We start from the raw sequence: 139,933 nt of genomic DNA on the forward strand, positions 1-139,933 counted from the left end.
TGGCATTAAAGGAGTCTTAGCTCTTGCTTCGGCCATATCATCTGACCTGGACTTATGTCATGATTTTCGCCATCTCTCTGGGGATAACAGCGACAGAGTGGCAGCAAATTAGCTGATGCAATTTGGTCTTGTGACTTCCAGCACAGTTGCAGAGCTTGTGAGGTGAGCAGGGTTTGAACTGAGGTAGAGGACTGCTCACTGTGGCCATTCATCACTGTTAGATAATATTACCTCCTACTTGCTTCCCAGCCAGTGACATCCTGAAAGCAATTAGAAGTTCAGCACTCCTGTCCCTCTCTTCTGTTTTCTTAATATTGTCTACATTCAGTGGGCTGAATTTCCAGTGATTTTAACCATGTTAACTCCATAGCATCCATCTGTGCTCCCTGTGCTTTGAACATGGTGCAGTTATTAGACCCAACCTGTCCCAGTCTGGAACAAAGCCTTAAGTCCCTTCAAGAGATCTCTTGGTCAAATGTTTCATTATGGGAAGAGCCAAACCTGATCCACTGCTTCTCTTCTCCCCTACAAAGGCTACAGTAGAGGCAGATACTGCTCACAGAAGGGAAAGTGTGTCAGAGTTACTGTAGCCATTAAATGGATGAGAGGGGTCTCTGACTGTGGGGTATGCCCAGCCCCTGCCCTGGAGGGATCTCTGCTGAGATAAGAGGTCTTGTAATCGCCCAGCAGGACTCCCTGGAAAGGCAACCACTTCTTGGTCACGGCGAGAAAAGACAGACCCACAATCCTTTAGGAGACCCTATGCAGATCCTTTGTAACCCATTGGCCTTCACCCATCCCCTGTATCCCTATAAAAGCTAAGGCCTCTGCCCCTGTGGGGAGGAGCTCTCGTCCCTGGCTTTCCCCTTCGCTGGAGTACGGACCACGGACCGACAATAAAGCTACCTTTGTGCAGAACCAGCCACACGAGACTCTCGTCTCTCTCTCTGGTCTGGCTTGGCCTGGAGGCTGCCCTGCAGAGCTGAGCTGGAATCATGAGCTGATAATCACTAAAGAGCTGACAGTCTCTGCAAGGGCCCTCCTGCCAGCAGCTGAGGGAAGACGCTGGGCCTCAGGAAGGCGATTCCTTTCGGGACCATCTCCCCGGACTGGTCATCTCTTCCTGGGTCAGAGCTGCTGACCCCATCACCAGCTGTAATATCTGACAGTCAGGGCACTTTCAGAGAAATAATCCATATTCTTACCCACCCTGAATACTGCCAGCACCATGACTGATGAAAACTTGTTGTGCCGGTGCAGGCGGTGACTTTCTTGGACCCCCAGGGTATGGAAAATTTAGAGTTTGGTGCAGCACACTCACACAATCTTCCAGCCTGCATCCGCAGAGCCAATCTGCACAGCCTGTCAATTGCCAGTGTGACTCAGCAGCATAGGGAAATTCAGTTTTGCATGGTGAAGTCAGAGCCTGGTGAAGGCCCAGGCTCTGACTCACAGAAAGCAAATACATTTGACATAAGCAGGATGTGAATGAAAGTTCCCAAATCTGAATGTTCCTCAGGACTCAAGAACAAGTACCCTCAAGACATATGCTGTCTCTCAAATGGTCATGCTTTAAAGATTTTGCTCACTGAGGTGCCTCTTCCAGATACTTCTGCCTTTTCCTGCTTCTGTGCAAGTGTTGCATTGCTCTTCTGGATACAGTTAGATTTGATGTCATCGAGGTTGTCCAAAAAGGTTTTCGTTATGATCCCACAATGTTTGCAAAGAAGTGATGGAAAATCCTTGGTGATTGAATGATGGAGAGTGTGTGTGTATGGGAGGGCCTGTCCACTTGCTGTGGCCAGGCAGCTTGTAACTGCTGTGATGCTACCACATGTTGAACAAACCTGTTTTCAGCCTGCAGAACGTGCCCAAAAAACAGCTGCTTGCAGTAAGGCTAAATCTTTCCTACCTAAGATTCTGAGTATCCTTCTTTCAGCCTACTGCTGCCTGCAGAGGAGCACTGGTGGAAACTGGTGAGGAGTGAGACTTTCTCATAATCCTCACCAAGGCCTTAATTGTAGCCACCCTCCATCCTGGCTGCCAAACTGCAGAAGTCATTCTCAGTGATGCCACCTTTGTCACTATCTAAGAAGGAGACAGGGATGATGTACTGAGGTTGATTTTAATCTACTATTTCCTTCGCTTCCTTTGAAATAAATCTCCATCCCACCATTTATTTGGGAGTAAAATATGAAGCAGATATCCTTCCCCCACCCCAGCCTTGCACAAAGTTGACCATTTGTGCCTTCTGTGTTAGCAGTATTAATAATCATATCCATATCTATTCATGTAGTTCTTGATAGCCAGTATATAGCCAGGCTTCATAGCATAGATCAGGTTGTAGATTTAGGCTATTGCTTTTTGTCTGTTAAAAAGCTCGTGACAGAGTGAACAATTCTCTCCTTTCACATTGGAGGTATATTTAATATGTGTCTTGGAGGTATATTTAATAAAATAATTGGTGTGCACAGGACTTCATCTTTATACTGGTTCCCAAAGATGAGCTAATTGGTCTGCACAATTTACCAGCGGGTGAACCCTTACAATTTATCTTTGGGATTATTAAAGAGAGGAAAGCCTCAACCCCTCATTCAGCAAAGCATTTGAGATTGTGCTTCATTTTAAGTGTGTCTGGGAGTGAAGTACCTATTTAAGTGGGCTTAAGATCCCAGATACCTGTTTGGGGCAAAAGCTTCCTATTTATCCTAAGACTCATGATGGAAGATAATAAATGTGTGAGCATTGCTGCAGTGGTCTTTCTCTCACAGCCCTAATTGGATGCCTCAGGTAATAACATCATTAGTAATAATACTGAAGCCAAAGCACCAGAGGTTTTAATGCAGTTTGTATCAGCTTGTCACTGACCGTGGATAACTGTTTGAGTAACTTAGAGTGGTGAAATCATATCTTCATGGTTCCTGTTCCTTCTGCTAACTGCTATAAATTGCACTTTACAGTTGCATCATGGATACAAGGCGTAAGTGCCTCTGACTGTATTTTTTTCCTGTTAGTCTGTTCTTGAGCTTTATGAACTGGAGACCTCCAATTTCTAAATGTGCTGAACAGGGCCATGGCACTCTGAGAAGGACTTCCCATATCCTAGTAGTTTTACTTTAGTGAGTGTCTCAGGCTTATCTCTATTTGGGGGATTTCTCAGCATAATTTAAACTGTCAGTGTTGCTGATGTTGCATAAATGGAGAGAAATAGACAAAAGAAATAAAATTATTTGCCACTCTCTCCCTTCCTACCTTGTTCCTGTCTAGACTTATAGAATCATTGAATCATAGAATATACTGAGTTGGAAGGGACCCTCATGGGTCAGCTTCATGACATTTCCTTGTGTCGTGTCACTCGTCACAAGAGTGAAGAGATCAGTACCTGCCCCTCCACTTGCCCTCGTGAAGATATTGAAGACCACAATGAAGCGTCCCCCCAGTCTCCTCTTCTCCAGGCTGAACAAACCAAATGACCTCAGCCACTCCTCATAAAGCTTCCCTTTCAGACCGTTCCCCATCCTGTGGTTCTTCTCTGAACCCTCTCTAATAAATTAATGTCCTTTTTGTATTGTGGTGCCCAAAACTGCACACATTACTCAAAGTGGGGCTGTGCCAGTGCAGAGCAGAGCGGGACAATCCCTCACTTGACCAGCTGGTGATGCTGTGCCTGATGGCCCCAGGACACAGTTGGCCCTCCTGGATGCCAGGGCACTGCTGACTCACATTCAACTTGCCATTGTCCAGGATGCCCAGGTCCCTTTCTGCAGCACTGCTCTCCAGCCTCTGGTTCCCCAGTCTACACATACAACCATGGTTGCCCTGTCCAAGTACAGAATCTGGTCCTTGTTAAACTTCATACAGTTGGTGATTGCCCACCTCTCTAATTTGTGGAGGACTCTCTGCAGGGCCTCCCTGCCTTGGAGGGAGTCAACAGCTACTCACAATTTAGTATCATTGGCAAGGTTACTTAGTATTCCTTCGAGTCCTGTGTCCAAGTTGCTAATGAAGATGTTCAAGAGAACTGGGCCAAGGATGGAGCCCTGTGGAACCCCATTAGTGACTGGTCACCAGCTTGATGCTACCCCGTTCACTCTAACTCTTTGTGACCATCCTGTGAGCCAGTTGCTCACCCATCCTGTAGCACGGTTATTCAGCTATATGCTGGACATTTTGTCCAGAAGGATACTGTGAGAGACTGTATCAAAAGCTTTGCTGAAGCCCAGAAAGATTACATCAACTGGCTTCCTAGATCAACTAGGTGGGTTACTCTGTCACAGAATGAAACATGTTTGACAATCAAGACTTCCCCCTCATGAAGCCATGTGGGCTGTGACCGATGCTTGCGTTGCTCTCCAGGTGTTTTTCAATACTTCCCAGAATAATGTTTTCCATGGGCACTGAAGTGAGACTGACAGGCCTGCAGTTTCCGGGGTCCTCCTTCTTGCCTTTCTTCAAAATCAGGACAACGTTCACCAGCTTCCAGTCAGCTGAGACCTCTCTGAATTCCCAAGACACTCAAAAATCATCGAGAGAGGCTGTGCAATGCTATCAGCAGCTCTTTGAGGATTCTTGGATGAATCCCATCAGGTCCCATAGGTTTGTGGAGATCCGTCTGGAGCAGCAGATCCTGCACAATTTCAGGGTCAACTGGGAGTTGATCATTCTTGCAGTCATGGTCCTCCAACTGAGGGCACTGAGACCCCCGATGTGTACTTCTTTTATACATTTTCATTTACAGAAAACTTCTTCAATATTCGCAGTCTTTCTCATCTCAGACTTCCTTCCACATTGCTGTGAATGGCACATCCTCCATAAGCTCCAGCCATGCTGATATCTGCTCTAGAGTTAGCCCCTTCCAGGTATGCCTTAATATTCCTCTAATTTGGAGCTGCTTGTGTGCACTCTGCTAGCCCAGTGTAATAGCAATGAACTGGAAGTATACCACAGAATTACAGAATATTCTGAGTTGGAAGGGACCCACAAGGGTCACTGAGTCCACCCCTTAAGTTAATGGTCCATTGGGGATCAACCCCACAACCTTGATGTTATTAGAACCACACTCTAACGGACTGAGCTAATGCCAGTATAGCCGTGCTGTACCCTTCATGGAAACGTGAACTGCCCTGGAGCCAATTAGTCTCTTTTACCTCATTGGAATCCCTTGTCTTACAGATACCACCTTACATCTTCCTCCTTCTTGCCTTTGTATTAACTGGTTGGAAAGGACACAATATCTAACATTCATACTGTGCATCACTGGTGCAAACAGGACCTGAACCCTAGCAACCTCTCTCACCTCTGAAACTGAAACTGAAAACTGATGTTTGCCACAGATTTTGGTACAGTCTCTGGCTAAAGGTCACTTGCATCCTTGCTCTGACCCAAGCCCTGAAAATGTGGCCTTCACCTCCTTGGAATCCATCAACACATGCCATATATTTTCAGATGTGCCTGTGTGGCAGGAAAATTCAGAAGCAAAACTTTTCCAGGGAGATCTTTTCTGTGACTCATCTGTGCTAGGGAGGGGAGAGTTTCTTTTTCATGTCTCAGCTGGGAGCGGTCCATCCTCCAGTTCCTCAGCAGGCCAGTTTCTGACGTGTTTGTGAGCCGCTGCACTAACACAGTGTGTGCAGGGCCAGAGAGGGAGGATTGTGCTCTGTGTCAGTGATTTGAGGGGAATCATGCTTTTTTAAAATATGCCGTTCTGTCTCCCTCCCCCACTTTCCTTTTTCCTCCTTCAGTGTTGCCACCTTGTAGTATTTTAATCAGAGGAAGCAGATATATCAAGGAAGTCAATGTCAGGGGCGAGGTGGGTGGGGGGGCAGAGAGGAAGAGGAGGAAAATCACATCACAGCCCAGTCTGCCAGTGTAAACACTTGATGATTTCCTGTTATTGTAGCCTAAAATGTACCATGACATCATTTGCAGGCCTCCCAGAATCACCCAGAAGGAGGAAAAGCCAGCATTCCCAGCCCGCCCCCAGCGTGAATCCAGGGGATTCAGACCCTATAAGGCAGTGAAGCTCTGCGAGCAGCAAAGATAGTGTTTCGAAAGCTTTCTTGTTCTTGGCAATGTGGAAATTTCACAAACAGGAAAAACTGCTTCTACTTTTCCTAAAGGGGAACCGTTTATGCCTCATGAAATATTAATGCCTTGAACTATGATTACTTTAGAGGCAGAGCTGAAATACATGAAATGTTCTTATCTGAGGACAAACACAGGGAAGCCTCTCACCAAAATCACATCAGTACATCATTACCAGGCATCTACTTTTTATATTATACCCTCTTTCATTCCAAACCACTCTACATTAAGTCAAAAGCTGTGGATTAGATAAAAGAGTACAACATGAAATTAATTTGATAATTTTGAAAGGTGAAGCTTCCTCTCAATATAGCAGATATTGCCAGTGAAATGTTCTTCCTTCATTTTTGAACATTAAATCAATTCCTGGAAAGTGAGGAGCCAAGCTCTTTGGAACCTAGATACACAAACTATCCTGGAATTTGACCCAACAAGTCATATTTGTATCTCAGTTACAGTTAATCCTGAATCACTGCACTCAGTCTGCACCACTGTAAGGAAGAACAGAATCGGGTTCAGAGAGATGGGCTCTCCTAACTTCTCAGGGAAGGATAATAGCTAGGCTGATTTCACCGCACACCCTTCTGGTGCAATCTCTTTGGGCAGACTTTCACATGACCACAGTGGGATATCTGCAAAATCTGGGGGTTTTCCTAAACAAGGTAAAAAACTTCTGTGCTGTACCATGTAATCATTTGGACTCATAACCTCCCTTGCACACCTGCCAACTGCCTGGTAAACATCAGTAATTACAGTGTAACTTTTTGTCATTGAAACATGAGAAATCGGTGTTTTCATGTTATATGTAAGGAAAATGAGACACTGAGATTAAATGAACCTCTGTTCTACAGAATAAAATGTACTGTCTTAATCTGGGTTTAAGACAATCCTGTGCCTCTAGATAGTATCAGAATATTAGATTTGTTTTACCATAAAGGAAACTTGAAAAGTCTGAAGCGAGTCAACCTAGTGAAGAATACAAGCAAGTATAATAAATAAAGCACACTTGGGACTGGCATTAAAAAGAAACAAAATGGTCTTGCAGTTTACTAGACAAAAAGTAAAATAATGTATAAATTTTGCTGTGTTTACTGTCACTTGGACTTACTGGAATACAAAACTGGGCTGTTCCCCATGAGCTATTTTTGGATAGGAGAACCAAGCCATTCAATTCTTTAGCCTGCTGAGCTCTTTCCAAAGCTATATATGCAAGATGATTATTTCTCATTAAGTAGTTTGCTCTTCATTCCCAATGCTGCCGGGTGCAACAGTAGGAACTGAAATGAATTTATGCACAGCTATGCCAGGACCCTGCATCCAGTGAAGTCAAGTGTTAGGTTCTAATGACAACATCAGGACCTCACACACTTACACCCAGCTGTGCTGCAAGCAAGGCACCAGGACAGCAAAGTTGCTCAGGCACTGTTGTGAGAGCTGTGGGGTGTCGAGGCCTTGAATTAACTTCTGTAATTCTGTGTGTCATTAGTGGGCTGAGGTAATCGGGTGGGCTTGGCAAGGCAGGAGAGGAGATCCTTCTTCTGAACACTGAACTTGCCAAATCTATTGTGCAGTTATCCTGTCTCTGGGATTTTTGCTGAGTCATATGAAAAATTGTGGCCTGCACAGTGAGAGGGGAGATGGCAGCAAGGTGGGGGGGGTCACAGCTTTGGGGTCGGGGGATGGGTACCTGTGGAGCTTTGTGAGGTGTGAATGTTCATCTAAGATACTGGTTTGTGTACTTCTAGGATATTGATCCCTGTTTGTGCAGGAGGAAGTTTGGGTCATGGGTTGAGTCCGATTTCATTTCCACAACACAAGGATGACTTTCTACACTAGACTGCTCTTCACTTGGTGCTTACACACTGCAGGCTGCTTCACTGCTCTGCATGGCAGGTATTTTTCAGGTGATTTTTGATATGGTTAGTTTTTGCTGCTAAATGCTTCCCATTTTGGTTTCATGGCGTGATGTGATGCCATGTTTCCTGGGTCTGGGTGAGATAAAAATAACACAATACTGTGATGTAGTATGATTGGGATTTATGAGACTACTTAATTCCTTATGACAAATACAAAATGATGTAGGCAGAAGATCAGTAAAGATGACAAAGTAGAACTGATGGAAGTTTAGGTTATAATATATTTGAGAGAGGAGCAAAGTGTGCTTGATTCCCACTGGTCTGTACAGGATTATCTCTGCTTATAGCCAGGGTAAATCACCCTGGAAATTTTGACTCCATTTATTGGGAAAAACTAGGCAAAATCGAAGTGAAAGAGCATGTGGAAGAGCAGTCATTCAGCAGGGCAGTAAAGCCAGATTTAGGACTCTAAGTATCAGAACAGAAACAAATTTGCCTGGTGATACAAAGAGCCAGTCCAGAGGTGGCTCTTTTTTCCGGTTCAAATTTATTAAAAAACATTTCTGCCTTTTTTTTTCCAGAAAGAGAGATCAGACATCACCTATAGACCCACATACCTATAGATTCTCATCTCTGCTGAAGTGTTTTAGCATTAAAGCATGAAGTCAGCAAAACTCAAAATGCCCTAGCCAATCAGAGAGAAATGTCCTGTCTGCTTCAGATGAAAAGTTTACTGTCTGCGATACAGAACTGTAGCAATCCAGTATTAGTGTTCACAGAAACACATCTTGTGTGAAAAAAAATCTTCTAAAAGAAAAGAAATACCTTTTAGTTGGTCTACTTCCTCTAAATTCTTTCAAATGGAAATTGCCAGAAAATTCAACTGAAGGGAAACTGACACAGTTCACATCTATGGTTTGGCATAGATTCAGGTAATTTGAACATATATTTTGTCCTCACACTTGATCTTTTATGTTCCCTGAAGTCAATAGACAAGATTCACATGGTAAGCGGACAGATAAAAAATTAATGCCAGGCCCAAGAAATGGTCCATGTGAAGTAACTTGAGAGGAACTTAGGGAAGGTGTTGATTTTTTAAGCTTTGTCGTTTATGGGTGTATTTTTGTTTTGGTCTGCTGTGGACATGCAGAGGCCTGGGGCAGGGACTGAACAAGCATGGCAGGGTGAGCTGTGGGACTTATGCAGTAGGTTAGTCCATGTAGGTTTTGAGGCAAGGGAAGGGGATGTCTGCTACATTTTAATGCTGACAAGCAGGGTATGTGATCTATCACATAGTACAGGAATTCCTCCAGCCTATATAATTTCAAGACCATCTGCATCTTCATGGAAAGGAGCAGAAGGCCTGAGGAAAACAGAGTTTTCTGTGACTGTGGTAGGCGAAACAGCTTCCTAATTTTATTCTGTTTGAAGTAAGTGTCAGCAGTCTGCACGTCTTCAAGTCACTGGTTTTGTCTGCATCCACGGGAGAAGTGGACCAAGTCATGCAAAGCCAAGGAATACCTTGGGAGATCAACTGCTCAGCAACCCAGAAAAGTAGGTGGGCACTGGTTTTTCGACATGTTTTATATGTATCTAAGGTACAGGTTCTTCTGTCTGGAATGAAAAAGACCAAAAAGTCAGGCTCAAGGCTTTTACACAAGGAATGGAGCTTGTACAGGGTGAACATTGCATTGTTTTGGTATCTTCTTGTCCTGTTGTACAATATTGATACCAGCCATCAGACTTAGGTGGACTGGGCTCTAACTGTGCAGAATGGTGAAGTTAAAGTAACACCACTTGTATTCTGAAATACAAGGAGCTACTCAGCACTTCTAAGCCAACCCTGCAAAAATCAGTATCGATTTTCTTCTTCTTGCCTTGTGTCTTTTATTTGTCCAGAGAAACAGGCTTTATATTCCCTGTTTATTTACCAATAGCAGCAATGCTGGGGCAAAGGGAGTGGATCAGCTCCCTGCATCCAAGAGCTTAGGCAAAGATACATCTTATGAAATCTCTTCTTGTGATTCCTGCAAGTCCTTAGCAGAGTTTTTAACAGTATTTTTAACGCTTTCCTGTCGTAAGATCCCCACAGTTTCTCAGGGACCAGTGACTTGTCTAATAAGATAAAAGGCAGATTCCCTGTCAATCCGTCAGATTACTCATAATACCAAATGAATCCTGGGAAGCTAATAATCTTTTTTGCTTTTGGGCCTTGGAGTGTATTGCAATAGTTAATTAAGACTAACAGCATCCCAGTAATTAAGCATTGACTGAGAAATTGAGGCAAGACTGAACAACTTGCAGTAATTCCTCATGAGATAAATGAGCCATTCTTTCAAAGCAATCCATTTTCTCAGGGAGAAGGCATCAGCCCAGAGGTGGATTAATGAAATACAGTGTGGTCTGGTGACATACTTCACCATTTTTTTATGTTGTAGTGGAGCAATACAGGGTTTAAATTTTGTTCCAAGAAAGCTCAAATTACCTTGGGCAGGCTGTGGAGGTGGTGCCTGACCATGTGTTGGTTAATATGGAAGTGGATCTTGTTGTCTGTGTTGCTGAAATGAAATAATTACTGAATTGACATTGCCTGAAATCTTTATTATAAATTATACTTTTACTATGTCTTTACTATACTATACTATATTTTACTGTATGTTTACTATAAATTGTATCATTGTAAACATTGACTTGAGGACATGATGACCAATGATAAGAACAAGTTTGCCTCTGTGCTGTGCTATACCGTGCTCTTCTGTCCTACCTTACACCATCCTGTTCCTATACTTATGCTTCTGGAAGCATTCAACTCCTACAAATGCATCAGGTAATAGGGTTAATAGAAAACAGGAATGGACTTTCAAGAAACCACCTAGTACGTATTTCTGTCTTTAAAGCAAAGTTAATTATCCAACTTCATATTTTGTGACAGTGCCAGCCACACTGCAGGAAATTAAATACTAAGGTCAGCCAGTGGAAGCCCTTGGAGCTCTATGGCAAAGTGTGTTCAGTTTATAATTCTGTCCTCCACTGTCTCTGGTGGTAGCGACAGGGTCTGCATGCCAAGTCCAGGACAGGGCCTGTCCCAGTTTCTCTGTATGACTGAAAACCTCTCTGGAGCAGATTGGCTCCAAACCCAAGCAAACTCATGGTGCTGAGGCCCTATCATCAGGAAAATGCAAGGAATAGGTATGGTGGGGAAAGGGGAAGATTCCTGAGCTTGGGGATCTTCTCAAAATATGTTTGGGCTTAAAAAACTAATTTTGACATTAGAGGCTTTTATCCTTGTCATTTTAACTCAGGGTACTTTCTTCTCTTAAGAATGAAGAAACAGAAATGGATTGAGAGAAAAAAATTGTAAGACAAAGCAAAAAATTATGGCTGTGTTTTAAAAGTAGAAGTCTGTGTTCCTTATGAAGACAGAAGAATTCTCCTGGAACAGAACAGACATGATTGGGACTGTCTGCTTCTTTGTGTCTGTTGCTGAAGACAGAAAGTTCTGTGACAGAGAACAGCCAAGAAACCAGTATGTATCTATATGTCTATATCAATCTGTGATCTATCATCTGTCTGTCTATCTATCTATCTATCTATCTATCTATCTATCTATCTATCCACCTGTAATTCCTCTTACCCACTCAGTCTGCTTGTACAACTATCCTAAATCCCTTAGTTCTCTGCATGATCAGAGATGCCATGTGTTTAGTAAAAACCTAAGAAAAATAAATGATGCAATCTCTCATGCCTTCATCTGTCTGGGCTGGGTGGTGTGTTCTGTGTAGTGCATCATCGTGTTTCACCGTAGGGAAAAAAAAGCTGGGTGCAGTGTGTGTGTGTGTGTAGTTAGGCTTGCCCAGGCATGCACATCTCTCTCAGTCATGTAACCCAGACTGCATATCACACCCTGTGATGTTAACAGGGTGGGAGGGAATTCCCTTCACTTGCACCAGCTGAGTGGGAGAGGTAGCATCAGCATTCCCAGATTAGGCTCCTGCTCTAGGCAGCTTCTGCACAATGAAGTTCTGCGTTTGAGTCCACTTCAGGTTCTAGCACACGAACAGATGCAACGCTTACCTAGATGACATTGCTACATATCAGGGCTTGGTGTTCACCTTGAAAAAACCTGCTATTTGAGCAAGAGCCAACAGTAATGCCTTCTGTATAAAATGTTCCTGCATTGGAATAAAAACGGCTGGCAACTCCCTGTATATTTTTAAGGTTTCCAAAAATAGATCTAAGTCACAGGCAAAAATGAATGGAGCTGAGGCATAAATGGAAAGAACTGGTAAAGGGTCATTTATCTGAAATGGTTAGTGCTGAGATCATCTTCCACATTACATGCCACTACCTGGAAACATGGACCAGTTTTCCCTTTTTATGACTTTCTGAGCCCTATTTTCCAATGCATTGATTCACTTGACCAAATTTCAGTACAGTGGGGAGAATTGACTTAATATTACTGTTGAGACTGAGAACCACACCCCTGCTCTGATTCTGCTCTGTAGGAGCTGGAATGCCTGGAGCACAGAGTCAGTCTTGGAGCCCTGGAGAAGCAGAAGAAAGTTAGATCATAAGTGGTTGCTCTGTGTGTGAGGGAGAGAAGGTTTTTAAATCACAGTGTCAGGGATAGTTGAGTGGGAGTAGGGGCTGACTGGATGGTGAAACCTCTGGGAGATGCACTCCTCTTGTTCCAGGAGGAATTTGTTGTTAATCAGTGAAGCCTTAATTAATGGGTGAACCTAGGGCATTTTGTAGAAGGGAGAAGAAGAATTTTGAAGCCAACACCAAAACTGCAGTTTGGTGTTAAACCCACCCATGTCTCCCAGGAATGGTCTGGGGCTGAAGGTGCTATTCTGGCTACATTTGAGACTGTCTTCTTTGGAGGTTACTGTCCCCACAGAGGTGCCAGTAAATCTGCATGTCTCCTTGGTTCCTAACTTACTTCTGTCACCCTGATTAAAATCTATCTTGCTAAAAAATGTTTGAACAGGTTCAATAGACACACAAGAAAGTCTGGATCATTTTGACAGGTAAACATGCCTACATTAACAAGTAGTGTGGTATAATAAGAGCAGATATGGAAAACAAAAGAGCTGCTGCTGAATATTTAACAGTAACACTTAATGCGCGTCACAGTGAGATTATTTTGGAGTTGCTCTGTTCTGGTCCAATTAACTGAATGCTTCCCAATATCTGGAACATGATAGGTACACTTCTGGAGCACATCCAAAAGGAATTCAGTTCACCAGGTATGAGACTGCACCAGATGGGAAACAAAATGCACTGAATTAGGAAATTAACTTCAAAACCAAACTCCTGGTCTGAATTAAAAAGCTAATGTAAATGTGACTTGCTCATGCAGTTTGGTAGCTGAGAAGCTGGTAATCCCCAGGAGAGCTAGAGGTAGTGATGATGGGGATGTGTGAAAACTTTTTAACAACTATTTGTACACTGGTACAGGGTGTATTTCTACATGTGCAGCGTGAAAAGGTCAAATACATGACCCTGACTTTTCAGCTGGTCTCAACACCTATGCAACATGAGCACATGGACACTTTCCAAGTAGAGGGGCATATTTTAGACCATTACTGTGCCTGATGACACAAAGTATTAAGATATGGAGAATGAGACTCCATATTAATCTGCATCTGTTCTGCAGCTTTGCAGTTGGTGGGATTTGGATCAGACTGTTGTGCAGTTTTTCCCTTTCTATGTATTGTAAAGAAAACAGCTGGACAAGAAAAACAGCTGTTATTCTTGTCCTGCTATCTGCCTCTCTGGCTCTTGATGCTAGCAGAGCTCTGAAGTACTTGAACTGTAAAACCACAAAAGACTTTAAAAATAAACTCTTTGCATTGACAGCTCCAAAGAAATTATCCAGGAAACAAGTCTCTTAAATTAAGAATTTAGATAATGTGTAGAGATATTTATTTATAAACTATTCACATAAAATACAGAATTTGCATTGTTGCCTTGTCAGCCCCCTCCAAGATAGCCAATCTTACTATATTACTTTCATAGCTAGTCAAAAGGAATATAAAATCATCCAGTCACCCACTGGCACAGCTTGTAGGACCAAGGAGAGCTATCTGCTAGTGTCTGTTTCTAATCTAGAGGACACTACTGCCTCCACTATCTCCTTGGGTAACTGGATTTTGTTTGCAGCTGGAGGTTCCTGCTATTACAGCTCATTGCGAGTGTTGGTGACCCACATGCCTTTGGGAGTGGTTTAATTTTAAATAGTGAAACTGCATGACCAGTCTGCATGACTCTCTCAGAAGTGGCTTCTCCCTGGTTCTTGCTCAGTAACACTGGGTTTGGTCCTTCTTTGGCCCTTTTCACCATCTAGGAATGATTCTATATACAATTATTCCTGATTTTTAAATGTTGATACCTTCAGAAAACCCCAGAGTAAATGGATGCCTTCCAGACAGACTCCTATGCAGTGGTCACCTGTATCAGAATCATCTGGAGCCTGGTACTCAGCCCTGGAGGTTGGACTGGCCACTCCCATTCTCTGGCAGGCATGGAAGGAAATGCCTGGTGGCTTTTGTTACAGCCTCCAAGTTCCCAATCTCTGAGTCAGAAAGGCAGTGGCCCTACATGGTCATCACACCAGTACCATCATCTTGGCTCCACACCAGCCAACTGAGAAGGAGGCAGAGCAGGAGAGAGGAGGAAGAGAGGAGAAAACTGTCAGAGAAGCTGTTTCTTTGGGGCACTGAAACTGTGAAGATCTTGGCTGAAGACTACAAATCACCTCCCGTTCTGCAGCAAAGCCTATTAGTGCTGCATGTAAACTCTTGGTGGTCTGAGCCCTATTGAATTTAAAAAATTGCTGGATTTTATGTTTACAAACTTTATATTGTCCTGTTAAGAAAGGAAGGTGGATGAAGAGCAGAGCATCAGGTTTTGTTAGGTTTTGGAGATTTAAGGTTTTTTTCCTTATGGTTTGTTAAAGTGAGGCTTTGCTGGTCAAGAGAGGTCTGGTGGATATCCCACAGGTTTTGTGGACTGCCTGTTGAGGAACACATTTAGTGCAGACAGCTCAATGTGCAGACTCCAGTGCAGGCTGAGGATTGAGCTCTGAGACAGGAGGCCATGGACTGGCACTGGCCCTTTGCACAATGGCATGAGGACCTGTGGTGCCAGCCAGATGACCGGACACTCAGAGACCGGACACTCAGAGACACAGCAGGAGACGATGACTCAGAAGATCCCAGGCTATCATCAGCACAGACTGTGAGGATGTAAAAGTGCAGGGAGTCCTTTGTTCAGGGTCCCTCCCTGGAGGCACCATGTCAAACCATGTGATTTTGTTGCTGCACCATGATAAAATTACTTAAAAGAACTGGAGGCCTAGGACTCTGCTGTGGGAAACCTGGGGTCAAGCTGGTACGGAAAACTTGCCTGGCTGTCTGAGAGTGGGGTGTGTAGGGAGTCAAGTGGGGCCCCTACCAGGTCACTGGAACTGCCTGTTGAGAAGGGGCTTTGGTCCCAGCATTAAAGTCTCTGGTGGTGAGAGTGTAACTGCCAGAGTGGCTCCTGAATGGTCAGATAGGAAAGTTTAACATGCCTCAAGGGGATAAAATGCAACGGGTAAAGTAGGTTTTTTACCTTTTGCTTCCAGCATATTTTTAGCTGATCATGATTATTGTAAATGGCCTCTGAAAGATACATATGAGTAAGCATGTTTCCTTTTGGATACACATCAGACCATCAAACCTACCAGTGGAGATACTTTTTAGATTAGATACATTTTTCTAAAACTGAAAGCCCTACTTTTATTCTTCCCATCACCCACATGAATAATTTTTCTTCACTAGTTTGAGGTGGAACAGTGCAGTGGGATTTACTCCACCTCCTTGATCTAAGGAGAAGGTGCCAGGATCAGTCTCCAAACTTCACATTGTTCCAATTCTACACAGATTTAAGAGCATTTCTACATCAGTACCTTTCACACAAACTGGCAAAATATATTCCCATTAATTGTTTTGTCCTTCCTAGTGATGTTATCTGTTATTTGGGTTGTAAATATTTGGAGTAAAGTCCCAGAATATCCATTGGATTTCCCTTTGTTCCCCACATTGCTACAAGCAGTACAAGATGTAGAAAGCCTGAGTGTTTGTTCCCATATGGTACAAACAAAGAAAAAATGAAGATGAGACAATTCTAGCAGATGGGTTGTTCTTACATCTTTTTCATATGATCATTGCATTCATTGCACACCTTTTGTCTGGTTTGAAACCCTTCTCTTAATCTGCCCCTGCACAAACAGCATATTCCCTGCACATCCCAGACATACAGGAAGAGATGAGTGGTGTGGGCCATACAGTGAGTCATTGTTCCTAGTAAAGCCTTCTCCGTGTTCCTTGCAGGGGTGTCACTGCCAGTGGGGGATTTATATGCCAGAGGGAATGAGGAACTAGGGCTTTACAAAGCATCTGGCAGACACAAATCCCTGGGATTTCCAGCCAGTTTCAGTTATTTCTGCCCTGGTGAATGGACAAGCCGGGAGCTGGGAGTTTCTTTTCTTGAGGTGGAAAGGGGATCAGGTAAATGGGTTCACACATCCAGTTGCCTTCACACATCCAGTAGCCCCATCAGCTTCTGCCCTGTCACTGCAGCTGCATGGGAATGGAATTGTTTCTGGCCTTTTCAAATCCTGCCTTCCTGAATGTGGTAGGCTCTCCCCTTTACCCCTCTCATACTTCCCCCTTGAGAATCACTGCAAAAGATTACCCCACTTCTCAAGACATAAAGGTGTGAAAGGAGTGACAGTATTTGTTTGGGAGGAAAGATGCTTTTACCCCTAAATAGAATTAAACACTAAAAAGATCCAAGATCATCACTGAGAGCAACTCGTTGTGAACCTATAGGCATTAATGTCTGAGCAGAAGGAAAGCAGTAAGAGCAGGAGAAAGAAGTTTAGCTGCTATTCAAAGAAGAGCTCAGAACCAGACTGGTTAATTTTAAATAGAGTCAATTGAGGACTACTGTGTGACGAAGGTGTAGTTCTCATACTATGGTAACAATTTCATTTTGTGCCTTTGTTTACTTATGTGAATCAAACTAAATTTCAGCCCTCTGAAATACACCTCTAGTATGAAACACCTTTGGCTTCTATCCTCTGTCAAAGCCATGCAAAGGAGAGCTCAAGTTACCCCTCATTTAGTCAAAAAACCAATATGCTGATGAAATAGCCCCTTGTTTAAATGCTCATGCTAAATAACTCTGGTGTGTCAGACAAAATAATTTAAGTGCTCCTTCTGCTTAAAAGAAGCTACTACAAAAGCTTGATGAAAATAAAACCAAGACAATAAATCCCCAGTGAAATACCAGACCTCTTCCCAGGAGAATGCTTAATGTCGTGCCGGTCTAATCTAATTCTGAAGCACTTTAATATTATTTGGGATCTGAACACTCTGGAAATAACAGCATTTTTGAGACACTCGGTAATGTTACACGTTTCTTCAGCCTCCTGCAAGAAGAACTTTTAATTGGCTGATACTTTTACCCCTTGGAATTTTATCCTGAAGTCAGAGGGACGTGTAACCCCTGCCTGCAATTCTCAAGGAATCCACTGATGTGGTTGTTCTCACACATGGCCAGGCAGGGAGGACTCAGGAAAAGGCTGCTGGATGACACCATCCCTCCTCAGCATCTGGCAAGGGAGAGGTCCGTGGGGAAGGTCAGGTCTTGGTGCAGCACTTCTGCTGCAGGAATTCATCATGGAACTTTGGCTGGAGCACCATGTGGTTCAAATTTCAGATGCCTTGTTCTCCACCTCAACAGTGAAGGGGAAGGGGAAAAGAAGAAGCAGGAGGGAAAGTGAAGTGTAGAGACTCGTGCCTGTCACAGGATACTCTTGTCTTTTGAAGTGACATGAATGGTATTTTGTTTGGCTATTGATATGAATAATAGGGAAGAAGGACAAGAGAAGTGGCTGGGGTCAGAAACAAGTGTATATTATGCTGAAGCTTTGTCTTGGCCCTTCAGACGGTTTGGGACTGTTCGACATGGGGTTTATGACTTTCTGTGGACATGGCCAATGCCTGGCACACTGTAATTGGGAATACAGTTGCTTTGGATCTGATTGTTTCACTGGCATGGGGCTTCATTTGCATCATTAGCACTCCTGTCATTAGCACTGTGAAGAATATCTTAGGTCCCTGGATGTTAAACTATGGTCCCTTAAATTTGGCAAGGAAATAGCTAGACTTTTATTGTCTAAAGTTTTATCACCTTTGCAAAAAAATATTAATGGAATTCTCCAAACAGTTAACTAAGTCTTACAAAGGAGTGTTGGTATAGAAGTTCCAATAGAAGCAGAATTGGGCTCTCCCCATCATATATTGCTAGCATGAAAGAAGTCTCCACAGAGTCACTTGAATTCAGGAAGAAAGCTCACACCAAACATTGCTGGATCCAAACCTGGCAAAAAATCACAAGCAAGTGACTTTTTATTCTGTATGTCTTCTGTCAGTATCTATTCTGGTAGGAAATAAGTGGAACTCTTTCATGGACTAGTCTTGCTTGACCTAGTGTAAGGAAGTCTCAATATAAAAAGGAATCAGAAAAGGAAGAAAACTTTGTAAAACAGCCTCTTGGGCACCCTGTGACTTTCTGTGCAGAAAACTTACACCAGTTTGCATCAATCCAATTATGTTTTTTCCTATGTAGGCACAGCATAGAGATTCTAGCTTAAGTGAAACCTGCATATTCAGAGGAAGCAAACAAAGCACCTGGACCCTGTTTCCATCTCATGCCAGACAAAAATGTTTAATTGATTTGACAAGAAGACACAAAATCAAGAAAAAAACCCTATATGTACCTACTTTTCTTTAAAAATAAGACATTAAATTTATTTAATTTCCCTCTTCTTGACACTGTTCACTTTAAAAAGAATGACTTATTGTTTCCTGGGAGAAAATAGGACTTAGTCTGCTGTTTGAAAGTTGTTCAAAGTCCCAAATGAGATGAGACAGCTTCTTTAAATCCGCTTGAAAATGCTGAACCTTGATTATCTCCATCAGTCGTTGCAAAACAGAGACGGCAGGAGAAGCTTTGGTGGATGGCCTGCCGCTGGTCCGCCACTATTTTCATCCACGAATTTGATTGCTCATTTATATTGTGTGATTATGGTTGTGGCCTTAGAGAAGCCTTGAAGACCAGACGTGGCTTGCCAAGCTTCAGGGAGCCGCAGTCCCTTGGGCTTTTGAAGCACTGGAACTTGAGAGGAAAGATGTGTGCTAATGTCTTTAGAAACAATTCGATGGGTGAAGGTATGGGTGTTAACGTCTTTGAAATGGGTCTTAATGTCTCTACTGACTTTGGGCAGCAGGTTTGTTGCAGAGCCCAGACAGCCTGGCTCTTGAAACAGACAAATGGGTCTCCACAAGCTTGAATTTCTGAACTTCGGGGCAAAACGACAAGTTCAAGGGGGCATATGTGGTAGGCGGTTCGGGAAGGCTGTACCTTCCTAGTACCTCAGGCAAGGGGGAAACGAAGATGGCAACATGCGGGCGGGAGTTTAGGATTGAAGGAGGCTGCGCCCTCCAAAACCTCGAGAGAGGAAGCCTTGTGGGTGTGTGCCCCAGTGGACTCACTCCCTTCATTCGAATAAAATTACAGGACTCCTCTGTCTCTGTTATGGACATTGGCTTTTCATAGCGTGATTTTCCGTACAAGCTGGAAGTGTGCTTTTTAGTCAAACAGATGGCTGTGAAAACCTTGTACCAAACAGCACACTGACCGGCCACACCACGGGCCGAGGAGCCTGGGCTGAGCAGCACGCTGAGCTGCACCTGTGCGCACACGGCTCTGGCTGCACGAGGGACGGCATTGGTCACAGGTCTTACTTTGAACAGTGCAATCGCCGAGAAAATAGCATTATTTTCTTAAATAATGCTTTTATCAAGGACCAGAAATCCCAGTGACACTAATCCGCGCATAAGCTTCTGTGATCGGGGCTGTCTAGGCACTAGTTTACGGACTCTGGAAGCCCTTGGCTTTTGCACCGGTGGGAGTGTATCGCAGCCCCCACAGCCCTCGCAGCCCTCGCGGCCGCGCCCCTCCCGGGCCGCTCGGCAGAGACCGCCCGGCTCGGCCTTCCCGGGGCGGGGGCGCCGCGGTTCCATCCCTGCCGGAGGCGGCCGGGCGGGGCCGGGCGGGGCCTGGCCGGGCGGAGAGGCGCGGCGCGGAGTCCCGTTAGAAGCAGCGCGGAGCCCGTACGGATCCCCACCGGCGCAGAAAGAGCGACGGCCGTGCCCAGCCCGCCGGGAAGATGCCGAAAACGGTGGGTGCCGCCGGCGCGGGGCAGAAGGGAGGCCCCGCCGCGGGGTCCGGGCGGGTGCGCGGGACCAGGCAGGCGCGGCCTGGGTGCTCCTCCCGCCTGGGCTCGGCTGCGCCCCGGCCGGTGGCGGCCGGTCCAGAGGGAGCGGCGAGGGGCACGAGGGAGCCCCGGGGAGCGGAGCCTCCCACCCGCCCCTCCATGTTGCGCTCCCCTCCCCGGCCGCGGCTTCCCCGCGCGAGGGGCCGGGCCGGGGCCCCGCCTGGACCGCGGGGTCTCGGCGCGGCGGGGCCGCCTCTCCGCCCTAAAATGTCCGGCGGAGCGCGGCGGCGGCGCCGCCCGCCCGCGTGTGCGCCCGAACCCGGGGGGGGAAGCGGGGCGAGGCTTTCGAGAGCCTGGTGGGAGCGGGTGATTGCTATGGCCGCCTCATGCGCTCCCTGAAGAGGAGAAGTTGGGGTTTTCACAACTTGCAATTAGTCAGTTTGGGTTGCCAGGGAGCCTTGTCCCAGCTTGACTCGAGGTATTTCTTGGCTGAAGAGATTTTAGTACTTCAGAAAGTCTAGTCAAGTCTGTACTTGACTCGCCTCGCAGCAGGAGTTCGTTAACGAGGAGCATGGGGTTTTTCCATTTAATTTCTCCTGGTTGGAGTAAAAGAATCGGTCCCAGCCCTTCATTGATAAAACAGGAAGGAGCAGGGTGGAAGTCTCTGGATGTTTCCGTACTGGAGTGATCCGAAATGGCCTAAGAAAATCTAATGTTTAAGCTAAGAGTCTGTGGTTTACTTAAAGGAGAGAAAAAAAACCAATCCCAAACAAAAACTCACTCGTGTGCAAAAAGAAATTGAAATGAAATCGACCGTGATTTTCTTTTAATAGTTTCTTTTTTTCACTTTAAAGCAGATATTGAATGCTTATTTGACTGATAGCTACTTTTCTTGGTGTCTTAAATGCCTTCTCTCTGATAGCATGGATAGCTAGATGATGATTATTATTTAAACATCAACATCTTAAAGGATATCAAACTTAAGCCACTTCACGGTTAAGACAGTATTTTCTTAAGCTTTAGAAAGGCCTTCCATCAAACATTAGTGATGATTAGTTAAGATTTAGTTACTAAAAAAGCTAAGATACAGGCAACAAGTTCAGTGAGATTAATGGAAATACCACAAGTTAGGGGACTTTAGTGTAAAGTGCAGTTGAGACCTTTTAGCCAGAGAGTTTACAGTCGTGATGAGTGACTTTTTTCAGTGTGGATCGGCCAAGAAATCCTGAACAAGTAGCAGAGAGGCTTGTGGGGCGGGGTTCCCAGCACCAGGCTGAATGTGAACGCTGGCTGCGAGGTGCTCATTGCAGCCTCTGCAGACACACCCTAGGATGGATTCACCTTCTCAGTCTGTTGCTTTCTGGTTTTGACAGAGCAGTTCTGGTTTTGATAGAGCAGTTCTGCTTTCAGAGCTTTTAAGAGCAGATAGAGAAATGCAAGTGTTTTGCTGTAATGCTTTGTACTGTACATTGCAGATTCTGCAGAAAGCCGTTCCACTGTCTGTGCCTGTTGCAGTACAGAGCTGCAGGCCTGCTGCTGTATCAGCCTTTGGTTTCCTGCCCGATCTGCTCTAGTTACAGACCCAACTGAAATAATATTTTAAACATTATTTCTTGATCTTTGGTTTTCAGGAACAGGATATGCTGGCATAACTGTGTAATCAGTTCTTCATGTGACATAAACATGACTACTAGTGTGCTAGCTTAAGATTTGTTAATAGCTACTTAATTAACAAAACAGTAAAATGCAAGAGACTTTCCTCAATCAAGGAAAAAAATCAAGGTCAAATGTGGGTGAAACCTGGGCAGTTAGATGTAGGTTTATGTGGGCTTCATCACAAAAATAAATCCATTGTGAAGAAGACAGATGGAGGAAATGTTCCAGGGAACAGTTCTGGCTGGGCAGGAAAAGCATTTGTGTCAAAACTACTTGGTTGGTAGCTCTTATCATTCATCTCACCAGGCTTACAGAAACATGCTGCTGCGTGGCTTAAGCAGCAAAACCTGTTGAGTTCTGAGCCTCTACACCTCCTCAAGCTAGGCTAAATGTTAGCACATGTAGCTGGAGATTTCCATTTTGTTATGTGAGGTTTGCTATGAGTGACACTAGGCTGTGTAGCACTATTAATAAGAATCCAAGATTAACTCTGGTAACCTTTGAACTAGTGCACATGATTTGCTGTTGTGACATGTAATGGGGGGGTTTGGTTGCTGGAGGCCTTGTAGGCTGTGTAGAAAGTCCATCATGCATCAGCATGCTGATCCTGCCATGCTCACAACAGGAAACCTTCACTGTTCTATTTAGTGATACAACTCTGATTTAAATTTTTTGTGTTCTGGAAAGTTTGTGAGGTATGAACACTTAAAGCAGACACAAAAAAGGGCACATAATTCTCCCCATGCTTTGTATTGCAGAGGGTGGAAGTAGTTGAGTGCTAAAAATGAGCCGTTGTCAAGCTCTGAAAAGTCTCTCCTCCAGTTGTGAGCAGTCTGTTTATTTGCTGTAAGTGGGCTCTGATCGCTCCCTGACTGATGGGCGCTCTGGTTTCTCACTGAGCCGCTTCAGGCTGGGCAGTGCTGCAAGTCATGCTATTCCAAATCCTGATAGAAGCGAATCAGCTGTCGCACTGGTGGCTTGTCTAAGCCCCATAGTTAATCACTTGAATTTTAGTATTAAAAGAAACATATTAGTTGGAGGAGTGAAGGGGAAAGTGATTTTAAAAAAAAAAATTTTTAAACAGTCATGCCTGTTTAATGGGATGATACTTTATTTTTTAGTTGTTAGAAAAAGCAAGGCTTCTGTATTGGAATTCATTGACTATTTTGCCTATGCATGTACTTACTTTGTGGCTTTGTGAATGGGTAGGCCACTGAACTTGAAACGTGAGCATTCATCACATGTGAGGTGTGCATTCAACAGTCCTGTCACTAGGACTTGGGCAGTTCTGTTTTAGGTAACATAGCCTTTACTCTTTGTAGAGAAGGGTTTTTAATCAATGCTAATCTTGTGAACACAGAAGGTTTTAGGAAGTAATAAGGGAAAAGGTACCAGTCCAAACTTTATTATAACCTTAGTTTGAAGCTAAATGTAGTAATAGTTACCAGGATCCTTAGGTACCCTGTCTGTAGTTTGAATTGATGGTCCTAATTCCCAGCAGGACTTGAAAGGTCCTAGAAGCTTTTTTCCCTTTGTTCTTCGGAGCTTCAAGGTTCTGGTTAGAAGAAAAGTAAGAGATTGAGGTAGATAGCGGGAGAACACTCTGGTTAATCAGTTTCTTGTGTGTGTAGCTACTTGCTACCAAATGCTGCAGCAAGATGGCAACTCTGAGTAGAATGCTACACTTGTTTGGGTGATAATTTTCTGCCCCCCCCCCCCCCCTTGTGGAATTTGCTAGATGTCTTGAAGGGGGAAGGGTGGATAGTGATGAAAACTGACTTTAATGGATGGGCACTTCTCTCTTGGTCCTGTTGTACTATGAAGGAACACTGGAAGCATTCTAGATGCCTTCTGTCTTATTTCATGACTGACCCTTTGGTGTTACCTCTTCCTTTCCTCACTCAGCATAACTTGGGAAGCTTGGTGACACTGGTCCAAGTTTGACGTGTGCTAACTTGTTAGGCAAACTCATGTGTTTCTTCTAACGCCATCACATAATATGACTTGCCATAAAGAGGTGTGTTTGAATGCTCCCAAAGACCTTTCTTCATACAGAAGTGTTTCCCCTGTTGGTGAATTTCAGATGACTTTGTACTTCAGAAGCAACAATAGCTAAAACATGCTGAGTTTACAGTGGAATCAGGTAAACTACTGAAACTGGTAAAGCAGTGAATTATCTGTAGCTTTATACCTACCATGGGATTTTGCAAAACAGGAAAGGCCTTTACACCCTAGCTTGTATTCTGTTCAACAGCTTGATTTCTAGGTTCTGCAAGAATAGCAAGGTTTTACTTCATGTCAGATGAAGCAATTAAGCCTGAAAGTGAGCAAAAGCTTCTATTTTGTACTTTTAGGCCTTCTATATTAAAGTTAAACAGAGATTTTAAAGTATACCATTGGTGATAAACTAGCATTCACTTTGTTTTTATATACTGGTAAAATCTTCCTTTCTCTTCTTATGGTAAGCCCTGCACCTGACTGGGCAAAACCCATCAGTTATGGTGGCTTTACACTGTTGTGAGCAAGAACTGTTCCAAGTGCCTGATCTGAATTGGCAGTCATGATCCAGTTCATAAAACTTCGACGTGACAGTGTTACATCTAAGAGTGCTTATCATACCCGTGTTTTTAGAAGATTAAATGTGTTAGTTGAGTCCTTTATTTAATTTTTGCCCTCTTGATTTGTTGCCTGAGGCAGTTGAGCAAGAGGCAGGTTGGTGAGGTGCACCCAATAAAAGGGGCCCAAAGGGAGCTTTAGGGCTGCTGCTTCTGCCGTAAGAATCCTGTGGGGAACAGGGTGCCTGCTATCACGGGCTCATCATCACTTGCTTCTTGCAAATATCCTGTCACCATAACGTTTACAGGCAGCATCTTTTTTGAACCTTCAGGGGATTGCAGCCCTTTCCATGGGGTGATTCTACCTTCTCTGATTAGTCACCTCTGAAGTTTAATTACCATTCTTGCTTTTCTCATGAGGATGGTTCATAAGATGTCTTAATATGGACTCCTTTATTTTGACAGGAAATGGCATCTCTGCCTCTAGAGGAAGCTTGTTTGAGTTTTTTTATGTATGTCTAGTCTGAAGCAAAAATCTCCTACAAAGAGCTCACTAAGTCCCTAGTAGCTGCTTGAAATACAGCTGATGAACTGAAACTGAAGGATTCAAACACCTTCTGCTTGTGACCCTGGGTGTGCAGGGGGACGGCACCCTGCTGGGGCTGCGGCCTGGCCATGTCCCTGCTGATCAACGGCTACTCCACAGAGAAGCCCCTCTTCCTCCACAGAGGTGGCTCTGGCTCTGCTCCAGGGTATGAAGGAAACTGACTAAAAGCTTCCTCTGGCTGCGTCATCTCCTGGACTCTTTCCTGGCTCGGTGTGGCTTAAGCAACCTTATTTGGCTGACTTAATTTCCCCCCCCCCCTTCTGTGCAGCAAGAGGGCCTCCCTTAATTTGCACAATAAAGCTGTTATCTGTGCTTAATCACTGTTCTGAGGACTACAATGGGGTTTGTTTGAAAAGAGCTCCAAGATTTCAACTCCTTGGATCCCTATCATTCCAGAGTCCCGTTTCCCTTTTGTCTGTTTGCTAAGTGGTTATACCAGAAACCAATTCCAGTGAGGAGTCTCTGCTGCTGTAGTCACACTATTGGAAAAGAGTAAATCTCTCTCTACCCAGGAATAATCCAGGGCAATTAACTGATGTAAATTAAAAGCAATAGTAAGCAGCCAGTTAATTGCTTGCTTTTCTCTAGGGGTATTTGAGAACAGCAGGTATTTGCATAGTGCAGCCAATCATACTGAATTAAGAGTTTGTTTTTATCTGAAACTTCCAAACTAGGCTGAAGTCTCTAGGTTGATGGAAGGCTACTCTTTAAAGCACATCTCTTTGTAACATTCCTGTGGTTGTTTTTAGGAGGAGCATTCAAGTGTTTTGGAAGTTTTGGGCATAAAACCCACCCTTCTGACTCCAGTAGCTAATGCTGGCTCTTAAAGTAATGTTTAAAGCAAATACTTGGTGGGGAGGTAGGTAGAGACAGTCAGTGGCAGGCTTGGTAGTTTTAAGACCACAAGACCGTCTACAGCTGCTCAGGGGTTTAGAACCTGAAATTGCAGAGGTTTGGACCTTAACATTGACAAGAGACAATTATGGCTGCAGCAACTGTGGCTATCAATAGGTAGTTGATCTGGTGCTGCTTCCTTCCTGTGCAGCTGTGAAAGGATATATTCACTTCTATCAGTGTGTGATCCTCCAGTGGAATAGTGGGGCAGTCAGAAACTCCTCTCCTTTGTATAGCAACTTGTTGAACTTAAATGGGAAAAAACACTCTTTGAAGATGTTTTTAAAGGCATGAGTCCTGCAGAATGCTTTTTCCTAGTTGTTCTAACATCTCTGAAGCTCCAGTAGTTGTTCTGAGGAACCTCTTGAAAAATACGAACTGTGGATGAAAGAATGATCAGTTCTCATCTTATTGCCAGCCTAAGGAATAGGAGTACTTGGCCATGCTAGGCCTCTGTCCTTCTGGCTGTTGCTGGTTGATGAATAGCTATGGACAAGGGCACAGGAGTGCCTGTAAAGGAGGAATGAATGAAAAAGCTCTGAATCTGATCAGCTCTGTAGAGAAACAAGCAATTAGGCAAGAATGAGATGATGGACTAGAAGGGGGAAGAGACACTCCTTTCTCTGCCAGCTGTAATTCTGTGTAGAGTAAAATGAAATCTCAGAAGAGTTCAGAAAGAGTACCTGAAGCAGTGAATTAAGTGCCATGGTATTCATGGTCCAGACTGATCTGTATTCTTGCAAATTTCTAGTTCTTAGTCAACTTGTTTGTTTCCTAGAGGAAGGCTTCTCAGGAGACTGAACTTTACTGTTCTGGAGAGTGAATACTGTAAAAACTTTCTTGCTGTATTTTTCGTTGTCTTTTCTTGGGGGGGGGGAGTGGGGGTGTTAAATTGATATTGGAGAATTTTCCATGCAAAATATCGGAGAACTGTTATTCTGCCATCATATGAGACAGAATCTTGAGATAGAATCAGTTTGGTTGGAAAAGACCGTTGAGTCCAGCTGTAAACTGATGACTTTCTGCAGCCATGAACCATTCTTATCTGTCTGTATATCACTGATTTGTACTATTTTCCTTTGTAGGCCCTTGTCAGAGCATTTTTTCTCTCTCAATTGGGAATCTAGTTATGGTGGTGAAGTGACTTAGTACAGGAAAAGCCTGCCATTGCAGTCTGATCAATCAATTAGTCACAGCACTTAATAAATATATTTGGTTTTATATAACATAGGCTAATAAAGCATAGAATTCTAGGCTAACTAATGGAATTCTGGGCTAAATCTTTCCTTGCCATAGCTTTTCAACTGTACAGTACAGTTGAAAAGCTATGGCAAAGAAAGATTTAGCCCAGAATTCCATTGTGCTTGGTTACGCTGCAAAAACTGAGCTGCCAGAGAAATTATTAGGATGAAATGTCAGGATGCTTGATAGCTTCCATCCCCCAGAGGTGTGGCTTTTCATTCATAATATCTCTAAGAATATAAATGTGGCATCAATTTTATTTTTTTAAATTCACTTTTCCAGAATAGTGTACTCAGAGGGCAAAAAAAAATTTAATTCGTCAATATGCTGAATGTCTTTTCTGGCAGCTTTCTGGATGGAAAAGAGGGTTTTGGTTGTGTATATTTTTTTTCTCTGTTAAAATCCAGAACTCGACATCTTCCTGACAATTGTCGTCTACAGGACTTGCAGAATGTCAGCAAATGGTTCTGAAGGCACACTGTAAGAAGTAAGGCAGTTCCATTGCTGACAAATTCAAGCAATATCAGGTTGCTCAGTAAAAGAGTGGTAATGCAAAACCCACCCAACACTTGGTGGTCCAATACATCTTCTTATATGAAAACAGCCCTATTAGAAATGATAGAGAAGAAGGGATTTGTACATACGTATTAAAAGTAAGGATTTGCTTACAGATCATTAAGTAGACACTTTAATGAAGATAACGTCTTTTGACTGGCTGTTTTTGCTGTGTTTGATGCCCTCGAGGGTGTGTTTTGCCCTCTTGTGTACAAGGGCACAGTGCTGGCTCCTCTTGAGCTTGCTGCTGACCAGCACTCCCAGATCCCTTTTTGCAGGGCTCCTCTCCAGCAACTCCTCTCCCAATTTGGACTTGTGCCTGGTATTACTCTGCTCCAGGTGCAGAATCTGGCATTTGTTCCTTTCAAATTTTATGCCACTGATCAATCATGCTCTGATTTATCTAGATGTCTTTGCAAGACCTTGTATCCCTTGAGAGAATCAACAGCACACCCAGTGCTGGTATTGTCAGTACATTTGCTAATGGTGCATTCAACTCCTGCAATCCAGATCATCAATAAAAATACTGAACTGCACTGGCCTTATTAAGGAGACCTGAGGAACACCACTGGTGACTGGTTGCCAGCCAGACTCAGCCTCATTCCCTGCAGCCCTCTGAGCCCTGCTGCCACTGGTTCTTCATCCAGCACACGTTGAACATCCTTGTCTTGCAGTTGAACAACTTGTCCAGAAGGATGCTGTGAGAGACAGTATCAATAGCTTTACTAAAACACTGAAAAACTACATTCACCACCTTTCCTTCATCCGTTTGGTGGGTGACCTTATTGTAGAAGGATACCAAATTAGTTAGGACTTTCCCTTCATGAGCCCATGTTGGCTGTGCCTGATGAATGCACTGTCTTTTAAATACTTTAATGTCCTTTAAATGCCTTTCGATAGCACCCACTAACTTGGTTAATCTAATTACTCTCTGACCGCTAAAACAGATCTTCAAGAAAGCAAAATTGCCTGGAAAGCTGGAAGGATTGAAAAAAACTTGCTTATATTGTAGCTTATAGCCCAGCTGAGACAATAGACTACTTGGTGTCTAAGCAATAAAAACATGCAAAATTGTGACGTGTTTGGTTTGGTGTATGGTTTGTGTGTGTTTTGTTTTTAAAATCAGCAAAGTTATCCTTCAGGGATGTCACTAGATTATATTACTCCTTGTATTCATATGATCCTCTAAGTTTTGATAGCAGGCATGAATGGAGACACTGCACAGCAGGCATAAGAAGGGTGTTGCTTCTCTAGGGTGTTTGTAACTACTGTATGTTACATCCAAATGTTAAGAACTGTCTGTGGTCTGTGAGATGAGATTGAAAGCTTAAGCATCATAACTGTTTTGCCAGCATCTGTTTATTTCATTTGTTCCTACATGCATCTCAATATTAAGGAAACATAAAACTGCTTTTGAAAAAGTGACTGATTAACTTCATTTGTTTCTTTGGATAGATAATGAAAGCTTTAGCTGAGATGTATTGAATGCAGTGTCTGTCTGTATTCAGTGTTCTCTGGCTACAGTTACCCTCCTACAGTTGAAAATCAGGATCTGAGCTTGCCTAAAGTTGAGAAACCTGGCTTCTTCTATTACTGAAAATGTGCTTTTTGAGCAACTGGATTTTTGTTGCAGTATCTGTAATTTTCACTAAGACACACTCAACATGTGGATTTGTTTGCATTGATGAAATACTGGAAGCAGAGAGCAGTAAAATGATTATGTTCTATCCCTTCACTATTCACAATCCCCTAGACAACTGTCTATGCTGTATGAAGTGTTAGACATTCTCCTCATTTTGTGAGGTGCCTCAAAAACTTTAAGGTTACTAGTAACTTGAACAACGGGGTCAGAAAAGACTCGTATTCCTTAAAATGTCAGAAAGCTCCAAGTCCGTGGTTGGGACTGCGGAAGGCTTAGAGAGTGTTCTTATTCAACACCATAAAATGCTTTATCACTAAACCAAGAAAACATTTTGGTAAGTGATGTCTTAGTCCTCCAGCCTGCAGGTCCATTGTGCTGATTTTGTTACAGAAGCTGGACTGCAGCTTTTTCTGTGCTATAATACTGAGGTGACATACTTTCTTTGTTGCTGTGTTAGTCCTTCACTTCAAAAAACTGTTGGGGAACCTCTCTTACCTGAAGTTGGTATTGAAAAAAACCAAGTATTGACTTAGTATTTTTTGGTTTGCTTAAAACACTAGACTGCACCTGAAACTGGATAGTATTCTGACCCAGCCATGACAAACTGGGAAGCAGCAAGTTCCTGAAAATTAATTTTCTTACTCTACTTGTAATGACTTGCTGCAGCATGTATTTTGGGCTTTGTGAAATCTATAGACACCGTTGTCCTCTGCACTGTATACCTGAGGTTCTGTGTTGACATACATGTGGAAGTGCGTTAAATCTCAAAAACCCCCAGCTTAGGGTTTTTCTTCCCTTTATCTTGCTCTGTGGTTTGTTACTAATATCTCAAATTGAAGGGTGATGGCAAGATGCAATGTGGTGTATTATGCTCAGTTTGAGTACCGTTTTGCACACCCAGCAGTTTAGGGTAGAGATCTTTTTTTGAAAGGGGGTCCATGTCAGCATCTTCAGCTGTAAGAATGTATCAGTGTAGTGTTGTCTTGAATCTACCAAAAGACAGAGCAAATAGAAGGACTAACTAACTTCCAAATCACTAAAAGATCAGAGCAATCTGAACAGTACTTGCTTTAGCATCATGCACAGGAAATACAATATTATCTTAGTGTTTGTTCTGACAAATGCTAAATAACCAAGTAAAAATCTGACAGAAGGCTGTCCTTCTCTTTTGCTGCTTCTAGTTCTGACAGATTTAATACATAGGCTTTGTTGCTTGCTCTGGACTTGATTCACCTCTGTGCAAAGTCTCTTCTGTCCTTAAGCACCAAATGTATCTTAGTCAGAGGTGACCAGCCACTTCTCCCATGGCTAAGCTTTGAATGTGTCTTTCATATTGCAAAAAAGTGTTTGGTGAGTGTCTCTTTTTTTTCCTCTGTAGAACCCCTTGGACCATCTGCTGCATTGCTCTGTCTTTTCAAGTTTTTCTTTGTCTTTTTACAAATTGCTATGTGCAGATGCTCTGGACTCAGAAAAGTTTGGCATAGAGGACTTGCCCTTTACATGCTTTTACCATATTCTACTGACAGCTTTGATTTGGCAGTGTTGGGAAGGATTTGAAAATAATTGGGATCTGAGAGGATTCAGTCAGTCTTATAAATGAAGTGATTTTGTTGGTCTGCCATTCCCTTAGAGAAAGATGGGTGAGTAGATGCATTAATGTGGATTGATCCATTTCCACAACAAGCCTGAGAAAGAGTAGTTAGCTGCTCTTACTGCTCCCAGTGTTCTGGAAATTTGCTGTTAGGGGTAAGGTATCTGCATGCAGGAACATTGAAGGAGCCCCTGACTTTGATCAAAGTTTAATTCATGTCTGCAAACCCTATGCTGCTGTACCTTAGCATATGGAAAAACCTGAAAACATAAAGCAACCCTACACAGTAGGTCTGGGTAAGAGCTTAACTCTGAAGTTGACTTTTGAGTGTTCTTTGCAGAAGGTTGGTTTTCAGGCTCCCTGCCTTGCCTTAGTCTAGTGAGTTTTACTGTTTGCTTTTTTAGGTTATATCCACATGTATGTTGACCTATTCAGGAGGTGTACTCAGCATCTGGCTATTTCTCTTCCTACTACCCAGTTGTGTTTCTCAGTTTTGACCTGCAGCTTTAGGAAGACCACTAAGAGTTTGGCGTATCTGCATGTTTGGCTACATAAAGATAGTCCATAACATATCTGTTTGTAGAGGAGAATAAAGGATCTAGATATTGAAACTGCAAATCGTGTAAGGAAATTACTCTTGCCCACTTGATGCAAGAAGTCCATTTATGTTAGTGTTACTTGACCACTAACATTCCTGGGCATTCAGCAATGTCTTCATCAATGCATCTAGGTCTCAGGTGTTAGCTGAAGTTTATCAGGCCTTCTTCCTAAAATAGCCCAACTTCAAACAGTGTATGAATGTGAACTCAAGAGTGTGGATTTAATTGCAGCCTTGAATGAACTAAATCAACTTGGTTGCTTGCTTGAGAGCTTTGATGGTTTGCTGCCACTGTAAAGTTTTGCGTCAGTTCTGTTCCGTAGTTCAACAGAAAACAGGGTTAATGGCATGTGTATATGTGGCTTGATGAGGGGTGAATCGCACTGAGGGGTTGTGTATCAGAGCTGCTGCAAAGGATACAGCAGGTATGCCTGGGAGCGAGGAATAAGAGTGGTTCAATAGTTTGGTCCATCTTGTCCCCAAAAAGCCATCTTGCCCTTTCTCTTCTATGGCCTGTAGCAGTGCCCCTGTGTAAATGTAGTGAACAGGACCAATGAAATGATTCTGCTCGAGAAAATAACAGAAGAGTTATTCCCGCCCTGATTCATCCTTTTGAATTCCTACTTGTGGTGTAGTTGTGGAGTACAAATATGAACCCTGAGAAGTGATTGGGAAGGTGCAGGTTGTTCAGGATGGCTTCCCATGGTGGTGGATACAGACACTGCATGTGCTGGCACTGCTCTCCTCAGCTCCTGTGCAGGTCTGTACCCCTTCAGGAACCTTTTGGAACATGGGGTTCTGTGTCATGGTGGTATAGCTACTCTCCTCTATATTAGGAAAGCTCAAATGCTTGAACTAAGATGGAGCTTGAAATAACCAAGTATACTTCAGCAATCACAAGCTGGTCTTTTATAAACTGTGGACAGTCCCAACCAGAACTATTTAAAATCTAAAATAGGTCGGTGGTGAGGGAAGCAAATATGGGTGGGGAAACTGAATATTAAAAAGAAGTGTAGAACTGAGCCATTTAGGGGAAATCCTGTGTTTTACGGAACTATGACTTAAATATATATGAAAATGCAGCCAGCTTAAATGAGACCCTGTACTGAAAGGAAGTTGCAGGATTTGTCTAGCATGCTGGAAATGATAAAACTGAAAATCACAGGATGATGAAACAGCTCTAGCTCATGCTTGACTCTGTGTGTAGTTAAATTTGGAGGGATGGCTCATAGTCTGGGCAGTCAGATCCCACAGTAAGACTGTGTTCTAGCTCCTAGAAGTCTGGCCATTGTTCAGAGGTTCAGTGAGGTCTGTGAGCTGGCCAAGAACTTGATGTGCCACACCCAGGCCATGCTCTGGGTGCCTAGAACAGGCAGCCCTGTGTTCAGCTCCCCTCTCTGTTACAGAGTTAAACTGCTAGGAGTCTCTTGGTTGAAGGACAGAGAGAAGCATGTGAAACAGATAAGCTTGCTCTGACTTTTTATCTAAACACGAGTCCTTTAGAAGGAAGAGCTTGGTCACAGCAGTTATCTTCATGCTTTCTTCCCTGTGGAAAGTGTCTTTAATGATTAGCAGAGTGTTGGAGTGTAGTGATTTTATTTACCCTCAATTCCAAGTTGCCTCTGAAACAATTCTTAACTGCAGGCAAATTTAGAGACCTTTATGTAGGAACTGAGTATTTAGTCTGTTAGCTCATGAACTTCAAGTACTTACTGTACATGTGATGCCTCAATGCAGGTCACACTTGTCTTGTTAGCATCCTGTCTTGATTTTGCTTTGAGCTCCTTCCAGTGAAGTACGTGCTTGTGATTTTGGCAGACATTCACTGGATGCTATGTTTGGAAAGCTGATTGGCTCTTTGGGAACATGTCTTGGCTACTCGTCTTGATTGATCAGCCCCTAGAACTGGGTCTTTGCAACCGTTAAATGGTTCTGGGAAATTCCTTGGCTTGAGGATGGAAAGGGAAGAACTGGACTAAGGGGAGGTTGGGAGGGGGGAAGTTGCCATCTAAGAGCCTTCTCAGAAAATCTGAAGTGCTTCTGATGGTGGGAGAGAGTGCAGGGACTGTTTTGCTGGTTGAGTGACTTCAGTCACGGCCAGGATTGTAACACCTTTGTTCGGTCTACAACATAAGGTGGGTGGCACAAAATACTTGTTTGTAACCTGTGAGTAGGATTGCCTGGGAGGAGCACACAATAGCTGTGAGGAATGTCACCCATACTACTGCTGGCATTCAAACATGCCCACTGCCTGCTAACTGCCCTTAGGCTGAAGAGCTTTAGCAAGGGATATGGTTAAGCTCTGACATGTGAAGTACAACTGCAAACCCTACTATTAGTGTGTAGAGGCTGTAATAGGTGTGTATATTTCTCCAGAGAAAAGCCCTTCTAACAGGCACAAAAAAAAGCTGTTTACAAAACAAGCAACCTCTGCCCAAAACAAAACCCAAAGCTGCACAGATTGTAAAAGTTGAATGATGGCAACTACACATTGCTATGTTTTGCTTCAAGTTTTACCTCCTGATCCAGATGTTGCGGAAAACGGGTTGGGGGTTTTCCCCATGATATTTTAATTTCCTTCTGGGTTTTGACTAGTAAAGGATGTTCTCTCTAAGCAGCTCAAACAACAGGTACAAAAATAGTTATTCCAAGGGCTTCTTCTAACTGTCTCTAAAGAAACAGAAAACGGCAATGTTAATTACTTGGAACGGCTACAGGAAGGCAAAGGGAGGTGCATGAAGAATCTATTTATGGAAAAGGAAATGGCAAGAATACAGGAGTTGATCCATTGCACAAGGTTGGGAGTAAGTAGTGTAATAAGTGGCATACAAGTATCTGGACTTGACTGTAAACGTGGGGATCCACCCCTGGCTGCTTTTACTGGCTTAGTACTCTCATCTTGCAACTCCTTTCCTCTAACTTAAACTTGTTTGCCCTCTGGAGATGATGGCAAGCTGCTAGTAGCCATGGTGTTCAAACACCACTGGTGGGATGTGACTGGTTGAAAAATGAAGAATTACATTTAAGTAGTTGTAACCTGGAAACATTAATGATTTTGGAAGCCATGCTGTGTAGGTGGTAGAGGAATTTTAATAATTGTTTTGAATTAATAACTTAGTAGTAGTCTTTTCATAAAGTAGAACTTCTATTCCTGAAAAGGTTGCCTGCCCAAATCAGATCACTGATTAAATTGGGTAAATGATACCTCCCGAGTTCTAAAATGTGGAGTTCTCCAGCCCTGTGGAGCCAGCATTGGCACAGCCCTGGCTGTGCATGCTTGTGCAGTGCTCTTATGAGTGTGTGCTCGCTGGTACTGATGCAGGAAGGTGTCTCCAGAGCAGTGAAACATTGATTGTGAGAAAGCTGCAAAGCTGGGGCCATGTGTAGCGAGTGAAGGCATCTAAAGTAAGGCAACTGCAAACAAGAGACCCTTGCATGAGGAATAGGCTTTTTCGAAGTTTTCTTGTGAACTCTGTGAATGTGGTTTGAAGACCTTATTTTTTAAAGAAACTGTCCTTGAGGGTAATAAATCTGATTTTCCACCACTTGAGAGAAAAACGGAATCTGTAGTTTATATAGGTTGTCTGAAGTAGACTCCCTGACTAGATATGAATAACTGATCTCTGGACTGCTAAACATGTCCTGCAAGGACAATCCCGTCCAACTCCACTTAGTGATTCTCTGCTCAGGCCTCTCTGAATACCAGGTATCAATCATGCGCAGAGGACTTAAACAGGAAGGTTGTGGCTTCTCACACTTGGTCTTGAGAACCAGATAAGCAACAAAGTGCTGCTGTGTTGCTGTGCTCTGTAGGCATTGCCTTTTCAACAACAGCAAGCTGCCATCAAGGAAACTGATTTTTTTTTTTCTTTTTTAAATGGGAGCATTCCTGATTACCACTTGCTGTATGGAAGAATTTTATTTTCCTTCTCATCACTGTGAGATGAGCAGTACAAATTAACACAGGAGAGTATTTTGAGATTAACAGTCAAACAAATACACTGGGGCTCTGACACTACAGTATGACAGGGATTATATTAGAATAAATAACTTGGTTTCCTTTTTTGAAACTGCTTTAGCATTATATTTTGTACCAGATTTTTAGTTACAGACACACACACACAGAGAATGTTCTGTGTTTGAAGGGACCCACAAAGATCATCAAGTCCAACCCTCAAGTGAATGGTGTGTATGGGGATTGAAATTGCAACCTTGTATGTTATTAGCGCCATGCTCTAACCAAGTGAGCTAATCTCATTAATCACCTCAGCCAGTTTCTTCTCTTCACCCTTTTCAAGAACAGGGCTAGGATTTCAACCACTGCATATAAAACTGCTGTAAACCCTGTCAGAAACCTGTTACAGAAATGCAGTTGGCATGGCACAGAATTGGTCTATTTTGAACTGCTTTGTTAGGTAAAGCAGAAATTCTCTGCCCTACCAAGCTCCACATAGGAAAGCGTATCTTTTTAATGGCTGATGGTGCTGTAACTAGGTTTCCCCCCTACCCCATGTTTATAAATTGGTGCTATGAGGGTGAGTTTTGCTGGAAGCTATGGGCAAGCACTGGCAGCATCCCTTGGTGTCTCTGGTGCAGTGAGGTATTGAATACCCCAGTTGTCACAGGGCATGTCTGCCCAGACACTGGTGCTTCCACCCTTTCTTAGGTGCTGGTGCCTCCACCCTTTCTCCATCCAGTTTCTGCAAGCAGATTTCTCAAAGCTGTGAACTTTCTTGGTCTTGCAGGCCGGTGCTCTGGCTTGCTTCCTCTTCCTGTCCTCAGCAGCATGGCTGCTGAAGCTGTGTGGGTGCTGTGGTTTGTTGCCCACATGAGCCATCTGGTTTTTCTGGAGACTAAGAGCAATTGCTGGTGGTGGGGATACAGCTCTAGTGTGACTGTGCTCAGGTGTGGCTCCACAGCAGCTTCTGAATCCAAGCTGGCTTGGTGCCCTGCTCCCTCACAAGGAAGGAATAAGACCATGGGAGCAAAAATTTAGTTAGATTTAGCCTGAATTCTTCCTTGACCAGGCTTGCTGGTGCTCAAAGGAGAGCAGCTTTATGAAGCTGGGTAGTAGTAGCTGCCCCTTCACTGCTCTCTGTCTTCAGGCTCCATGCTAAAATCATTAGGCATGCTTTAAAAGGTGCATTCCTGCTACAGGATATACTTAGGTACCAAAAGAAAGCCACATACTCTATAGGATGTGGCTACTACTTCTGGCTCACTGGTACCAGAAGTACCATGGCAAGTGTTCTCCTCGGGTGGTAGCTTTATTCAAATAGTGGGGTGGGATGGGATGCCGTCTGTGGACTTACTGCCTGCCCAGTGCTCCAGTCAAATGAGAAGTGCTGTGTCCCCAGCAGAGCAGGATGGGGATGGTAGAGAGAGCTGGAAAGCTCCCAGGAGCTGCTGGGAGGGTTAACCTCTCTGGTACCTACAATGTGGTTCCTGGGGTGTCCCTGCTACTGTTCTGTTCCCTGATGAGCTTAGAGGTATGAAAAGGCCCTTTAAGACTGCTGGAAGGGGGCTTGGTTAATTAAGTGTAATCCTTTGAGAAATTGCAAGCGCTTTCACATGACCCAATCCCAGCCTCACCCTGACACAGAGGACCCAGGGCTGTTTCAGTGGGGTGCTGGCGTTCGGGAAGGAGCCAGATGTCTGTGAGTATGGCTGGTGCTGGAGGTGTGGGGCATCACCTCTGATTCCCCCCTGAGGCAATGCAAAGCTGTGCTGTCCTCGCAGTGGGCCCATGTTGGCTGACCAGTGCGCGGGGAAGGAAAGTGAAGCACTGCAGAGCACTCATACTCCAGAATTCACTTGCCCGTTCTGAGGAACAGGGGGACACTTTTTGGTTAAACTTACCATATTGCTGCTAATCTTGCTAAAAGCCAAAACTGAGCAGGTTTTTAGGTTATTAAGGTGCTTTATGAGATCTTAGTTCATGCAACTCTGGCTGGATTTGATGTGCTTCCCTGGTCAGACCTGTTGGAACTGGTGCATGGTATTGGTCTAGTATCTTTACGTGTAGTAACTGCTGGGTAAACTGGTTCCTTTTAGTGCAGAGGCTGTACAGGTTGGTCTGGAATGTCTTTTTCATTGAGCTTGCTTCTGTTCCGTAACAGTCAAATTTGCAAAAAAGTACAAGTTTTCCCTATGTTACTTTCTCCAGAAATAGTCCACTTGTTGCCTTTAACCTGGGAAGCAGGGAATACCTGAAGCTTGAAGCCTACAGCCCAGCAGGGTATAACAGCTTTCTCACATACAGGAAATGCAGGGAGGAAAGAAGCTTTAGCTCAGGGTCAGGGTTTTGTAGAGGTCGATACTCTGTTGTGCTGACTCTACTTATTATTCTGACATGAATTTCCTAGTACTCTATTCCTGTCTCAACTTATGACAAACAGAATTGTCTTTTCTACTTCTCATGCTGTTCAATGCACTGGGGCATTAGCACAAGCAATACATCCGTTACTGAGCGTGACAGTATCAGTCCTTCCTGTTTGTCCTGCCATATGCAGCTACACATTTTCATCTCAGGAAGTTGTTATAGCACACTATTAGAAGGGCTTATTCGGAGACCTTGAAGATACAATTACTGCTGCTAGTAAAATTGTTTGGAATCTCAGTGGGGTAGAAAGTGAGACTTGAAGGTATATGGGCAATACTAAAATACCTGAAAAGATGCTGCAGATAGGTACCTGGTACCACTGTCTATTAAGTGTGTCTCTTGTAGACTGCTGAACAGCATGGGAGGAGGTGGGTAGGGGTGGCTTGTACCTTTGGAAAGCTTTTGCTAGTCAAAGGGAGCTTTCTTTGGCTGCAGCTGCTTTGGGGCTGGAAGAGTATCTCTTTCCATGCAAGAGGTTCTGTCTGTGCAGGAGGTATCACACTTGACAATACTGTCCTTGGCAGCAGGAAGCTCTTTAATATGCTCTGGCAGTGGCAAGCTTTAGCAGTACTTAGAGTGGTGGAACTATGGTAATTCCCCAAATAGAGAAGAGGAAGGGTTACTAGTTTTCTATCTCTTTCCTGTAGCTGTTATGAAAGGAATCAGTTAAATATGAGCACTTTTTTTTTCTGAATGCTTTTTAAATTTGGTGAGTATAAATTTGAAATGTGATAGTTGAGTGTTCTTGTAATGTGCAAAATGGCATCTGGAAGCATTTCATATAGTGTTACTAGGTGTTTGTATGAGAGTATATTAAATGATGATGGAAAGACAAAAGACTAGAGGCCACCTACTACAATAAACTTCTGTTAGTTTAAGATCCAAGTAGAATTAGAGACTTGCAAATATTTGTGTGCTGCAGCGGATATATTGTAAATGCTATGATGAAAAAATGCAATTAATTGCTTTAAACAGAGTTTGAGTACAAATTACTGCCTTAGGATAGTATTTTTGCTAAATCTGTTGATGAAATCCAGTAAGCATTCTAAAAACACCTCCTGAGAGTTGAAAGTTTGATAGATGTTTAGTAACAGAATATTTGGAATAGGCATGTAGTATACTTGGGGATGAGTGCTGCCATTGTAGTTGTTGTGGTTGAATCACTGGTGTGCCATGTCTTTCTCTTGCACACCTCTCAGCAGTGCGCACCTTACCTGTCTGGACTGAAAGAGCTAAATTTGTATATGCTCAGCAGTCCAAAGTTGGATACCTTACTGACATTTTTTTCTGTTTGCAACCCAAATTATAAGCATGCCAAGGCTTATGCCAGCCCTCCAATCTAGGAAAACCTTTTGAGATGGTTTAGAAATACAAAATCTAAAAGCTTAATGCTGATGAATCTTGAGGCTTGTCTTAGAATAAGCACTGGTAGTAAACTAGATTGATAAATGGTTTAAAAGTGCTTTGGCAGAGTAACTCTGAAGGAACGAAGCAAATGAGTCTAAATTACGATCTAAAATTTAAATTATGAGTCTAAATTATGTTGGCTTTGTTTTGCTGTAGCATTTTTATTCCTGTATGTAACATTTGTATTGGTCGGTACTCAGCTATGAATACCTTAGTAAGGTGGTTTTACTTAAGTGAGACTTTAAATGAATGAGGAGGAAGAAGGTAAACATGCAGTGCCTGGCATGTACTTGTCTGGTACAGATTATAGCAGTCTGTAGATCTGTTCCTGTAGTTTGTTTGAGCTGCAGACAGAGCACATTAAGATCAGTGCCTCCCACCATCTGAAATGGTAGAAACCTCACTTTGAGCCAGCTGTTGTGAACTGGAAAAACAAAACCACCCTGGCTTGGTAGCATGTGGGGAAAAAAATTCTTTGTGTGTTGTTTTCACACCAATGAGCCTTAACAAAGCTCAATTTTATAGCAAACTAGCTTCTCAGCCAAGTATTAAATTACCACTGATGGTTCAAACTAACTAATGGTTAAAATGTCACTGGCACAGCCCAGGATGTGCTCTCCTCGGCTCGTTCTGCTGACAGTTCACAGCAGTGTGCTGTTGAATGTGTTAAAACCGTGTTCAGCTTGGGGAAACAGCACTACTGGGGTGTGGTTCTCCAAAGCACAAGCCTATTTCCTGTGGTATCTTAGCTTCTGCTGTCTTAGATCAGGCTGAAGTTGCAAGTGCAAACCCATTCAAGACATTGCTGCTCCTAAACCTTAGGTTGCTACTCATCTTTGAGCACAGGGGGCTTCTGGGGGCAGGAGGGGAAATATGTAAATCTTCCTATTGAATGTATTAATTGAAGGATGATATCAGATCAGATAGCTTAAGGGCATTAAGTGACTGACAGTGAAGGAATTTTGCTGGTTCCAGCATGGGGCCTTATTTTATTGTGCTAACAAAGATGTGAGTCTTGATAAATATTCTGCATGAATTATGAATGATTATGTTCAGTTTTCTGGTGCTCAGATATTTGGCCCTCAATCACCTGTGCAGATGATATCTGGTAAGAGTAGCAACTATGCTTTGTCCATAAAGAGTGCAGCGAAAAGACTATTTTTCTTTCATGGTAGCTGATACATTAATGATTTAGGTGAACAGGAAATACTCCAAAGCTAACAAAATGCAACGTGTAACTTAATGGCTCACTTAATGTAACCCTTCTTATACCTGAGTGTAGCTTATGAACAGCTTTGCTCTCACCTGGTGGGTATGCACGGCAAATCAGGCTTACAAGCCAGCACTCTTTCTGCTAGAAGAGTTTGCTTCCAAGTGTAAGTAGCAAAGCTGTTTTGAGGAGCATTCAGCCCTTCTAGGAAGTGGCCAGATTCTTGTTTCACCAATGCACTGTGAAATTAGCCCATTGTCAAGGTTTAGGATTTGAAGTGAATAATTTTTGGGAAGGTATGTACTAAGAGAACTTAAGGCATCTGCATGCTATTGAAAGCTGCTAATTTTAAAAAGAGCTTCGTTTTTACAAGCTTAGGTCATTTGTTCTTTCCTTGCTACTACTGTGGTGGGATGGTTTTGCCTTAGTTTGGCATCATTGTGTCAGGAGGTTTAGAGGGCTTCAAAACCGACTTATTCCTGATATACTTGTTCATGATATCTTTGTTCTTGTAATGTCTAAATAGCATTCCTTTTGCATGAAACAACTAGAACTTCAACTTATGTGTACTTCAGCTTAGCTGTGCTAAGCCTACCTTTAACCTTACCAAATTTTTAGCTTAACTTAAAACAAGAAAGCCTTTAGGTTTATCTCAGGAGGATATCAAATACAAAATAGTGGTGTGCCTAGTCTGAAGCAGGCTTTTTGGGAAACCTCAAAAAGTATTTGGATGTAGTTAGCAGTCTCTCTTTTTGGCACTTACCTATATTTAACTAGCAGAACACGTCTTGCTTATAGGGAAAAAACCCCTGGTTCTAGCTCTCTTGAAGTCTGGTTTCTTAGTAAACAAGATGTGAAATCTGTACATATTCTTGGTAGAAATACAGGAATCAGAACCGTCTGTGATTATATCAGTATTATGTGGTTCCTTGAATATTTCTTTGCTTACTCTTGCTTTTCTGGTCTCCTGTGTCATGCAGTTAGCTTATAGTCTAAATATGACTTTGAGTTGTTCTTAAAGCTGTTCACAGTGTAATTCCCTCCACCCCTCACCACTGGAAGCCTGGTGGAGTGTACTAATAGGATTGATTGCACTGAAGAACAAAAAATTAGGATTTGTTGATCTGAGGTGAATGACTGTTGGCAAGAGAGAGAACTGTTAATGCAAGGACTGTGTGCTGGGGTTTCGTGCACTGTGAGTATCTTGTCTGTACAACTTCAAGCCTTGAACTTTTGCTTTGATGGAAAAATATTTTAAATAAAGCTGTTTTAATATGTACATGTTGTGTTCAAAAGTTGTGAAATATCTTTACCTTTTTCAATTGATAGGCATGCAAATAGAATTGGATTCTCAGGCAGCTTGGTGTACTCAAGAGACCTCACTTTCCCTGGCCTAAAGTTAAGGCATCTGCTTTCAGACCAGGACTGTTTCTGTCTAGCCCCAGGCATCTAAATCATGTTTCCCAGTAATTATCAGGAGTTTTGAATGGGATCAGCAATGTTTTACATTAGCATTTGAGGTGAAATGCCTCTGCTGTTTAACGTGCTTCATGAGAAATGAAATGTGTGTGTATGTCTTCCTGCTTCTGTGGGATGAAGCTGCAAACTCCCTTGCTGCAGTCCCTTGGCCACTTTCATGTCACAAGTACAAATGTGATGGTGAGATAGTCCTGTCAAAATAGTGCATCATATAACATTTCTTCTGGAAGACTATTCATGGTCTTGCATCTAAGGCTAGTATAGTAATGAAATCTTGATTGCAATTTTAAATAACACCTGAACAATTTCTGCAGTCTTTAGAGGTCTTTCATCTCCCTGAAAGAATTGGAAAGCAGTATTGGCAGCTCTACTGCTATGGGAAGTGTTCTCATGTTCAGCATGCAGCCTTTTTGTGTTAGCTTGTGAGAGCATCCTTACATCCTGTCTGCTTCATACCCACAGCCCTTGGAGCATGTCAGGGATTGTGCCTTATAACTTCTCCAAATACTCAAAAAGACTGGAAGCATATTGTTATTATTGACCAGCCTTCTGTAGCGGCCTGAGCTTCTGGGAACTTCCTTGATGTTCGCCCTCCAAACAAAAGGGTTGGATGGCTTCTTGTGTGCACCAAGTTTTGGAACATCTCTACTTTTGTGAAAGACAACAGAATGCTCTACTTTGGAAATTAAACTTCATAAGATATAAATGGCTCTCATGTGTGTCAGTACGTGTGAATATTTGTAGGACCAGAGAGGATAAACACACTGCAAAATAGGAAAGTTATATTCTACAGGAAAACTGTGAGTACCATGATGGCGGAGCAGATGACTTTGTGACTGCTAGCAGTGAAGTTCCTGGAGGCTTGAGACCTGCTTCCTGGTCCTGGGCAGATGTTAGTTCTTGTTATTGGGTAGCATCACTTAGAGCATGTGTTGTAATGATGCATTTTTCTGTCTTCCAGATCAGTGTGCGTGTTACCACCATGGATGCTGAGCTGGAGTTTGCCATCCAGCCCAACACCACAGGGAAGCAACTCTTTGATCAGGTAAGTGATGGAGCTGCAGAAGATATAAAGTTGGTAAAAACATCGTAATTCTATTGAGGCAACAGCAAATAATTTCTAAAGGACTTCAAAGGTTGAGTGTCACTGTATATAATAGCTTCAAGAGAACACAGCACAGTAAGAAATTGTACTTTTTTTTCCCCAAAACTACTGCATTTTTTAATCTCCAAGAACATTTTAGGAGCTATTCTTCTAGTGGACTGAATTGGTGCTATGGCTCGTAATAATGGTAATTGGAAAGCAGTAGATATCTTCAGTCTTAGTTTATAAGAAAAGTCTTATGGGGGACCTAGTAAGCTAGGTTGACTTACCTGCAAGCAGTGTGTAAGTGATTCCAGAGGGCTGTTGGTCTTTAAATCAGGCGAGGCTTAGCTGGGTTTCAAATGCTGCTGCAACTTTTAAGTGCAGGTGAAGTGATTCTGTACTCCCATCAGGCCCTGAGGGAAACCTTAAGAGCAGTGATGTACCATACTGTGTTGGGCTGTCTGCATGGGGTACTTCAGCCTTCCCCTGCATTCACTGGCTAGGCGAACTTCCTCCTGCTTTGGCCCAAACAGAAGCAGGGAGGCATGTGCAGCCCAAAGCTCCAGCAGCAGATGACAGACATTATCAGCTGCAGCAGTTGAAACTTTGACAGGCTCCACTGTGTTTCTCTGCTGTAATTGGCCATGGATTTGCTCCTTGGAGAAAAATGGGAACAGTAAGTTCATAGCTCAAAGAAATGCAAATTGAATCTTGGACTAATGACAAGATGAAGGAACTGCCAGACCAGATATGTCAGAGATTTGGGTGTGGTTCAGTAGAGCTAAGCATTCTGGGGTTAGCTCTACATAGTACCTATCATAAGGAAGAGAGAAAATTAAGGGCTGATTCACCCGTTGAAGTCAGCTATTTCATTTGGGGACAGCAAATATAATTTAGATTTTAATTTTTTTTAGATCTTTAACCACGAACTACTGTTTTCTCTTGTACTCAGCTGGATGATTCAACACTAGATGATATATTGCTCTTTACAGCCCAGCCCTGAAATGGAGGGAATGGAGTGAGATTCGAAGGTTTAGTAAAAGAGCAACCTTTCATAATCGGAAAAATAGAAAGGCTTTCAAAAAAGTTCTGAATTGCAGTGTAGTTCTCAGCCATCTATGTCTTACTGTGTAGTAGCTCCTGCATATTTTAGCCCTGTGTGGTTTGGATTGATAGAAGTGAAAGCCAAGTTCTGTCCAGAATCCATGTGTGCAACATGGAACTCAGCCACAGTTAGTTCATGAGAGTGTTTAACAATGAAGCCCATGTGACATGTCCTCAAGTTCATCAAAAAATGAACTGGGTTTTTTTTGTTTTTTTTTTTTTTGAAGGAGGTGTTCTTCATGTGGATGCTTCCCATGATTATTTTTCAATATCTGGCTTCTGCTATTATCCAAGCAAAGCACCAAGTGCTAAGAAATGGTACTACTCACATCAGTAACATTTTTAATCTGCACATGATATTTTCAGTCAGCTCTAGGTCATCTGCGGCTTCTGCTGCGAACTGACATTGGTAGCAGACTTGGGCTTCATCAGTTTGTCTCTGAGAAGCATCCAGTCATGTTTCCAGTATAGCAGCTCTTCATGTCTAGTAATTGATTTCACTCCTTTGTCATGCTCTTGGACAGCTGCACGTTTTCCTCCCTTCAGTGTGTTTCACACAGCACCTGTCTAAACAGAAGTTATGTTTTGCTTTTTCCACAGTAAACACTTTGCCAAGGGAGAAAACAAATGCTGTTACAGAACTGAGTTTCTAAGTTGAGGCAGTGTTTACTTCACCTAAATTGGATTTGTAGGTGAAGTTGGAAATGGGGGAAAAAATGTGTCTGAAGCTAGTTTTAAGCATTTGCTATTTTTAAAAGGCCTGGTTGACATTAAACTTGCTCCCTTTAGGAAAGGGATGGACCTTTAAATATATTGTCAGCTGTTACATATCCAGTATGTTTCATGTGACTGAGCTGTTTGTGTGTATTGGTTCCTGTAAAGGGATAGTCCAGTGCTATTGTCCCTGCTGACACTGTGACTGCTCTCTGGCTGGTCATTGTTCACTCTGCCTCAGTTTCTATCCTTAGGTTTCTGGGGTCCCATGATGGGGTGCACAACAACAAAGTTACTTCTGTTTATTTTCTAGCTCCCTTAAGCCATGTTGTGTCCCTGGACTGGATGATAATCTAGTATTTTCTGCATGATGCTGGTTCTAAAAAAAGAGCTGCTTTCATCAGTGCTTTTTTGAGGGACGGGAGAGCTCCTCTACAAAGCAGACATATGGTTTTGCTGTTGCAGGACATTGACCTCCTGGTGTGAAACCTGATTTTTGACTCTTGTACAGAAAAATTTTAAGATATCCAGCATATTTTTGCCCTAGGGTTCCCTTTCACTTTGAACTGTCAGTTCTGAGTTAAGCAAGAAGGAAGCTGCTAAGCATTACCAAGCTTTCTAGCTGCATGGCTGCCTCGGTACAATTTTCTGGCTTTACTCAGTAACATTTAGGCACCACCTAGTGTGTATAAAGGTAGATAAATGTATTCATTATGCCACACAATTCCAACCCACTCTGAACAGGATTCAGAAGACTTTTGGAAAGCTTGTAGCTAGGCTTTAGCTGAATGAGGAGAAAAACACTTGAATCTAAAGTTCCATAGTAATAATAGATGAATGGGCATGAAGTAGAAATGTTCCTGTCTTCCTCCTTCCTGCTTGGTTAAATTTCAAAGTGAATTTTTGTAGTGACAGAACAATGCAGATGCTTCACTGCTTTGTAGGAAGTAGTTTCTGCCCCAAGGTGCTGGCTGTAGAAATACCCCCGAACTGATATATATATGCAGTAACATCATGATTGGTACTAGAGCTCTTCCTATTCCCTAGTCTTGTAACTGTGCAGCTTTAGCTTAAATATCTTAGGCTTGTGTGCATGGGCAAAACCTGGATTAAATGAGACAGGACTGTACTCTCTGTCTTCTGTAGCTCTGCTGATGTACCTCATAACATCAGTTGCTAAACTCCAGTGCTTACTGGCTCGCTAGCAAGAACGGTAACTTTGCTCCCATTCCTCAGCTGCCAGTGATGGATTAAAAGAAGAGCTCAAGGAAGGGCTATGCGTGTCAGGGATGCTGCTTATCCCACAGGCCTGATTGCTTCACAGGTACCTTGAAATATTGCTTTCCTGGGGATGCAGAGCACAGGCACTGCAACAGTGATAGTTACTTGTTTTCCTCCTTTGACCCTTTTCTGTATTGGACTGAAGTGCAGCTGGTCTGGAGAGTAGCAAGTAAACCTAAGCAGTGCTTTGCATTGTACGTCTTCTACACATAAAAGATTAATCTGTTGTCTGGTGAAACTTCTTAGTTGCTTGTTGCTGTGGATGGCTTTGAAATTGTGTCCCTACAGTCTTTTGCCTCTCAAACTTCCTTGTTTTGGGTAAATTGATTCTAGCTTGAATCATTGAGCATCCAATCTCCTTAAAGAGGTGATTTCTGTCCAATTGAGAGACATGAAGACAAGTCACGGGTTAAAGAAAATGTGACCTAAGAAACTAAAATAGCTATCACTTCAAACTTTAAAAACATGTGTTTAACCTTCCTAAGATGCTTTTGCTCATTTTTGTGAGCTTTTGGGGTCAAGACTAAACTTGTAAGAGAAAAGTGCACTTATCTATGCGTTAAAATTACAACAATAAGCATGTCTCTGCACACTTTAAACCTAGTCACTGATGCTGTATTTTATGTTCAGCATTAAGTTTTATAGATAGTGGAATGTGTGTTGAGAGGGTTATTTTTGTTTCATTTTCTTTTTAATTCTTAAGGTTCTTTCAGATTTCATGAAGAGCCAGATCTCCTAAGATTCTGAGTTTGTGTGCCCTGGCTTGTCTTGCCTTGTTTTTCTAGCTGCATGGCCTCCAAGGTAGTCATGCAGCTAAGAAACCTTGGTAATGCTTAGCAGCTTCCTTCTTGCTTATCTGCTGCAGTGAATTTTGTGGTTTTGTTGAGTACCAGTTTGTCAGACTTCTTTCGTGTTTGCTTAAGCTTACAGCATGAGCTGACCAAGCCCCTCTTGAATTTTGACTAACTACATCTGAGTTGAGCCGTGTTTGGAATAAAGGTGGTTGGTGTCTCATGGCCTGCAAACTAAGCTTTGTGAGGAGGGTCAGTGTAAGAGAAACCTTTAGCCTTGGTAGGGTCCTACCTAACAGCATTTAAACATATAGGAAATGGCTCTGGAACACTTGTTCCACTGGGTGAAAGCACTGAAATGAAAACTCACTAAGGTAGTTTGATGGTAGAAAGCAGCAAGTCTCAGGACAGTGGCTGGTTCCCCCAGCAAACCCCAGAACTCTTGTTCCTGTAATGAAGGCTTGTGGTTGAGTGGTATGAAAATGTGTTTCAAATTTCACAGGAATATGTGGAAACTTTCTGACTTTTAGAAAAGCAGTAGTTCCAACCAAAAATGGACTGCTTGTTGCTAAAGAGGTCACTGGCAAACTGCAATAAGTTCAAAAACTTGAAGATCCTGTTGTTTAGCACTCTGGCATTTTAGCACTTTGGAAGGGAAAATTAGAAGTATATCCATCAGTTAAATGGAGGGAGAACAGTTGAATATTTGGGCTGTAGGTGGAGCCTATCTTGGGTACTAAGTTACCTGGAAGACCACATTCTAAGTAGTTTTTGACTGGCATATGAAACTGCATGTGTGGCACCAGTTCAGAGCTCCTCCAGCAATAAGGTTAGCTGGCAGTTTTCTCTCAGATGTACTCGACATGCCTGTCATAGAAGGGGAGAGAGACCTACCTCATCTTTAACTAGGGCAACACTCAAGGCACTTGTACCATGTTATAGCCTGAGATGATACGGCCTTTGGTGCAGGAACTCGATCCAAGTGGAATGCCTTTTCCCCTGCTTGCGTGTTTTGGTCTTGCCCGCGTGTAAATAGTGCTTTCATCAGGATCTGTACTTGTTTGCCAGTGTGGTCGTGTGTTCCCTGGGCTGAGAATAACAGCCATTTTTAATCATTATCTTGATGCTAAAATCTGCATTTAAGAGGCTGCTTCTGGCTCCCTCTTCTGCTGTGGAGCAGCACCCAATGGCAAGAACATAGTTCATAGGGAGATGGGTGAGTGCTGAGGGGAAGGACAGGAATTATCATGCAGACCTAAAACACGTGGAGTAAGAAGGAGTGAGAGAAAAGGTTACCTGAAAGATCTTCTGTTTCTTCTCTGAACCTAAGTAAAAAACCCGTACTAATGTGTGCTTAGACTTTCTGCAGAGGATGAAGTGAGTCACCAGAAAGGCACCTTTTTCCCTATGTCAGTATGGCTTACTGAGTAGAATTTTAAGCTAAAGGTAGTACTTAATTAAGAGCTTTGTAGTAGCTAGTCAAGGTACCACGGGACAGCTGGATTTTAAGGCTGCTCTGTTGCCCACTGTAAACTGAGCCTTATCCAGCATTCTAAACAAGACCCAGGGACTGACTTAATGCTCTCCCTGGCATGAATGAAAGATGTTGCTCTCCAGATGAGAGTGTAGATTTTAGACATTTAAGTATCGTGGTCTGTGTTAAACCGTACTTTTAATTCTCCCATTCTTTGTGCCAGCCCTTCTCCAGCCTTAGCCACTACCAGTAGCTGTCTGCTTTTTGGAACATCTCACAGTTCATTAGGGCTCTGAATGCTGTACACCCCCAGACATAATTATGCTGCTGCCAGCCAGATTCCTTGCAGCTGTAGAAAGCTGTTTCTTCTCCATGCTTTTTCCCTTGCTAAATGGAAATAAATAGCCTGCTAAAGCTGTGGAGGGAGGAGGACTATCCTCCCTGCCTTAGTTCAGTGGCAGCTTGGGAGCGTGATGGTGAGTGCTGTGCTGTCTCCGCTCTTCTCTGTCCAGCTTGTTGTTGTCTCTGCTATTGCTGTGCAGGCCTCTGCTGTGGAATAAAAGTCCTTTTGTGTGGGACCACAGTGTGGAGCCTTTCAGCTGCTTGCTGGCAGTCCAGCCTGTTGAATTCCCAGGCATAAGCTGCTGTCGAGTGGAAGAGAGGAAAGCAGACCCACGCAGAGTGAGGAGCTTCTATCCCATTCATATGTTAATGCTTCCAAGAACAGAGCTGTCCTTGGGCTCTAGGACGGCCTTTCTTCCCCTCCTTGAACCATCTGCTTCTAATCACAGGCTCACAGAATATGCTGAGTTGGAAGGCACCCACAAGGATCGAGTCTAACTCCTGGCCCTGCACAGGACCATCCTCAAGAATCACCCCATGTGCCTGAGAGTGTTGTCCAAATGTTTCTTGAATTCTGTCAAGCTTGGTGCTTTGACCACTTCCCTGGGGAACCAGTTCCAGTGCCCAACCACCTTCTGAGTGAAGACTTTTTCCTGGTATCCAACCTAAACCTTCCTTGACAACTTCAGGCCATTCCCTTGGGTTTGGTCACTGGTCACCACAGGGAAGTGATCAGTGTCTACCCCTCCTCTTCCCCTCATGAGGAAGTTGTAGACTGTGATGAGGTCCCCCCTCAGTCTCCTCTTCTCCAGGCTGAATGGACCAAGTGCCTTCAGCTGCTTCTCATAGGGCTTCCCCTCAAGGCCCTTCGTCTTCATTTACCTCCTTTGGACCCTCTCTAATACCTTAATATTAGAGATTAATATCTTTCCTATATTGCAGTGACCAAAACTGCCTGTACATAGCAAACTCTGATTCTTCTCCAGAAGCCTCATTAGCCATGTGCATCCTGCTGCGTGATGCACAGGTGACCTACATTCCCCTGAATCTGCAGGGGCTCTAGTCCACCTCTCCAGTTCATGTTCAAGCAAGGACAGGTTGAATAACTACAGGAACCCCAGTGGGATGATGTATATAGACTACATGACCTAGTGTAGGTTTTGTCTTTGTGCGTGCCACCAATTGCATGCCTCTGCTGAAAACTGCATTTGGTTTTTCTGCCTGAAAGGAACAAAGGCCCTAATGCTGCTTTTGAAAGGCCAGAAGAAATGTCTGATCCAAGCCCTAAACAATTTAATTAGGGATGTGTTTGTGGGGAACCTATGTCTTTGGTGATGTATCTTTCCAAAGTAGAGACCACATCAGAAGGGAACAGAGTGTACCTTTGGGCACTACAAAATTATATCAATTGACCTGGGCAATTGGGCAGCTGGTTTTCACAGGGCAAGTCTCAGTCTCTGCATCTAGCTGTTAGCCCCTTTCTAAGGGGGAAGCTCTCAGCAAGCCCGTGTTGAATGGTATGTGAAAACAGCTGACAGTGTTGTACTTTAGGAACCACGTCAACCTTAAGACAGATGTCTTCTTCCTTCCCCTTTCTTGTCCAGTAATGGAGGTGACCAGTAGGTGCCTTGTTTGCCGGTATGAGACCAACTCCTGCGTCTTCAGGAGAGATGTGGGGGAACTTCACTGTGTAGACTTGCTGCACCCTGTGGCATGTCCCAGGCATTTTAGGGCACAAAGGGTGATGTCTTGATAGCAAACAGGGTTTGGAGAAACTTCCCCCTCCTTTTAACCAACAGTGGCACTGTACTGCAGTAGTCTTGCTGCCCCACCATGAGGCTCTTGTCTCTTGTCACAGCATGTCTTTAAAGCCTTCTTATTTACATAGCATGCCTGGTATGCTAGGGAACTACAGAGAGAGCTTACATAGTGGTGTAGCTAATGTCTGTGGTGGCTCTTTGTCCTGGCACAAGGGATAGCATATGGATTTACCCACTGCACTTCCTCTTAATGGTGCTACTCAGTAAAGAGCTGTATGAAAGGCCTGTCCATAGCTATCAGTGGAGTAGGAGCAAATCTTAAAGTAGCACAACCTAGCAGGGTGATTAATGACTTGCCCAGGAATAGTACATTTGCATAATAAGTGAGGGGTGTACCTGAAAATGGAGCTGTCTTCCTGATTCCTGGCAGTTACAAACCTGTCAGAGCTGTTGCATTGTATTTTGGCTATACATGTTGGTTTACAAGTAGCTGAAAAAAATCTGTTGTTTATAAATAGCAACAAGCCTTAAAGAGCTGAAGGAGAAGAAAGAATATTACACACATCCACTTAAGACCTCTTAGATGCCATATCATCTTTCTGTTCACTGCAGCAGGAGAGGCTGGTGGCCAGGGCATTATCTTTGTCTGAACTTACCTCTAACGTGTTCCCAGCCACTGGTAAATTGTCATGGGTTAGCAAGCATAGTCCCAGAAGTGATGTTCTGCAAAGGGGTGCTTACAGCTTCCTCTGTGATCTGACAGAACCTATCAGCTGGCCAGTTTGAATATGGACAATTCTTTAAGCCACTTAAAGTTGTGACTGCCTCTGTGATCCACACTTAAGAAGAGAAACCCTGAGGCAGAAACGCTCTCTCATTTCCGGTGCTGGGACGGGTGGCTGCGGGCTCCGTGCGGGGGCCAGTGGGCCCAGCCCAGGCCCTGCTTGGGCCAGGCTGGGCCAAGCCATGGCCATCATGGGCCCTGTTCCAGCCGTGGAACCCCCCCACAGCCCTGCTGTGTGCAGCCGGAGGGGCTCGGCTCCCTCCCCTCTCCACTTTGATAAGCCACATTCCAGCTGCAAGGCCTAGGTGAGATTAACCCTTTTAGTGCTGTGAAGAGCTGAAAACCTGAGGGAAGAGAAAGAGGAGATGCTTAAAGCTGAAATTCTGTTGTGAAGCTATGATATATCAGAGTATCCCGTTGTAATTTCATGAAGATATGGGGGGTGGAGTGTTCAACTCGTGAGCAAAAGCACCTGCACTGAGATAGGCAGATGCTGACACAGCTGTAATTTCATGAGAAGTTTGGACAGGGAGAGATGGACCAGATGAGGACTTTTGCTCCAAATGGGAAAGGAGAAAACCTCAGTTCCTAGAGATGGACCAGATGAGGACTTTTGCTCCAAATGAGAAAGGAGAAAACCTCAGTTCCTAGAAATGCTCCCAGAGATAGTCCTAATGATGAAGATGATGAAGACCCTTTGCTCCCAGGGAAGGAGAAGGGCCTCTGTTTTTGTTTCTGAACGGCTCAACCTTAAAATTGTACCCCAAAAAACTTCAAGAGTGGACCCTTGAAAGCAGTTGTGGGAAAAGCTGCAAGTCGGGGTAAAGGACTCACACGCAGGCAGAGAGACTCCTCTTCCTAAATGGACTGAACAATATTTGGAAGTGGGCGGCTGTCTCGTTGTGATAATGTGTTCATAACATGAGCAAGAGAGACTCCTCTTTCTAAATGGACTGAACAAGGTTATTATGGAAGTGGTAAACAGACTGAACATCTTAAGGGTTGTCTTTTTACATTGTCAGTGGGAGAAGGGAGGAAGGTGGGGGGAGGAGAAGAGTTCTGAAGGTGTGGTATTTTTTTTTTTTCCTTCTTTTAGGTCTGTTAATAAACTTCTTTATATTCTTTCAAGTTTGGTGCCCGCTTTGCATTTCTCCAAATTCTTATCTCACAGAAGATAAACAGTAATGAGTATCTTGGACCAAACCACTACCTAAATTCAGTCCATCTGAGGATCTTGCTAATCATCTCTCTTTCAGGTTGTCAAGACAATTGGTTTGCGAGAGGTCTGGTTTTTTGGACTTCAGTATCAAGACACCAAGGGTTTCTCAACATGGCTAAAATTGAACAAAAAGGTATGTTTGCTCCAAGATTTTGCTTGTCCTTGTTCTCTTCTCTGGGAGTGCAGGGGCAAATTCAGTCTCCATACTTCTGTCAGGGATCTGTTCTTGCCTATCCATGTACCTCAAGTACTGCAAGATCAGTGAATTGGTATTGTGGTGTCCACACACTCCCTCCCCAGGGTATGAGGAGTTGTGGTATCTGACCTGGTCCTGCATCAAGCTCTGTTTGTTACCTGGCCAGATCTGTTGCCCTTCCTGGTAAAATGTTGATGTGGTGCTCATGTGAGCATCTTGGCTGGGGAGAAACCTGGAAAGTAACTTAGCTACCACTGCTCTTAACTACTGCCTTGTGTAAGTCCAGTGGGGAGAAGTGATGAGGTATTTTAGCAGTAAGTAATTGAAAATCCTTGGTTTTTTGCCCACCCCCTTCTGCATTGCAAAGGAGAAATTTTTTTTCCAGTGCATGCTTGTCTTCCTGTTTGTAAACTGCTCCCCTTCACTTGGTATATAGGCTATAAAATCTGCTAACTCTGTTCCAGGTAACAGCACAGGATGTACGTAAAGAAAGCCCCCTGCTTTTCAAATTCCGGGCTAAGTTCTACCCAGAAGATGTGGCAGAAGAGCTGATCCAGGACATCACACAGCGCCTTTTCTTTCTCCAAGTGAAGGAGGCAATTCTGAATGATGACATTTATTGTCCTCCAGAAACAGCTGTCCTTCTGGCTTCTTATGCTGTCCAGTCCAAGTATGGAGACTTCAACAAAGATGTGCACAAGTCTGGCTACCTTGCTAGTGATAAACTGCTCCCACAAAGGCAAGTGAACCTGCATAGTCTTAGACATTCTCTGTCTTAAAGGATTTGTGATTTTTAAAAATTATTTTTTAAGTGTAGGGGGTGTTTTGATTGCAATGCTCAGAATAAAATATAGCCTTGTGCCACTCTGAGCATTTAGATTAGTATTCAATTAATTAAGGGCTTTAACCTTAAGCTTCATATTGCTACTCTGAAACCCTAATCAGAAGTAGTGAGAGAAGCTCCAAAACAAAATACGCTACAATGAGAAGAAAAACTGAAAAAAATCTTTCATTTGTTAGAAATCTGAATACTGACCATTGTGTGTCTGTCTAGCTTTTTAATAAAACTGTGTCTCTTGAAATATTTTTGTGGGGATCTCTCATGCTAATGGAGTATTTTATGAAGCATTAGTATAGAGTGATGTGATTGTGTGTGTGCCTATATGTATGTAGTGCTTGGTTTTAAACATCCCACGTATGCTCTTTCTAGGGTTTTGGAGCAGCACAAGCTTAACAAGGACCAGTGGGAGGAGAGGATCCAGGTGTGGCATGAGGAACATCGAGGAATGATAAGGTAACTGATGCAGTGTGAAACTGCTGTATTTAAAGTAGTGTTAGTGTGTAATGTATGAATGCATACAAAAATCTGTGACTTGCTTCAGGATAAGTTAGCATTCTTTAGGTTATTTTGCTCTGAGTAACAAGGTTCACATGCCTCTGCACTTGCTGGTCCACATCAGCTGGCTGTTCTTAGTAAAACAAGACTGAGTTTGCAGAGTTTGTAATTATCTACTAGGGTGATGCTTAGAACCTTTGCCAGCTTGTTGCTGCTCTCTCCATGTGGGAAGATAGCACCTTCTTGCTCTAATGGCTTAAAGACTCGAAGAAGAATATCTGCTTTCTTTTTACATGCTGCAGAGAAGATGCTGTCTTGGAGTACCTGAAAATTGCACAGGATCTGGAAATGTACGGCGTGAACTACTTCAGCATTAAGAACAAGAAAGGCTCTGAGCTCTGGCTGGGTGTAGATGCTCTTGGACTCAACATTTATGAGCAGAATGATAGGTAAAAAACCCCTCTCTCTTCATCATTGCCTTCAACTCCTTTACAATATAAAGTCATTCAAAATCAATCTCTCCTGGAATTCAAATCTTTGACTAAACTCCACAATTTCTGTATAATTCCTGGCTGTGTTTTTGACATTGCTAGAATAATCCATAAAATGTACTTCTTTTGACCAATAAATACAAGAAATTGGCAAATCTTTCCAGGATAGTTTCACTCGTATCCCTAGTCTTCCTGCCATAGATGCATTCTCCAGTTCTGTTTTTCATTTAAAAAACCAAAAAAAGTGGGATTGAAAAACTGCTTCTTATGTTTATATTTCATCTTCATGACTAATTTTGTCTGCTGATTTCAACTATCATAAGAGCACTGAAATATGAGGGTGGATTTGGTATAATTTTGAGCTTATTCTAAGTCAAGAATTTGGAATGACTTTGCACTCTCTTATTTCTTCTTGCTTCCCATTTCTGCAGGCTAACACCAAAAATTGGATTCCCTTGGAGTGAGATCAGAAATATCTCATTCAATGACAAGAAATTTGTTATTAAGCCTATTGACAAGAAAGCACCAGTAAGAAGCAACATTCATATTAAGCTATTAAACATTCAGCTTCTTAGCTGAACAATTTCTGTGGGTTTTTGGGGGGCTTTTTGGGTTTTTTTGCACAGTATTTTTTTATCAATAGCCTTAACACTGTTGTGAGCAGGGAGACCTGTTCAGGGCAGTAAAGTGATAATTATGATTTTTTTTCTGGCTAAGAGGGTAGAAATTTAGTATAAGCTTAAGCTTTTAAGGTCAGTGGCAGGGAGTAGCTCCTTGCTTAGGGTTTCTGATTCACTCAAGACTGTTCAGATTCTCTGATAGCACAGCTAGGCATCTGGGGTAGTTCTCTTAGCCGTGGGTGCTTCTTTTGCAATGTGTTGGCTTTAGTAGTGTGTGGGATGATCTTTTGCAGGTTTTCATCCAACTTAAAGCAGAAGCTTTAGGTCACTTTGTAGGGTAGGCTAGACGTTGTTTTCCTTGCAAATTTATATTGAATGTAATTGCTTTCATCTTTAAGGCCTAATAATTCCCTGTGCTAGCCAATGCCTTCTGTTCTTTTGGTCATTCCTGTTGCATTGCTGCTTGGAAGCATTTCCCTGCTGCTGTTGCTCCTTTTTTAACAGAACAAAGTTATTCATCCATTGGTTGTAACATTTAACACCCTTTCTGGCATAAGCCAAGACATTACATTTGATGTGGATGGCCAGGCTACTGTATAGATTATTGAAGTGGGAAGGAAGGTGGGAGAAGCCAGGGACTTGGTGTGCCTGAAAAACCAGCCCTGCTGCTGTTTGTAATGAAATGGTGATGCTAAGATGCTGTGTGCTTGCTGCTAGGGATGTGTTACAGTGAAACCTAGCACACTGCAATGATGCATTGGGTGCTTCTGCCCTGGGTGTGTTTGTCAGGTTGAAATCCATTCCAAAAAGAAGTGTCTAACTGCCACCACCAATTAATTAGACATTATTAAGAAAAGCTGGCTGGCATCTCTAAAAAGCTCAGGGTCTTGGGAGCATAGTGCATACACAAGGGGCTTCTTACGCTGAAAGAACAGGTCTAATGCTGCCTTTTTCTTGTCCCAAGGACTTTGTATTCTATGCCCCTCGGTTACGGATTAACAAACGAATCTTGGCACTTTGCATGGGGAACCACGAGCTCTACATGCGCAGACGTAAACCAGACACCATTGAGGTGCAGCAGATGAAGGCACAGGCTCGGGAAGAGAAACATCAGAAACAGATGGAAAGGTTGGTAGGGTTCTCAGTAACCTGGGTGTGACTAATCACTGCAGAAGTAGCATCATGTGCTAGATAAATGGCTGGCAGCACCTTAATCTGCTTAAGCCGAAAATAGAGCAGGTTGTTTTCTGCTTCAGTAGGTCTAATGAGTTGATAGTAATGGTACTCATCACAAATGTGACTCACCATTACTTTCTTGGATTTAAAGGTTTGTCTGTCCGTTTCATGGGACTAATACAGACCTTGAAATGTGGAGATTTCCCTTATAACACTGCTATTATGAGCTTGTCATTGAGATGAATGCCAGCAGAGCTTTTTAATTTGCACTTCTATAAAGGGTTACATCTGGAGTAAAGCTCATTATCTGGGTGCTGTAGGGCATATCTTGTGTGTGCTCTTTTTGTGTGTTTGCTACTAAGTGCTCCAATCTGGGTGCTGGTTGATTTCAAATTACATTGTGACTTCCTTCCATCAGAGCCCTGCTGGAGAATGAAAAGAAGAAGAGGGAATTGGCAGAAAAGGAGAAGGAGAAGATTGAGCGTGAGAAGGAGGAGCTGATGGAGAGACTCAAACAAATTGAGGAGCAAACCAAGAAAGCTCAGCAAGGTAACAGGAAGTCTTTCAGTGTTTCCTTAGATGATGAAAAGTCTGAGTGAGAACAGTTCAAATAGTAAAGCTGTGAGCATCTCTGAGTAATTTGTCTCTCCAGTATTGTGTGCTAACTGGTGGTAGGGCCCTGGTTTAGCCTCCTTAAGCTGAATGTAAGCCCTCCATATGCAGCTGCTGAAAAAGATTTGCATTAAAGAAATGGGTAACAGCCAAGATGTCTCTCTTGGCAGCGGAAGTACTTTGCCATTGTTCCTGTGCTGGCTGGAAGCTTTATCCCAGCATGTCTGTAGAGGAAGGAGTCAAAAAATGTAGCAGGGATCACACCAGCCATTGCTGTGGTGATGTACTATCTAATTGCTTGGCTAGAGTTAGTGTGGTGTTGCCCAAGCAAAATACTGGATTCTTCTCTGCCCTTAGGTATGTAATTTTGGGATGGGTGCTTCCCCACAAATCCATTGGGGGTGGGCCTGACTTTTAGTCTTCAGCTCCAGGTAAAACGTGAAGGAGAGGAAAGGAGACAGTTGCTTGTGTCCCTCATTTACCTGTCCCTCTGAAGTAAAACCTTTGTCCAGACAGACTTTCTTCTTCTACTGCCATTCTTTACTTGATCTGTCTTGAAATGTGCTCCCCTATTTTTCAGAATTGGAAGAACAGACCCGCAGAGCTCTGGAGCTGGAACAGGAGAGAAAACGAGCTCAGGAGGAAGCAGAGAAACTGGCTAAGGAACGTAGAGAAGCAGAAGAGGCAAAGGAGGCCCTATTGAGAGCATCCCATGATCAACAAAAGACCCAAGAACAGTTGGTAAGTTTGTGAACTAAAAATCAAGTAGGGAAACTAGTGAAAGGGGAAACATCTAAGCTTTTGAAGCAAACCAGGCTATGAATATAGTGAGGCACTATATTCATAGGTTTTTTAATTTTTAGCCTCGAGTAGATGAACAGATACATAAATACAAGTGTATTTGTACAGTAGATTTGTATTTCTTTTTGCCCTTTTTTGTATGTGATAATGAGAAAATTGTTGCCTTCTGTGGTTTGGATTCAAAGAACTGAGTTTTGTAGCTCTGTTTTGGGGAGAAGGAAAAAGAACCAACCCAACAACCAAACAAAACCCTAACCACAACTAATTGCAAAACTTTTTTGACTTCCTTTCCTCTTTCATCATGGAGGTATTGGTGGAACTGAAGTTAACAGGAAGGCTTGCTTCTTGCTGAAAAGATGTGTTTTCACTCAGGACTTGGACAAAATGCTTCACTTAGCAAGTACCCTGGGTTTTGTTTCCACTAAAAGCCTTTCTTCTGCAGGCTGCTGAAATGGCAGAACTCACAGCTAGGATCACACAGCTGGAGCTGGCCAGGCAGAAGAAAGAGAGCGAGGCACAGGAGTGGCAGTATAAGGTAAAGCAGTCTGAGCAAATGGCATATTTTTTGTGGAATTGCTCTTTGTTCTGGGTTGTAACCCAAACTCCTGCACTAGATTCCACATGAGACTCAAATCCTGCAAGCTTGAGGCTATTGTAAATATGCAGCTTTGGTTTTCTCCATGGAATGGGTGACTTATTCTAACTCCATGTAGCAATTTTTGACTAATTAGGCCTGCAGCCCATTTTCTATTAACTGTAACCATTCTTCAAATCTCTGAAGTGTTACCCAGCAGAGAATTTTTCAAGTGGCGGTGGCTGAGTAGCTTTGGAATATACCCCTTCAGAGGTGCAAGATTTTCTGTAACAAGCACCAAATGGTGCTTCTGTGAGAAGTCTCAGGCGCTCAGGATTATACTGACTGACTCACTGTGGCATATCCTACTGCAGGCACAGAGGGTGCAGGAGGACCTAGAAAAGACCAAAGAGGAGTTGAAGACTGCCATGAGCACCCCTCATGTCACTGAACCCATGCACTCTGAGAATGAGCATGATGATGAGCAGGATGAGAATGCAGCAGAAGCCAGTGCTGAGTTACGATCAGAGGCCACCATCAAGGACCGCAGTGAGGAGGAGCGCACCACTGAAGCAGAGAAGAATGAGCGGGTCCAGAAACACTTGAAGGTAAGAAGATGGCAGCAGAGTGTGTGTGTGTGTGTGTGTGTGTGTGTGTGTCTGGGTGCTGCTTCTACTTTTCTCAATATTTATTGCAGCTGGAAGGTATTACTGTTATTTTAAAAATGAGGGGAGAAGCAGGAAAGAGAGATGATAATGATCTTGCCAGATAGCTGCTTAACCATTGAGTAGAGAGGCAGATCTTGTCTCCTGGCTCTTGACTTCCATTTCACTGAAAGTAGTGAAGTATTTTGAAGCAGTGCCAACAAGTAGCATCTGTCAGATGTAGTATGCTTTGTGTGAGTATTGCCAACCATCTGACAGCTGTTCATAGCCCTGGCTGCAATGAATTGAAGAACTTGGTCTGATTTCTATCAAGAAGCTGTCTCTAGCTGTTGAGTCTGGGTTGCATTGCAAAACCCTGGGAGTAGCCCACTAGAGACAGCAGTACTGCACCATCTTCTTGTAAGGAACTCCAGTGTTCTGGTGTTCAGTTGCAAGCATTTAGTTGTGCTGCCTGACTTGCACCAGGCTTTGCTCATTCTGCATTGTACTGTGGTGGCTGCATACAGACAGAGGGGTAGAGGTGCATTTTATCTTCTACAGCAAGTTTCTTTTCTGGTGGAAAACTAGTACTTCCTCAAATTCTGCAAGATGCTCCTGTTGTAGTCAGGGATCCCTCCAAATGGCCATTCTTTTAAAGTACAGACATTGGAGACACTCGTTCTTAACTGTGTTAGGTAAAGATAAATAGGGTGACAGATTGCCTGATGTTTTCTACCTTCAAATGTTAGGGAGAAGTATTAGCAACTTCCACAAAATCATAGATCTGTTTAGGTTGGAGTGGCCGCCATAAGATTATCTAATCCCACTTCTTTGCTCAAGCAAGGTCTGCTAGAGTAGGTTGCCCAGAAGAATACACTGGAGCTTGTCTGTTTCCTGTCTCTATTGATATTGAGTCTTTACGAGGATCAGCAGGAAATCTCCATCTCCAGCTTTGAGTCTCTGGCATGTACTAACTTGTTGCTGTCTGTTTCCCCTCCTCCAAAGGCTCTTTCCTCAGAGCTGGCAAATGCTCGGGATGAAACCAAGAAGACGGCAAATGATATGATCCACGCTGAGAACATGCGTCTAGGCCGAGACAAGTACAAGACCCTCCGTCAGATTCGGCAGGGTAACACCAAGCAGCGCATTGACGAGTTTGAGTCCATGTAAACTCTCCCCTGCACCTGCTGCCCTGCACTCTCTTCTCCCCTCTTCCCCATCCTCTCCCATCATTCACTCATAATCGTGCTATGCTGGAACCACTACAGAAGAGTGACCATGGTCTTATTTATCAAGTTTTGGGCAAATGCTGGAGTTAAGTGACAGAAGAAAAATAGTAATTGCATCTGCCTAGGGTAGCTTGGGAAAGCAAACATGCATTGGGGCAAATCTGAAGTTGTTTGGCTTGGGGTAAAGTCTCACTGTGTTGGGTTTGGTATTGCCCACTGAGATGGCTGTGTGTTCTCCTGTTGTGTGGGGAGACCAGCAGATACTTGTACTGCATTATATACAGTCAAGAGCTGACAGTCTGACACTGTGCCTTCCTACTAACCTGTGCAAGCTTCAGGATTAAGCTTAATAGCCAGGGTCTGAAATTCTGACTTAACACAGAGTCTGAATCATGTAGTTAAAAAGGGGAGACTGGAGCTTAGGAAGAAGGATTGAAAGTAAAATATGGACTTTCTTTCTAAAAGACCAAAGCTTTTGTCCTACAAAAATAAGCAGACCAAACAGATTCTGTGGTGTTCCTGCTGGTGTTACCTTTTGTTGCTTAATGATGGAGCTTTGAATTTCCTAATAATGAGGAGGCCTTTGGAGTATTTCCACTGAATACAGTGTGGTTTGAAGCCTCGAATTCCCCGCTTTCCAGAGGTTTTGTCTCTGGTCAATGGCTTTGTTCACTATCATTTGTCTGACTTGAATGTAACCAGTGAGGCAGAGATAGCTAAAGTACACAGCCTTCCTTTTTGGTTTTGCTAATGAAAACCTGAAGTGGGAGGCAGAAATGTAAAAGACTAAAAACTCCTGTAGCTGTATTTTCCCTTGCTGAACAGATACTTTTCTAGTTATGTGAACAAGATTTCAGGTTTTTCCATAAGAGGCCTTTTTAGCACATAGTTGGTGCCTTATGACTGTGTATAGATCTACTGTAGCTCAGATACCTTTAGTTTAAACTAGATGCAATCATAAAAAGTGATCAGCAGCTGGGGACCAAAAACTACTCTCTTATCTGGGTCATGTACAAGACTGCATCTGTCTTCCTGGCTTCAAGCAGCATTTGAGGGGAGAGGATCCTGAGGCACTTGTCCAATTGCTTTCTTAATCCTCACTAGCAGTCTGCCACATCCCTGGCTCAAGTGCTTTTCCTTCCCCAGGAGGATGCTTTGGCCTTTTGCAGCTTTGAGAACAGAAGGGTTTCTCTTAGAAATGGGATACAAATGGTTGTGAGACTGGTCCTGAGAGCTGCTTGTGCCAGTTATTGTAATAACCATCACCTCCTGTCATCCAAGCTGTCCATGCTGTAGCTACCCAGAATCCTCCCTGCCATTTCTGTGGAGGAAATAGCCATGTATGCTCAGGGTTGAATTGGATGTTGCCTTGATCCCTCATAAAAGGAACTGTTAACCTTCAGAAGTGTCATCTTAAAAATGGGTTCCACCTAAAGTGAAGTCCTCCTTTGTTTTGCCTTCCTTGGATTAGCCTATCCCTATAGGAAGTCATTAGGCTAGCCTGGGATTTATTTTCTTGCCTAGCATAATCCCAAATTTTGTTACTTGCTCAGTTTTGTTGATTCTCCTTTTGTATGATGTTACTGGTAATGATGATAGAAGGAAAACATCTGAAAACTGGAGCATTTTCAGCTCCCTAGTGTATGAAAAAGGGCAAAGGGGGACTGTGCCAAAAAAGAAATGTTCATGATAGTGTTAACAAACTGCAGTATTTCCTCAAGAATTCCTTGATGGCTGGAAACAACCTCACCAGTGCTGTGTTACTTTATTTTTTGAAAGCAATACAAGTCTGTGTGGTGATTCATACAAATACCAGCCAACCTCTGTTCGAAGCAACATGCTAAGCTATGCTCTTAAACATCCAGGTGTGTCATGTGGGAGCCTCCTTCTCGCCCCTGGACACAGAGTGCTTTTGGGGGGCACATGACATGGCAAGCTTTTTATTGGCCAAGAAAAATATGCCTCAGTACTATGAAAGTCACAAATGGAAGATTGCAGTTAAATTTGTCAGAACGTATTTGCGTATTTCTGTACTGAAGGTGATTGGCATTGCCTCTGCGTGAGTCTCGTTACTGGGGAACAGACAACTTTTAAACTTCTGTTTTGGTGCTTTAAAGCTGGTTCTCAGCACTTTGCTCTGTCCATGGCAACTATTGATGCATTTGAGGGGAGAAAAGCCTATATAACATTTTAATAATTTCTTAACAAGCTGACGTATGGTGCCTGGAATATGTGTTCAAATATAAACCAGTAAACCTTTTCTGCTTTGATGGGTCACACAACACTGCTGAGCTCTCATGTATTATGATGTTGGCATGACTTCTGTTCATACGGTTTTTTAAACGTTCTAGTTCCACATGGTCCAATATAGGAATAGAACGGCTTGTGCCAGTGAGTCCACCTAACTCTTTGTAGTTGTTTCAGCCCTGCCTTCTTTTTAACCAGTATTATATTCCAGTGGTATCTAATGATATTTGATTTCAATATTTCTAGCTATGCACAATTAGAAAATATTAGTCAAGGGATGGAGGGTATGTTTATGGTCCTCCTTCCCTTGGAAATGTATACTGTGTAATAAAGATGATATTTTGCAAGAAAACTAATGTAAGAAGCTTTCAGTATTATGGTGAGATTTGTAGACACATTTTTTATTTGTTAGAATACAGTGAATTGTTCTTCCTCTTCATGTTCCAGTTTAATTGGATAACTACTCCTCTTGGGGGTGGGGGGAGGGAAGTACTTTATCAAATGTTTGCCTGGCTTATTTTTTCTTGTTTTATTTTTTGTTACTGTAAATTATGTTGAAGGTTTTTGACCAGTTGTTGTACTGGATTATAATAAAACATCATTTCCTTAAGGTTGTGGAGTAATTCACGGGTCCACGTGCTTATCTGCAGAGAGAACCTTGATTAAGACATGTTTTTCCTGTTCAGAGGAGTTGTTAAAATCCGTACCTTGTTCTTCCTAAAGTGCCAATAAAGTTCAGAGAAATTCAGCAGATTGTGTCTGGCTGGTTACTTAAGGTTTGCTTTAAGTCCAGTGCTGTGTCTCGTAGCTGAGCAGATCTGCCTTGCGGTGCCCAGAGGTCAGCCTGGTAGCTCTCTAGAACATAAGGAGATCTTACTTGCACCTGAAAAGGAACTGCTTCAATAACAACCCCTTCCTCCTCCCCAGCCCCGCCGGCTGCCCAGCTGGAGCCACTACTGGATTTGACATTTCTCCATGGAGGCACTGAGTGTAAATGTTCAACTTGCAAATAGGCTGGCCAGATGGAGGGGGAGGAGGTGCTGTGGGTGGGCTCCTGCTGTGCCGTGCCCAGGCCCGTGTGCATCCAGGTTAGCGTGGAGAGGGTGGCTGGGCCTTGGTGCTGCTGCTTGCACCGACACCCTGACAAATCTGTCCTGCTCTCAGCCTCTGCTGAGGATTTCTGCCGTTTGCTTCCACAGCTGCCTTGCTGTGGCTCTCTACCTGTTTCCCAGTGTCTCGGGATGGGTTCCAGCAGTGGAAGAGTGGCTGCTGCCACCTTTCTGCTAATGAACTGTGTGATCTTTATTTGCAGCTGCTCTCTGTGGTTGTGAAGAGGGGCCTCACAGAATCTCTGCCTAATGGTTGCTGCACTGCAGAGTAAGGTGGAGATTTCATTGGAACATGTTAGTGCTCAGAGATCTGGTGCTGGGGAAGAGACCTGAACTTTTCTATAAACAAAACATGAAGTGTGGAGCAATAGAAGCTTCTGCAATCCTCGCCAGGCATGGTTTGGATCCAGTTTCTACAGGTGAGTCTTTGTTCCTTCCTGCCAGGAAAGAGCACTGGAGGAATTGCATGTCTCCTTTAATCCTACAGCAGCCTTCAGTCAAAGGCTGCACTGGTCTGGAAAGGCTGATTCTGTTCCTGCTGTTTCTAGTGCCCTTGCTTCTGGTTGGGGTTTTGGGAGTTCCCCTTCTGTTTTCATTTTCGGTTAAAGAATTTTCCCATATATGTTGCCATGGCGACAAATTGCTGGGTGCTTGGGAGAAACAAAAGACCTGGCCACAGAGGGAGGGGTCCAACGGGCTACTCTATTTCACCTGGGCTTGTGGGCTGTTGTTCGCAGAGGGAGACTGCCATCGTTGTGGAGGGAGTTCGACAGTGCTGCAGGCTTCTGCTTTTTCGGCTGCCTTCCTTCTACCTTGAGTGGAGCCTGCTCACTGGAGCGGCTGTTACACTGGGACCCTAACACCCCACCTCACTAAAAGAGGGACCTTTTCACCATCTGCTCAGGTGCCTCAGGGAGAAACCCCGGGATTCCCAAGCCCGCCTTTCCCTGCCCCGCTGGGAGCCAGGCTGCGACCGTCCTGCCCCCGCCGTTGCTTTGAGCCTTCGCTACTCTGTAGCCCTGCACACCCTGCCTGCCCAGACCTCCGGGGGTTCCCACCGCAGCTCCGGAGTTCCATACATCTCCTCTGCCACCCAGGGATTTGTGCTCGTCCCTGCTATTCCAGCCTGCTGTTCCCGAGGGTCCGGCCGGACACTGGGATCAGCTGCCCAGGGGTTTGTGAAGCCTTTGTTCCATCCCTCCCGGGATCCCAGGGCACCAGTGCCGCGTGTTTCCCGAGCTCGCTCCGGAGCGCCCCCTGCAGCCGCGGGGGAACCACCGCACCTGCCCTGCTCACCGGGAGCCGCCAGCGCCCCTGCCGGCTGCGAGCGGAACTGCACCCGAGGGGAAAGGGCCCGACAGCCGAGAGAGGCTGGTGCTGGATTCTGGCTCTGTTTGTTGTTGCTGGCACAGTTATTGTTGTTTGTTTGCCTTGTCATATATATATATATATATATATATATATATATATATATATATATATATATATATATATATATATATATATGTAAAGAATTGTTATTCCTATTCCTCATATCTTTGCCTGAAAGCCCCTTAATTTAAAAATTATAATAATTTGGAGGGAAGGGGGTTGCATTTTTAATTTCAAGGGAGACTCCTGCCTTCCTTGGCAGACACCTGTCTTTCAAACCAAGACACTTCTCAATGGACAGTACCTTAGAGGCTTGAGGCTTAGTAATTCTCCATTTGGGTATATCTATATTCAGTTTGTCTTTGAAGAAATGAAGTGCAAAGCATTGAAGGCTGAAGGCTGCTTCTGTACAGGACCATGTTGTTAAAATCCACACTACCCTCTTCTTCTAGTTTGTTGTAAGGCATTCTGTAGTTTAGAATCAGAAATTTGCATTTAACCTCTACTTTCTGTAAACAGCTTCTGTTGGATTTGCTAGTCTGCCTGGGATGTTTGAGATCCAGTTTAGGCTATATCTACATATGTTTGGAGCCCAGCTGCTTTTTTGTGTGGGACAGGGGCAGACTAGAGCATAAAAGGGTCTTAGAAGGCTGGGGGACTAGAAACACTGTCTTTTTGCAGATTCTGCAATGTTGCTTTATTAAGCAGTGCAATTTTTTAAGAACTCAAAAGACAAAGTAACTGTAGAGTAAAATTTTCATTGAGCTCAATCTGTTTGGTAGACTAATTCATTTGGCCTGAGATGCACTGACTCCAAGTAGGACAAAGTAACTGCAGAAATGAGACTCAGTTTGCTTCCTCCTTCTCTTGTTTGCTCTTTCTAAAGCAGGGAATTGCAAGGGCGTGATCTCCAAATGCTGATTTGTTTTGATGCAGGAAAGTCCTGTAGGGATTTCTCTAGGTAGATGAAGAGCTTATTAGTTGCTTGCTCAGGATAATATGTTTGCAGGGAAGCACAAGCATTTTTCCAGCATCCTAAGCTTGGTAATGCAATGTACAGGGTAAGGTATGATAATTGTAGGCAGTTGTATGGCAGCTGCTTGAGCACCTAAAAAGGCATTCTTCAATGAGAAAGCAGAGAGCACCTGAGGCATGGCTTGTTTGCCCTGTACCATCAGTGTGACTGTTCTGTTCCCTGCCAGCTTTGCAGCTATGCATAACTCAGCCTTGGCTGTATAGTTTAAATGTCTTATACCAGGGCATGTAGTCTCAGAGCATGTGACAATGGGCAGAGAACAGAATTCCGCTGTGACTGATGACAACCCATAACTGTTGCATACCCATATGCAAATTGATGCCACATGTGATGTTAAAGTCTCCCTTGCAGAAAAATAACTTCTGTAAGAAAAATGCTGCATCCCTGGAAATGTTCAAGGCCAGGTTGGATGAGGCCCTGAGCAACCTGGTCTGGTGGGTGGCATCCTTGCCCTTGGTCAGGGGATTGGAACTAGATCTTTATGCCTTCCAGCCCAAGGCATTCTGTAAAAAAAGGTCTGGGCCTCATTGTATGAAATGCTAGGCTGAGGCTGGCTTTTGTCTTTCAGGGCTTGCAGTTCTAAGCGCAGTTTGTAGAAAAGGGAGCAGGTCCCTCTGTCCAATGCCTAAATAAATATCTAGCTCCAGGTAATGGGTCTCTAAACATTACTAGCAATTTCAAGATGGAGCTTTTCAGGACAGATGTCAGGATGAGGAGGGTATAGCAAAAAGTGGAGGAAAGAATAAGGAGATACTAGAGAAAGAGTAGTGCTGAAACTGCAAAAAGTAGTACTGTCTGCTTGTAGAAGGGACTGTATCTTCAGCTTCTGGTCAGAATACACTTGCTCTACTCACTAGAGCAGCTGTTAATACACAGCTTTCTGGTGAGTAGAGCTAATTGAAAAATTACAAGCCCCCATGATTGCTATAGCCTGTGGTTGTGCATTATCCTTTAACAAAATGCAGGCCAGGATTGGTCTTGAGTCCACAAGCTTGACTGAAGGGGGTGTGAAAAAAACTGCTCTTGAGCTGGGAGGTTATGGTGAAGGCTGTTTATACCCCACATACAGCAGTATTGCACTCCCATCCATCTTTGAAGCATCCTTGACTGGATGCTTGAAGGAGAAGCATGTGCAAGTGAAGGTCTTGGCTGGGGCACTGTAACTTCTTAGTGGCCTTCACCCAGCCAGGCAGCAGCTGCATTGTCAGAAGTGGCTGCTGTCCAGAAGCCCTGTTGTGAATTCACTGTGCTTTCTTGTTGCAGTGTCAGCCCATCTCTGATTGCATTTCTGCCCTCCTGCTTCCAGTGGTGAGAATATGGTTCTTGCTCCTTTTGGTCATTCTCAGAAGGTTGCTGGACATCTAGGGAAGATTAGAATGAGGCAAACAGTTTTGTTTGAGAGATGTAGAAACTGAGGCATGTTTACAGTCTTCTCCCCAAGCCCCCAGCCTCAGAGGCAGTATCTGCGACTCGAGCTCACTTGCGTGAACACTTTGCCCCGGGTCTGTGCTCAGTGCATCTCTTTTGAGGCAGCAGAAGCAATCTGGGCTTGTGGGCTTCCAAAAAGTCAAACCAGTACAAGTTGTTCTGTTTGCTTTTATTAGCAACTTGGTCTGAAACAGGACAGGTGGTCGATGGGTTTTTAAAGTGACAGTGGGAAAGGGGAATTTTAGTTTTTTTCAGTGCTTTAGTTCTGTGTCAGCAAGCAGCCCATATCTGCTTCTCTGCAGGAGTATTTGTGAGGCAGTGGGCTTGGTAGGAGGGGAGGGGTAAGCTGTTCTTGCTTTTCCAATTAATGAAGGCTGCCTTCTGGAAATCTTCATTATTCCCAGGTCTGTGTGCCTGCTGTTCTGACTACAGTCCCTGAGACTTCCCCCATGGGAACAGCATGAGCTTGTCTCTGTCTACACCTAATACCATGGGCAGTAACTGAGCCAGGGCAGGTCTGTTTGCTGGCAAGAAACTCTAACAGTGGTCAGAAGAGCTGGGTTTGGTATATCAAAAATCCAAGTATGCTTCTCACTGTGGAGGGCTGCAAAGGTGTTGTGTAACTTTTGGTTGTATTAGGACAGTGCTTACTGTGTTTACTTCTTTGTGCAGAAATTGGGGCTGAGGTGGAGTTAATGGCAGCTCATAGGTGTTTGGATATTTGCATGAGAGTCCCTAGACTAGGGGGTGGGAGGGCCAAACTCTGGTGTGTAGTACAGAAGATATTGGATAATGTATTTCAAGCTAGAAACCCACTTCCTTACCAGCATGTGCCAACACGTGACTGGATGTGCAGGCATAGCCACTGCACTGATAGTGTGGCCTGCTGGCAAGAAACCGGGGAGGTGGGGGGCAATGTGCCTGTGTGCACTGCTGGGAACTTGGTTTCTGCCAAACCATTTTTGAAACAGAGCTAAGGGTTCTCTTCAGCTGTGTCTGGCCTGCTCATAAAATATATGCTGACCTGTGAAGCAACATTTTGAGGTTTCTTTTTCAAAGCAGTGGTATTTTTGCTTAGCTGGTTATTTGGTTTGGGCTTTTAGTTGGTTTGTTTGGTTTTTTGTGGGAGGGGTGGTTATTTGCAAAGCTTTCTATTTTTGTGGCCTTGGCTAAATGAACAATGATTTGCTCTGGAAAGGAGATCTTGCTTCTACCCTTTCTCAGTATTTCAAAGACCTTAAAACAGACTATCCAAAATCTGTAAGGGCCTGATTCTCTCCTGCCCCAGCAGAATTGTTTTGCTTTCACCAGGGAGCAGTTGTCCCCTTTGCTGCACCTCGTCTCCCTGACTTCCCTCTTTGCATTGGCCTCTCTTCCATCAGGTGACATTGACCTGTCACTTGCTGTGCTCTGAGTTCCTGGCAAGGAGAGAAGTCAGTGCCAGACAAACACACAAATGTCCTTGCTGTGGAAACTGCTGTGCATATATCTAATGTATCTCTCTCAACTCAAGGTTTTCTGGAAAGATAAGATGCTTTGTGGTTTTATGTGCTGTGGCCCTTCTCCTTGTGTCTCTCACAGCAAGCTTTGCTTTCTTTCTGTGGAAATGACTGAGAGAGAACTGGGCTGCCTGCTGCATCTCTGTAGTGCCTGAAAAGCAAAGGTGGAACTGGTCAGAGTCTCTTAGCTGCAGAGGCTGCACAGAGTGGTTTTATGTTTGGGGGTGAGATGGAGCTCAAAAATTTGACTTTGCAGTCTGAGGCGTTTGGGGCAGCTTGTAGGAGAGAGCAAACCACCTGGAAAAGTTGACCTGAGAGTGAGGGGCCACAGAGTAGGGACACTAGCCAGAGCTGTGTTCAGCTAAAACAGACTGCTGGCCTCACTGACAGCTCTCCTCTGTGATACAAGCAAGGATGGGGAGGGAAGCCTTTGAAGGATATTCTGCAAATGATTTGAAATGAGGAATTTTTACATAAACTGGTTTTGAGGAGTAGGATTGCAGAGAAGTCCCAGTGATCCTGGGCATGGCTGGGCCGTCTGATGTGCACCCATGCCTGCTACATGGCATCCCTGCTTTGGCATTTTGCCAGTGCCCTGCTGCTCTCAGGGACACCCATGGTCACCTCTCAGTGAATTGGGGATAGCACTCAATTTGGATTAAAATCCTAGAGATAGTCAGTGTTCAGCCCACCACCCCCTGTGCCCAAAGCTGTTGGCCTGAATGAAACCTAAGGGGCAAATCCTACATCAGAAAAAAAAACCCCAACCCAAACATTTGTAGGACAAGCAGGGACTGGCATGAGGGTTCTGTGAGGCTGTGATTGCTGGTAGTCAAGTTTATCGCATATTGAGCTGGGAAGTGTCACCCATGTTCAGCAAAAGGAGCAAGACTTTGGTCAGTGATGCCCTGCAAATAGGACTCTGCACTACTTCAGCTCATGTCCCTCCATAGTCAAGCCCTGTATGTTCCTCCTATGTGTGTCACCTTGTGGGAGCAGTACTGTCCACTCAGGAAACAGGGGAGGCAGAAAGAAGTGATTCTGTGTGCTGCTCTACCATATGCAAAGTGAACACAGGGAAGCAGACAGGTGATTTTTAGAAATATGTTTTCCTCTGAAGAGATTTTTTTTTTGGTTTTTTAATCCTTTATGTATTGCCCATGAATTTGTCTCCACTGGAGCTGCCTGAGGGGTGTGTTTGAATGCTTGGACACTTGCCTTTGAACTGAAGAATACATTTTCCTCCCAGCTTATGGAAAATACTTGCATTCCTTGATGTCTTTGATGCTTTTTTCAGAAAGCTTAAGCACCCCTTTCCAACCCTTCCAACCTGAAAGCTTTGGCTGGAAAATTTTCATTTTGGAGCAAAAAGCCAAAATGTTCTGGTTATCTTCAGAACTATGAATCCACTGTCTGTGTGTGTCTGTTGAGGCAGACATTTTCTTATGCTGTAGTTTTTCCCCTGTACAGATTGATTAGAGAGTCCAGTATCAACTTTTTTTTTGCTTATACTAGCTACTAATATGGTACTGCATTAAAAAAACTTGATTAAAACAGGCGTCCTACCAAATGGTGAGCTATTAATTTGGTGGAAGGAGCCATTCAGGCTCTTGAGGTGGGAGCTGTTCCCTAACTCCACAGAAACCAAGAACTGAAACTGTCTTTGCTGTTGTATTTTTGCCCCTCGGGTTCATATTGATTTACTCTGTAGAGGAGGGTGGACTAAACCAGTGACCGTGTTTCTGGGAATAAATTAAGAGTTTTCTTCTGCAAGGCTTCAAAACTTACTAGCATCGATTATCACTTAGCATGAAATGAATGATACTTTCCTGCACCTTTATGGTACTTTTCAGCAGGGAGTTTAGTAAATGAGCTAAGTGTGGCTGCTTCTTACCACCATCATGTGAAGTAAGTGAATATTCACATTTTAGAGGCGGGAGCCTGCTCTATTGGGTAAGGCAATGATATGGTTGGATGGCATATTGTCAGGAACAGAATTCTTGTGTCCTGCTTTCACCCTATTGTGTAGGAACCGGTGTGCCCCTCTCTCCTCAAGGCAGCGGTCATCAGCACTCCTGCCTGTCTGTTCTTCCAGCCTTCAACTTGCAACTCCTTGTATGATTAGACATTACAATGAATATTTTTTCTGAAATTGGATTTAGTTCTGGCTCCTAAGGGAAGTCTGTAAGAACAAAGTGAGCATTGCTTGGAAACTGGCATGTGGAGGTGATGCTTCTTCGCATGTTACTGTGCTTCAACCAGTTCAACCCTGATTGGCTGGACTGCAGCAAGACCCAGGCACAATCCCTTTGTCCATCTTTCCTTCCTGCTTCCCCTCCCTCCTCCCTCCCTCCGCCCCCAGGGAGGCTGTCCTACTCTTTTCTTTTTTTTTTTTTTTCTTTCCTTCCCCTTCCATCCTCCCCAGCTGTACTTTTAAGTCCCTAATCAAGCTGTCCTTGCACCAAAGGACAGCTCAGGAGACACGGAGTGGGGCCCACAGCAGTAGGATGGCTCACAGCATCTTGGGGCTCATGCGGCCCTTGTGGAGTGGACTGAACGTGAGCAAAATTCGCCTCATTTACCTCTGTGGTGTCACTGAGCAGCACCACAGCCCAGCAAAGTGGTGGTCAGAAAGAGGCTTCAGCTCCACGAATGGGTTCCAGGATGCCCCTGGGGAATCAAGGTGAGTCACATGCTACCTTGCTGCATCCGAAGGGACGGGCATGCGCCTCTGCCTTGCCCCGTCACAGGGAGAGGAAAGATGCCAGTGTAGCCATGGCGTGGGAGGAATGTGGTGCCAGGACCCAGCCTGAGAGGTGCTGCTTCCTGTCCCTGGAGCTGTGGGGACCTCTCAGAGGTGCTAGTCCCTGCCTCCAGACCTGTGGGGGCCACAGCTAGTGGCTGGGAACCAGCTTGCGAAGGTGACAAAGAGGCCCAAGTGTCCTTTGGCCCATTTCCACTGCAGGAACTACTGCAGGCTCCCTGCCAGCCTTTCCTCTCTCTACTTTAGGGATAGTTCAGGAAAAGATAGTAAAATAAATGCAATTTGTAGATCTCCTAGACTGGTATGATCCGGGCCAGACTGTAATCTGCTAGGCATTGAGAGAGAGATCCAACCAACATCACATAAAATACAATAAACCATTTTGCCATCTGATCTTAGAGAAAAGTCATAGTGATAATCCTGCTTGGTGGGATTTATGAAGACTCATTATCAATGGGATTTCTTCCTAATTGGTTTGTTGCTTGTGAAGTTATCTCTGGCCGTACTTGTAGGCATCTTGCTGGTTTGTATGGCCTTGGAAAGTATCTTTTAGGGAAAACATTGACAGGGGGAAGAACTACTTTCTTGAAACCTCCTTCACTATTTTCGTGTATCACGAAAGGTTTGAGATTTTATTTTTTAAAAGGGAATAATCAGTTGGTATACACTGAATTTGCAGTGTTGAGTTTATCACATCCTGGTAAGATCTTTCCAAAGCTTTAACCATGTATCCTGTGACAGTAATGCCATTGTAAAATAGTTCAGCCTAAATGAAGCAAAATTTAGTCCAACCAATTTTGGTGGGTTTTTTTTAAATCCTGGTTCAAAATTACTTAAAAAAACGTGAAAGGAATTTTTTCATCATTTTGAAAACACCAACAAAAGAATTCAAAAGTAAATAAAATAAAAAGCTGAAGACTTTGTTTCCAGCTTTGGGTACCCACAAGCAGGTGTCTTTCAGAAGAGACTTAAGCCTGGGACTGATTTGAGGGATATAAAGACAAAGAGACCAGTATGCAAGTCAGTCTGTTACTGGACTGAACAGTGAAAACAGGGAGTCATCAGACTGAGTTTATGCACCCAACAGAGGCACCAATACTGGCAACACAGCCAAATACCTTAAATATTCCCTTCAGCCAGCAAAGAGGGGAAGCTCCTTGAAGGTGCTCTCTGCATTGTGGTCACAAGTGCTTGGCATCATCCCTGCTCTTGAGAAGAGTGAACTCTGCACCCAGGCTTATCCAGAGTCATGCAGGGTGTCTCACGATAGCATCTGTCCTTCCTTTTACCTAACTGGATACTCTGTGTGCTGTCCCTGGCTGCAACTTGGCTGCCTTGGGGCCCGTGTAACTGGCAGCAACAGCCAAAGCAAGGTTGGAACTCAGAGGAACTGTAGGGAACTAGATTTGTGGGAGGTTGGTGCAGAGATTCTCCTGCAACTATGTTGGCTGAAGCTCTGTGTGCCTCGAGGATAACAGGAATTAAGTTTTCTGTCGATAAATATGCAGATGTCTTTGGGGATTTTTTGATCCAGCAGTCTCTGCAGACAGTCAGCTCTCATTATTTGAGAGCTATATGACAGTCTCAGAATATACTGTCTTGGTGAGAAATTCTGAACACTGCTGTCAGGGTAGCAGCCTTCTCCAGACTGGTGTGAGAGCCTGGTCAGGAGGAGATGAAATGGATGCTGTTTCCCTCTCATTTGTAGGTTCCCTTTCTGCAAGTTATCATTAAGAGAAGCTGATGGCCATGTTCCTAACTCTTGGCCAGATTAAATGTTGCAGGCTGTCAAAGTAACTAGTAATTTTTCCTGAACATGGATCACATCAACTCAGAGGATGTTACTCATCCCTGTAGCTCTGTAAGCTGGGGCTGAGCATGTCTTGCCACAAGAAGGCTCCCTGTGATGGAGGTAAGGAAAGGAGTGGGCACTTCATGGAAGAAAAAGCAGCAGAAAAGGAATAATCATCAAGTAATCCCTGTGGGAAGGGAAGGGGAAACAAAACATGAATGACAACAGCCCTTCTAGCAGGATTAGCATCTGATCCTGAGCACTTTGCTTGTTACTGCATCACTCTACCCAGGATTAACATCCCAGGCCTGGGACTTGAAAATGCTCTGCCTGCCTACACGTGCTCCCTCTGCCAGCCAGCCCAAGCAGAGGCAGCACGTGCAGAGCACCAGCACTTGTTTGTGCACAGATAGACATTTATTCTGAGGGCTGTTTGATGAAGTGGGAAATATTTTGGGGCAACTGAGATTTGTCTGCCACTGAGAATTGATAATTTGAATTTTTTCTGATGTGCATGGTGTAATCCTTTGAGAAAGTGTTTGCGTGCACATTTCCTCTACATACCATGTCTCTAGCACTCAGCCAAAAGACTTCAATCGTGGATGTGCAGAAAAGGGTGGACTCCTCTGATTTTTGCAAATTTGTCTTGCAGCTCTGAGGATCAGGTGACCGTGCATTTTATAAATCGGGATGGAGAGCGACTTACGACCACAGCCAAAGAAGGGGAGAGTTTGCTGGAAGTGGTAGTCAATCAAAACTTGGCCATTGATGGGTTTGGTAGGTGTTCCAGAAGGATATGTACATGTGCTGTTAGGACCAATGGGTTTTTAGGAATAGTGCAACAGTACATATGCCACTGTGTTTTGCCAAGACCATAAACAAGCTTCTCTTCCCCACCGGCTGTTTGCTGGGTGGCTCACCATGCTGAGATGGCAGTGTAACCTCACACAGTCACCACTGGCATTCCAGCAGCCTCTGTCAATGCATTTGGCTGGATAGAGCTGATGTAAAAATTTTAAAACTGACTGTAATTCTCCCAGAGAAGAGGCAGGCTGGAAACATCTGTTGTGTTTCCTAGCATCTCTTTTGATGTGCTGCAGATCTGTTAAAGGGCGTTTCCTCACACTGTTCCTAAAGATGGTCTCTCTCGCCCCCTTATTTTTCCTGATTTGCTGTCATTCCCTTGTTTCTCCACCAGGTGCGTGTGAAGGGACATTAGCCTGCTCTACCTGTCACCTCATCTTCGACAGGGACACCTTCCAAAAGCTTGATGCCATCTCAGATGAAGAGCTAGACATGCTGGACTTGGCATACGGGCTCACTGACACGTAAGCCTCCCTGCTGATGGCAGTAGATCCTCAAGCCTCTGAGGCAGATTCTCACTATGTGGCACCTATTTCCAAGGGAATGGAGCTTGTTCTGTGTTATAGTTGTGCCTTGAGAGCTGCCTTCCTTTGAGGCACAGGAGATGTTTAACAGGAGCTTTAGTGAAAACCCATCCTGGACCAGACATCCCAGTGTGGGTGGGGAACTTCTCCCTTTACTTTGGGAACAGAGGAGCCTCACTTCATGTTTTCTTCTCAGATCGCGCCTTGGCTGCCAGGTGTGCATTAAGAAGTCGATGGATGGTCTGACAGTGCGGGTCCCCATGGATGTGTCGGACATGAGGAGGCAGCTGGAGGTTGGAAAGCAAAGCAAACAGTAACTGGAAACGGTTGCTGCACAGCTTACACCCACAGTTAGCGTGGCAGGGTATTCAGCTTTTGGTTGACACTATTGCTTTTTGTGGCTGGCTTGCAGTAGACCAATAGAGGTCTGATTCAGTATAAAAGGCGTGTTTGGCAAATCTCTTATTTAAACAAGGCACAATGCTTAATAGGGTCTTTGGTATGTATTTTAAGTGCCTAAATGCTCTGCTAAATGCAACTGGATTAAAGTGTGTGGCTTTATATTTCCCTGGGTGGGTGTCAGTAAACATCTCTGCTGTATGTGACTCTCTTTCTCCTTTGAAATTTAAGAATTCTGCTATTCTGAGTAACTGCTGAGAATTTTGCAAGGCTTGGCTCTTTAAAAATGGAGCAGACTTTTCCCAATTTGGGAAGCTTAAGAAGAGATTGCTGTTTGCAAGTCAGTGTACTGATGGGCTTGATGATGTAGGTGACTTGAGTTTGGTCAGCAAGAGCATACTGAGGACATTTGTGTGCTGACAGTTCCTGTAAGCAGGAACCACTTCAATGAACTTGAGATGTTATGGGTTCCTGAATTGTTCTGTGCCAGGAGCAGCCACTATCTCCAAAGGTTAAATTTTCTTACTGCTGTACTATCACACATGTCAAATAAAATTGTAATAATGAGGCTTTTAGACCTACAAGATGCACTATTGTGGTACCATGAGCCTGGCTGGAATAGAATGAGTTGGCCGGAAATCTGGTTGGCCGCATTAAGCGCAGCACTGCCAGCTGATCAAAGGAGGTGATTGTCCTGCTGTACTCAGCACTGGTGGGGCCTCACCTGGAATACTGCATGTAGTTTTGGGCACTGAATATAAAAAAGACATTTTTTTGTTAGAGTTTGTTTGTCCAGAGCAGGACCATGAGGACGATGAAAGGTCTGGAGGGGAAGTCTTACAAGGAGCACTGAGGTCACTTGGTTTGTTGAGCCTGGAGGAGGCTGAGGTCAGACCTCATTGTGCTCCTCAACATCTTCACGAGGGGAAGTGGAGGGGCAGGTACCAATCTCTTCACTCTCATGACCAGTGATGGGACTCAAGGAAACAGCATAAAGCTGAGTCAGGGGAGGTTTAAGTTAGATGTCAGGAAACGGTTCTTCACCCAGAGGGTGGTTGGGCACTGGAACAGGCTCCCTAGGGCAGTGGTCACAGCACCCACCCTGACTGAGTTCAAAAATGGTTTGGACAATACTCCCGGGCACATTATGGCATTTTTGGTATGTCCTGCAGAGGGCCAGGAGTTGGACTCGATGATCCTGATGAGTCCCTTCCAATTCAGCGTATTCTATGACTCTACGATTCTGTGATTGACGAAATCTCGGAGTAACCTCGGGGCCTGGGCCGCGGGGCTGCTGTGCGGCGCTGCGGCGCCAGGGGGCACTGGCGGGGCGGGGGCGGCTGCGAGGAGGAGGAGGAGGAGGAGGAGGAGGAGGAGGAGGAGGAGGAGGAGGAGGAGGAGGGCGCGGTGGCGGCGGGGCTGCTGCGCTGTGCCCGTCCCTCCTTCCTCTCGCGCTGGCCGGTGGCTGGGCCTGTCTCGGGAAGCCACGACTGCCGTCTGTGTCTGATGGTCTCTGGGCACCTCCATGCCTTCCTACTGCTGGCACCACCCCTGCCCCTCCCGGCATGGCCTGGTGTCCCTGTGGGCTCAGGCACAGGTGATGAGTGACACCGTGAATCCCCGCAGTAGGCCTTGTCTTCCTCTCTGATCCTTCATGCAAAAATCGATACAAATTTTTATCCATGTCAGAATTTTATTCTTAGCAGAGGGGTACCTGCAGGAAGGGTTTCCTGGCATGGGCCAGAACCATGTGCTGTAAGAGGTGAAGGCAGCAGGGTGGATTTTTTTCAGGGCCCCAGCCTTGTTTGGGGACCACGGATGTGGTGATGTACTAGGGCTTCAGGCTTGTGACTGGCATGTCACAGGGTAGCCCTTTGCTTTGTCATACATCAGAAAAGTCTTCCAGGCTGTGCCTGTTTCTCCCAAATCCCTTCTCCTACAACTTGTCCCAGGTTTACTGTGAAAAAGCAAAGAGAATAAATATGGATTAAATGAAAGCAGTTAAGCCACCACCTTCAGTAGCACTTCAAGTCTCTCCCCTTCCTGATGCTGCCACTTGCAAAGGTGATCTAGAGCTTTGCAGTCCCACTCCTCGGTCCCCACCTTGTTGTGAGCTTGAAGCTGGACCCCAGGCTGCTGCTGGAAGATCTCAGCTCTCTGCACACATCCTGGCAGGATGGCAAGGGAGGGAGCAGCTTCTGGCTCAGAAGGGTTGAATGACTGCTGTTTTCCTCTTCAGAGTGTAGGTGACCTCTGAAGAAAGAGTTTCTAGGACAAGCTGTTACTATTGAAATGCAGAGAGTCAAAGTAGCCTGTGCTACTCTTTGGTGGGGCTGTCTGTCCCATTGAAGGTGCCATGGGATAATGGAGAGCCCTCTGCACAAGGGAGCTAGCTACCTGCAAAGGATGAGGGAGAATATGTCTTAGAAGATTGCCTTTCCTGACTGTTGAATCATCAGAAATAGAACTGAAAAGGTTAAAGTAAACTACAGCTGCCTCGGGCTCTTCTGTTATGTTTCTGTCAGCCTGCAGGATAAGGAAAGAAATCATATATCCTGAGCAGAAATAAGATGAGGCTGAACTGCGTGAGTAATTTCTCTTCAAGGCAAGTGACCTGGACTTGTTTGGCCTTGGTCTGTACTGGGAGCAGGCCCTGAAGGCGCCTCACTTCCTGTGTGGTGACCGTGTAACACGACTTCCGAGAGCCTGCACCCGATGGGGCAGTGAGTGGGGCTTTCAGTATGTGACAGGCCAACGTGGTCTAAATGGTCTGCAAAAGGGCAGAGAAAGAAGGGAAACCTATTTGTGTCTCAGGGCTGTACATTAAGGGAAAATGTGGCCTTTCTGGAGCAGAAAGCCAACCAAGTGTCTTTGTATTTATTTCTTGTTATGAGCAAGCTGGGGGCTGTGGAACATTTTCAAGACTGGTCTCTGAGTTGCATTATTGCCTAGCTCATGGAAAAGGAGTGCTGTAAATTTCCAAGCCCAGAACCCTGGTTTGTACTATGTTTTGCAGGGTTTTGTTTTGTTTTAAATAAAGGAAAATGCTTAATACAGAGCTGGGTTAGAGCAGCTACCCAGGGAACTGTGCTCAGGCAGCCTAAGATGAGGCAAGGAAAACTGTGTGTTTTTTCCTGCCTCTCCCAGTGTTTCTATAAACTAATCTCTAAGTTTCTTGTGTTCCTTTTAGGTGATGCAAATTGTGAGCTCTTACTCTGCATTTGGTTCAGGTCCCCTTTGTTTGACCTGAGCCCAGCCACTGAATTTACAATCTGTTAGCATGTTTAGAATACAGAATAATCTCTTTTCCAAGAACAGGCAGACTTTTCTTACAATATTTAGTGCTGTTTCACCTTGAAAAGACAGGAGTAAGGCCTAGACTGAGGTGCTGGCAGAAGGCTTCTTGGCAGTATGGCCAACCTGGCAGACCTGGGCTGGGAGGTGAGTGTGTTTTACAGCAGTTCAGTGCAAATGGTACCATCCTGACACAGGGGCGAGGGGAGCAAGAGCAAGGAGAGAAAAGGTGACAACACCACAATGACAACTTGTGTGTCTTTTATTAAAACAGTTACAACTGGAAAAAAAGACTGTGGATGCCTTGTTGCTGTTCTTGTGTGAGGAAGATTATAGTGGTGGTGGAGTTGTGTTAAGATTATATACACCTTTCATTATACAAGGGCCACAAAGGTGACCTGGGACAGATTGTGCCACATCTGAGAGTTAAACACCCTTCATCTAACAAAACAAACTGTATACACCTTGGAAAGTGGGCTCTAGGCTTCCCCCCTTTTCCCTTGCCCTAGTATTTGATAATGTGAATTTGGAGTACTGGGCCAGGTTTCTGTCACTGACTCTCAGAGGCACCTGGCAGATGAGTGGAGGATCTGACATTAGATAACTTTACACAGGTGGCTTTCCCCTCTGTGCAAGGACTGAACCATGGCAGCTGTCATGCAGCTCCAACTCTGGCTATTTTCAGACACTCAGCAGCTTGCAGGGGTACTTACTCCACAAGCACTACCTTTCAGTCATTAGGATTCATGTATTTCTCTTCTCCACCAGTTCACTGTTCACTGAGTAAAAGGATTGTCTCTCTGACAGATACCACCATAGAAAACTCTCACGTAACTTTCAAATGAACCATCCCAAACCTTTTAACCTTTGAGACTTTTCCTACTCTTTTCTTAAAACAACCTGTTAAACTAATGTGGTGCTCTCAGCATCTTTTTAGAGCTCAGCTGGCAGTGTTACAACCCTCTAACAAGTCCCACTAAGTCTGTGGCACTTCTGAGCATGGTTTTGAATGGAATCATAGGGATGCTCCAGGAGTCCACTAGCTGCATCTCTTTGGTCCTTATCAGCAGCCTGCTTAGCGCATCCCTGCCTGGAATTTCCCAAAACTCAATTCTGCTGGAGCGCACTGGGCCACATTCTCTGCTGAGTGGGAACTCAATGTTTCTCTGAGCCAGCATCTGTGATGAAGCCTGGACAGTTTCACTGTATGGACTGACAGCTTTCTGGCCAGATGTGACTTTGCTTCAGCATCTACTGCACATCATTCCTGACAACTTCCACAACTCCTTGACCTCATGCTAAAACCAAGCCCTGCTCAAGTCCCTCTCAGCATGACTAGGAATTTGATTAGTTGCCTCATCCACACTGCCTCTAGAAAGGGGCATCAGCATTGACAGAATATTGTCAACTTTCACTAGGACTGAAACTCCTAGCTACTGAGCTACTCCCAGAGGACACTGAAGAACATTCATAGCCCTGTCAAAGTGACAGTACTAAAATCCTTTATAGTAACTGTGTCTCTGTCAAATGCTAACTTTGGGGAAGGTACGAGAAAGAAACAATCACTGCAAAATTAATTCCAGAAAAAAGCAATCTTGGGTTTAAAATGTTACATATGCTGTCTGTCAGTGAATGCTGGACTTTGGACTCTGGGCTCCAGCTGCTGATTTTGGAACCCAGCCTCAACAAGTAACAGATGTGGACTGTGAGCTAGATCACAACAGACAAAACAGATGAGCAGAGTGAAGCAGCAGTGATTTCTGGAATGGAGGTGAAGGATTTTCCTTTGGATGAATGGTGGTGATGAACAGTGAATAATGGTGGGTTTTGTGCAAGTGTAAAGATTTTTAACTAATTCTTAAGGAGCAGTAGCTGCCCCAGTTGTCCAGTCATCCACACACATCAGCAGCTGACTGGAGAAAATAAAGCAACATTTCTCTTTTCCTGCTATAAAAAAAAATGGAGTCAGGCCCTATACAGGTCAGCTAATTCATGGACAGGGAGAGTCTGGTGGTATTCAGTCCACTACACACCCAGCCAGTGTGGTCTCTGCCATCAGAAAAGGGCAAAAAGAAAACACAGCCCCTCCCCCCCCCCCCCAATGAGTATTGAGCCCCATCATTACATACACATCCTGATCATATATTACAGAATATTTTCTGTTGCACATACACAAATATTTAGTTTCTCCATCTCCATCACCTTAAACAAATGTCTCTTCTGCAAACACTGCTGTGTCATGCTCCTCTGCAGTCACCTCTGCCAGAGGCTGGCTCCTGAGCCACTCCACCCTGCTCCGGAGGAGTTCCTTCTCCACTGCTTCCACCTCTGCTGGGGGACAGGGCTCGGTTTCATCGTGCTTGAAATACTCCTTGATGGTGTTTCGGATGGAGTCAGGGAGGATGATGCGGATGGTGTGGCTGAATGTGTCAAAGCCCTTGCTCTGGGGTGGCGCCTGCGCCATTTCCACTGGTTGTCTCTCCAGCTCCTTGGGAGCAGAGGCACTTTGGGGGCTTTCTCTGTGCTCGGCCTGCAGGGATGGGACTGTTGGTTTATGGTGGTAGCGCCTGGAGATGGACTGCAGGACAAGGGGGGTGTTCTGCCCATAGAAAACTGTCTGGGGGATGTGGACTCTCACAGTCTGCAAGCTCTTGGACAGGCTCTGCTCACTGCTGCTGCTGGGTGGGTCTCTGCTGCTGGTGTTTGTCACAGATCTCTCCTCTTCTCCCACTTGAGACCCCCAAGAGCTTTCTTTATTTGGGGCCACATAAAAAGTTATCTTGGTGCGCTTCAGGCTTTCCTGGCTCAGAGGGCAGTCATCAATGCCTTTGATTTCTATGTTCTTCACTGTCTTCTCCCTGTGCTGCTGGTGGCTGACCTGTGGGGATGTCTCGCTGGATGGGCTGGCAGCTGGGAACTCAGGGTGTTGTTCAAACTCTTTGGTACAATCCTGGCTCCTGAGCCCTGGGCCAGGGCACCCTGAACAACTCAGCTGTCTCTCCTCTTCTTCCCAGTCAATGTCAGTGAATGGACTTCCCATGGCAGCTGTGCTCACACATGGAAAACTTTTCTGCTCTCCAGAGCAATGACTGTTCTCTCCAGCCTTGGGTTCATCCTTCTGAAAACTGTCCAGATTGCACAGATGTAAAGGCACAGGAGATGTGAAGGATTTGTGCCACTCCTTTTGGGACCTTTTGGTAGCCGTGGGAGACACAGCATGAAGCCTAGCAGAAGTGCCAAACATGAATGGCAGGGATGAGACATCTGTGGGACTAATTGCTGATGACTCTGAGCAGTAGGAGAAAGCACTGTCTAAGGAGCTGAGTGAGGAGGCAGAAGGGGAGGTGGTGGTAGAGGACAGGCTGGAGAAGCTGGACCTGTTGGACAGGCTGGACTTCTGAAGGCTGAGCTGCTTCACCCTGGAGGTGGTCTGAGGTGATTGCCACAAGTTCTGCCTGGCCATATTAACCCCAGGGCTTAGGCCTTCATCAATCAGCTTCTGGCTCTCCATCTGCAGCTGCCTGAGCCTGTGGATGTAGTCTGTGTGGCTGCTCATGATGGTGGCATCGCAGCTGGACTGGCGGGCCACTGGCTCATGGCTCTGTGCAGGCAGCTGGGAGCTGAGGCAGACGCTGGGCTCTGAGGAGCACCGGTCCCTGGCTGGGCTGAGCGAGCGTATGGAACCGAGGGAACAGAAGGAGCCATCCTCCTCCAGGAGCTCATAGCTGTCTGCACTGGCATTGGTCCGGGCTTTGCTTTGGTAGCAGGCTGTGATCTCACTGAACAAGTCCCAGTCTTCCTGATCCTCATCAAGTAACAAGCTGCTGGGTGGTTCAAACATGGCATCTGTTTCAGATTCCAGGTGGTGCTTTGGCCCTACTGGATCACAAATGGAAAACTCCAGCTCATCAGAGGAATCATCATGCTGAGCCAAACCTATGTCTGGGGCAGAGGACACAAATTAATTCGTTGCCATATATAAAGTACCTCACAACTAAAACAGGGAAATTATATCAAGCCCATGGGAAAACAAAGATGATCCATTATTCTCACAGGCAATAATAAAAAAATTCTGGCTGGCTTGATGACCTAAGTTTTCACCACTGGCCTGTATTCACAGGATAGATAACAGAGACAACTCTCCATACAAACCATGTGGTTTAGCTTTACAGAACTAACCTGGAAAATAAAAAGACTGCTGGGACATGGCAGTGCTATGGCTACACGAAATTCTTGCAATGGCTAGAGTAGGTTTAACAGCAGCCACAGAGAAAGACAGCAGTCCCTGGGGACACACTGGAGGTTCTGCACCTCAGCCTTCTGCTTTGCTATCTCTTCCTGCCTATGCTTGAAAACACAACTGGTTTTCAGTGCTTTTCCTTAGAAGAAACATGAAGGTAAAGCAAACTCTTTTGTCTGAGGACTTTACCTATTAAAAGATTTTAAATATTTCTGGAAGATTTGCTACCACCAACTTACCCAGAGATTCTGCTGAGTTTTTGGACTTCTTTTTGTCAGGTCTTTGGAACAAGGAAGCAATATCACCCCCAAAAATCTCTCCCGAGTTTTCAATCAGAAACTGCACTAACAAGGCCACCTGGCAAAGACAGGAATTCACAGATTCAGTTTCATGAAAGTAGAGCCAGCCATTTACAGCAAGTAAAATCATACCCAGATTGTTCTCATTTTCTTTCAAAGGTGTAATTTCCTCAAGAAGCTGTTATTAATGTGGTAGTGCATCTGTATGAACACCTGAGGCAAGAATATGAACTATGTGAACTGGTACTGTGAGCCAGGTATAGCACATTCTACAATTTTCCTCACTATTGCTTACACCTCAGAAGCTACAAGCAAGCCTTCCTCCTTTCTGGTGCACTGTCATGCTCATTGCTTACTTTGTCCCAGCTGAGGTGGCAGTGTCCAACTTCAACTGCTCCAATTTTCTTGTGCTTGCTTGACCATATAGGCAGTTCATCTGGTAAAGCAACCACCACTTCCCTGTTCACCCTGGACAGTCTGAGGAGCTAAACCCCTCCCGGCATGGGCACAGCTGCACAGGGGAAAGGATGGGGCCTGGATGCCACTCAGCCAGCACTGTCACTGGCCCTATGCCTTCCTTAGACAACAAAAGGCAGTGCCCATAAAAAGCAGTGAAAGGGGCACACAGAGGTGAGGCCAAACCTATGGAAGATTACCTTCTTTGTGGACCGGCTCTCCTCTTCAGGCCCAGTGGGACTTGGTAGCCACAGCATATTGGGTGCTATGCAAAGAGCCAGGTTAAAGGCATTCATCTGATTCACTCCGGAATTCTGCTCAATATGATGGAGGACTCCAAAGAGGTGTCTGAGTAAGATGAGGTTGGCCTCTGGAAGCTGGTTGACTAGACTATTCAGGGGGTGGGAACAAAGGAAAACAGTGCTGTTCACAAACATCTGCTCTTTGAATACCAGAAGTTACATTCCAAAGCTTTGCTCCCTTCTGCCCCTTTGTACCCAGCCTGAGACATCCCCATTTGATAATAAGGTGAGTCTGTGTCACTCCCCTCTACCAACTCATGTGAGAGCCACAACTCTGCATCCATATTGCCCACCTGCTCTGGTCACAGAGCTAGAGGGACAAAGGACTTGGGTTCAGAGCACATGGGAGGGAACCCACAATGCCTTGAAAAAACAGGGACTGCCCAGAGGAGACAGGAGACAGCTCCAGGCCAGCAGCGTGCCAGACCACGCCACTGCCGTGTCCTGTGCTATGGAGACCATGGAGAAAGAAGGCCCAGGCTAAACGGTAAGGTTCAAAAACTGAGCTGAGCTGTGGTTGAATATACTGGATATCCAACAGGAGGCTGATAAACTGTTCTTGCTCGTGGCAGCAGTTTCAAGGCAGTAAAGCTGTTTTCAAGGTCCTGGTCACCACCTTGACAGGGCTGTTTCTTCTAACTGCCAATATGATGATCAGCCTCATTTTGTGCACATAAGAATAAAGTTACTGTCATTGAAGATCTAATTCTGCTACCATTGATGCACTCCTGGTGGCTGAATTACTGTGCTTTTTCAGTTTACTTGTTCTGGTAATTTGAACTAATCATCAGAAAAGAATTTTTTAATGACTTTTCTGGGGTCAGAAATGTTAATGATGTTCAAAACAGACCCTTGAAAAGAAAATTTTCTGATCAGTGACAATGGCAATCAGCAATAGCTCCTCCACTGTGGCCTGGAGCATTTCCAGTAATCTCCCAGAAAACGAAGGCTATTCTTAGCGTCATATGCTCCCCCTTTTCCCACCAAAAGAAACTTTAACAAAGTCTTTTACAAACCTTTTTATAGCTTCAATCTTATGTGCCCGATTTTCTGTGTCCACAGCTTCCATCCACAGTCCGTGCATGTCTGAGGATAGAACACTGTCAGGTATATTTCGGAGAAAATCCTGAATTAAATATATATATGTAGAGCAGTCTGGTCAGTTTTGAATTCCTGGTTTCAGTTTCACAATGCATATAGTCACTGTTTATTCATATAAAACACAAGATAAAACAAGACATGACACAAACATGTTTATTCTCCCCTGCCACGCCCACCAAGCTGTCCTCCTCAGACTCTTCCATGGCAGCACTGCAGGATGAACAGGCAGTCCTGTTTTGCCCCTTCTCCAGAGTAGGACTGACCTCCACTCCAGCAGAGGACTCAGCCCTGAGGCTCCGCACAGATCTCTCTGAAACATTTCTCAGCTAGGAGGACTGCTGGTTTTTCTCAGGGGACCATTCAACAACTCAATGTATGTCTTGTGTTGGAAAGTGCCTGAATATCAGGCCAGCAAGAACAAGGGGATGTTTTTTGGATACTTTGGTGCCTAAATTATTCTGACCAGATTTAATTGCCAGTGCAAAATACAGGCTTTTCCTTACTGAAACATGGGGCTTATCACAAGCTTCATCCCCCACCCACAACCCCTCTGCTTGGATTTAGCATCTGCTTTCCTTTGTGCCTGCTGGTTGATCAGAGGGTGAAGGCTTGGGGTCCAGAGAGCACAGGTCAGCTCCTTTGACCTGTTTTTGGGGGTTGCAGAGCATCTGCACTCAAATGGTACGAGTCCTCCCAAACCTTCTGCAGCCTCTTCTCTGCATTCAGAAATGACAGAGAACATCTGTGCTGCTGCCACCAAAGGGTTTTATGCATATGTCAGTGCAGCATCTCTCAGGTTATTTGGCACTGTACAGACATCATGGCTATCTTACAGGTGGACATCACTGTATTTCCTGCTGGAGGTGGCTTGGTACAGGGAGGTGCCAAAGGAAGCCCCATCCTGAGGGGCTGCACATGTCTGCATGTGAAAACCAGCATCACTGTGTTGGGCAGATACCTCTGTGTACAAAGACACCCCAAGCCATCAGGTGAAAACATTCCTTGCTGGAAAATGCTTTCTGTTCCCCTGAAATCCCTCTCTACCCATAAAGACTCATTGCTTCCTTAAAGAAGGAAGGTACCATTAGCCCAGACAGCTGAGTTACTTGGCCAAACATACCGTGATGACTGCTGCAGCCACAAAGACTGACTCTCCATCTACCTGAACATCATCTCCAGAGTTCAGCTTCTCTTTCAATTCCTTGCAAGTCTTGGCATTGGCAGAACGTCTGAAAATGCCCCTAGTAGAAGGACCTTCATGGTACAAGAGGAGCAGCATATCCTAGGAGAAAACCCAGTTGTACTTAAGAGCCTAACACTTTACCCTCTTGTTTGTGTATATTATACATCATGTCTTGTAATGTAATTAGCATAAGACCAAGTCAGTAACGGGAAGAAAACAATACAAGAGATTTATCCTGATCTAATCAGGGACAAGAACCTGACAGCCAAGTTGCAGATACAGTTCATGTGGACATGCTTATCCTGTGACAAGTGTGAGCCCAGGGGACTCTTGCAGTGAGTGAGGTCTAGGCTATGTAGCATGGCAGGATCCACTGACATCACCCTTGTCAGCTGGAGATGACCTGGTTGGAGACACCCATTGAAACAGGACAGACATCTGTGAATGAAGTGATAGGGATTACCCAGGAGAGGGTTGTTCCCAACCTTGTTACTGAGCTGAATCTGAATCACAAGTAAACAATGGTCCTCTTCCTCATTCAGTCCTCATAAATATGGCAAGTGGCTTTAAATTTTGGGTTAAACACATCAAGTTTATGTCAAGACAAGCAGTCCAGGCTGCTGCTTACCATGATTGGCTTGGGAAGGATTCCGTCAGGACAGACAGAAGACAGGGACAGGCCGAAGAGCTTCTGTGGTGTGGTAGGGGACTGTGACGGAGGGCTGCCCGTGGGGGTGCTGGTGCTGCGGCGCAGGGCCCAGTCAATCAAGGACTTCTTCCTCTTGGTGTGTTTCTGCAGTGACTCTGAAAGAAAACACAGACTTTCATTACAGGCCTGTCTGTCCTCCTGCTGGCCAGTGAGTAATCTAGAGTGGAGGCAGAGTTCCCAGCAAAACAAGGACTTTCTACCCTCACCTGTTTATTAACTGCACTCTTAATGGGGATGGTTAGACAACATATGGCAGTGAAACCACTTGTTCATCTCTCAACCATCAGCAAAACTCTCAATCATCATTCTTCAGGGAACCTCGCTGTCTCTGCAGTGTAAGAATTTCTTCACTCTTGTGACCAGTGAAAGGACTTGAAAAAATGGCATGAAGCTGAGTCAGGGAGGTTTAGGTTAGATCTCAGGGAAAGGTTCTTCACCCAGAGGGTGGTTGAACACTGGAACAGGCTCTCCAGGGAAGTGGTCACAGCATCAAGGCTCTCTGACTTCAATAAGCGCTCAGGCAGATGGTGGGGTTTTTGGGGTGTCCTGTCCAGGGCCAGGACTCGATGATACTGATGGTTCTCTTCCAACTCAGCATTTTCTGATTCTATTACAATGACTTGCAGTTAAAGACTAATGAAAGACTGAAAGCTAAGTCTGAACATTTGCTCAGAGAAATGTCACCTCTCTGCAATCTCCTCCTCTTTACATTACATTCAGGTATGAGAGCAACTCTGGGATATGTGTGTGATGCCAGGAAGAGTTCAGCACTGCACTGGAGAGCAGTAAAGTCTCTATCTGCCTATATCACACTCCTGCAGCCCCTACCTCTCCTCAGCTGCATCAGAGCTTGGAGTCTGGGTTTCAGGACAAACTGACACTGTTTTTCCTTTGGGAGCTGAGTAAGGAAGGAAGCCTCTGTCCCATCAGCCAGGAGAGTGTTATTGTTGGTTCTTTGTTGCTGGTCAGCAGAGTCCCGGAGACAGCTCAAGGCGATGCTGAAGGGATGCTCGTGCCCTGTTGAGCAGAGTTGTGTAAAGAGCAAGCAAAGATGCAGAGCTATGCTAAAAACTCTTATTGTTATTGGAAAATTCCAGCACTGATGATCACCATGATGAACGCTTAGCATTTAACAGACAAAATTCAGTGGTTTATTTTAAACTGTTTCTTCTATTTCTGAAATCATCCCCTACAGATCTGTAGCACTCTTCTCTATTGTTATTGTCCTCAAGTCCCCCATATACACACCTACTCTCCCTCAAGCCTGAGGAGTTTCTAAAACCTAAACACAAATTGTTAAAAAATAAAGTTTACAAATAAACAGCCTGCAAAGGCATTGACGCTAGTGGGCCATGTGTTTGTGAGGTCAGTTTAGTATTGGATTAAGGTAGCAGTTCAGAAGATAACAACCCATATGCAACAAACTGGGTTTTCAATATGATGCAACGTTTTGTGTGGAAAGCAGTCTCATTATTTGTGAACTGAAATGCAATGAAAAATACGTAAGTACCAAAAAAGTAGGATAAACATGTTAGCTTCCTAACTGAAGGCTTGTAAGTCACCAATAGACCATCTAAAAATTCTGCTTCTTTCAGTTGCTGAAGTGCTTTCCTCTAGATCTAACACACTCTTGCTGAATGACTGCAGCAATTTGTTTGGTTCTGACAGAGCCCAAAGGCAAAGGGCTTGGGAAGTGCCAGGAGATGCTCTGACAGACATCAGTGGACACCTCTATCACAGACAGAAAAGATGGGATGAGGCTGCCCCTGACCTCCTGCTCTGCCTGTGAGGAGATAACTGCAAAGCTGAGCAGGACAGTATGACCAGCCTTCCAAGCCTGTAGCCCTGCAAGCTCATACCAGCAGCCAGAGGGTTTGAATCAGGCTTTGAGGCATGTCCTACCCCTGCTTCATATCTGCTGCAAAGAAGGTACTTCTTAGACCAGCCTAAAGATCTCCTATTTACTTGGAGCATCTGCTGAAAAGTGTGATGGGCTCCCACCCAGAAATGCACAGATTTGCGTGGAAAACGGAGGTAAGTGTGAAGTCTTTCAAAGATGTCACCATGCTTTGATTAAATGTGGATGCTGACACCATAAAAGCCAAGTGACATCTCAGAGCAGCTTGGTGTCACACCTCCCATCAGCAACAATGTCCCTACCATTGCTTTTTAAGTGAAGAGTGCAATGTTTGTGATGTTTCTCTGCCACACACAAAGTATCATTTATCACTTGTCCCTCTGGTGCCAGTATTAAGTACCAAAATGATGCTCAATATGGGAGGGCTCTTACCAATGAGAGGGTAAGCAGGCTCATCTTTTCCTGAGACCACCCAAAGGTGGTGTTCACTGGTCCTGCCCTGTTGGATAAGGAACAGAGAAGAGAAAAATGTTAGTTGAGAGGGGCCAGAGTGAGGGTCCATGAGGTTGCCCTCCACTCAGAGAGCAAAAGACAGCAAATCTAGGCTTGTCCACACCCACACTATCCTGTAAACCAGATGCTGCCAGCATCTTTAGCTAAGATCTGGCAACTGCCACTTACAGGGAGCCCAAGCTGTAGAAGGGTCTTCTTCATCACACTCTCTGCAGTTTCCACATTGGACACATTGACTGCAGTAGTCTAGAAAGGCAAACAGAGAAAATACAGGAAGCTAATACAAAGGTGAGAAGTTTGGTTATAGTTTCTCGTAGCTTGAAAATCTGGGGAAAATGTCACATCTCTGTCTAATGACTGCCTTTACTAAATGATGATGGTTGGATGAGCTGTATGAATTTGAACTACACCAGAAAGGATGATGGCTATACAACACAAAAGCTATTCTCCACTACTTCTTCTGTCATGGGTCTATTATACCATCCAAAGATTTCATCCAGCAGAAATCACAGGAGGCGGATGGTGCTCAAATGCTGTATTTGATCCCATCAGTGTTTGACTGATTACAGTGCCACTGTCACTCAAAAAGGTGAATATTGAACATGGTAATGCTCATCAACCATGAGTGTCCAGGGTCACTCTTTGAGGGAAGAATACCCAGGAGGCAAATGTGGCCCACCAAGCTCGGCACAAAGCCAAGAAATGTATGCTAGACTGGGACACATTCCAGTAAATTAGTTCAGGACAACACACCAGTGACTCCGTGATCAATATCCTCAACTCATAGCACTGGAAATAGGAATTGACTGGGCACTCAGCCACAAACTGTCATGAATTTTGAAGTGAAGCAAAAAGAAAAGAGAAAAGAAGTCAGAGGTGAAGAATAATCTTAAGAATTCAGTGCTCTTTGGTAAGGGTGTGGCTACCTCCTCATTTCTCAAACCCTCCAAATGGGCTTCCAGTGGGAAGGATGCGGATACCCAGATGCACACCCTCTAAATCTTTTTAGGTGGGACTTGAATTTAAAACTGGAATACCAGCACAGCCCTGCCTTCCCTTCCCTACTCCACAGACCCCTGTGTACTCCTGATCTGATGAGCAGGTTCTTTGCCTTACTTACGGAAGAACAGTTGTCATCATCCAGCACAAAGATCTGAAGGGTCAGATTCTTCAGATACTCATTTTGTTTTACCTCATTGATATGCCTGAAAGTCAAAGAAAAGGGGAAGGCATATAATTTCCCAACCAAATTTGAGAAGGACCCTAAAATTTGGATGGGACATCCTCCTTGGCACTGTAATAAATACAGATTAATTATGACATATATGAATGTAATGTTCATAGTGCAGTCACACTCTCTTACTGACTTCTTTATCCACCTGCAGCCCAAAGACTAACACTCCCCCCACATGCAGTACTTCAGTGCAGATAGATGTGTCCTGCATAGTACCTTCCAGTGTTCCCTCAGGATCACTACTGTTCTCCATAAATCAGAAGATTTCTTCCCCTCTTTGTTCCTATATAAGCACTTTTGTCTGGGTGTTAGTGGAAGCAACATACAAAACATAAAAGGAAAAAGAAAGAACTGTAGCCTCTAGATACAATGTAATAAAAATTTTAGTTCAAATCAAAAAACATCTGAAGAATCAGTAACACTTTTGACAGTTCCACAGTGATTAGCAAAGTCAACCTCCAACTCCAAAGGAAAAAGGATGCTCCAACAATATTATCTTCTGATGGACCCCTTTTTTCCCAACTGTTAACACCAATTTTGCACTCTCCCAGGGGCATCTATATTCAGGTTTCAAAGGTGGATTTTTCAAACAGTACTTAGATACTTAACATGCTGAAAATCAGAGTACAATTTGACATGCAAATTTCTCTAAGGCCTATAGAGGAACCACCCAGAAGGAGGGTGAAAGGAGGATCACTTACCACAGTAACACTGACAGCCATCGTTCCTTCACATCAGCTGAGCTGAAGACAAAAAGGGAGGCAGATCATCAAACAAGTGCTGAATGGGTAACAGCCTTCTGAAACTCTACCCAATTTCATTTATATATGGCTGTAAGTCAAAGTTGTTTCCTGCAAAGCCCTGGAACAAAAGCACAGTCCTTCCCTACTTCTGTTCTATTTCAACAAATAATAAAAATAATAGTAACAAAAAAATCCCAGCAACAAAATGGACCATGTTTCCTGTCATACTGGTGAGTGTCCAGATAAGGGACAAATCCCTTTCTGTGAAGTTGGAGTTATCTCACCTCGTTATTTTTGCAGTGACCTCTAATTGCTATTTTCTTTCTCCTAGTATTTCCTTCCCAATGTCTGCCATTCCTAGAAGCTTTTGCTGCCAGCACAGGTTACCCAGGTTTCAAGGTAAGGAAATGGAAAAGGAAATGGGCCCTTTAGCCTCAGTCATTGTTTCACTTGACACATGGGAGACCTGAGTAGCTACCGGGATGCAGAGGGAGGTCTGATGTCTGATAAGATACCTGAAGGTGACAACATAGTTGGTGATAGGCCAGCCGATGACAAATGAGTTCTCGGGACTCATCTTTTTCTCTGTCACTTCACTGAGACAGGTGCCGGTCCACACTTCACTCAGATGCACTTGCTTTTTCAGCTTCAGGCTGGAGGAGGATCTACAATGGAAATTATTAATTCCTTAGGCCAGAGACCAACATCTAGACCTCCAGAGTCTGATCATGCACCCTTCCAGTCTTGCAGTGACAGCTCTTCATCTATACGTGGCAGAAGGAGTCAGACTGACAATCAGTTTTGTCCTTCTACCTCTTGCCCTCATGATGTATCTTCAAGCAACTTAATAAGGGAAAGGGCAAAACTGATTACACAACCTTTCCCTTCAGACAAATGGAGTGAAACACTAATACCAAGAAGAATTTGTAAAAGTGGAAGAGGGAAATGCCACATTTTAGATTCACATTTCTAAAGAAGCATTGTTTTGGAGGCTGCTAGGTGCTCCACAAATAGATCAGAGTCTCATAGAATCACAGAATCTCAAAACTTGGAAGGTACCCACATGATCATTGAGTCCAACACCTGGCTCTGCACAGGACAGCCCCAGAAATCCCACCATGTACTGAGCCTAGCTTCAACAGCACATACTTGGGAAAAGGAATGAGTGGGAATTCCTCTTACTTGGACTTGGCAATGACCAGCATATCACTGAACAAAATCAGGTGTCTTTCCTGGGTCTGCAGGCCCACGGTTAGCTGTACTCGCTCGTCCAGGATGAAGGTGGAGCCTGGGCTGCTGAACACCCCACTTGGCAGCCCATTGTCTGAATGGGAGGAGGAAAGAATAGTTTCCCTGGAGGAGTAAGAAAAATCACAAGACTTTGTCAGAAGCTTTTCATAGAAGGGTTTGTGATTGGACACAGGCATCTGTTTTGGAGGAGCCTGATAGCCCCGTGCTTCTCCCAGCCCCTACTGCTCTCTATTATGACCCACATTCACCTAACTCTGCACAATTAACTTTACCAGCCTCAGACAGATGGAAAATTGCCTAAATGCCCACACCAAATCTTGTGATGTTAAGCTGCTGAAATAGTAGTTTGTGAGTAATTTCTCACTCAGGTAAAAGACTTACTTCCTGCACATGTGTGTGAGCTACAACTTGAACATGGAAAGCTCATGGCGTGGCTCAGCTGGGCGTGGGGGGCACTGCCCTTACTGCGCATGTTTTCCATCCAAACGGAACAATTTGTCAGCACAAGAGTTGCAGCATAAAGAAAATGAACTGCATGTACTCCTCTAATTCCAGACATCTGATTCTGGCTTGCCTGGCTGCCATCCAGCTTCTTTTGGGATTCATGCAGGTGCTCACCATTTCCAGAAAACCCTGAGGGTTTTTGCATGTTGACTGCAGTCAACAATGGGGACTGAACCAGACCCTCTCCCTATACTGTCCTCAGCTGGAAGAGCTCTGCCAAACGCAATCTCCTCGCTTGTACCTCAGCACCCCAACTGAGCACCTCCTGAGCACTGCTCTGGGCTCAGGTCAGCTGGCACACAACAGCTCCCACAGCCATTTCTGGGTCTCAGCACGTGGGATGTGCTGCGTGAACATGGAAGAGTTCATGTTCATGTTCACACAGTGTGTTCATGTACCTAACCCTGATTTAATTAGATTTAATTAGTGAACCTAGCCTTAGATTGACACAGAAAAAAACTCACAGAGATCCTCCTGTCTCTACACACAGACAAAAATGTGTATCTTGCTTGCAGGCAAGAATACTTGCCTTCCCTTCACCCCTCAGCAATTCTGCTCTACCCTCTACTGCTCTACTCTCTAGTCTGAGGGCACTCTACGCAAACAAAAAACCACACGAGCTGTAAGTGTAGTATTTTTGACATTGTTGGTCTTAACTCAGTTTCCACTGGCATCATAACTGAACTCATTTGATTTCACAGGAGTGAGGTTAAAACGAGCCAGTAGTTGCTTTACTAAAATCATCCCCCAGTCACAGGAACACCTGCACTCTGGCAAACAGAAATTACCTCTTTCCTCCTCACCTCTCCACAGCCACCAACAAGTGAATCCTTGGCTTATGCAGCTGTGGGGTAACAAGTGAGAAGCTAAATAACCTTCAGATATGGTATTAAAAGGTCTCCATGTCTATCAGCTGAGCAATGGGAGCCATGGCATCTTACAATCCTAGCAGTGGATTTCCTAAAGCTGGAAGATTACCCAGCTTTATAAACACAACAGCAGGATAGCAAAAAAATCTCACTGATGCTCTGGTGGCCTAAGCAAAGATGGCATTGGACCAGCTCCCTCCATAGCAATACATCACAAGAAACATTTAAAGCTTCCCTCCCTCACAAGGATGTTCTCCAGCCAAATAAAGTCAAGAATTTGTTTCTCTTCCTCACTTTTTTTTTCCCCTAGTGCAATTTAGAGTGGGTGGGAGGAAGGACAAAAAAGTCACATAACTTTGTCAAATGACAACCAAATGAAAATCAGTCCTGCCCTTTATATTAAATGATCCAGTCTCAACTGACCCCCCCCACACTCATTCCAGAGAAGCAGGATGTACTGTGCATCGATCACCAATGGTGTGATACAAAAGGGATATTCTTCGGGAGGGCTGGTCCAGATCAAAATGTCAATCAGTTCAGCTTTATCATCTCTTTCTTACAAAGAAAGAAAAAAATCAAACTAAAAAAATCCCTCAGGAAATGTTATTTACAAGACTGCTATCAGAGCAAGGCAGAAAGGACCATGGTATCCCCTTATTTGTCTCTAGCAGCGACACAGTGCTGCAGGAGGAAGAGGGGATGAGGTCGAGGAGGACTCAGCTCCCACTGTTGGAACTGAGGTGCTCAGCTCAGGGCTAAGTAAGCACACTTAGAGTTTCAGCAGAAGATGTACATGTCTGGCATGTGGCTCCCTGACTGCTGACATTCCCAGTGCTTCACACTGCAGGAGCAAAGCATCAGCAGAGACTCGATGGAGATGCAGGCAAGGAAGGCAGCTTTCCACTACCCCAGCTGGTTGTAAGGGAAAGCTGCTGTCCTCTGACAGGGACATGGCTGTCCTGGAGCATGTCTGGGTCTGGCGGCTCTTCCAACAAACATCCTGAGCTGATGCCATCCTGCACAGGGCTATCAGGGTCTGGGCATGCCTCCCAACACTCCCTCCACCTCCAGAAGCAGCTCCAGCCCCCTAACCTGCCCAGGTGTACCTGTAGCTGAGCCAGAGGCAATTCTCAGGGCTGTCCCTCCCCCTGGCAGTCCAGCAGATGGAGCAAGGGCTGCAGAGGGCTCTGGCAGTGAGTAAGCTGGGGGTGGCTGCACAGGGAAATGCTGAGGTGGAACGCCAGGATGCTCCTCAGGGGTGCTAAATGCAGCCCATGTCCTGCAACCCACCACGTCTGTCTGGTGCTTCGTCCCTCTCCACCTGCCCCCGCCTGCCCCTGCTGCAGGACCAAATTGCCCTCAACATTGTTAAATGAATTTGAAAACCAGTTTGATTTCAGTCTGTATAGGCAGAAAGATGGAAACAGGAGTCAGAAAGGTATTTCCTCTACCTGGAATGGGACTTTGATTTGCCAAGGGCTTTGGTAATGGCAGATGAGGTAGATCGTCTTCTTTGGACGATGGGCTTCATCTTCTGCAAGACAAAAAGATATTCAAGTTAGCCTGGCCACCTTGGAAACAGACCTGCTGCTCATTGCACTCTACAAATTTTCTTTTTGTCTAGCTAATAGTCATGAAACCTCAGCACTGAAAGCCATGATCTGTGCTGTCAGACACCTCCCTTCCCTTCCTGATCATTAAAACACTGCTCAACTCTCACATTTATGTTTTCACAGCCAAATCTCAAAGTAATTATATGAATAAACAGAGGAAAAAACCCGAAGTACGAAGTTCAAGAAAAACTTCCAAACATTCATACCATGGAATAGTTTGTTAGGGAAAGGTATAGAAATACAATTTAAAACTGGACCAGACAAAGATATGAAGAGCATGTAATACTCTAGGGAGTCGTACTTCATCAGCTGGAGGAATGGATGAGGCTCCTTAGTAGATTTTTCTCTATTTTCATTTTCCATGACTCACAGGCTCAGCAAACAGGCTGTTACTAGGCCCCTCTCCAGGCAGCCTAACCTCAAGACATTTGTGTCTTTTTTAACAGCCACAGCATCTTATATAACACAGAAGTGGGGTGACTGTAATGGTGAGACCTGAGAGTTAGAAATGATAACTATCCAAGTCAACATATACAGAGGTCACAGGTCTCCTTTTATTTGCTAAATAAATTTTGTGCCAGAGAAAGATGACAGATTTTAGCCTGGGAGAGAAATCCTTACATCAGTGACTCTTGATTAGTAAGCATGGGAAAATCTGTCCCATGGCTCATTTCTAATTTCAGCATTTGCCTATGTTAGAGCTTTAAGTGCCAGGGAGTTCAGAGCATATTGAGACTTACTGATCTTTTGACTTCTGAATGTTACAAAATGTGAAAAATTCTAAGAATAAAAGAAATCATGATTGCTGGTTGATGAGGGAGAGGCCCTATGGGGAAAATTTGTTCCTTTTGTTAATTGTATACTTTTCAAGGTCTGTGCTGAACACAGAAGACATTCATTGCATGTGAGCTCACTGGTTCCATCTTTGAGGACACAAGGCTATTACAGCTTGGCACCTTATGACAACATTAATATTCTTGTGATGTCAGAGGAAGGTATTATCCTCATATCAGTGATAGAAATGCAAAGGACAGAGCCATTTCAGTCAATTTGCATGACTGGTGTTCACCACATTGTGTCTGGTTTTTCAGAGCAAACTGGAAGGCTGGCTGGGGCTGGTTTGAAGTACTTGCTTCTGTTTACCCTCCCTGGAGCTACAGAAGCTCAGCATGGCTGCAGGTCTGTCTCCAGGGGTTTGTGTGAGAAAATAAAAGTTGGTTACGTGATGTAACACAGTTCAGAAAGGAAATCCATGGCAGAGGCTGGTGTGGAGTCCAGCTGTCAGGGAAGGGACACCCTCCTCATCTCCCATTTAGTTTATACCTTTTGACTTCTGCAACAAAAGACGTGGGAATCCTACAGGCTAGAGCTTTCTACAACACAGACTCCTTACTCCACGCCTGATCAGGTCCAACAGAAGCCTCCAAAGCACAGATGACCTTGTGAAAAAGCATGTGTGATTATGTAACTTGAGCTGGAGTGGGCCTGCAAGTGTGATTTAGTAAAGCAATTTCCTAATATATGAATATTCACTTTGCAGTATCAGTAGTGTTCCCTGAGTAGGTTCCCTGGGTACATATACATATGTAGACAGAGGCAGATGGATGGCAATTTCTCCCTCATACCCTGCTATGACATTGCCAAGCGAAAATCTGTCTTTGGAAGTTTCACAGGGAGAACTGAATAAAAATAACATCAGCTCAGAAATGCTTGTTTTTAAAAAAGGAAGTTCCTACTAAAACAGAACATCTGGCTTCTGGAGGTGCCTTAATAGAATAAAATGTTCCTACAAACATAATGCAGCAAAGCATCAGTCATGCACTATCTTAAGGTGGGAAGCGAGGATGGGTGTGGATGCCTGGGGGCAAACGCCAGCAGCTGCCAGCTGCAGCGGTCACGGATGAAGACAGGGTGAGCTGGTGCACCTCTGTGCCAGGGACATTGCAGATTGCAGCAGCGTCTTCAATGGCATTGTAATAAACCCTTGCTTGTGATAGTATTTTCTGTGCCAACAAATCCCACGGCACACAGTACCTTGCTGTAGGTAGGGCAATCATTTTGTCCACTCCAAAACCACTCTCTTCTGGGGTACAAGTGGTACTAAAGACATACATGGTGGAATTTTAGTGTAGGAGGGCATTTATCCCAGAATAAATTTCAGGGAGTCAGTACTGGTGGATCTCTTCTTCTGACCACTGGCAAGGGTTTCAGACTGTATCTGAATGGTGGCAGCAGTGCCTTCCAAGCAGCCTTGTCTTTGCCCACACACCTCACCTCTCCTGAGAGGTCTGAGGACCTGTCCCAGAGCACCACTTCCAGCAGGCACTGGGCTACCCCTGGACGTCTAACAAAGACAGAACTGTGAGTTTCCAGTGAAATGCTGTGACTACAGGACACAAGGTACTCCCCATACTTGATCTCTCCAAAAAAAATGCTGAGATCATCAGCTGTCCAGAGGTCCAGCTGCCTGACCCCAAACAGACTCTAGGCAAACCAAAAAACTGCCTTCCAAGACCTCAGCCAAAGTCTCTTTGATCCTAGCCAGTCACGTCCCTTTGGCAGGACATCACTGAGATGATGGAATCCCCTTACTGTAGGTAAGGCAATCATTTTGGCCACTCTGAAAGTAGCATTGGACTGAGGGAATTGGACACAACTAATTGGCACAATTTCAGGGGTAACATACTTAATTTGCATATTTAATAAAGGAATAATAAATTGTTCTGCCTTTGGTTTCAGTAGGCATACAAAGTAGAACAGTTGCTTGTGTGCTCCCTCTCCACATGGGAGAACCTAGGTGTATACCCCATTTTAAACAGTTTGCGTATGGGCCAGTCCATGTAAGTGACATTTTCTTAAGAGGCAGCTGGACAAGGACAGAGTCTCCTAACACCTTGAGTGTTCTCCCAGTGCCATGTAAATGTGCTCTGAATCCTGCATGCTTCTAAGCTCTACAGTTTTATGGTTTTCTTGCAAAAAAACCCCTCCCATCTCACTACACAGAAGCAGCATTACAAGTCCTCTGTCTGATGTTGGAGCCCCTTCATCCTCCTGCCCAAAGGCTGGGCTCAAGCAGAGCTGGCTGGGCTCCAAGGGGGGGGCTGGTGGCTCCCAGCCGGGCTCACCTGGCTGCCAGCAGCGTTGGGCAGCTCTTGCCCACGAACATTGTTTCTAGATGAAGAGGGCACCTCGTTGTGCTCCTCCATGCAGGAGCTAGGGTGTGTTTTCCTGGAGGTCAGCTTTGCTCTCGTTCACTGGGCACGGAAGCAGAGAACCGCTGAAGGACATGGCGTGATCTCTGTGCTGTTTTGGTGCCATGGAAACAGATACTCATTTACCCAACATACTCTGGAAGTGCTTGAACACTTCTAACACTCTGGACCATGTTTGTGCATTACTCATCTCTGAGCTGCTGATTTTAGCTGTGTATTTCTTGGCACCAGGGAGGTTGTGAGTCTAATGCCCTTCATTCCAAATCCATGTATGGTCTATGCTATCGGCTCAGCTGGCCAGCAGCAGTGGGGTTTTTTTCCTCCACTGGCCTCTGCACTTGAATGTTATTCTCCAGATAGTTAAGGTGGGATGGAGCTGAAAAATAATGACACCTGCTTAGCACAGGGTGGGTTTTCCTTCTGTCAATAGCTGGTCAAAGTTTGCAATGCCTGTAGCTCTGGAATGACACTGTTTGGTTTAGTTGCCATTCAGAAATGAAAAAAAATTGTTTAACAGGGATTTTTCTGCACAACATAAATTGAAATATTTGTTTCAGAAATATTGATACACTGTTTCTTTGAAACTACCCCGTGCTTTCTTCAACCCCAGTGTTTCAAGGTGGGGTTGCAGCACCCAGCTCACACTTCCAAGGGAAATTTGCTGCTCCCAACGCTCTTAGCTGCCAGGCTCTGTTACTCTTTTATGTGGAACATTAAGCTGTCAGTGTCACTCTCCCCTCATTAGACAAATAGTCCACTTCTTGGCTGCAAAGGTGATGAAAGGGTATCATATACTCTTCAAAAAAACCACCCCAATTTTTATAACCATGTACTCAGAGTCCATTTCATGCTGACATTCTTATCTGTTAGGGAGGCTTATGCTGCTAAAGACACAGTGAGAGAGAGTAAAACATGGGTCACAATGTCGTTGATTATTTGAAGCATCACAGATTGTTCAGAGCCTGCAACATCAACATTATTCTTATTCTTGGATGGATGTTGTGAAACACTTTGTTCCTACAAATACTCCCCTCACAGTATCAGCATGTGCTGTCAGAGCTGATCGCAGATCACTGCCAGTAATCAGCTGAGCACAGTTGTCAGTGGTCTACTAGAACAGGGCAAAAGTTACTGTATAAATGTAGGACATGGCCACTTAGTTCTCAGGCAGCATTCAAAAAATATTTAAGAACCCAGTTAAGAGTACAGAAACAATTCATCACTTGGACTTGGATCCATCCATGTGAAAGCAACTGCTGCTGTTCTAGCCGATAATGAGTTTACATTAGCAGAGGCATGCCTACGAAAGTCTCTTAATGAGATAATGTGGGACACTGCCGCCTCCTGCTCTGTTCATGTGAGCACTGGATGCTCTACCATGTACCCATGTCAGACTGCTGTTGCATTTCTAGTTAGAAAATGCCATCAGAGAAAGATAACGACACAGAAGAGGAAATTGTTCAGTGCATAAAACGGAATCAGGCATTAGGTTACATGAACTGAAAAAAACCTTGGCTTGCCATTGTATGTGGACTTAAAGTGAGTTTAGGGAAGAGTGCACCCGCACGACTGCTGTCTCCTTCACTTCTGCTCCCAGACTTCATCTGCCACTCAGCAAACTGTACAGTTTGAACATGACCCCTCAAGCTGGAACAGTTTTAGCAGGGGCTCCAGCAGCTGTTGTCTTGCAGCCATTCCCCCTTGCCTCAAATGGGAAATCCATCACAGGGCACCCACTGGGAGGCAGGCATGCTGTGGTTGCCTGCCTTGAGTCTCATCAGGGTGCTGTGCCACTCTGCCAGCCTGGTCTTGGCTGATACTGGCTTGAAAAGCTACACTCCTTCCTACATCATGCCGTCACCTCCTTGGAGGAGATGTGTTTTCTTCTCGGCCTTGGTTTCCTGCCCAGCTCAGAATAAGATAAAAACACTCCACTTCTCCAAGTGTCTCTTAAAGGTGAATATTTGGAGTTCTAGCACCAAGACAAAACCCTGGGCTGTGATTTGTTTCCTACACTGGCTTCCCCCTCTTTGCACAGTTCTCAGCCAGGGGAAGAAGATTGGATCATCTCATTTACAAGGACTGGCTGAGGGACTTGGGCTTGTTCAGCCTTGAGAAGAGACAACTGAGAGGTGACCTCATCAATGTCTGTCAGTATCTGAAGGGAGGGTGTCAGAGGCTGGACCCAGGCTCTGCTCGGTGGTGCTGAGCAGTAGGACAAGAGGCAATGGGCAGAAACTGGAAGACAGGAAGCTCCATCTGAACATGAGGAAGAACTTTACTGTGCAGGTTCTGTGCGCACTGGAACAGATTGCCCCGAGAGGGTGTGGAGTCTCCCTCTCTGGAGATATTCCAGAACTGTCTGCACACAATCCTGTGCATTGTGCTCTAGGATGACCTGCTTGAGCAGGGAGGATGGACCAGATGACCCAATGTGGTCCCTTCCAGCCTTACCCATTCTGTGATTCTGTGAAGATGCCATGTATAGCAGAGATATACTCCCATGACAGTGGTCACGACTAGGCATTGCTAACCAGCTTCCTTCCAGCTCACTGCCAGGGAGGCAGGCCGGCATGACCCGACAGGGAAAAGGCTCCAAAATGGAGAAGGCCCTCCAAAATACATGCTTTGTATGAACCATGGTTTGATGTGAACTCAGAGCTAAGAAACTTGGGTGTAAATATTTATCTGAGCCATTTTACACAACTTCATCTTCCTGTCATGTTTCACTAACTGCTTCCCTCGCTCTTACTGCTAATACACAGCTCCAAACAAACTAAAACATTTCTTAAAATATGCAGAGCCTGGTGGCAGTAAACCAGTTTGCAAGGACACACTTTGAAACATTTCCTTTTCCTTCCAAGAAATGGAACCCTGCTGGTTTATTTTAAAATGTCCCATATAAGTGGGACTGAGAGAAACAATTCTTGCCTGCCAAAGGCCAAGTGGGTTTTCCACTTGGAGGTGGAAAGGGAGGTGGCTGGGGATTAGCTTAATTCACACTAATCTGTTCCATGCCACATTTTTTCCCTGCTGCCATGGATTACTTGTGCCTTCCTCGGAGTCTGGAGCAATGCCAGCAGTGGATGGCAATGAGGGAGGATATCCTGCAAAGTGTGGAAGGGACTGTCACCACACAGAGCACCAGTCTTCCTGACTGAAGCAGGTCTTTCTGAGCAGCTGATGTAATGGGGATATTCTTAAGTGGCACTGGGCTGGAACCCAAATAAGGACACTTGGAACTTGTCATGGCTTGGGGCTGTGTTTCTGGCTACTGAACACAGCCTTGCCAGCAATGCCCATGCCTGGAGAGCACCACAAATGTTCAGTCCCATGACACAGCACTGCTCACGGTCCCAAAGAAGAGCAAAACTCTCAACTGTCACTCAAAGACAGGCAAGGTGGGGCCCAAAAGCTTTAAGCAGGAAGACAAACCACAGGTGTCATCCATCAACTGTGCCTCTGTAAAAAACATGGTGCCCACCTGCAGCTCTGTGTTCCCTGAGGTCCCAGAACCGGACAGAGAAGTGAAAACTGATGAATACAAAAATAAAAATATATCCTGCTATTTCCAAGCCTCTCAACCCTGATACAGTGTTGGTGGACAGAATCTCTAAAAGTTAGAGGCAGCCTCTGCTGAGAACATCCACAGGCGGTCTTTTCTCTGCAAATCTTAAGGTTCAGCAGGAGAGGGGTGTTTGTATATTCTGGAACAACAGAAAAAAAGCACTGCAAGAACAATGTTTACTGCTGGTGAGGGTCATTCTTAGATATCACCTGCAGCAGGAATACGCCCTGAACATCCAAAGGATACACTTGGACAAAGTATTTTTTGCATCAATATCAATTTGAAAAACTTTGAACAACACAAATACAAGTCTCCTTCTGTCACTAGCACAGCGCAGCAAATCACTAATTGATGGAAATTGAAGAGATCAATAAATATTGATGTTGATTCAGAAATACTTCTGAATTTTGAGCATTTGGCCTGGCAAGACATGAATAGATGCTAGATGAAGTGCTTCCTCCCCCTTCTAGTACTGGCAAGGGAGATTGAAAGCACTGGGAAAAGTAAAACCTTGTTTTATAAAATTTCTTCCCTTTTCTTCGAAGTCCAGACAGTTTTGTCACAATTCTTATGTCCGGGGCCAAGTAAATTTGAAATATGTGTTGATAATGGATTAGACCAAACATCTGGCATCTGTTGGGATTTTCCTGAAATTCTTCTTCATATGCTGAAAACCCATCACAACAGATTGCCCCTACATGTTTTGATATAATTTTATAGCAGGACTCTTCCCTCATTCCTTTCCTTCCTTTGAACCAATGCTGAAAGCTACCCCAGGAACATCTCACAAGGAATTCTAAAGAAAATCTCTACACACCTCTACACACATTTATGGTCTCTGGCCTTAAGCTGAGGCATGCTCTGACGATGAGCATGACATCAGTGAATAAAAGGTGACTACAGATACTACTCACATGGGAAATCAGTGGGAGTACACTTTTATAAAGCCCTTTGGACCATTTAATTTATGTTGGTACTTTAGGGTAGAAGTTTATGTTGTGAAGTTGTATATATAACATTGGAAGGGAACTTGCTGGGTTTCACAGGATAAAAATTCATCAATGAGGCCAAAGTAAATTAAGAATAATGCTCTTTCTTTAAAAATGCAAATAAACAGTTCACTGAATTGAGCTTTGGCAAAATGAAAAACTTGCAGAGAAGCCAAATCTGAGGAACAGAAAAATGTAACACATTCCTTAGTGTCTTTAAAATAACTCCTTTTCCCTCTGCCTCTTGGTTCAAAACCCCTCCTCCTGCCACATGAAAAATTAAAAACTCATAGACAGCTGGGTCTGCTCAGCTGCAGAATTACTTCAGCCTTTCCATGCAGGGCTCCTGAGCATGAGTATGGTGGTCCAGACCCTGCCAGGGCTGAGATTACCTCCCAGTGCTTGAAATGCAGACTACCCAAGTCTGTGCATGATAAAGGAAAATATAAACTGCGCAAGGAAGAGAAAGTGCAAACCACAAACAGTTTACAAGGCAGAAATGCTTCAGGTCTCCTGAACAGACAGTACAGCTCCACTTGACACTGGTACAAATCCTCACCTCTCCCAGGCACACACCCAGGGCAAGGTGCCAAGGTGCCAGTGGCCCACAGCACCCCTGGGAGACTGACCAGAGACTCACCACCTTTAGAACTGCCCTGGATTTTGCTCAGGGATAGAATGAGGCTGGTTTCCAAGCCAGCTTCCCCCAGCCCTCATGCAAACTTGCAGGAATTGTGCTCCCCAAGGAAGGTCCCATGTTCCCCCCACGTGACTGATGCTGCTGCAGGCAGAGGGTCAGTGGGCCCCTCCACCAGGCCACTGCCAGCAGCCTTCGGAGCCTGTGAGCTTAAGTACTGAGTGAATGTTGCTTCATGTTGAGTGATGGTGCTTCTCATCTATTTACAATGATTAAATCATTTTATTTGCAGCTTGGCCAGAGAAAGGGCTTTGAGAAGAGACAGCTCTGTGCATCTGGATTTCATTAGAGCTGAACATTAATCCCTTTATGCCTTATAAGCATCCCGTTAGCATTATACAGACTCGGCGGTTGTTAAATGGCATTCGCAGAGCTGACTGGCTGAAAAATGGGTTAATCAACAGCATCTCTGCTAGCACACACCATGAAAGGCATTTTCCTCCTTCTGCTGCTTGCTCATCTGCCTGTCAGCATCACTGTGGGTACACTCATAGTAGCATTTTCTGTCAAACTTCTTATCAGACCCCAGGATAGGTTTGTGCTGAATTGCAGGATTTAACTCCACAGAATTCTGCATTTGATTGAAATGAAAAATAGGCATCCTACCCTCAAATGAGGATCCCAAGATCATGAATTTCAGTGGAGCTGAGAGTCTAACGTTACATGAGCTGGGCAAATAAAAGTAGATTTTGGCTTGAACAATCACACTTTTTTGCCAGTTTTTGGAGTTGCAGGAAGGCATTAAGGGTTGAGCAGTGATAGAGGCCAAGAGGGAGACATTGCTCAGCTGCTGAGAAAAGGTCAAGAAAGGGAAGGCAGAAGGGAGCAGCATTATGTGAACTGAGCCCATGTGAAACAGAAGGTGCAAAGGAGAGGTTTGAAAACACAGCCTGAAGAGCTGCCAGTGGACTGGGAAAGGGAAGGAGAGAAGCTGTTCAGAGCTGATGAGAAGCTCGAAGATCAAATAACCTGGAGGCCAGGGGAGAGTTTGCCAAGGCTAGCAAAGAAATATGCACATTCTTTTACTACAAAGCTCTTGCTATGAACCAATGCAAGTCAGGCTGCGTGGCTTTAAAGAACATGTCCCATTCTTTGATGGCATGAGAGGTAGGAAAATACAAACAGTGGAATCACTTCTATGCACATACAGTTCCTTGCACAAGGCTGTTATAATTATTCCACAGGAGCAACTGCTGCAAGCCACTGCAGAAACTCCGAGATGATCCAAGGAAAAGAAACAACAAAGGCAGAAAATCTTGTTCCCTTGAAGGCAGTAATAAAATGCCAGTGTTCTGCAGAGGATGGGGGTGGTGAGAGTGGGTATATCATCCCCTGGCAGCCAGTAAGGCTAAAGCAGCATAATGACCCCTCATGCCCTGTGCAAGGGGACAGGGTGGGGTTGTGGGGGTTGGATCTGTGTGACAGAGGGGCAGCACAGAGGCACAGAAGCATGGAGGTTCACCTGCCCCCAGGAGCACCTGGAGAGTGGCCATGGGGCTTTTTGGAGATGTTGTTCTCTGTGCCTCCATTTCTAGTACAGCCTGAAGGGGCAGGCAGTGGAAAACTCCAAGAAACATTCAATTTAAAGACAATTATTCTATTCATATATTATTCCCTGCTTTAATTTCTCACAGCATTTCTTTTTCACTTTTGCCTTAGCATCTACAGTGTGAAAACTGCATCAGCTGAAACTAGGCTAAATACAGGACATACTATGGAGTACAGATGACCCCAAAGGCTTCCTAGAATCTGTCTGTTGTGCCCCATTTCCCATTACTTGATCTTAACATGTTTATGAATAAACTAATATATCCAGTCATGAGTATTTTCATGGGTCTTTGGTAAACACTTTATAATTTGACATAATCTTTCCAATTTTGAGGTGTTCAGAGCAAAAAACAATTATCCAGCAAGATTTACAGACAAGCTACATAGATATAATTTATGTTTGCCATTACTTAGCTGTTAGTATCTAGTAGTTTTACTAATTTTCAAGAGGAAAATTTTCCTGAGGTTGAATAGCAGCCTCTTCATGTGCAATCCCTACACAAGGACATGTGCACATACACATCTGCATACACACATGCACAAAGCTCTTTTGGTTATAAATTTCCCAATAAATGTAGCAGACAACTTCAAAACCAAACCAAAACAAGCCTTTAAATAGGAATTATGAAAAACAAATTTTAAATCACAAAAGCATCCTGTTTTGCTTCAGTTTCTCTCTCACATACCACAAACTGGGCGCCACCCTAGCTGTTTTCCGAGGGGCTAACTGTGGATGCCTGGTTTTGGAAACTTTCATATCCTTATCTGTCCTGCCATTTGGTCTGTGGGGACATGAGGAGGGCAGCACTGTGCACAAGCAAAGAAGGGCTGATCCCTAGTGCAGGGGCGCTGAGCACCTATCCCTGTGCCAGTTCCTCTTCCCACAGCTCTAAGATACCTCAGGAGGAAACACAGAGAAGTGGAAGATGAGAAGAAGTGGGGTTTATTGGTTTTTAGCTTTGCTTTAAACCACAGTGACTGTCACACTCCCAGCCTCTGGCTGAAGTGGAGAAGGTGCCGTTAAGCAGACTGGCTGTTTGCTCTGTCAGATGTCAGCACCCACAGTGCTGACACTGCCTTGAGGAGATGTCAGTCCCACACTAGCAGCACACAGAGGGGTGGGGAGCTGCCACGGCAGATTTCCTGACTTAGCTGAGAAGCCATCGACGTAGCTCAGTGTGCACCACAGCACCACACTTCAGTACGGCCCCTGGGTGACTTGTGTGTGCCAGCCGCCAGTCAGACACACTGCAGGGTGTCCCCTGAGCAGTGCTGCCAACAGCCAATGCACTGCTGGTGCTCCAGAGGCTGCTGAGGGTGTTCATTTGAGACAGGTGCATGTGACACAGATGTGACTGCACACAGGTGATGCAGGACACAGGTGAGCAACAGCCTGAGTGGCTGAGTGCTGCTGGGGGCATTCTCAGAGGTGTTTGTATTCAGATCTGCTGGGAGCTGTTGCTCCAGCAAGAGCTGAATGGTGTCAGCTGGCAAGAGTGGAGGAGTGTGTAGTATATTGATGAAAGTGAACAGAACAAATACAGGAATCTGGGGGTGTTTTGGAGGGTGCTGGTGTGACAGAGGGGTGGTGAACCTGGGGCAGGCAGGAAGATGGAGTACACTGTGCTGCTGATGTAATGCTGTCCACAAGGGACCAGGAAAGGATCCACAAGGATCTCTGCATCAGAGCTGCAAATCAGAACCTTATGCATTACAAGCAGGAGAGGATCTGAGAACCCTCATGGCTGGTCATGAAGAACAAGCACCCGCTACATCTTCAGGCTAATTAAGAGAAACCATATTCATGGTACATTTCTCATCATCTCCCATACCTGTGAAGTAAAACCAGTCTGACTACAGAGGTGATTGAATCACATCCCCTGGTTACAACCTAAAAGAGTTCCAGCCCTGGAGCTAGCTCCTCTGCAAAGAAAAGACCACTTCCCAAGTCTGGGGCTAGCCCAGTTGAATTATAATTAAGAAAGGTGGAGCACCAAGAAGCATAAGCAATCACCTAGACCAGAGCCATGTCAAGTGATCTACATTTGGGTTCAGCCAAAATCTAAAGTGCAACAGCACTTAAAGACAGGTAAAAAGAAAGGAACTGTATCCAGTGCTGTTGATGCAAAGACCTTTGCTGAGAACCCAGCGACTGCAGGGGAGACACACACACTATCATTACATCTCCATGCCTATCCAAAATTAGGCTATCCACCCATCCAAAGTGTGGTATCATGTTTGAGAGGGATTCCGTGAAGCCACTGACTCTCAAAAAATCCAAATCTACTTAAACCGATAAACTCTAATATTTATTTTCCTCATGGAAGGAATCTATGTTAATTTTTAAAACCTCACTAGAGGGCGATAAATAGATGCGCTTCAACAAAGCTATTGCCTGTGCAGGCAGTGAGATCTTGGAGAAAACTGGTCAGCTGCAGTCTCGGGGGGTAGGTTTAAAAGGTCTGTGCAGACCAAAACAGCGTCCTGAACACCTCTCTCTGGCTCACAGACTAAATACTTTACTTCTCTTTAGCTGTGCACAGGAAAGCATCAGTCCAGGGGCCCAAGAAGTTTACCCAAGAACTTCCCTGCAGCTGCGCATGAGCCAGCTCTCGGCGAGGCATTGGCAGCTGATTATCAGGAACATTCCCATTTGTACATAACCCATCAAGTACCCGTGGCTTAATGAGCTGAAAGTCATGCTCGACAAACTGATGACCAGGTCCTTAACGGCATCAGTGGAAGGCTGAGGTTCAGTGCCTGGTCCTCCTTTGTGCATCTGGGGAATACAATCTATATAGAGCTTCATGCTCCTGCAGAAGAGGTGTTCATGGCCCTAGTGGTCAGGCTGTGCAAGTGAGACACTGGCTGTGATGCTGAGGCAAAGAGCACCCTGTTAAATGCCCTCATTTTCCATCGTCTGCAGATAATGCAGAGTTGCCACATCACAGCAACACTCCGGGTTACACAAAGGGATCAATAGGCAGGGGTCCGCTTAGCAAAAAGAATGTTAAGGAATATTGTAAATATGGAATAACGTCAGAAGGTAAACGGAAACCCAGCCACCACTGTCTTAGGTAGGGCTCATAGGTAAAAACTGCAAGTGGCTCTAAAGAACTGGCAGCAAAAGCTGCGATGAACCATCACTCTGGATCACAAGGATTTACCTGGCTGTGGGCACACTCCAGCCCCTGGAAAGCATTACAAGTATTACAACTAGCTGCAAATTTTTAATTTTTTTTTTTTTAAACAGAACTTGCTATTTGTTCCAGTGGAAACTCCCTGCAAAGAAAATTGTTCCACTCAGACACTGTTTGTGTTGGATGAATCATTTGAGAATTTCAAACTGGCACTTTAGAAAATGCTTACAGCTTTCCCTCTCGCTTTCCATTATTTCAGGCTAACCTTAGTGCTAATATGATATTTTGTTGTTTGTTCTGTTGAGCTGAAAAATCACCAAGGACAGCTGCGGTTCTGTAAAGCCCGGGCACTCCCGTCCGGCCGCAGCCGGTGCCGCCAGCTGCCCTCAGGGGCGGCTGCAGCTGCTGCCGGGGAGGCAGAGGGATGAGGCAGCGATGGCAGGGTATCGCGCCTGTCCTTCTGTCCCGACACGAGCACACATAACGCACCCCCGACAGCTCCCTTGGATCAGCGGCGGGATGCAGCAGGGATTCTGAGAACACGCTTCACCGCACCGGCGCTCCCAAAGTCCCGCGTGAGTCCCGTCCCGACCGCAGGCACGACCCCGGCTCCGCACACACCGGACCCCACCTCCGCCGCCCCCGGCCCATCCAGCGCCTCCCGATCCGCCTCCGCGGAGCCTCCCGCGGCCCCGGCGTCGACAGCTGAACGTCTCCGCCACCGACCCGCAGCGCAGCCACCCCGGCGGTGGCACACCCGCCCTCGTCCCGTCCCGTCCCGTCCCGTCCCGTCCCGTCCCGCCCGCGGTACTTGCCTGGCTCCGCGCGGAGCCCGCGGCGCAGCTCGGGGCGCGGCCGCGCTATCATGCCCGCGGCAGGGGCGCGGCGCGGCCCATGGCCAGTGGCCGGTGGCTGCTGGCCGGTGGCTGCCGGCGGCGGCGGCCCCACGCTCGGTCCCGGAGCAGCGGCGGCGAGTGAGCGCGGGGAGGGGCGGAGCGGGGCCGGGCGGGGCAGGGCCGGGCGGGGCCGCGGCGCCCCCGCCCCGAGCGCGGCTCTGGCGGCCGGACGGCCGAGCCTCGGAGCCCCGCGGGACCCCCCTTCGGGCACATGAAGGGGTTCTGAGGCCGCCCCGGAGCTGCCCCTGCCCCAGCTCGCAATGGCCGCGATGACCACGGTGGGCGCTACCCGGGAGCCCGGAGCTAGTACGGAAAAAGAGCGACCCAGAAAGTGACGCTACGAGATCGATTTTCTGGACAAACGCGGTGGGAGAGCCAAGAAGTGACAGGAGCCGGGACAGCCGGGCACGTGTGTTCTGGAAGGCCGCTCTTCCTGCACACCAGGGCACCTGAGCGCTCTGTTTCCCACTCCAAGACTTTTAAGGCTCCTCTCATGGGGATTTTTGCCATACCAGAGAGAGCAGAGTGGTGTGTAACAGCCCTCACAGACTGGCCCGAGCTCCTGCTGCGCTCCATTAATGGTGCTGCCTAGAGTGGGGTCTACCCAGGGAGTGGGCTGGGATGGTGGGGCTTCTAGGAGCAGTTATCATAGAGAAGGCAGGAAAAGCAACAGGGGCCCAAATGCATTCTCTTTCTACCCCCATTTGTAGGTTTTAGTTGTTGTGTAGGAAGTTTTCTTTAGAAAGTTTTCTATCTGCACAGTAGAGAAATTTTGTGTCTATGGAGAAGTCTGTGTTGAGAAAGAATCCTCTTGAGAGACCATTCCAAGGTAAGCATGTACCAAGGAGTACCTGTACTTTCACAGTTCTGTCACTTTGAGAAATATCTGTCCTATAAAGCCCTCTCTGGAGATGTGCTGAAAGGGATATATTACATGAGGAAAATGTACTCTAAACCAGATTAAGATATTTTGATCTCTTTCACGTCACAGGTTCAGTCCTGCAAACGACTACTCAAAGTGTTAAATAAATGTGTTTAGAAGACGAGAGTGCACCACATCTCAGTCATACAGACTGTCTTGGAAGGTCAAAAGATTTTTTAAAACTATGAAGAAATATGAGGAGTACTGTATTTGCCATCTGGTACTCTGTGGTCTGATCTTTATTTTCTCTCTGCATACAAGATTTGACAAGTTGTGAAATTTTGGGGATGACATCTCCTCTGTCTTTAAACAACCCTTACAAGTAATTTTGAATGTAAGATATATAAGAGACATTTTCGGAAAATGAGAGTAGTGATTTGCCTTTAAAAATACAAAAAAAGGCAGCCAGTCCCCTCCTTCCCTTCCTCCTTCCCGCCTCCCCACCCCCCCCCCGCCTCCCTGCACACATTCATGGAGCATTACAAACTATGCAGTCCCTCCCCATCAGCTCTCATTCTCCTGGGAAATACCTCAGGAGGCATTTCCTGTAAGTGAAAAGGTACCACTGGGACAGACTAATTTAAGACTGCAGTCAAGACTACTGCTTGTTAGTGTTTTTCATCCATATTTTTCCATGTCTAGTGCCCAGAGTCTCAATATGGTTCTGCTTACTGTTGTAGCAACAATACAATTAAAATGGCACAGCCTTTTCCAAAGGATTCCCATGGATAAAACTTCTTGATCTTTTCTTTCCAAAGTACCTATTTCCTAATCTATGTGCGGAAGATGTTTCCCCTGCAGTTTTAAGTTCCTCTGAATTCTGAGTTTAACAACACTCATTATACTAAATAAAAATGCTTTGGAGCCTCTAAGCTTATTACATGCCCACTGGTAGTGGGAGGACTTCAGCTGTGTTCCTTTATCTCCACTGCATGGGCAAGGGGATTCAGGATTCTGTGTGCTATAGATCAGAAAAATGCGTCAGTAACAATGGGAACATTTCTCCTAAATTTTTGAGCAAACTTAACCAGAGAATCATCTTCCCTCCTCTTTGCCTCCTGCCCAAGAAACATCCATGAATGATCAGTTTCTGAAGAACAGTGAGTCTTCATAAAAAAAAGAATCATAAATAGCCCACTGTGTTTTCAAACTAGTTTTTTTATGGTATCACAGCAGCCATGTAGGGAATCAGATATGGAGAAAGGAAATAGTTGTATCGGGCTGGGGTACAAACGTTCAGGCACTCTTTCCAAGGAGCAGAATTAGTGCTGTGGAATTTAGAAAGGTCATCTCTGCTTGTGTTGGCTTTGCCTGTGACTTTGTTGCTCCACTCCATCATCTGTGTATCTTTCTGAATCACTGCAATGCTGGGTTTGTTTGGCTTTTTTTTTTCCTTTTTGAAATCTGAATACACATCAAGCATGTTTTAAAGCTACAACTGTTCCAAGCCAGCTAAATTGGCTGCAAGCCTGGATATTATAAGGAGGAATTCAGTCTTGGAAATCTGACAGCATCAATGGTCTTTAGGTCCCTGGTGTCTTTCAAAGGGGCCCTGAATGTCAGTGCTCCACTGAAACAGCCTTTTCTAGCAGGTAAGCCCATTTGTAAACAGATCAAAACCAACTTGTTACAACTGTAGCCCTTAGAGTTAAAAAATCTTATTAAAAAAGAACTCAGCAGCCTCCAAAAAATAAAACCCCAACACTTTGGAATTTGTTTTCAAAAGGGCATTCAAAATAAATTCCTTGACAACTGTTATTCCAAATTGTTGTGCTTTGGAGAAATGCAAACTGTGCATTATCCCATGGGAAGCATCATAGAGGGACCCAATTCAACACCTCTGGCTCCATTTACATCAGAAAATGAAGTAAAAGCCAAGGGATTCCACTCCAATGCCATTGTTTCCTTTGCTGGTTATGGATTTGTTTCAGAACATAGTGCAAGCAGGGAAGGGCTTGGAAAACTCCGCTTGTTTATGGGACAGGGCTGGAAACTTTGCTGCTGTCAGATATCCATGACGTTGCTGTGGGAGCAGCAGTGATGAGGTCTCTGTCTGACAGAGCTGCTCAGACAGACCAGGGCTGAACAGAAGGAAAAAAATTATCAACCAATAGGAATATCTTGTTTTATTTTTTGGAGTTATTACTTGATAGTGAAGAGAAACTATTTGAAAGAGTCTGCCAACACACAGGATCAACGAATAATTCCACCATGCTCCTGGGTTTGTTTTCCATACTACAGTGCTGCAAACACATTGCGTGACTCATGGTTTGCCATGCTGCTACCTGTGCATGTAATGCTCTGATGTCCAGTGGCCCTAATTAGATGAACAAATGTGGGAACTAGCTAAGACACTTCATCAAGTCTGGCACTGCACTGTCAGTGAGCTGAAACCAGGGGGGACCCTCCTTTTCTAATCCTAATCCTAACCCTAACACTAACCCTAACCCTAACCTTAATGCTTCAAGCATTAAGTCATGGGCTACATCTGAGAGCAGGGGATTGGGTTAACTGGGGCATGGGTCAGATATGTAAAAAAATCTGTGTTCCTGTGCTGTGACTTGGATGGTAACCTTTGATGTGTGAAGGCTAGCCCACGACATCCTCCCTACACAATGTCATTTAACACAGTTGCTTAGACTTAATCTTGTTCTCAAGCCAAAGGTTGAACTGGCCCCTGCTATGGAAGTAATACATCCTATAGTCATTGTGACCTCCTCTCCCTGATTTACATGGTGTTTCCTTTAGCAAGGCTTGCTGGCATCCTGTTTGCCTGGTTCCTTTGTGTGTTGTAGCTTCATTCTGGGCTGAAAATACCATCAGGATTTCCACACAATGATTGGGCATGTCTGAAGAGCATGAAGGCTACTAAAATGAATATGCTTCTAAATGGCAGATACTCCTTTTTCTTTCCTCCTTTAGGACAAAAAGTGAGTTTTATAATAGGATTTTTTGTCACAGTGCTCTGAACCCCCACATCAGGTATGCATTTCCCATGCCACTGTTGCCAGTCATTGCCCTTTCTTACCCTCAGCCTGAGGACCCTTACCTCTCATGGCTGACTTGCTGCTTTGTGAAAGGTTTTTTTTCACAATTAGCAATATGTTTCTTCACTGCTTGCCTAGTATTCATTAGAGTGGGGTGACACATAGTTTTGCTGCTAGGTCAGGAAATAAATGTATTTACAACACACGCCGGTTCTCCCACAGGTACACACTTCCTCTACCCCCAGCTTGGGGCTGTGCTCCTGTTTGCCATACACACAGCATGTCTTGCTGCACTGCTCATCCATCGAGCAGGATTAGAAAACACCTCACTCCTGCTTTGGCCCAAGTTATTTGGCCAAGTTGTTGCTGCTTTTGTAATTTCATCTTTTGCATTTACATGTACATAAGACCAGCCAGTTCCAGTGGGGTTAAACCATAGTTTAGTTGTAAATACCCATGCAAAAATCCACAACATACTGAAATTGGTGGGATAACTCCTTGGTTGACCCCTGTTCTCTTATTTCAATGAAATTTTAATCACATGAGTAAACACAGTGAGACTGGGCCATGATTTTAATCAATGTGATAATTGGGTTTTGCCTTGCTTCTGTTTCATACTTAGAGTCCTGCAGACTCAGAGGAGAAAGCCACTGGATTAGCAAAGCTGTATTTTCTATACAATTTTGCAGAGATGTGGGAGGGACCAGAAAGGAAAAGAGCTGGAGAACAGGTCTTCAGATCTTTAATGGTAATGGCATGAGGAAGGCTCTCCTCCTGTGCCTGTTCTTGTCATTGCCTGCCTGGGAATAGCTTGACACAAAGTTGGTTTGAAAGAGCAGGAATGTCTATTTGCATTGGGAGTGCTTAATCATAGGTAGAATAGAAGATTAGAACTCAGGGCTTGATTCCCACCTGAAAAGAGCACCTTCCCAGCTCTCTGCTCTCATACACTGGGTCTCATTGAGGCAGCTGAAAGAGAGGAGTTCCCTGGATGCTGAGAGACCTGTGACTTCTTTTTTTTCCTGAACAGAGGCCAGGTCTTATGAGGGTTCTTCTTTGTGAAGCTGATGTTGAAGTCTTCCTCATGCAGACTACCCCAGCAGAAACACTGAAGCAGCAATGACTTGTCCCATGCAATGATGGAGAATAAGCCTAGGTAAGATCCATTACAAAGCTCTAACAGAGGCCCCAAAACACGCTCAGGGGAAACTTTCAAGCACTGGTAATAGTTTCCCTCCAGGTTCCACCCTCCTGTCTCACTGAAATGTAACATCATTGCAGCCAGAGATTTAGTGGTGTTGGATTAAGTCCAGGTTTCAGACCTGGTCCTGAACTCTGCTTTTCATCTCTCCTTTATGGAGGCCTGTTGAAAAAAAGCACAGCCTCTGTATTGGTACAGAGGGGAGGATTGCACAGTGGGGGCTTGGATTTGTTTCTTTTCACTTTCCTTGAACTTGAAAATACCTATTGGGATTCTATCCCAACAAAACAACCTTTCTTAAGAGGGACCAAACATGGGAAATATGAGGTCAAATACTCAATGGAAGCAAACTCAGGATGACAGCAAATATTGCAGTGTGACCAGACCTTGGTGGTGTCTGGTATCTGCTCTAACAGTACACTGAAACAGGGTAATTTCAAGAGAAAATACTCTAAATTTTGGCAGGGTCAGAGAGTCTTTTCTATGACCCTGTGTGCCAAAGCTTTTGAAATATAGTCTAAACAGGTGATTAAAGCTGTGCATTTTCTAAAATAGTTTAAAAAGGAGTTGCTGTGGTTGATAGAGTACATTCTATCTCCTTAAAGGTGGTTTGTTTAGCTCAGGGGATCCCATCAGATGCTGTCAGTGCCCAAGAGAGGCTGGAGTCAGAGGTGTGTGCTGCTTGGTCTGGATGTTCATGAGCTGCTGAAAACCTACGTATGCTAAAACGGGTCTTTTATTGCTCTGTGTCCTCCAAGGGCTGTGGGGCAGGTGAAAGTCCCAAGCCCCATGTGCTAGCTGAGGGCCCCAAGTACCGTTGGTGTGCATTGCACTGGCTGTGAAGTCACCCACAATTTTATCCTGCAGTTCAGTCATGTCACAGAGCCGCTCCCTCATCATTAATGGACATTAGAGCTCCTCCCTATGCCCGCATCAGCTCGTGGTTGCTGGTTCTTTTGTGACTGGCCATTTATGGGAAAATATGTGCTTTTGAGAGTGTGAGTTTTTGCCATGGAAGCACTCTGCCTATGCAGACAGGGTTGTTCTTCTTGCCAGCTTCCAGCCTTAGTCCTGTGAACATGATTTAGCCTTTGGAAAAGGAGGTAATCAGTGCATCCCATGTGCGTTTGGAGAGAAATGCACAGCAGCTTGTGAAAATGATCTAGTGCATGTGCTGAGCACCAAGAATGTCAGCAGGCAGAGCACTGAGGGCTCTGCAGGGGCAACCCACAGCTCCTTGCAGTCATTGCTGAGAGCAGTTCTGAGCAACAGCCATCAAACAGCCATGGCTGTGAGGAGCACAATGTTCATCCTGGCAAACTGGACCCCCAGAAGCACCTTCCTTCCTGTTTTAAAAGGATTAGTTATGAGGAGCACAGCAAAGTTCAGATGGCTTACCCAAAAATTATTTTAACCTGAAATTAATTTAACCTGAAATCCCCAGTCTGGGATCCAGGATCAGGAACTCCACAGGAGACATCTGTACTGATGGCACAGGTTACAACTGACGGGCTGAGTTCACTCACCTGTGAGCTGTGGGCTGGGGCATCTGAGCTGTGGGACAAACAGCACCGACAGGGTGACTATGGCTGCAGACCCCATATCTCCCAAGAGGAGCACATAAGAATTGATGTGAGACACATGATGTGTGTTTGTAACTGCATGACCACAGCATGTGTTTCTGGATGGGTGTGTTTACAGATGTTTCTGGCCCACTTAAAATATCCTTGGCAAGAGGCAGTTCTGTGAATCTGAACCAAGCCAAACACACCTCTGAGGTCATTACTGCCATGATATCACCACCTAGGCACAGTGCTCAGGACCTCTGAAGGCTCCTTTTGTCTTTATTTCTTTTTTTCTCCTACTTGAAGCTGATCCAGGTCAATTACAATCCACCAAAGGAACAAACTGAAACCCTTTACAAACCAGAGCTGTAACAGCAGGGTGTGGAGATGGCATGCAGGGGCTAAGAAAAAGTGTGTGTTGCTGTGGTCTGACTCTTCAGAAGGGCTCCAAACTCATGAAGTCAGTGTACATATCAGATTACCATGATCCTCTGGAATTGTGAGTAGAGCCTCCCACTAGGTCACTATTTCCATGTTTTCACTTTCTGAAGGATATTTATGAACAAGCTTGATTTTTTTTTTTCTCTATTTTGTCTTCAACCTGTTAATTTTATTTATCAATCTCTTTGGCCAATGTCAACTGCTTTTCAAGAACCTGGCTTAGAGAGGGGTCTGATTTCAAATGTCGGGTGTTGGGGGTCAGCTGCAACTTGGTCTAAGCTATGTGGGTCAAGCAGTCTCCAAATCAAGCCACTTTTTTTTTTTTTTTTTAAGCAGAAGAAATAAAACTTGAACTGCAAAATATTGAAGTTGTAGGGAGGAGTGTAGTTGAAAGGCTACCGCAATGAAGGATGAAGCTTTTGTTTTCCCTGTGGTAACACTGATGTGTGTGAATATTTTTTGTAAGAAGAAGATGGCTCATTGATGCAAAAATCAGGAGAAACATTTCTGGAGAGGTTCTTTTCTAATGACCCTCAGACCTAACACTACAGCAACTCTGAAGCTTCTCTGTGTGCCCAAGGGAGCTTTGAAAAAATGATGTTTGTTTGCTTGAAGGGATGGACAGCTCTTGCTGAACCTTGGCACCCTACTCAGACTCTTATACCACAATTTTTCTCCTTCAGGAAAGGACACTGGATATGGAGGGTTAACAGGGTAAAATGAGGGTATAGTTGATGGGGTTGGAAAGGTGGTCAGAGCATCTGGGATGGAGTGTTCTGTTTGGCAGCACAGAGCCGGCACTGCATCCTTCTCCATGCCACCCACAGACATTCTGCCTCTCATCTCGTCTTCGCAATCCTCTCACACACAGCCATACACAGCCTCTTTTGTCTTGTTCCCAATCCCTTGACACCACCCACCCACCCACCCATACACTCTCTCTCAAATACTTTCTTCTGCTCTGGTTTTCATGCAGATGCCTCTCCTCTGGACCCTGTCTTGCACAACATCCCCTCCTGCCTGGCACTAGCACCCTCCCTCTCCAGAGCATATGCAGAGCAGACGCATTTCCTTTTATTGTCCCTGCAGCCCCACCCAGCTCCCGTCTATTCCCTGCAATAACACACTTAGAGTGGATGTAGTCCTGCTCAGAGCAGCCACGCAGAAAACATGGGAGAGCTGTCTTCACCCAAAATTGCTTCTACTTGTACACTACTACTTCCTGCCTATGGTCCCAGAGGAAGAGGCAAACTCAGGCCTGGAATATGTGGTGGTGAGATGCCTTGTGCTGCTCAGGGGCTGTGGGAATGTTTGCAAAGCACCTCTGTGCTCTGCTCTGCAAGAACAAACCTGGTACAGGCAGCTTCAACGAGGAGTTCTCCAGCAGACACTTTCCTGGGACATTCACCTGGTCTGCAAAAATGCATGAGCATGATGAGGATCAGAATGACATGTCAATGTCTTTATGGGTGGTAAAGCACTTGATCTCCTTGTTGAGGGTGGTGGCAAAAGGGCTGGAGAGGACCAGTGATGATCATCTGAGACCACCAGCTCGTGTTACACAGGTCACAGGCTGAACAGCTTCAGTACAGTCAGAGAAATAACACCAGCTTGTGCATGCCAAGGAACTGACCCTGAAAGGTAAATCTTAGTAGAAGTAGATAACAAAAAAAATCCACCAGAAATAAGATCATAAGCAGGACCCTGCCCATATAACCCATTTCTCCCTTAGAAAAGCAAATTTGGAGGCACAGAGCATTTCTGTATTGTGACAAGCTGCAGCCTACAGGACCACACTGGACTAGAAGAGATTTCCAGCAGTGTCTCTGAGCTCTTTACTCAGGACTTCCCTGTAAGGAGCTCCCGTGCCAATGATAAGATGGGAACACTTTTGGCTCTCCACCACTGTCCACTCATGAGAGACCAAATACAAATTGGAGTCCCACTATTTAAAACAGAGCTCGTCAGCCCTTTCACAGCATATCTAAGTTTTCCCTTACTCCTCATCTCCAGAATTCCCAGACCCCGCCACTGCACTGCCAGCTCCATACAGAGCCCAGAGGAATGTGTTACAAGACACTTGCTCCTTGCTTTATCTTTAGTATTGTTGTATTTTGCTAGCAGGGTGTACCTTGCTCATGAAGGATCAGTGATGCTGCACAGGGTCAAGGACCCAGTGAAATCAGTGCTGCAGTATGTCAGGAGCTGTTAGTGAAGCACAGCTTAATCCCAAAATGATCAGACTCTGGCATGGAAAAGACAAATTATGCCCTGGTAGTCACTGGGAACTGGCTTATGCAGCCACTTTCACACCTGATCCTGGGTAAAATACATGTGCTATTTTGCTGGGATGAAGTTGGCATAAGATCCCCCTATGTGAGCACCATGCAAACCCTGTTCAGTACTGCTGCTGGTGAAACCAGCTTATGCCAGTTTAAGGAGAATCTGGAAGTAAAATACGGGCAAAAGGACAGATGGAAGCCAAACCCCTGTGGTGGTCTGTGCCAGGGCTGTGAATGTAACAGCCCCAGCTGCTGACTCCTCAGCCAGGGCAGCAGTCACTCACTCAAGCTCGCTGTAGACATGCAGAAGCAAATAAACACAGCAGGGAAGCTACAGAACCTGAAGACTCCATATCTGTATCTCTAACCTCTTCCTCTCCTCATTTGGCTGGAGACATTTGGCAAGGGATATTGTTACAGCCCTTCCTGAACTGGGGGGCAGCGGCAGGAGCGAAGGGCACTGAATCCACCAGCCCTGACCCTTGATACACCATGGCTGTGCGAGAGTGATGAGGACCATGGGCATGTGGCAAACCTGATTGCTGCCTGGAGATGGTTTTAATAGAGAAACCTCACATTGGTATCACTTCTGGGACATTAACATCTCTGTCAGCTCCCTAGAGCAGGAGGGGTAGTCATGGGCTTTGAGAGGTGCTCAGTGCTGTTTTTTGGAAACGTCTGACAGCCCCAGTCCAGTAAGAACTACTGACTCTCCTTGCCAGGAAAGCCATTGCTAGAACTTTGTTCAAAGTTTAACTAATTAAGAGCTTAATTACTTTTGCATTATATGTAAAAGGAAACCCTGTTAGCAAGGACCTCTGCCACACAGACAGATGAGAGGCCAACATTTTTCCAACCAAAACTAATAAATCCAATGAAAATTTGGTGAAAATTTGCAAGTACTCAGATATAAAACCTCTCAGTGCCTAGACCTCACATCATTTATGGCTTGCCAGACTTGGTTCACAATATTTTCCTTCCCACTCCACATTTTGAGGTGTTAATAATGCTTATTAAAGTGAGGACTCTTGTGTTTCATTGTTTTATGTAATTTCTACTACTAAAAATGTAACTACAAAAGGTCACAAGAGCACTGTTTTTAAGCATGAAGACATGCAAGTCCTCTGGCCTTGTAGTCTGACTGGGGATAATTCCATTAAGATTCATTAAACACCATGTCCAGGTGAGCCTTCTGGTTTGTGTTGTAATGGATTTATGTGTTTTTCATGCTCAAAATAAGCAAAGCTATCTCTTTACGGCCTCTCTCGTCTCATATTAAGATATATTTAGGTTTAATTGTAAAGTGCTTCACAAGTCTTGGGTGAAAAGTTCGAAGTGCCAAGTGCCACACTGCTGCAATTATCAGTTTGGTCCCCTAATAAGGATGCTGTGGTGTGCATCCTTATTGCAGAGGGGAACCTTATGATAAGGATGAACTTGTGTCAATCTTTTCCTTTGGTGCGTTGGATTACAGACTTCCTTCCACATCTGACATATGGGTTTTATTGTTCAACTGGCTTTCTTCTTGCACAAACATCCTGGCTGAAGCACATGGAAAGGGAGGAGGGCAGACATTCCTCTCTGTATATGTTTGAGTTTTTCTGTCTTCTTGCCATGTGGTCCCAGTAACACAGGGAGGTTCCTGCATATTTATAAGCTCTTTTTTTTCCCAGTTCCCAAGGCCAGATGGCACATTCTGGTGTCTTGTGGCTCTTTTATCTCTAGGCACTGAATTTGTTATAAACAGGGCTGAGATGCCCTCACCAAAGCACTGTAGAGCTAAGGAATGTCTTACTGGTAACTACTGTGGTAATAGAGCAAGCTGCACCAGAAAACAAGGCAGAAGAGATCCTGGCAAGGCACTTTCTTGCACTAATCTTGGCAGAGGGCGCTGTTCTCATTACCTGTGCATGAGATGTGGTACCGTGCACCTTGGCTACTGTCACAGCACAGGTAATGGATTTGCTGGCTACACCCAAGTTCACTGGACAGCATCTACGTGTACAGATACCTTCCACTGGGCTTTGGGTTTGATTCTTTGTGCCTTTGTTAGCAAAACAAACTGTGAGATGATCCCACATGGTTTTGGCATCACCTTTATTATTAATCACTTTATTATTGACTGGATTGTTATAATACCTCAGTCTTATATTTTACATAAGCACAAGCCATGAGGTGGTGCCTCGTAATCTCATTCAAGGAGAGGAGTAGAAGAGTCAGAGTTCATTCAGTTCATGGACAAGCCTTTTCTCATTCTATTTGGGAAAAGTGCTGCAAACCATGTATGATTGAGAAGGTGAGTTTGTAGTGTACGTGTGGATTAGGTTTCCGCTAAAGTGAAGGAAGTAGAAGATATCTGCTTGTCAGCACAAGGTCCTGTCTGAGATTGTAAGGTTATAATTTCTTTTTTAAGAGGACAATAAGATCCTTGATCTACAGGGCATGAAAATTCTTATTTCTCTTTCAGTCAAAACCCGCAACGTGTTCTATTACATCAGAGAAGGGATGAACTAGGTTATATGCTTTTCTGAAATGAAAACAGCAGGATGGCCAAGGCCCAGGGAGCTGAAATGCTGGGGGGTGGGAGCAAAAGGAGCCAGGACACATTCCTGGGATAGCGCTGTTCCCCCTGGGCTGCAGGGAGGGCACCCTGGGCGTGTGCTTGGCAGTGGGTGCAGCACACGTGTGTGCACAGGCACATGCTGCACCCTCTGCCCACAGTGCTGAGCAGTGACTCCAATGGCCAGTCCTCCCTGAAAGAGCTTATTTAACATCTAGGTGGGAGAGTACAAAGGAGGCATGGAAGTGAACACAGTGAAGCCAGGCTTTCAGCTTTCCACCCTTTAAAGGATGAAAACATAAGGGAAAGTGTCACAAGTCAATTTGCTTTGGCAGAGAAAGGGGGAAAGAAACCCTGTGGGCTGGCTGGGGGCCAGGGGATTTGTGCAGGCCGAAGCCAGGGTGATGCTGTGCCGAGGAACAGAGCAAGGTCTGTGTGTGGGGCTGGTGACCCAGCTCTGAGCACTGGGGAGGGCTGAAGGCTCTGTGGGGTGAGGGCAAGGACGCACTGGCTGCCGGTATCATCCGAGGGCCTGGCCTGTGTCCTGCAGGGAATTCCTTTCCTTGCTCCAGGATGTGTGTGCACCAGACGCTGTGTGTGTTTGTGTGTGTGTGTTGGAACGGGGGTTTGAGGAGAAAAAATAACCTCCTTGGCATTAACCTTCACCTTCCTGGCTTTTTCTGCCCAGATGGACAAAGGAACTCTCTGAGGGACGAGCAAAGGAAGATCTCGTTCCTCCATGCAGGGAAGCACACAGGCCTCTTTGCATGGAAGTTTTTAGGGAGACCTCAGTTTGTGTCTGTCTCTTGTGTCCCTCTCACTCTGTTTATGAATTTCCACATTCAGGACAGACCTGAAAGAGCCTGAACACCAAACTTGCCAACCTGGAGGAGCTGGTCAAGGTTTTCATCTAAACTGGAAGTGAAAAGCACATCTGTTCAGGCTCTTTAATCAGTAAAGTACGATCATGGTGTTGAGAGTTCAGTCCGAGTCAAACCCTCCCCACCTCACACCTCTAGCAATAATTCCAGCTCTGCTTACTGACACATCTGTTTGCAGCTGATTTTATTTTGGTGGGGTGATGGAGACCAAAACAGAAAACAGGACAGATCTTATTTTAAAGGACATGGAAATCCTGCTCTCATCTAACAAGCTGTATCTGTCTCCTAACCTGTAGTTCTTGTTTTTGAGTCCTACATATGGAAATTGTTACTCCGAGTTATTACAAATAATTACTTCGTGACACTGGAATTCCTGGGCAGGGTATCACACCCATGTTAAGGCTCCCTCAGACATGCTGCACTGCACTGGCTGTTCTTAGGACATCACTGGGGCAGGACCAGGCTGCTGTCTGCAGCCTGTGATTGCTGTTCTGAGGAAATGGGCTGTATGCAGGAGAGTTAGTCACAGTGCTCTGAATTGGGTGGAGGAGCTTTGCAAAACTGTCTCACCCTTAGAAGCATCACCAGGACCAGATTGGCCAAAATGTCATCAAAGTGTTTCCCCCAGCTGCCTCCTGCTTTGGACAGCTGCTTATTGAGGTGGTAAAAATCCCTCATAGGAAAATGACAAACGTTTAGAAACAGCCCCAGTCTCCTTCCAAGCTTATTAATTTGCCTGTGACCTCACTCCTTTTGTAAAAGCGCATGTAAGAGTTCCAAGATTTTAATCTTGCTCTCTAGCACCATCGTCCTGTGCTTCCAAAGGTGGAGCAGCTTAGAGAGCTCTCCAGGAAGACAGAAATCCTCAAAATATTTCTACTAAGATGCAGCAATGCCCATATACCAAAGTTTGCCATCATCCCTCCTTGAACAGAGAGGTACATCACACTGCCAGGAGATAAAAGCCCATGGTTGTGCAAGTCCTGGGGCACCGTGAGGCACAAGTTGTGTGCATGAGATGGGTCAGAGAATGAGGCTCATGAACCACCCGAGTTGGTGATGAGTCAGTCATGTGACACCCTCGCTCATCACACTGGCATTTGGACAGAATGAGCAGCTCTTCTGCTGTCTGTATTTCCAAGGATTTTATGGGATCATGAGACACTGTACAGTTAATAGGCATAATTTAGGAATAAAACAATCTCAGAAATGGATTTTTGTGACTCTCATGACAAATGAACAAAGACAATAACATATTTGTTTCTGTTTTCTTACTTTCCTGCACAAAGGCCAAAACATTTCAGAAAAGAAACAAAACTAAACCAAACCAAACAGTTAAAAACAAACAAATGAAACCTATTTTATATTTATTTTTATTTTTCTTTTTTTTTTTAACCTTGGGTAGCTTGAAATTAAACTATTAAAATATATAAAGTTACTGTCTCTTGACTTCTCACATTTTTTCAGGTTTTCTGGACTGGATACAGGTGGCTATGGTTGCTGGAAATATTGGGGGCATTTGGTCTGAACAAGTGTTCCTAGTTTGCTCAATATTGCTGATTCTTTCTGCCCATCTTCACCAGGAAACTGTTGCTTGCTGATAAAGGAGAAAACCAGAGGAGAAAAGAGAAATAAACTCTGGGGACTTTGGCTTCCATTTGGGCTTTAGGACTTTGGCTGGAGATGCTCATCACCTTGGCAAAGAGAGCTCACACAACTCTTGGGAAGAAATGGCAAGGAGGGGACAGCAGAGCCCAGGAGCTCTGTCAGGAGCAAGGTTTGTCCAAGGGACAAGGTGACGTGAGAGTCTCTCTGAAACTCTCCACTCTCCATGCCTGAGTTGATTGGGTGTCAGAAGAAAGACATCAATGGCAGCAAGTGCAGGGGTGTGGGGGCACCGGGGAAGGGGAAACTGCTGAGGAGAAGCAATTTTTATTCTGTTCTGCTGTTTAAAGCTCATCCATTGGTTCACCCTGGCAACCAAGACTGCCTACAGGGCTGGGAAGGGACAGTACTGCCTGAGTAGTTGCTTGGGAACACTGGAAGGAAACACTGATGGGAGAACAGCAGGAACAGGGGGTGGTGGTGAGCAGGTGTGAGCAGGATGGTGTCGGGAGAGTGTATGTGAGGAGCTGCACACTGCTGCCAGACCCAGCTCTCTGTCTTCTGGCCTTGCTCTCAACAATGTCTGCAAGGACTGGGAGGGCCACATCCAGGCCCTCTTCTGGCAGGAAGGAGCTGTTAGGGGGTAAGGTGGTTTTGTGAGGAGATGTGTGAAGGTGGTTTCAAAAGACAAAATACACTGATCTTTGTGCCTCCTTTCTGTGGGCCAGTTTAATCCATCGGGGACTCACTGAAGGGGGCAAAAATGAGATCTGATCAGCACAAGGAATGAAGAAAGTGGAATTCCTCCTGAGCTTTACCCAGTACATTACTGACCTCTTGCTTTACCACAGCCCTCATTAAGATTCTTGTCTTAGCTCAAAGACCTGGACACAGGCGACACCTCTGCACGGACAGAGGTGTCCCTCCTCCTTGTAGGACCAGGGCTCAACTCTGCACATTTTGTCAGACAGCATTTCTCTGAACTGTTGGACTGCTGAAACTCCCTGACCTGTGAAACGAGAGTTGGGAGATGTGTAACTTGTGCCTTTGACTTGCATGAAATATCCACTGCAGTCAGGCTCCCACCCAGACCTGGAGGTGCAGGCACACCCTCACGACATCACCAGCCAGGTGGTGATTCCAGGTTGGAAATTCACACCCCAAGGCTTTTAAAATGTTTTTAATTTTTTGTGGGTTTCCCCCCTTCCTTCTTTGCACTAATGCCACACACTTCCTAGGATAGGAATTAGTAGGAGAAGAAATGATGATGGAGACAGGCAAGCAGAAACATCTGTCAGCCAAATGGTTACCCAGAACCGAAGCTCCAATTTTCAGTCCATGAATGGCACTTTTTGTCTCTGCTGGAGGGTGAATCTGGGTGAGTGCCCAGGAGCCAAACAAGAACTGAACAGAGAAAGCATCAGCACAGTCAGTAATACAGGAAAAGGCAGAATTTTTGTGGAATCTTCACTCTTTCCTGCTGGTTTCCTGCTGCTACATGTGAGCCACAGAGACATCTTTTGTATTGCAAAGTAAAGCACAGCAGTGATTCTGGGATGACCAGACTGAGAAAAATAGCCCATGGATAACCCACTGCCATTAACCTGACTTCAACTTTTGTTATGATGTGCAAGTCAACTAGAAACTGCTCTGATTGCCAGTAGTTTGGTCAAAGTTCTCATTCTCTTTATTTTCTCATTCCTTGCCACCCAGCATCAGGGAGGATGGTCACGCTGGAAGCCAGTGCCATGACCAGACCTATCGATGTCACATACAGGCACCCAAGCAGCTCCACACCTGCATGGATTTTCCTTCTCATAGTAATAAGAGTTTCTATTTATTGATGTATGCTAACCTACGTCTATTTATTCAGGAAAACCTTTATCTGGAGGTCTCCCAAAGCTTCTTCTTGGGTGCAAGGACTAGTAAAAACCTTTCACATGAGTTTCCTGCTGTTAAAGCACAGAAATAAAGCTGGACATTCACTAAGAAATTTCTTTCATTTTGTTTTAGACTTGGTTTGGCAGTGAGGTTGTGTGATTTATGGTGAACACCACATCCAGCACAAGGCTGGTGTAAACTATGTGAGTGTGTGTTTTCATAAAGAGATTACATTTATCTCAAAACCAGAAGGCTGCTGGGGGAAACTTTCCCAGGGTCCTTACAGTATCTTGCAAAGAAAGGAGGGAAAAAACCCAACATAAAGCCTTACAAAAATTATCATACTGCAGTTTTGGAATGCTTCCACTACAAAAGCTTGACCTACCCAAGAATAAAACTCAGACTAAATGAGTCTGCTTTTGAAAGAAATTCTTGCTTTCTTTTGATAGAAAACAGTACATGCCCCATCCCAGGAAACAGGCTTATGAGCAAGTGCCAGAGAGATGGGAGTCCCAGAGATAATTCACTAACCAATCCTCTGGTATCATGGCTCAAACATGATTAATTCATGTGGAATTTGTAATAATATTAGTCTGTGACCTCATTTGTTATATATGTTGCTGCTGTTAGAACTCCAATACATTACCTAAAAGATACAGAGCTCACAGCCATCTGTGCTGTACCTGCTTGCAAGGTTCTCTGGATCTCCTCCTCTGCAATTGCTGCCCAGTTCTTTCCCCTGGTAGCTGAAGCTGTCAAAGGAAAATTGCTGGAAGTGATTTGGATGGTTTAGGTTTCAGGACTGGTCCAATGTCCCAGCATGTTTAGACTTTGTTTTGGTGCTGCTCCACTCACTGAGAAATCCTCACTTCATTCAATTTGTCGTTTTTGAGTTTCGGTATAAACTTTTTTTTGTCCTCTTTCCCATCACCTTCATCAAACCTCTCCTCTTTATCCATGCTCTTAATTCTCTCACTTGACAGATACTGGGGTTCTGCTGACCTTCCTTCTGTCCACAGCATGGCTCTCATCTTGATTATTAGAAAAAGCAGGAAGAATTAAATAAGTTTAAAACACTCTTTTGTTTGCCAAATATATGTGGAACAATTACAGCTACTGTCAGATGTTACTGGGCTTGGATCTTCTGCTCAGGGTTTAGGCTAGAAATCCATTTTCAGTGCAGGCATCACTAAAATTCCCTCCGTCATGTTTGGCTCTCATACAATCAAACAAAGTTTGTGAGGTACTTAAGAGTCAGATTAATGCACTTTTCTTGAGTTTGAGCCCTGCTCCCAGAAGCTACTCACTTGCCTGTGCATTCCCCAAGCCAGCAGGTCCAGAAGATTCCTGTGGGGATGCCCAGCACTGGAGATAACCTGATTGTGTGAGGACAGGCCCAGGGCTGCTTGATAACTCATGAGATCCAAATGCACACCCTGTAATCCCCTACCTTGAGCTACTCTGATCACTCTGCAAGTCTGCACTATGAGGTTAACACATGGGGACCTCACAGCAGTTATAAAACTTCTTTGGTGTCTGCATCACGAAATGTGTTATTAACAATCAATTTCTTTGTTCTCCCAAGGACATTTTGTCTCCTTCTATCTATGTACTCTGCAAACATCACTTAATGCATTTTCCTCGGCTTCATTTCATGTTGTTCTTCTTAATTTTAGCTTGTGTTTGAAACTAGGGGGATGAAACTCTGCAAAAGAACACTTAAGATTGAAACCTAGTAAGAAAAATGCCCTAACAGAAAGATTCATAAAACCTTGGCAGCATTTCCCAGTGTGAGGGGATGGAAGCCCTGCCACTTAAATCATATTAGCCTGGGCTTGGTCTGCAGCTCAGGAATGTGTTGCAGGGACCCAGCTTCTGCTAGGCCAAAGTGCCTTTCCACTTGTATGAATATTCCCACCCCAGATGTGAGGCTTGGAAGAGGTGCCATGGAGTACAGGCAGCTCTTTGTGGTCTTACAGTTTGATTTTCTTCTGCCCTCACTTTTCATCAAAAGTCCCTAGAATAACTGTCAGGTAGAAACATCTCAGAAATAATGAAATAATGTAAAAGCTTGCTGAGAACAAATACTAATTTAGGGAAGGGCAGCAGATAAAGCAGTCCATTGGCAGTGGCCATCTCATTGGAACAGTCTCACCCTAGCCGAGCCAGGTGTATTCACTAGGAAGGTCAGGTGCTGGTTAGTGCACCTGAGCTGGGAGCTGCCTGTGGCAGAGGATGTGATCTCAGATGGACAGAAAAATGGACTCTGTGACTCTGTTTTAAACAGTGAGTAAATAAAGGAAATGGTGGGGACGAGTGTCAGAACAGAAAACTTGCAGAGGGTGAAGTGCATTGGATCAATTACTGACTATGAGCAATTTCTGCTGTGCTCAAGAGAAGAAAATGAGCTGTTTAAAAGACTCTAATGTCCTTCAAAACACATTAAAAGTCTTTGTTCTTAAATGCTTTCTTTTAACTTAATGACCTTGAGATGTTTTTGACTACTTTTCCATGGAAATGTGGACCACCCTGATTTTAGGAATAATCCACATTGATTCCTTCCTGATCCCAATACTGCTCCCATGGTATTTGTTTCCCTACAAATAGCAGGAGCAAAGAAGTTTGCTGGGCATTTGAAGAAGGCAGCCCTTCAAAACCATATTATCAGTGCATGCAGCCCTGATCCCAGTTGCTTTAGTATCCACAATCTCTGAGCATGGTACCACAATGTTACCTGTGATGCTGTCACTCTCCTTGGAGAAAAGCCTCCTCCTGCTCTCTGCTTGCTCCCCTGCTTGCTCCAGACCCAGAACATCCATTGCATCCCATTCTTGCCTGAACCCCTACACAGTGTGCAAGACTTCATTCACGTTCTTGCTCTTTTGAGCCAAAACAACCTTCATAGTAGAACTGATTTTGTGATTATTTATATAAGAATATAAATATTACAGTTCTTGAATTATGGTATGGCAGCTGATGGTCACTGAAAAAGAAGAAACAGAGCAGCGTTGGAAGGACCAAGATTTCCTGATGCTATGGGATGTCCCAGTTGGCAGAGCAGTGTATAAACTACATACCTCCCAGATCACATCCCTCTAGCTTCCATTGACTCCCAGGCTGTGGCTATGCTGCTGAACAAAACATTCTCAGCTTAAGAGCTTCAGCACTAGACCACTGACACATTATCCTACTTAATTATTAGCTCACACCCTGGCACTATTTTAGCCTTTGCTAATAATATTCCTAAATTATGCCTGAACATTGTTTGGAAAATATCATAAATCAGGAACAACTGCCAATAGGCAGCATGGGCAAGCGTACAGTTTCATGCTATGCAAACACTGCTTAGAGGAACTGCAGCACAGGATGTGTTTTTTCATGTGCTTTGAACTGAAAAAAAACACATGAAAAATTAAGGCTTATGTTTTAGGAACACAAAGGCTTCACATGTGGATTCGAGGGCTTTGTAATGTGGACACAACCAAACTCATGCTGCTTGATCCTGGGGCTCAGGAATGGCCTGTTCTGTTCAGAGTTGTGGGCAGAGCTGGGTGCTCCCCACAGGGTGGCACTGGCTGGACCATGGCCAGCTGAGGGCACCAGGCTGTTTAGCTGACTCTGTGATCCAGGCTCCACAGGGCACTGCTGTGCCATGCTGTGGGCTGCAGGTTAGGAGGGAAGAAGCTTTTCTGCTGGAAGAAAAACTCTCCTTTAAAGACAGGAATGAAAGAAAATGGGAAGCAGTCCCACTGTGCCACTTAAGCCTTTACTGGACCTTGTCAAACGTTGTTGCTAATGCATTTAAATTGGGTGTACAGCTGAAATGCAGAAAGTTCTAGGGGTTTGTGTCTTTCAAGTTCTTCCTGCTAGAAAGAGTTTTCACTGCAGTGGTCCCACCAGGACCTGTCTTCTCACCAGGTGGGCAGGCAGTTTGCCAGCAGCAGCACCAGGCTGGGCTGCAGTCAGCACTGGCAGGACTGCCCCGTCACCCTGGTAGGAGCTTCCATGGCTGCCATGGCTCTAGCTCCATGTCTGGCTTCTCAGGCCCCAGAGGACTCCAGCCCCTTTCAGACATGCTGTCTTCCTCAGACCCTGCAGCTCTCTGCTGCTCTGCACAAAGGAAGGGAGAGAGAGGAGAGATGGGCACGAGTGCTGATGCTGATGGCCAGGGCTGCTGGGCAGGTACCCACCCAAAGTGGCAGCTTTGGGATAGGCACGGTCTAACTGGTGAAATGCTGTCAGTGTGTGGCAAGATCATGAGAGACTAAAGCCAGGACTTTGTGAGAAGTGAAATGCTCCAAATCTTTCTTATGTGAGCTAAAAAAATTGGGGAAGACAAACTTGCTTTCAAGCTATTGTCACACTGTACATGCAGGGAAGTGTGTGTCTGTGTAAACTGAGAGAAGGTTTAAGAGACAAAGAACCCCAAATTCGCAGGTCACATGAAGTAAGAGACATTTTTTATCATTCCCATGGTCACATGATGCAAAAGGCTAAGAACCAAGGGCTGAAATAAGAAAGTATCTGAAATATGCATTTATTTTATTCTTCCCATGTTTTTGCAAGTGAAAAATGTTACATATGTAAAGAAACTGGAGAGCCCTCTCACTTCACCAAATAAATGAAAGGAAATGTGAGAAGGACCATGCCACACTCAGTATGCATATATACTTTTATTTATCTCCCAAAGATTGATTAAAGTGAAAAAATGTGTCCCTGAGTAGAGAAATAAAATGTTTCATTCCCTAAGAAAATGACATTGCAAACCACATTTTCGTCATTGCACCAGTAACAGTGTGACTTGGGAGCTGCTCAAAGGGGATGAATGACCTCTGTGTAGCTGTGAGCAGGAAAGCTTGTGGCACCCCAGGGATGAGAGTCAGAGCCCTGCAGAGACGCACAGGGAGCTCTGGGTCTGCTGCAGGAGTGAGGCACATTGGCATGGCCACACAGCTAGAGAGCAGGCACTGACATTTTGTTTGCATCAGCCTTGGCTCTCCCCACCACAGGCCCATAGGAACTCCAATTCCCATTGCAAAGTGCAGGTACTCTTGATGATTCAACTCAGGTGTCCTTGAAGAGTAGTAATGTCTTCTTTTTTGCCCCAGCTGCACTGTGGTTTGCAACTTCCATCACTCTTCCCAGCCCAGCCAAACCCGCTGTCCCTGCTTTCCCTGAGGCTGGTTCCCCTTCCTCAGGATGTGAGCTGCCTGTGGGTCAGCTCAGTTCCTTGTCTCATTTCACATCCTCTCAGGCCTGGCACAGGCCCCTTTCCTGGAGGACATTCCAGTGATGAGTACTCACTTGCACCCTGACCAATGCCACATCCACACACCCAATGCTGGTTGTGTGACATGGTCTGTCACTCACCCATCCCTTTTGTTCCTCAAGTTTCCCCTATCTCAAGGCATTAGTAGCATGAAACTCATTACAGTACTCATCCCAACTGGAAACACCTGCAAAACCTGAGGGACTGTGACTGCCAGATAGCAAGGAGGAACTTTGCCTGGGTCAGGCTGAAGGATGCAAAGTCAGGCCAGGGGGAGAAAGATGGTCACTGTGACCCTGTGCAGATGCACAAAGTGCCCTGTGCCCAGGAATCAGGCCCATGGCAGGTGTTTGCCATCAGCTGTGTGCACACAGTACCCAGAAACACTTAGGTGACAGTCCCTGAGCACACACTGTGCTTGAGGAGCAGTGCTGGGACAGGGATGGAGATAGCAGGCAGCACAGTGTGAGTTTGTTTACATTTGACAAGAACCAGGTTCTTGCCATTACTGACAATGGCAGGCCCTGCAGAGTTTCCTTTTTCAGCTGGGTCCCAGCAGAAAGCTGCGGCTGGCACAATGATATCGAGGGCCACAGCAGGCCTGTCAGGAAGGCAGTTCCCAGAACAAGGCATTCTCCGGTCCTGCAGCTTTCTGCAGTTACTGAGCAGGACTGGCCGGGGTTGGCTGCGAATGAGCCTCCGGGCCCGTCAGCCGGCTCAGCCTTTATTTGCAGTATTTTTACACGGATTTTAAAAATAAAACTCGCCCTCCCACCTGAAAGTCGTCCTTGTCCCTTTCTGACCAGCAGTCCTCTCGCTGGAGAGGCCGCGAGCCCAGGACCGCCAAGAATGTTCTCACGCAGCTTCCACGGCACCACCCGCCGCGGAACGCAGGGCTCTGCCGGCCCCGGGGGGGCGCGGGTCCCTCGGGGCGCTCCCGGCGGCCGCAGCGCGGGGCCGGACGGAGCCGGAGCCAGGCCGGGCCCGGGGCTGGGGCCGGAGCCGGAACCGGAACCGGAGCCGGAGCCGGAGCCGGAGCCGGAGCCGGAGCCGGAACCGGAGCCGGAGCCGGAGCCGGAGCCGGAGCCAGGCCGGGCCCGGGGCCGGAGCCGGAGCCGGAGCCGGGCCGGAGCCGGGGCTGGAGCCAGGCCGGGCCCGGGGCTGGAGCCGGAGCTGGAGCCAGGCCGGGCCCGGGGCTGGAGCCGGAGCCGGAGCCGGAGCTGGAGCCAGGCCGGGCCCGGGGCTGGAGCCGGAGCTGGAGCTGGAGCCAGGCCGGGCCCGGGGCTGGGGCTGGAGCCGGAGCCGGAGCCGGAGCCGGAGCCAGGCCGGGGCTGGAGCTGGAGCTGGAGCCGGGCCGGGCGGGGAGCAGCGCGGCAGCGACACCTGGCGGCCGCGGCAGGCAGCGCGGGAGCGGGGACCGCTCCGCTCCGCCCCAGCGCCGGCCGCGCAGGGCCCCCCTCAGCTCCGGGCCCTGCCCTGAGCAAGCGCCGCTCTGTGCTGGGGGAGCCCGGCCCGGTCCGGTCCCGAGAGCCGGCTCTGCGAGGTCGGGGGCCGCTCATTCTCCCCTGCAACCTCCGGAGACTGCGCCGCTCTCGTCGGTGTTCCGGTGACTTCGGGAGCGCAGCGTCTCTCCCTCTGTGTGTCTCTCCCCTTCCTTGCCCAGTCACGCTAAATTTGACTTTGTATCTACTAAAAAGTTGCAAATCCTTAGGTAAAATCTTAATATAACACATACCTCTGATACACTTCAGAACAGCTTTTTAATGACACTTGTCTTTGGGGCCTGCCGAATTCCAGGCTGGGGCTATCCCGACGGGACACTACTGGAGCAGCCGTGTCCCAGCCCGAGCACAAGACCCGTGCACAGCCTGCCCATTGTGCTGGGTATTTACCTGCTCAGAGAAGTGACCGTGCCTCGCGTTACCCTGTCTGCTCCAGGTTTAAGATTCAACATTCACCGTTCACATTTGCTCAGCCTTTGACAGGAAGCCACGAGAAGGGCTGTGTCCCTGCCAGTCCTTCTGATCAGCCCTACAGGCAGATGGATGGCCTGACTCCTTGCCTGTGGGCATTTCAGCAGATAATCAGTGCTCTGACACTTAACACCTCACTCAGGCCATGTGCTCTGATGGGCAATTTCTTGTCTTTCTTAGTGCCAAGTCTAAGTTCACTGTCTGGGTAAGGCTGGGGTGCAGCTTAAAATAGACTTTATGTGCCTTGTTGGATTTGTGCAATGTGCCATAAGTTGCTTTGGAAAGAGACATTTGTGTATACATTTGAACTTTTCAGTCTGAGCATTTTTAAAGCTCATTCACATCCTGGGATAAGATTAGGCCATCAGGGTCAATAAAACCTTCCTTCCTTGTATTTCCATGCTCTTGCCTGAAGGGATCTCTGATTCATACCTGACTGAGTAAAGGATGTGAAACAACTCAGCTGCTTTGGGAAGGGGGAGAAATCCCCAATTGCTACATGCTGGCCTTTCGGCCTGCATCGATGCTCTAGGCTGTGTCACATGAGGCACTGCAGAGGGAAGAGGTGTGCTGATGGAATTTCACTGGACTGCAAAACACCCTGGAATGTCTCAACAGCTCCAATACAAGAAGGAAGATGTGATGGAAATAGATAACAGGTGTTGGAGAGATTCTGGTTTCTTTGGTGTGTCTGTCCCAGTTCAGCTATAGTGTGAAGGCATATGACTTAATGAATAATGTCTTAAGAATCCAAAAGAAAAGAAAAGGCTGCCCAAGTTATGAGGGCTATGGTCTTCTTTCAAAGTACAGTTTTCCTCCTGGGAAGGGTGAGAAGCCTTGCAGCAGCCAAGGCAATGCTTATGAAAACCAGGCTCCCATTTTTGCAAACTTGCTGGCAGTTGTACCAACCCACACAATTCTGTTTTGGCTTTTCTTGTGCCACTCTGAAAAGGTCTGATGAAGCAGGTGATCCTGCTGTGACAGATGTTTTGTCACAATGTCTGTGAACATCTGTGTCCCAAACAGGGAGGTTTGATGTAATGGTTACAGGGTGGCCTAGCAGCATGATACCTCATATACTGAGAGACAAAGGTGTGTTGTACAGAAAACCCCTTTTGTTCTGTTACAATGGTCTTGGGGAAGCACTTCATTGCCACAGAGAAGGGTGGCTGATGTAAACCCAACTGTCACTGTTGAGCAACACAGCAGGCGAGCTGCGAGCTGGAGCCCCGCGGTCATGTACTTCCCTTTGACAGTGACTCTGCAAGCAGAGGCAGCGGTGTCGAAATGCCCTCTGTGTTCTAGAAAGGGGGTGAGCGATAACTGCACATCTGCCTCCTCCCGGAAGCCCAAAGTGAAGGGTCTGAGAGTGGTCAATGCTCAAGGGACAGCTCTGTGACACTGCAGCAGTTGTCTCTGGAGTGCAGGACCGATAAACACATCTACTTGGTGTTTAGGTGTTCCTGGTATGTAGGTCCCATGCTGTTTCTGCAGTCATTTCTGAGGCTTAACCGAAGAGCAGAACATCTGCCCAGGATCAGACTAGGGACTGGCTGACCCAGCACCCTATCACTTGGGGTTCACCAGCAGCAGATGCTAAAGGAAGAATGGAAGAACTGGGCAACTGGTATCTCTCTAGTTGCAGTCCCGGTTTCCAGTTATCTGTAACTTAGGAGCCTTTAGAAGTGGTATCTCCAAACATGAAAGGCCTGATGTGGTTTTCTTTCCCGACTGCCAATTGCTTTTGCCAGCACTGGCCCCTTGAGCAATGGGCGGGCAGTGTGAGAGCACCACGGCAAAGCTGCTTTTCCTGCTGTATTCCCATGTGGGAGAGAGCCTGGCACAGCATAGAGACTGTAGTCGCAGAGCAGGAGTGTGCGAGTTCCCCTCCGGCTTTTGCCTGCTATGCCTTGTAACGATCAGCAGGGCTTTGTACCCAGGATAGTAATTTGGTAGGATCTCCAGAAAGTAGCAGCAGAGAAACTAGGTTCATATGTTGTTTCTGAAAGTAATATGCAGAGAAGAGAAATTTCAGTTACTGCATGTTCAGTAAAAGACAGCGATGAGTGTCAGAAGGACTATTGCTCTCTGCCTTCATTGTCTATGGAAAAGAATTGGCACAATCCTCTCTCTGACAATTTAAATGCTTGTTAAATATTTTTATGAAAATAAAAAATGAATCCAGGGTTGTCTTTTTAGAGTTCCAGGGTTGGATTCTGTTCTCAGGGATAATGGGTATGAAGTAACCGTACTGATACCAGCAGTGAATAAAGCAGCTCCATAGCTCCTGATTTTTTAAGAAATAAAGTCTATCAATCTTTCACATCTAGAGTAAGACTTTACTCCATGTAATAAAATTACTGCAAGAAAAAAGATAGTCCTTTGAGGGAGCAAATATGGGAAAATATAGCTTTATTTTTTAATGATATGCTGGAATTAAGGAGATAGGTGGCTGCAATACAACTTTATTTTGAAGCAAAATCTCTGGACAAGCACCTATGAGCAGAGAACTGGTCTCAACTGAACAGGTATGTTCATGGTATGACTTGGGGAAAAAAAGGAAGTCTGGTTTTCCTCCACTCATATAAAAATCCAGGTGTACTCATTCAAATTAAATAAGAATAAATCGAAGCTACCTGGACTTGCTTGACCTCTGGCTGGTGCTATTTTGCTGCTTCTTTACAACTAAGTATCAACACTACTACTGTTCCCTGTATGCTATTCTTAATAGTGTATGAGGTACAGGGTGTCTTTTGGGTCACTCAGTAGCTGTGGCAGTTAGTGGGGTTTTCTTATCTCTCACTGTCCATCAGAAAAACAGCTTTGAACCTCCTGGTTGGTGTCTGCCTTTTCCCCCCCCCCCCTCTGTCTCTCTATTTTTTTTTCCTTAACCAGAGGTCTAAAATAAATGTGCCAAACACATAATCAGCCATGAACAGAAATATCCTCTGTTTGCTGGAGCCCAGCCTCTGACTCTTGTTGCTGTGCACCTGCCTGAAAAGAGGGCAGGAAGGGAGGATGGCACTGACAGCAAGACTTGGAGGTCCATGTGGAATGTTGATTTGTTTTTCTTTTTCTGAACAAGGTGAAGAATGGAAATGGGAACAAGATGTTCACATGATTCAAAGCTCAGATTGGCCAGTGAGGCAGGGTTCAGCTCAGTGAGTTTTGCTGACAAGACCTGGCAGTCGAGAAGTCTTGTGCCTAGACGCGGGCTGGTGGTAAGGATAAAACATCTCTAACTTTGCTGGCTGAAGAGATCCCTGCCCAGTTCCCACCTGTGAGGCTTAAAGACCAAGGTGTTGGGAGGATCTCCCAAATGAGTTCCTCCATTATGTACAGCTCAGCTTGGCCTTTGAGGAATAGTTGTGACATTTTCCTGCACCGTTGCAGGTTGTTTTAGTGCCTAGAGCTAAGCTGTCATAATCAGCCATCTTCTGGAGAGAAGGAACTGTGAACACACTCACCCCATCTTGCTCCCTGGAGAATCCAGCACCATAAATGCTTCCAGAGGCACAGGAAAGTGCTGCAGTGGCAGCTCAAGGCTGCTCATCATCTCCCCTTTCCTCCTCTCCTCGCTCACATGGTCATTGTGGTTGCTCACATAAATACCCTTCTTTTCACTGTTTCGCCCGTGTGCATTCATGCTGGGCTTACACTGGGCCCCACAGCTTCTCCCAAGCAGCACCTGTAATGCTGAGAAGTGTCAAAGCTCACCCATATCTCGACAAACTGAAAAGGGGGGTGTTATAGCTGACTGGTGGAAGGGTCATTGCGGGCTTTGTTAGAGCTGACTGCTGGAGGGGTCACTGTTGGCTTTGTTAGAGCCTGGGTCATTAACACCTCACTGCAGGGCAAGGCAGGTGAAGGTCAGGAGAAAGTCTGGCAGCAACTGGCTCTCTGAGATTTAGTCTGAAAGCTCTCCAAGAACTAAGGATGAAGGAAAACAATTTGAACAGTTAGCCAGAGCAGGAGTAAATAATAGTATTCTTCACCTGCGAGGAGAACCTTTGGAAGAGGGGTTTGGTATTTTTGAATTTGATGTATGAATAATTTCTCTTTCCATCCCTTCATATGGTGGCTTCAAAACTGATGGACTTAATTCTAGATGCTGCTGGATGGCAGAACTGGACTGACTGAGCAAACTGAAATGGAAGACAGTCACTGATGACTGGAATTGGGCCTGACTTGGTAACACACAGCTTTAATTCCTTCATCAAATGGCTGTATTGGCTTTGAAGATATTTGTGCAAGGAGCCATCCCAGTCTAAAATCTCCTGGCATGCTCTGAAGGCATGCTGACCAAGGGCCAGATTCTGCAATCACCTGGCATTGGCTAAGTCAGTTTGGATTATAGAAACATAGAAAGTTAAGGGTTGGAAGGAACCTTAAAGATCATCTAGTCCCAACTCCCCCTGCCAGGAGCATGGACACACCTTCCACTAGACCAGGTTGCTCAAGGCCTTATCCAACCTGGCCTTGACCTCTGACAGGGTTGGAGCTTTCACAACCTCCCCGGGCAATCTGTTCCAGTATCTCACCACCCTCACAGTAAATAATTTCTTCCTAGTATCCAGCCTAAATTTCCTCTCTTTCAATTTGCACCCATTACTCCTTGTTCTGTCACTGCAGTTGCAGTTCACTGATGAAGAGTCCCTCTCCAGCTTCCCTGTAGGCCCTTCAGATACTGAAAGGTTGCTATAGGGTCTCCATGCACCCTTCTCCAGGCTGAACAGCCTCAACTCTTTCCCTGTCTTTGTAGGGTAGGTGCTCCAGTCCTCTTATCAACTTTGTGGATCTGCTCTGGACTTGCTTCAAGAGTTCCATGTCTTTTTTTATTTCATGTCTGCGTGGATTGATCTGCACACAGCAGCATTGGTATTAAATGAGTCCCAGTTTTTCTGTGTCCAGCACAAACCTGCTAATCCTCCATGTCCTACTTTATGGCAGGTAAAAAGTACAAGAATTTGAGACTACAGTTTGAGAGAATTTGCTGCACACTAATCAAATGGATGCAGTTTTTTTCAAGTGGTTTTCCAAGAAAAGTTGGGGAGCAGTATGCAGAAGCCTCTGAGACATTATTTGATGGCAGTCTGTGACCCCCACAGCTTCTCTACCTCCCTTCTTCCTCTTCCCAGAGCAAGTTACAGAGCTGCATGCAGTGCAAGTGCACTGAAAACATTCACTTCATTGGGAAATGCTGAGTGCGATTTCAAGGCTGTTGCGCAGAGTAGGGCAGTGTGGTGATATCTGCAAAATATAGAGGAAATCAGCTTCTCTGAGAGCCTTTCACCCTGGACATTACTATGGGCCCACAGGACTGGACTGGGGTCGGGTGCAGGCAAAGCGGAGTGTCCTGGCTGGGGGAGGATGCTTGATCTCCCACTGCCCCAGCTCATGAGTCTCAGGTTTCTGATTGCCTGTTGGCTAGAAAGCCTTCATGGACTGCAGCTCATGCTGGCTTGCATAAAAAACTACATAGACTACATAAACAGACATACTTCTTTCCCCCAGTTAAAACTAAAGTAAAACCAGAACAAAACCACCCAGACCTGTCCATTCCTCTTTTACTGTATATTTTAAAATGCAGGCAAATGAAAGAGGAACTGGACAGTAACTGTATTCCTAATTATCTAACTCTTCCTTGGGCATAGGGGATGGGTTTGACTGTTAGCAGGATGGCTGGTCTTACTATGTCTGCACACAGCCTCAGGAGTACCTTGTGGGTGTTTCCAGGGGCTCAGTTACTTGAAGGCATAAGTAAGTGCTTTCCAGATTAGGGGTTTGATCAGAGCTGCAGAAACATAAAGTCTGTGTTTGTAGTCCTGGCATGCTGATAACATAACTGAAAGCTGCTGGATTAGGTCAGGCCTCAGCCACCAGCACCGGAGGGTGTCTGTGGGATTTGGTTGCAGAGCCAGACAGCAGCAGGGAGGCCAAACTGGAAAGGAAGGGCTAGCTGATGGTCAGGGCTAGCTGATGGCAAACATGCTTGGGATAGTGCAGACACAGAGCAAAATATTTTTAATAAATTCTGGCCTTACAAAATATACAGTGTACCATACTGGCCTAGAGAGATGAGGAATGTCTCTAAAATTCCTGAGTTTGCTTGACTTTGTTTTGCTCTTGCATAGCCATCTGTGCTGCTGGGCAAATGCAGCTTGCTGGTCTCTGTTCCCACAGCTGTGCTGGCCGGTTTGGGTCCCGGGCAGGCTGGATGAAAAGAGCACTGATGCTGGGTGCTGCATACTGAGGGCTGTACTGGGGGGGGGGGCGGACAGGAGAAGAGAAACTTGTGGGACTTGCTTTGGTTACAACTCTAAACTAACACTGGTGTTTACTTCTCTGTGCAGGCACTGTGGATGCTCCAGAGACAAGGGATGGGGACCTCAGCAAACACCAGAGGGTGTGTGGAGGGACCGGCAGGAGCACAGAAGCAGGGCCAGCTCCTTCGTCTGGTGCTGCAACTGGGAAAGCAAAACCTGTCTACTCACGTGAGTGTGAGGGAACAGAGGAACTGAGGCATGGCCGTGAATTCAAAAGCGAGGTGAGCCTTGCCGGGGGAGCTTTTGGAGCAAAACCTCCTGCAATGGCTGAAGCATCAGCCCACCCCTGAGAACAGAACCCTGCTTCCCTGCACCTCACTCAGATTCCTCTCAGGGTAAGAGATCCACCCGTCTGTGCACAGTACAAGCATGAGCCTGTGTCTTGAAGCAGAGCCCTTCTGGCTGTTTGAGCCTTCACAGCCCTCTGCATGGCTCCTCAGCAGCCAGGGCAGCAGAGCCTG

At 45.1% G+C, this 139,933-nt stretch overlaps 3 protein-coding genes across 3 annotated transcripts; 2 read left to right on the plus strand and 1 right to left on the minus strand.

The window, feature by feature from the left end:
* Nucleotides 1-20,102: 20,102 nt before the first annotated feature.
* Nucleotides 20,103-63,322, plus strand: MSN (moesin). Its single transcript, XM_039572011.1, has 13 exons — nucleotides 20,103-20,238; nucleotides 43,054-43,137; nucleotides 52,686-52,781; nucleotides 53,309-53,583; nucleotides 54,055-54,138; nucleotides 54,483-54,629; nucleotides 55,103-55,199; nucleotides 56,256-56,419; nucleotides 56,886-57,016; nucleotides 57,660-57,820; nucleotides 58,323-58,415; nucleotides 58,829-59,062; nucleotides 60,104-63,322. Exons 1-13 carry the CDS (start codon nucleotides 20,227-20,229, stop codon nucleotides 60,266-60,268), a joined length of 1,743 nt encoding a protein of 580 aa, XP_039427945.1. The 5' UTR covers nucleotides 20,103-20,226; the 3' UTR covers nucleotides 60,269-63,322.
* Nucleotides 63,323-71,296: 7,974 nt separating this feature from the next.
* LOC104691270 lies at nucleotides 71,297-75,944 on the plus strand (the record flags this gene model as incomplete). The annotated part of the gene is made up of 4 exons (XM_010402707.4): nucleotides 71,297-71,700; nucleotides 74,226-74,350; nucleotides 74,772-74,901; nucleotides 75,158-75,944. Coding segments are annotated over 4 exons (780 nt in total), but the record flags the coding sequence as incomplete, so codon positions are not given.
* Nucleotides 75,945-78,898: 2,954 nt separating this feature from the next.
* Nucleotides 78,899-109,599, minus strand: LOC104691271 (rho GTPase-activating protein 20-like). Its single transcript, XM_039572134.1, has 15 exons — nucleotides 109,499-109,599; nucleotides 95,368-95,450; nucleotides 92,475-92,645; nucleotides 91,808-91,957; nucleotides 91,251-91,292; nucleotides 90,436-90,520; nucleotides 89,484-89,561; nucleotides 89,235-89,301; nucleotides 87,773-87,961; nucleotides 86,864-87,039; nucleotides 86,173-86,334; nucleotides 84,968-85,077; nucleotides 83,850-84,039; nucleotides 83,134-83,251; nucleotides 78,899-82,596 (listed from the first exon to the last, which is right to left on the minus strand). Exons 2-15 carry the CDS (start codon nucleotides 95,445-95,447, stop codon nucleotides 80,858-80,860), a joined length of 3,357 nt encoding a protein of 1,118 aa, XP_039428068.1. The 5' UTR covers nucleotides 95,448-95,450; nucleotides 109,499-109,599; the 3' UTR covers nucleotides 78,899-80,857.
* Nucleotides 109,600-139,933: the final 30,334 nt, after the last annotated feature.

Source organism: Corvus cornix, chromosome 4A, assembly GCF_000738735.6.
Source record: "Corvus cornix cornix isolate S_Up_H32 chromosome 4A, ASM73873v5, whole genome shotgun sequence".
NCBI classification, from domain to species: Eukaryota; Metazoa; Chordata; class Aves; order Passeriformes; family Corvidae; genus Corvus; species Corvus cornix.

What these genes read in the sequence shown, in the direction of transcription:
- LOC104691271 (XM_039572134.1), bottom strand. Translation starts at nt 95,447, where the DNA reads ATGAAGCCCATCGTCCAAAGAAGACGATCTACCTCATCTGCCATTACC. An exon ending in CTGGTCATTGCCAAGTCCAA is followed by an intron (nt 91,958 to 92,474) that starts GTAAGAGGAATT and finishes TTTCCATTGTAG; the next exon opens with ATCCTCCTCCAGCCTGAAGC. An exon ending in AAACTCAGCAGAATCTCTGG is followed by an intron (nt 82,597 to 83,133) that starts GTAAGTTGGTGG and finishes CCTCTGCCCCAG; the next exon opens with ACATAGGTTTGGCTCAGCAT.
- MSN (XM_039572011.1), top strand. An exon ending in CATCAGAAACAGATGGAAAG is followed by an intron (nt 56,420 to 56,885) that starts GTTGGTAGGGTT and finishes TCCTTCCATCAG; the next exon opens with AGCCCTGCTGGAGAATGAAA. An exon ending in CACAGGAGTGGCAGTATAAG is followed by an intron (nt 58,416 to 58,828) that starts GTAAAGCAGTCT and finishes ATCCTACTGCAG; the next exon opens with GCACAGAGGGTGCAGGAGGA.